At 40.9% G+C, this 130386-nt stretch overlaps 4 protein-coding genes across 5 annotated transcripts in view; 2 read left to right on the forward strand and 2 right to left on the reverse strand.

Moving 5' to 3' along the window:
* Nucleotides 1-6717, reverse strand: part of chd7 (chromodomain helicase DNA binding protein 7) — an 80104-nt gene extending 73387 nt beyond the window's left edge. The window contains 1 exon segment of the mRNA XM_051070184.1: nucleotides 6410-6717. The gene's annotated coding sequence lies outside the window, so the exon portion shown is untranslated.
* Nucleotides 6718-15531: 8814 nt separating this feature from the next.
* On the reverse strand, nucleotides 15532-41915 carry rab2a (RAB2A, member RAS oncogene family). The gene is made up of 8 exons (XM_018695899.2): nucleotides 41695-41915; nucleotides 34323-34394; nucleotides 33140-33207; nucleotides 31115-31197; nucleotides 30250-30342; nucleotides 28425-28536; nucleotides 21189-21257; nucleotides 15532-18189 (listed from the first exon to the last, which is right to left on the reverse strand). Exons 1-8 carry the CDS (start codon nucleotides 41738-41740, stop codon nucleotides 18094-18096), a joined length of 639 nt encoding a protein of 212 aa, XP_018551415.1. The 5' UTR covers nucleotides 41741-41915; the 3' UTR covers nucleotides 15532-18093.
* Nucleotides 41916-46919: 5004 nt separating this feature from the next.
* Nucleotides 46920-66312, forward strand: ca8 (carbonic anhydrase VIII). Of its 2 annotated transcripts, none has more exons than XM_018695902.2 (9): nucleotides 46920-47391; nucleotides 51897-52082; nucleotides 52308-52432; nucleotides 54086-54181; nucleotides 55555-55617; nucleotides 55778-55826; nucleotides 57396-57508; nucleotides 61710-61902; nucleotides 64253-66312. In XM_018695902.2, exons 1-8 carry the CDS (start codon nucleotides 47238-47240, stop codon nucleotides 61842-61844), a joined length of 921 nt encoding a protein of 306 aa, XP_018551418.1. In that variant the 5' UTR covers nucleotides 46920-47237; the 3' UTR covers nucleotides 61845-61902; nucleotides 64253-66312. The 2 variants fall into 2 exon arrangements, with proteins under 2 accessions (XP_018551418.1, XP_018551417.1); XM_018695901.2 differs by having other exon boundaries at nucleotides 46930-47391; nucleotides 51891-52082.
* A 15173-nt stretch (nucleotides 66313-81485) lies between these two features.
* tox (thymocyte selection-associated high mobility group box) lies at nucleotides 81486-120955 on the forward strand. Its single transcript, XM_018695910.2, has 10 exons — nucleotides 81486-82088; nucleotides 96659-96724; nucleotides 101242-101352; nucleotides 105042-105326; nucleotides 110737-110982; nucleotides 113616-113852; nucleotides 114792-114872; nucleotides 114987-115484; nucleotides 118752-118913; nucleotides 119577-120955. Exons 1-9 carry the CDS (start codon nucleotides 81984-81986, stop codon nucleotides 118896-118898), a joined length of 1776 nt encoding a protein of 591 aa, XP_018551426.1. The 5' UTR covers nucleotides 81486-81983; the 3' UTR covers nucleotides 118899-118913; nucleotides 119577-120955.
* The last annotated feature ends 9431 nt before the right edge of the window (nucleotides 120956-130386 follow it).

The following is a 130386-nucleotide window of genomic DNA, read 5'->3' on the forward strand; positions in this document are numbered from 1 at the left end:
CAATTTAGGCCAAATGGAAAACTACAGTGGATTTTCTGATCTGAACTCAATATACACTCACTGCACACTTAATTAAGAACATCTGTACACCTGCTTACTCATGCAGTAGTCCAATCAGCCAATCACGCAGCAGCAGTGCAGTGTATAAAATCCTGCAGATCCAGGTCAGGAGCTTCAGTTAATATTCGCATCAAACATCAGAATGAGGAGAAATGTGATTTGACAGTGACTTTGACTGTGACATGATTATTGGTGGTGTTCAGTGAACTTCAGTGACCTCTGCAGTCTCCAGATCTGAATCCAGTAGAACAGCTTGGATGTGAACAGGAGGTGGCAGCTGACAATCAGCAGAAACGACGTGATGCAGTCATGTCAACATGGAGCAGAATCTCAGAGGAAAGTTTCAACATCTGGAGGAATCCAGAGCAAAGAGAGGAACTACCCAGTGTTAGAGAGGTGTTCCTAATAAAGTGCTCAGTAGGTCACAATACCAGGTCAGATGACCTGTACTGAAGACTTCAGGATGACAGCCAATGAGGATTTAATCCTGGTCAGTGTATCCATCTGACTGGCTGAAGTATAATGACTGGACTACAGTCATACCACTTCCCCCCACTGCACTGAGTCATGGTCACCTCTCCCCCAGGCTCAGTGGCAAGAAACAAGCTACAAAAGAGACACTGTTTCAAAAAAGAAAAGAAAAAAAAATCACATCCCTCTGAATTTCTTTGGGCTTTCTTTATGTGATTACTCCAGTACCCATGTCTCAATTTTCAATGCGGGGGTGTAACCCTTCATGAAAATCAGAAATCAAACTGCTGCAGGTGAGGGGGAAATTGTTGCTCAGTGATGCAAATGTGTTACATCACAGCAGCAGACTGCCATTGTTACAGGCTCTGGGGAAAACCCTGCAATTTTTCAAAAACTACAGGATTTGTCAGTAACTGGGAGTCTCTTCCACTTGTTCAAAAAAAACCACTAGCGGTTTTATGCTGTTGAGAGATTTGTCATCCATGTGCAGAGAAAGTAAATGAAACTGAGGACATTTCTGAGCAACAGAACATCACAGGCAGTACTTTCCTGGGTAGATTTTAATCTTCCTAAGAAATATGAATGACTAGCTGGTGAATGGTTTTCATGCAAGAGCAAAAAGGAAGGTGTGTGCGCGCGCACACACATACAAAATAGACCAGACCCACTAGCGTGCTACCCCCACATCTCCCTAATCAATCACTGCTATTGACATGCCCTCAATGGGACAGGCAGGTCTGGACCATTTTCCCAGAGACTGGCTGTTCCCCTTCCCTGCTCCGCCTGCCCGCCAACAACCAATTAACTTCTAGAACCCTTCCTATAAAGCTGTGGGGTAACTTCTCTCCTGAAACACACATACACACACCTTTTGTCCTGAGTCAGTGTGTTCTACAGGATCCAAAGTGCTTCCGTTGCGGTTTTGAATCTAGCTTAGGATCTCCTAAGTCCTGTTTTTACAGTTACAGCTGAGTAATATTTCAGATGGATGAAAATCCAGCTGCTGCTGCCCCTGGCACAATACATAATGGCCAGCATTAGCTAATAATAATTTACAACTATTGACAGGATCACTTAAGAGAAGATTTGATGGAAAAAAGTTTACATTTCGAGGTAGATGCATACACCTTCTCTTGCATGTGCTCACATCCTTGTATCTTTTAGCCATCTCTCCCCTCTCTGACTTTGCATCCATCTCCATCTATCTAACTGGATGTTGGTTCCACAAGCAAGCAACACTAAACCTTTCATCAGCCATGTAAATCACTCCAGGAGAGAAACTGATAGGAAAGAGAGGAGAGGTAGAAGGATATGAAAGTCACAACTCTGCCAATAAATGATTGCAAGATTGTCAGAGAGCCGAAGCCACTTTCAGCGATGGGATTCATCACCAGCTGATGACACGTAACTCCCAAATATTTCCAGTGCAGAGTCCTGGGTTTTAGCTCTGCTTATTTGTTTCCCAGCAGCAGTGAGGTTAGACGGCGAATGAGAGCAAAGAGAATGAGGAGGAAAAACAGGATGTGCCATACATCAACACTGGGAGAGGTCAAGGATAGATTAAAAGGCATGCACACATATGGGTCAGAGATGTACTTGACAGGCTGCCTCCTCTAAAACACGCGCGCACACATAGACACAGAAAAACACGTTCAGCCCACACACAAACACTTGAGAGCTATATTAACACCAGCCTCTCTTCTAGGCACAGCACTTGGTCCAGAAGGCCCTTGCTGCAGGAGGAGGATGGGGGATGGGGGAGACAAGTGAGGAGAGAGGGGGCAGAGGGAGTGACAGGTGAGAGGGAGGGATGAGAGAGAGCGAGAGAGACAGTGATGACACTCGGTTTTGAATTTCACCACAGTGCTAAAGACCCCCGCTAACCTTTTGGCTGGAAATGGGAGGACTAGAGGGAGGAGGGGAGGAAACACAGACAGGCAAAGATGGAGAGAGAGCGAGAGCGATAGAAAAGGTGAGAATGAAGAGTAGAAAGAAGAGGAGGGAGCACATGCAAGGGCAGAGAGGGAGTGGGTGGGTGAGGGGGTGGAGGTGGAGCGATAGATGGCAAGATGAAAGGGACAAACAACAGCACCACTTCTCATCTCTACTAACAGGGCTGCCATCCACAACACATGATGATAGGAGACAAAATGGCCACCCTAACAAACACCAGTGCTCTGGCTCAGACACCCAACACCAGGCTTTCAACAGTAAACTGTCCAACAGCAGCACTGCAGCACCAGGTACCATCTACCCTGATACAACAATATGTCAGCTCGGTGTTGGTCACCCTCAAAATAAAAGTTTCTGTCTGACTACAGTGAGGGGATGTTTTGTGATTACTCTCAAGTGTGACCAGAAAAATAACTGCAGCGTGGAAATGCTTCAGGAAGGAAGTCAGTAAAACCTGCAGCAACCTCATAAATACTATTTCTACAAAGTACCTCCTTAGAAAGATGTAGTTTCCACCAACCATGTTTTAGATTTACCAAAAATGTTAAGCTATTGTTTTCTCACTGAATAAACCAGTCATGGCACGAACTGCAAGCAAAAAAAAAAACATCTCAAAGGGACAAGTCAACTCTGAATAAATATTTTCTGAAATCGTAAGAGCAAATTCACTAAATGCAGTGTGTACTGAGATGCTATGGACAAAGACATTAACATCATCATTGTTGTCAGGCACAAGTTAAAGAGCGCACTCCCTCTCACACACACAAACACCTACTTTGCCTTTGGCCTCTCCTCCACTTTAAAAGTTACTCTTACTCTGAGCGATTCAGAAGCAGCACGAAGAACAGTGAGAGCTGGTGAAAAGGTCAGCAGAAGATGGCACGTCATGGGTGAAATGGTCAGAAAACCAACACTGCTCAAACTCATGAGTCATAGGTCAAGCCAGCAGGGGACAGCTTGTGCAAAGACCTAACAGACCGATGGACACCTGTCCCAAACAAAGGGTCACATTCATTCTTCAAACAGATAAAGTGACTGAACACGGCCGCAGTGTACAGTAGGATGCTTACAGCTATATGGTAATCAAACATGTTGGTTTGAATGTGTTGAGATAAGATACTGTGAGTATACACATAGAGAACATCAGCATCAGAGTGTTCTACAGTGGAAATTTATGTGCACCATTCACTGAAATCTTAATGCTGCGTTTTGTCAGGTATGAGTCACATTGCTGCATGTGGTGTATCCCCTCTCTGACCCTTAGTGTAAGGTGGCAGGGATTTCCCTGGCTGTGTATGAGGCTCTGTCAGGTACATAAGCAGCATGTTGACCACTGGCATGACAAACATCTACATCAGGCGTTCTGGTATAGAGCACGCAGGACAAAATTTTTTTTATTTTTTTTAAAGAGGAATGAGGGACCAGATTTTTCTTTAGGCAGATAAATGAGTATGACTATAAATTCTAACTATGCAAGAAATAAAGGTTAGGAAGGTCAGTGATTGTTCCAGTAACTATTAACCAACATTTAGATTGAGACACTACCGTCTATAATTTAAAATGCTGCTCAGTAAATGATTTTGCCCTCTGAATAATGAGTGTATCATTTTTTTAGAAGCTCAAGACCTACCAGCCAAAGTTACAACAAGCAGCTCTCCAAGGTCACCAACACAACTCCCAGAAAAAGCTTCCAAACAGACTTCTTCTAAAAAGAATAAATCAACCATTAATCTGCTCAAATGAAGCTACTGAAAATGTTTAAGTAAAATTAAAAAAAAAAAAAAACAGATCAGAGCTTTCACTACACGCAAATCACAGGAGGGGAAATTTAACTTGTTTCCAAGTTCCAGCAAAGAAGTCCAACTTAGACCAACTGCCTCTCTAACAAACCACGGCAGCCTTGAAGCCGAGAGGGGAAAAGAGTGCCTCAACTTTAACCACAAGAAAAGACAGAGAGAGACAAACGAGAGACCAAATAGTGCTGAACATCTGTTGTGTGCTCTGTGTGTATGCGTATGCGTGCGTGTGTGCGTGTGTGTGGACGGGGCCTCTTATCTCTCCCTCTGTGGCCCGCTAAACATGACTAGCTGCCATCTTGGCTCACAGACACAAGGTGGTGGGGGTAGCAGCTCCTGGCTCTGAGGCAGACAGGAGGAGGAAAAATAACGAACTAGCACATGTCCTCTGAATGTGTCAGACTGTGAATAAAACCACCATGTGAGAATGAACAGCAGCGAGTGTGTGTGCTTATAGGACGGGATGCTTAGGGCTTTTTTCCAGTGATTTCAGCGCAGACAAAGTTGTGTGAGAGCGACACGGTGACCATTATGCAAGTTGACCGATTACACATACACACTAAACGAAAAGGCCAACACACGGCATAAAGTTAAGACTTTACAGAGTGAACAAACACAGCCGTGTGTGTCCCGTGAAGATGTGTTGCAGTAACCGGCACCGGCAGGTGTTACGGCTGCGTTTCCTCCGGTCCAGACCGAGTAACAAGTGTAGCCGCGGTGTGTTACAAACTTTGGCCGCAGGATACAATGTAACGTTACACACACGCTCCCACAACAAAAGCCGACACACAGGGTGAGGACAGGTAGCCTTACTTTGCTTTTTAACGTCGACAAAAAGTGGCGACAAAGATGCGTAAAGTTGATTTCCTTGCCTGAAAGCCATGCACCGACTTTCAACCGCCCCGAACCGCTCAGGAGTTAGCTTAAGGGAGGGGGGGGGGCTCTGTCCGTACACAATGAGGATGAGAAGTGGCTAACAGGCTAGCTGAACTTCTGTGTCCTAGCGCTGGGCTAACCTCCAGCGGCTAGCACGGCTAATTAGCCTATCAGCGGTATTTCGCACGTCGTTCCGGACCAGGGAACGACTCGCTCATCTCGGTTTTTATTAAAATAAAACACTTTCATTTCTGCTCTAAATGTGCACAACGGTACCAGAGTCTTTTTCGTACAAGTGAGAGGGTTTGGGTGATGTAAATGGTGTTAGAAACAAGGTGAAAAACACGGTTATATGGAATGACCGCCTGGCCTCACAGATCCCCCCTCCTCTCCTCCACTGCTCTGTCCCTTCCGTCCAATAAAACTAGCGACTACAACGTACACTTCACACTGTCCCTTCCCAATAAAAACATGCGTTTTCAGTGGAAATGCAACTAATATTGACACTTTAACATGAAAACAGTTGAAGTGAAGCCGGTAGAAGCGTTTTTTCGGTGATATGTGCCAAGTATTCTCCGCTGGGAATCTCCCTGAGAGAGCTCCGCTCATTCAGTCGGCCAGTGACTCACCTCTCCACTCGAGCCACCTCGTGTCTCCTACAGGCTTCAACACAATTAGCTAACAGGGCTAACACTCACTCCCCAACACACGTCCAAGTACACAATCCGTTTTATAAAATTCAACAAGTTGTCGGAGAGCCGGACCCGAGCTCAGAGACGCTCTCCGTGTTGTGCTGGAAATTTTTCTTTCCACTTTTCAACTGACTAATGGGACTGTTGTGCGTGTGTGTGAGTGTGTGAGAGAGAGTGTGTGTCTGTGTGTGAGCGATACAGCGGGTGGCAAAGCTAAACTTGCTATTGTTAGCATGTCGGCATGGCAGCTACATGGACCTTCAATGACTTTCTGCTGAAATGAGAAAATAAAACAGGAGCTAAATAAACCAGCAGCGCTGAACATGATCTCTGCGCTGAGTTAGACCTGAATGAAAAACCCATCCGCCTGAAAACCCAACTCACACGGCGTATTAAAGAGTCCGATAGCCCTGAAAAAGTATGGAAAACTTACTATTCAGGGAGTATATAAATTGTTTTAATTCTGAACCAGAGGGTACAATGAAATCATCGCACTTGGACGAAATTCTGCTCCACGGAATTTAAAATTCACTCACAGAAAAGAGGCATTTGTTAGCTTACCCAACAAGCTCGGTCACTTCGAGGTTTTTATCAAATCAACTCCTGGTTGGTAGGGTTAGTATCTCCGCTTGGTTGAAAAAAAAATCCACCGTGGTCCTTTTTTCGTTTGAAATATAAATAAACAGAGGAAAAAAAGTTCAAGTTTTATGTTTTTCATGAAATATTTCTCCGGCGTGTCTCGCATCCGCAACCTCGCCGACTAGTGTGCGTTGCTCTTCGCTCCTTTGTGTTAATTTCACTCGAATCGAGTTTAATCCGATCGATCCCTCGGCTGGTCGCGCTCCCGAGTCCTCCCCTCCAGACACTCGCTCACCTTCCTTGGCCAGGGGGGGCGCGCTCCCGAGGACCTCTCATACAGATAAACAGGCAGCGTGCGCGGTCACTGACCCCCGCCATGCCCGTGTGGAGCTCCCTTTGAGTTATAATTTCGGGATGGAAAAAACAAATTCATCTGCGTCAGTCAGACTGTGTTAAACTGTGAATGTTACTTCGATTTAGTTTTAATAGAAAGATACAATGACACAATAGAAGCCACAGACCCGTGTAGAGGCTCATTAGAAAGCCAATATCGGGGAGAACTGTAGTTGGCCACAAGGAAATAATTTATCAGAACAAACGAGTTTTAAATAACCATATTTATATATTTAATATGTAGATAAACACATGAACAAACAACTACAGAAATAAATAGATGTTGGATGTGGTCAGCATAATTTTATATCTTTATAGCTGTGATACTTTAAATGAGATGTGAAACGGACATCCATGCTGTGTGTGAGTGATAGAGGAAAACGGGACGTTCCAGTCTTTTACAGGCCAGGACCCCAAACTAATAATGTGTGTGTTCAGGGACGTGGTCATTCACTGGATAAGACTCTGGTCCAGTCTGTAGTGTGTCTGGTGTTAAAATACATGTTGTTGGGTGGCTGTAGTGAGACCAGAGTCCATGATAAAATGCAGCCAACAGTCTTTACTGCCATCATTGTGCAAACAGGAAAAGTGTCAAACCAACAGGAAGAGGAAACTTCATTTGAATGTTTCTGAGCTGATTGTGACTGACATGAGTACACAGGTCTGTGTTGTTAAATAAGGTGGGATATGTCTCTGTCTTCCTTTTCAATAAACCATAGATGTGTGGATGTCCTCGGTCACCTCTCTGTGGCAGGTAGCCTGCAGGTGGCTGGGCTGTTAGATGAGGTACTGATTGATAATGTTCAAGGCCTGCTGGTATTTAACTCATTTTGTTTTTGCCTTGGTACCATGTGCATGCTTGATGTCGCCACAGGTACATTTTCATTCAGAAAATAATTACATGTCTTCTATAAAGGAACCTAGTTTCATGAAATGGTCATCTCTCCACTGGTGAAATTCCCCTTTAAGTGCCAGCATGGGCTGACCTCCTGAGATAAGCTCCAACTCCTGTTTTTATAGACAGCAGCCCCTCCTACTGCAGAAAATAATGATTATTATTAATAATTAGGAAATCAGTTATCTCACAGCAGTGATTCATCAGTTACACAGTAGATTAATATTACAAGTGAACACTCCCAACACATTTTCTGTTCACCAAAAACACTGGTATTTTAGTGTCAGTTTACCCTGTTGCTAGAGACCAACATGGCGGAGGGTTTGTTGTGGTTCCTGAGTTTGGTCATGGTCTGTGACCATCCTTGGAGGCAGGCCTACAAAGAATGAGGAAGTACAGCGTGTAGTCTGAGCAGGTTTTCGTTATCTCGAGGAGTCGTGCAGGTAAGAAGCAGAGAGATATTAGAATACAGGCAGAGGGAGGGTGTGAGTGTTACCAGTTGCAGAGTGGTTTTCTTGTTGAATAAAGATGATTCTGCTGTATCAGTGCTTTTCTTGTCCATCAGGAGTCTGTCAGTTTTACAGGAGAGCAATGCTAAATCAGTGGACTGCTCCTTTAGACTTAGACTTAGACTTTTATTGTCAGTATGCAGCAAGTGTATACAGAACGAAATTTCGTTTGCATAGGCCTCAGATTTTACAGTTACCAGTGTAGTGCAAATGTTACTTAAATCTTAAATATGTACAGCGATTTACAGCAGTATAGATTAAATATTCGATATTTAAATATGAGTCCAGCAGCACTGAGTATATGCAGACGGAAGTGAATTTTTAGGTGTTTAAAAGTCTGATGGCTTGGGGGACAAAGCTGTTGTAGAACCTGGTGGTCCTACATCGAATGCTGTGGAACCTCTTTCCAGAGGCCAGCAGGGTAAACAGTCCATGATGGGGGTGAGAGGAGTCACTGCAGATCTTCCTGGCCCCGAGACACACAGAGGATCTGTGCAATGTCCTGGATGGAGGGGAGAGAAGTCCCGATCATTCTCTCTGCTGTCCTCACCACTCTCCTCACATCCTTCCAGTCAGAGGCACTGCAGCCTCCACACCACACTGAGATACAGCTGGTCAGGATGCTCTCTATGGTGCTTCTGTAGAATGTGGTGAGGAGGGGTGGGGGCAGATGGGCTCTTCTCATCCTCCGCAGGAAGTACATCCGCTGCTGTGCCCTCTTCACCAGTGATGCAGTGTTTACAGACCAGGTGAGGTCGGCTGAGATGTGCACCCCCAGGAACTTTGTGCTACTGACCACCTCCACAGTTTTGTTGTTGATGAGTAGTGGAGCATGGATCATCATCAGCTAAAGTTGAGCTGAAGCAGGTGAAGCAACATCAGGTGCATCCCCTCCATATTTACTGTGTCTTTGAATGAAAATGAGATCAAGGCAGATTTGGAAGATGTAAACCAATCCCTGTATTTGTCTGGAATCATTAACACTTCACATCTTAGATTATTAGAATATATAATCCATGATAGGAAGCACAGGAGGTTATGAGGAGTGGGGGGGTCTTACAGCCTCCAGCAGGTCAAAGTACTAGACCAACAGTATAAAGAAAGGAAGGATTGCAGAATAAAAAGCAGAGGATACACAGCACAGCTCCATTTGAATTATGTGAATTTAAAATCAGTTTGGGCTAATTTAAAAAATCACATTGTAGGAATATGAGGAGTGGTAGTAATGTCCCTGACACAACCCTCAACCAGTCATTTGTGTAATTTCCCTCCCTCATGGACATACACTTTCTGTCCTAATGCTCCCATCTCATTGTAAACTCTCTGACTTCCTCCTCTGCCAAAAACAACACGTTTCACAGTAAGTTCCTGATATGAAGGAAGATTTATGTGTCGTATTAGGATGTAGTGCAGATAACACTGAGGTAACACACACATTTTCTAAATTAATGTCCACATCAGAATATTATCTTAGCCACGTTGCTTGACAGAACTTGAATGCAGTAGTTTACAGTGTTTCACTACACAGTACTTTACAGTTTCTTCCCCTCTGCAACTGGGCTCTTCAACAAGACATAGCCCCACACACACACACACACACACACACACACACACACACAGACCGTCACAGACTATAATCCCCCCACTACACGTTACATTAACGCACATCTCCCCGGACAATCACTGCCACCTTCAAACGTTTGCACTCTAAACTTTACACTTTAATTTAATTATGTATATTTATGCTCCTTTACTTGTGTTCCTGTAAATATAGTTTTTGCTTTTTGCTTTTTACTCTTTTTATTATAATTGTTCTTTAGCACCAATATACCAAGACAAATTCCTTGTATGTGCAAACTTACTTGGCAATAAAGTCTGATTCTGATTCTGATTCTGATTCTGACTGATTTCAGAGGTTTTTGAACACATCCCCCTCCCTCTCAGACAGCCTGTGGTTTCAGCTCATTTCAGTGTGTTTTGGAAATCATCATCAGTTAATCAGCACTGTGAATACTGTGTCTGCTTTTCTTACATAGTGATTTTATCATAATGCGATTATGAAGTTGACAGAGCAGATGTGAGGGGTGAGGACTGTATTACCAAAAGCTTTGTGTGCCTGTAAAGTTAGTGACAGGCATTTGCTGATGTCTGCTAACATGGTGGAAGAGTTGGTTTCCACTGGTTTTAAATGCTCAGTAGATGATCACAGCTATGTAGACCTGTGATGTTTATTTTTTAGCTACTCTGCTGTTTACGTCTCTCATCACATATTACTGTCTGTCTGTGCCGGCTATTATGGAGCTCACATCACTGTACAGAAACAAAACCTTTCCAGGAAACCAGCTGACAGTAATTGAACTGGTCATAATTCTGGCTCACCACTTGTCAAACAGTGTTGCGACTGTGGTGATATTTACTGTTGGTACCTGATAGTCTAAGTACTTTACTTGAGTATTTTTCATTTAATGATCCTTAAATATTACTCCTCTCTACAGATATCTGACCACTACAGTTAATGGCTAATGTACAGATTTTACATAAAAGAAACATATAATCAGCCTAAAAGGTATGAAGCACATAGATATGAAACAGTCTGTTTGCTCCAATCTCAGTCAAATGCCGCTTACACGAGGATGCATTCATAATAATATTTTAAATTATATATAATAATGTGCAGTGACATATTTTTTCTAGTTTTTTGACAAGCTGAGCAAAGTTCAAGACAAACACAAATGTGAGGCAGAAGATGTGTGGAACATGGATGAACACCTGTGCAGTTAAAGCATTAGGCAATACAGTCTCTCCACTCTTTATTTTTACTGTGTGTGTTGTGATTCAGGCTATATAATAAACTGAATTGAGTCTGACCATTCCACCTACCTCACTCAAGTTCTAACCCTCTGAAAGGAGACTACTTACTTTACTTTGAATACCCAAAGTAGCAGTTGATGATAATACTTATATTCATGTTTTAGATTTTAAACCTAAACTGGCCGGTCTGACAATCACTGTATATCATCTAAGTGGATGGATACGACTGATAAATTACTGGTTGATGGAGGAGGAGCCACATTAACACACTCTGCTCTATCAGCTGCACACCTCTGGGCTGAAAGGCAAAGTCAGCGTTGGGATGAACACTGACTTTAATAATTTAGAGGAGAAATGATCAAATTGATTAATATTACAGGTGAGGCCTCAAAGGTAAACTGCTATTAAGCAGGGATAAGTACAAAAAACCTGCAGCACAATGTACACTGTGACCTAATGAGGGATGATGGAACAGCTGAGCAGGTGGGTGTTGGGAATCAGGGAAGGTAGGAAGGAGTGGAGTTAATGCAGGCATATATGTCTGTAATGGCAGGATATGAAATGACAGGAGAGTTAGTGGAACAGCAGAGGCAAGCAGAGAGTGACTGAAAAACTGAATGAGAATCAACAGTGACATTTAACACCTGCACAGAGATACTGATAGAAGTAATTAGTCAGAGACACTGTTTTCATCTTGCTTCCAACTGTGGGCTTGTGTGCAGAAATTAATGGGATGCATTAAACAAATAATGAAGAGCAAAAAATACTGTAACATCTCTGGACACCCTGTAGCTTCAAAGGCAGAGTCACAGTCTGACAGTGTCAGTTTACCTGTGGTAAAGCCACCATGTAATGAAGCAGCATGTGTTGAGATCTCAAACCATGTTGGATGACAGATAAAACAGGTCAAAACTCACCTCAGTCGTACTGATGCTGATGCTGCTGTCTGTGCGCCGTAGTCAGCAGCACCCAGCCTGGTACAGACTGACTCCTTTATATTTCATGATCCTTTTCAGTTTGTTTTTGGTTACATGTGTTTGTATCAGGCATCATTTGGCATGATAAGAAGTAAACACACTAAAAAGGCATCCCTCCAGTAGAGTTGAGAGACTTGGAAAATCTGATGCTTTGCTGAGACACTGTTGATTTTTCCGTTTCAGGTTCAGGGTTTCCTGAGTAACAACAGATACTGAACTTATAACTATGGTTATTTAAATCTGTGAACACAACAAACTCTGATCATTATTGATGTTAAGGTTATATATATATTTTTAAAAAAACACCTCCTTTATACATTCTATGATCCAATATGACTTCACTGGAAGGTTGAATGTAGACAGCAAGACAGAACTGAATGATAAAATATACTGTATGCAAATAATGATAATAAATAAATAAATAATAATAAATACAGTCTTTACTGGAACTATCTTCTACTGTAGAATACATTCCTGTCAAATTGTTGATGTGTGTGTTGACACAGACAGTTTTTATTTCTGCTGACTTTCACATTTTTGATATTGACATTTTGACCTAACAGAGGTGTGATTAATAAGGCTTTAGTAGTTTTGAGGAGCCTGTCACTGCATGTGCACGTTCACTGACGTCACTTACTGGTACACTGCAATGGAAAACCTGTGCTTTTCCTTCTACAACACGTGAAAACAGTCCATTGGGTCAGAAATCTCAGACATCAAATAAGAACCAAAGCTATGTGCAGGGCTACGTACCACTGAAGATGAGTGAGAAAATGATTTTGTTTTTTAAAAAGTATTGTTTGGGTTGAGATGCTTCAAATCCAAAGCCTGTGATGTTCTTTATAAATGCTCATGTGATAGTGGAGTAATGGAAAGGGCCACACAATCCTAAACTACTGCAGTAGAGATGCTAACACTGTCCCATTGGTGAATTTAACTTCAATTAAAAAGACATTTTATTGCTACCATTTCTTAGCATGCGTATATGCTGTAACTAATGACTTTATTGTCAATAAATAATTAACTAATGCTTCTAAGTCACCTGCAATTTTAAATGTCATTAGTGAAGAGTTCAATAATCCATCATCCAAGGCTGATACTGTAGATATTAATACATAGTTAATATATGGTTTGTAGTCCATATGCACTGTGGGTTTATAGCCATGCTGCAGCTGGTACAACACTTGACTGAAATGTCTCAACAACTCATGGATGGATTCCCTGGAGGTACTCACAGAACATGGCACTGATCTGATGTATTAATAAAATACATGGAAGATACAGGACTTAGTGATTGTTGATTGCATCTGAGAATCCATTACACAAAGAATACTCCTACTACTCACCATCACACAAAGGTTTCTCTTGTATTGACTTCCTAGTAATTCGATCATATCTCAAACTGAGACATTCTTTCAATAATCATCTCAGACCATGGTCCAGTCACCTTTAACTTAATAAATGAAACTACCTCAACTATCAAGTAGGTAGCGGTTCAGCAATCCACTGTCCAGAGAGTGGTCAGCCTTTATTGAACTGAATGACTCTCACCACCAGCACTTAGGGAAACAGCAGGGGCTGTCTTTAGAGGACATATCATTTCATACTCCACACACGAAAAAACTAACAAGAAAAACAAGAGCTGGAACATAAACCAAACACTCCCAACATTCCCACTCCCACAGTGAGCACACTTAACATGCAATACAGAAAATTAAGACACAGCTAGAAAATATCACAGATCTGTGGACTCAATTTCTCATACAAAGAGCAAGACTGACTTACTATTTTAAAACAGGTAAATTCCTCACAAATCAGCTGAAAAAAAGTCACTCATCACCGCAACACACAGGAAACCTAATGTAAAACCCAAGTGCTCGTGAGCACTATCAGACAATCTACAGTTCAGACTGTGTTTTCCAGGATCTCCAACAACCACTCTTTCCTTGATAGCATCAAACTTCCAAAAGACCTACAAAGAACAAGCCGCCATGTTGGACCAGCCCTACCAGAATCACCTAGCTAATATAATTCTATCAACACTTGTAGCTACTCACATCTCCTCTATTTAACAGAAATCCAAAAATCATTAATGCAGAAACAGCCTTTGAATAAATCAACTGGACTTTTTTTCTACAATCTAGACATTTGGTTTTGGGGAGTCATTCACTCAGCAGATTAAAATTCTCTAAAACTCCCCGTCAGCATCAGTTATGACTGACACTCATGTCACAACGCTTCACACTGCAGCAGGACACAAATCAAAGATGTCCTCTCTCTCCATTACTGTTCACTGTTTTCACTGAACCTCTTGATTCATTTGTCAGATCTGTATTACAGGCATACAATCATCATTACCACAAAATCAGGTTATACACAGATGACATCCTGTTATACCTGACAGATGATTAACTTGATGCCTCCTGGCTCTACTTATCCTCAGCCACTGGTATCTATGTCTGCTAAACCACTACTGAAATATGAACAACCCATACTGGTTACTTACACTTACTGCACTGACTCTGGGTCATCTCTGCCCCAGACTCAACATCAGAGGTCTATTAAATGGGTCTAATTAATGCATGTTCAACCTTTGACTACACAGTATAGGCCCGAGGTTCACAATGATTTTCCAGTTTTATTGAGATGGTGAACATGGTAACATGAGCTGCTAAACATCGGCAAGTAAGATTAGTTGTTATTGTGAGCATGTTAGCATGCTAAAGTTAGCATTTGGTAAAAGCTCTGGTGTGTCTAAATGCACACAGAGAATGACTGCTGACTCTCAGTCCTGCATCCAGAACATAAGTGGTTAAACTTTCCACTTTAAGGGTTTTCCTGATGAACTGAATAGGCTAGCTAAAAAGCAGATGTCATGCTGGAGGAGGATAAGGGATTTTTCTACAGCCCAGGAGGAATTCTTGGCTCATTATTGATCTTTAAAGCATCAATTAATTATTTATTAATCATTAGCAATGCCATTAGTTGGAAGTTTAGAACCCTAATTACCTTACAGTTCACTAGCTCCAGTGCTTCATGCTAACATGTTAGCATGTAATTGGCTTATGGTAGTCCTCCCTGCTAACACTTGAACAGTCACTGATGTCCCAAAAACACGATGTATATTCCTGCAAGTAAAAAAAATTCATGTGGGACCACTGCTAAAAAGGTCATGCACATACAATGAACATTCAAACCCTCTCTGACTACATATGAGTTACACAATGTTTAATTCATTAAGCAGGCTCTGTCTGGCTGACCTTCATCTGAGAGGACAGCCTCCATGACTGCTTAAGGTCGAACAGCACAGATCCACAAGCACACAAGTCCCTCCCTGCTCATTTTAATGGATAAATCAGATGTGGACCCAGAGTGATGGACTGATTCACAGACTCAACAGTCAGCAGCACCGGGTGGTTAAAAAAAAAAAAAAAAAAAAACAACACAAAAAATACAAACTCAGTTTTTTTTTTTAAACACTGTATTTTTCCATCTCCACATAACCATCAAAATGACATGTTTAGAGTTTAGAATGTTTTATTATAGTTTATTGTGATAGCATTTTCATTTTTTCATTTTTTTAGGTTTTATTTTTTCCAAAGAACAAACACAGCAAATAATGTTGAGGAGGAGGAGAGGCAGGAAGAGAGGGGAAGAGCGAGAGAGGAGGGCCACATAGATAAGATAGATAGATCAATCCATAGATAGATAGATAGATAGATAGATGCGTCAATTTGGCTTTATCCTCCCCCTGTAATCCCTCTGGGTCCACACACACACACACATGCACGCACACACGCACACCCACACACGCACACACACAACATGTTGCTTTACAAAGAATAATCATCATCAGAATAAGATTAACTGTCTGAATATATCTAGGAATTAAAAAAAAAAAAGAGAGAAAAATAAGGAACACACAGATTCACTCACACTGCTGTGAAATCCAATAACTCCCTACAGTGATACAGTTAGCCTGGAGAGCAAACAGCTAGGATAGACAGACATATATGTATGCATCATCTACGTATGCATGCATATACTGTATGCAGGTTGGGTGTGTGTGCACATGGAGAGGGTGGGAAGAAAATAATGCTCACACCTGCCTTTGAATTCATCTGAAATGCCCCAATTCATACACAAAATTCAAACTAGGCCCGTTTCTATGACTTTACATGTCTCTCTATGTGTGGATATATGTATGTGTAATGCACGGTCATCTAGCTAGTTAGTGGTAAAATGCCTATCTGCAGACAAAGGGCCAGTCTGAGTCATTTTAGCAGCTGTCCAGATCTCTCAGGGGGGTGGAGTTAAGGCAGACAGCTGATCTCAGGTCAGATTTTAGGGGCTTGGTGGATTTTTATTTTTTTTTTGAGGGGGTGGGGTAAAACACAGGAAAACATTAATTTGGCATTAAAAATGTGTACAGAGTGAATGTTACCACACTGAGAAAGAGAAGAAGAAAGGGGGATGAGAGGGAGGGAGGAATCATACGTAACTGAAGAAGTAAAATATGATCATAACAGTAAAATGGCGCCTATTACATCATTGATCTCGAAGCAAAAAACGTCGCAGCAGTCATCAATCAAGCTCTGAACAGTATACACTACGTATATCTGCCAGCTAATTCATGGTAAAAATATTAAGCTTGCTTAAATGGGAAATGGCTTGACATTTTCAGCTGGAGTCCGTTCTCCACCAGGGACCTCTAATGCCTCTGCACGCTCACGTTGTTAACACCCTGTTATCATTCATACTCATCATTTAAAAGAAAGGGCACCTCCAACCCTAATGTAACAGGGTGGCTCAGTACCCTTGGGTTTAAATGAGAACAGTTCAAAATGGTAAAAAAGCTGCTTGGAGGTCCAAAACAGTCTCTTTTCCAGCCCCTGGTAAAGACAGAACTAGACCACAACGGCATGCCAAGCTTCACCCTGAACAGCCAAAACAGCTACAGAAACCTGAAGAGCCATATATACATAGAAATAAGCCTGATAAATACAGTTTACAATAATAAAAAAAAAAGGTTTTGATTTCCAATCTGTTTTCCTTTTATTTTTTAATTTCATAATGGCAGCCACTGATCTCAACATCCCTCAATGTTTCTTTAACTGTCCTGCCTGTCTTCTGAATTAGTTCTGAAAAGGATCTATTTTAACACTCCACAGTTTGGTCTTTTATTCCCTCCCCAGACAATTTAAAACACTTTTTAAGCCACAACCAGTTTGTAGTGTTCATTAAATACAAATCATCTGCAAGTCAACGAAAAGGACACAAAGACTGAGAGAGAACAAAATAACATGATGAAAAACAGGGAGAAGATGCACAAAATGACATAATTTGCACATTGTCTCATGGACAGAAAATACAAAGTGACTTGAATGCCTCCTACATTTTACACACTGACATACTGGAATACCTATATCATCCCTATACACATAGGCACAGCACGAAAACTGACTCAACATGTAGAGACATGTCCTGCTGTCAACATGCTGTGTAATTTTCCTTTAAAAACATGTACAAACGTGTGTGTTTAATCACTACCCACAATCCTGTCTCTATCCGGACAAAGCCAACTCACTGTCAACTCACTGAAAATATAGGTCTTTATGATTCTGAGGTACTGAAATATCCCAACAACATCCTCATGAATTTAGACGCATGGATGTCTTTAAATAAAAAGATTAAAACCTGTTTATCAAACAAAAAAAAAGGTCAACTGTAAAACTTGAGAATTTGGTCGGTATATCTGCAGGTGGAGCTGACTCTATCCTCGTGAGACTGTAGGAAGTCAGGCTGAGAGAATGCAGCCTCCAGTCAAGAGACTGGAGACGAGAAAGACATGGCTGAAGGACAGGGAGAGAAAGACACAGAGAGGGAGGGATGGATGGATGAGAGAATGGAGCAAAAGAGAGAGAGAGAGAGAGAGAGAGAGAGAGAGAGACAGAGAGAGAGAGAGGGGTTAACAAACTGTTAGTGAGCCTGGACAGTTCTGTAGAAATGCAAGGAAGGGTCAGGGAGGGCGAGGAGGAGGAGGAAGGGTGGGGGTCGTAGGAGGAGGTGTGTTCTGGAGCTTCAGCAGCAGCCCCCTCCAGCCTGTTGGCCTCCCTGACTACCGGACAGTGTGGAGTTGGTGGTAGGGTGCTGGGGTCCAATCTTAATACCATTAGCCTGTGTGGAGACAGAGACAGGGACAGAGGGAGAAACTGGTTAAAAACATCATCAAAGAAAATAACACAATGCTTCAAGTCTCTGCTACAATATTATTCATGTGTCCAGAATGACCATTCAGAAAACAGAGATAATGACAGTACATTTACTGATACGATAAGAAGAACGAGTTACTTAACTAAGTAACTCATGACAGACTGAAAACATGTTTTTAAAAAGTAGTTTATAAACTCATTCACCACTCAGTCTGCATGTCAGGACAAAGACCAGGACATGAAGTCCAAGAAGCTCTCTGTAGACCTCTGTGATTAATCTGCAGTGATCAGGACAAGAGTATAAAGGCATTTCTAAAGCTCTGAGTGTTCCCAGGAGCACAGTGGTCTCAGGAACTGTGAGACTGGAACCAGGACTCATCCTAGAGTCCGTCCAACCAAACTGTGGGCCTCAACTTGTTTTTATTGTGGGACTCCTTCAGTGTTCATCGTTCAGACGATTTTTACTGGGAGCTGAATTAACCACAGAGATCTCCTCTCTAAAATAAAGGACTAAGCAATTAAAACCTTTAAAAAACAATAAATAAAAAAGTGTAACGTTACAAATCAGTGTTTCTCTGTAATGCTGTTGAGGGACAGGATGTCAAGAGGGGCTGTGAGAGCAGCTGTTTGTTCAGCTTGTTTCTCTGATTACTGAAGAACCAGACATCCGCTGACAAAAATCCTTCATCAGGCTTAAGATTACAGTTTAAACGTTTTTTTTTTCTTTTTTCTGAAGTGATGGCAACGTGACTTGTAACAGTAACAAAGTAGAAGGCTAAGAATATTTGAATGTCCAGTCATGTGGCTGACCTTTTCCACGGTAGGAGCTTAACAATCTGTAACCAGTTGTATCCTTTGACATTGACTCTGCTTTTGTTCTGATTTCTTCATATCATTTAAGTAGAGGTGATGAATAATGTCCATTTTGATTATTAGTTTGTTGTATCTTGTTTGATTTTTATCCCAAACACAGAGTGTATTTCTCATGCCAAGAAAAAAAAGTGATTCTATTCTGTGACTAAATAAAGAAAGAGTGAAGAATGAGTGTGTCATTGCTTTCATGGTGAGATAAACACTGCACAGTGCCTGTAGGGGCTCCTATTAGATCACATCATAGAGGAAGCAACAGGTGCTGCTGCGCTGCACAAAGGCAAAGGAAACACCAGCAGCACACAAGGACATGAGGGAAAAAAGAAAAGCACATATAAAAGAATGGAGAGAGCGGGAGAGAGAGAGGCAAGTGGGTGGTAGAGAGACACAGTTCTTTCAACACTCTCCCCCCTCATCCCTTCAGCTGGAGTTCTCCCCCTCTCTCTCTCTCTGTTTGTACTGTGCTGCTCACTTTCCCTCTCTGTGTTTCATCATCTCTCTCTCTCTCTCTCTCTCTCTCTCCAGCACACTGTCAGCCTCGCTCGCTGCTCGCTCTCTCTCTCTCTCTGCCTCTGTATATATTTATCTCTCTCCCTCTCTGTGTAACTCCCCGTCCTACACTCAGTAGCAGTAGTGCCTCTGGGAAACACCGTATGCCTTTAAATCACATTTATTGAGCTAAGGCCATGTGTGTGTCTGAGTATGTGTGTGTGTGAGTGTTTTCTCACAGTGGCTGCCAACATTTCTGGTAGGGCTTCCCTCTCCCTCTCCCTCTCTCTCTCTCAGCCAGTCAGCTGATGTGGTTTGGCCAGCAGGCCCGCCGTCTTCACTCCATCTTACTAAGAACAGAAATACTCTGGACAGCTAACCCCAGCCCTGCCTGACTTACCATTTGGACCAATAATAGTAGATTAATATCTAAGGTAAATTTGGGCCCATGAATCTACCATGGCCAGCTGGAGTTCACACAGAAACAGGAAATGCATACTTGGATTTGTCAGTAATTTAGTCTTGAGTGAGCTGGACACACAGACAGCAGCTCACAGACATGGACAGGGCTGAACACAGAGTGAGGAGAAGTCGTGGTTCATAGGGTCATAAATTTTGGGCCACAGACATGGGCAGATGACAAATGTATGTCATGTGGACCTTCATGGACACTACTGACACTCCAGAAACATAAATTATAATTTTATGCTAAGTGTGTGTGTCTTTCTCTGGTTCCACTGCTGTTTTTCTTCTCTCCAGAGTGGATTAATCTGGCAGCACAGCAGTGTGTTTTAGTCTGGATGAAGAAAACAGAGCTTTTGGACACCTGAATGCATCAGCGCCTGAAATACACATCACCTGGTTAACAGGTAGCATTTGTGAGCTGCAATCAAATCTTCTAACACACTGATTCATGCTTGCTCAGCTGTTTGACAGCAGGAACAGAGATCTGACGTGTGATACAAAGTTTAGCTGTTTGAGGAAACAAATTCAGGCGTTGCCTTTCATGAGAAGCAGCTGAGAATATGAATGTGGACACGTTCTCACATGTAAACTGCATTTTCAGATTTAATAGTGTTAATGTGGAAGCAGTCTGTCCAACACTTCTACTTGATGACAGGTTAGGTGTCCTGACTGCCTGAATAGCTGCTTCTCTAAGAAGATGGCCATCTGGTTGACTGGATAGCAAACTTACTGACTGGCTGGATAGGCAGCTTACAGACTGACTGGCTGGCTGACTTGTTTGTTTTCTTACTGAATGACTGAGAGCTTGTGGGATGTGTGGAATTTATGAGCTGGCAGATGCTGAGAGAGGGGGAGGGAGGGGGAGAGAGAAATAATGTGGAGAGTGGAAAATAGAGCAGGTGAGAGGAGCTGCACAGGGAGTTTTGCTTGGCTGGAGTCAAAGGAAGTAGAGAGGAGGGTTTTTTCCCCTCTTTTTGACGGGAGAGGGAGCGTGGCAAACCACACACACTGCCGGAAAGCAACGCTGAGGAGAAAGAAGAGAACAAAGACTGGAAGAGGGGAGAATATGTCCTAAAAAAAGAGCAAAAACTGAGAATTTGGGTAGGAAGGAAAGGGGGGGGGGGGGAGAGTGTGTCTCACCTCATTGTTGATATCAAACACTCCCTCCTGGATCTTCTCATAGATCTCCTTGGCTGTGTTGATGAAAGCCTGAGATGGAGACAGGAAGTGAGAAAGACAGAGAGAGAAGAGATTTAATTCATATTTGCATGTGTAAGTGAGACTGTCCTGCTCTGAGGAAAATGGTTTTACAAAGAAGCCAACGTGTCATTACCATACAAAACTGACTCAATCCAAGTTTCAGACGAAGAAGAAACGCAGCTTGGCTTTGACCTCCACAGAGGCTTCAGAAAGTATTCAGACCCCTTCACTTTCTGTGTTGTAAACTGTGTTGTTGATTTTATTTTAAATAGATAAAACTGCATTTTGTCCATCTATCTTCACCCAATAATCCACAATGACAAAGTGAAGAAATGATTTCAGGAGTTTTTTTTTTTTTTTTTTTCAAATTCACTAAGCATCAAAGACTGAGGTCTGAGTCTTTGCTGTGGCACTTCAAAATGTGGTCAGGTGCATCCTGTTAGTTCAGATCTTTGTTGAGATGTGCTGAGTCCATCTGTGGCAAATTGAATTTATTGGGAGATAGTTTAGAGAGGCTTACACCCGTGTATATAAGGTCCCACTACTCAACACTGCATGTCAGGAAAAAGACCAGGACATGAAGTCCAAGGAGCTCTCTGTAGACCTGGTGAGCTATAGATCAGGGCATGGGTACAAAACCATTTCTTAAGGTTGGAGTATTGAGAGGGTACCTGATACAGACTACAGCAAAAAAAACATCTCTACCAAAGATAAAACCAAACCTACGTCCATACTTACTAGTTAATGGCCATGTTCAGTCTAGGTTCACCACGATGTAGCTAAAATGTTTGGTATGGACAGAGAACCTGAGCTACATATGCACATGATGTTTAGTACTTATCACACTATAATAGATCACTATCTAATAATTCGTTTTGTCTGTGTTTCTCTGCTGCTTTGACAGGATCTTCAGTAGAAAATCATTATTTTCACTGCACTGGGTGAAATGTTCACATTTAAAAAGGTAATTTGACAGTATAGACATGTCATGTTGTTTTCACACAGACTCAACTGTACAAGCACAGTCATGTTGACTTAATGACGCATTTACTAAAGTGACCAAAGTATTGTTGAAGTGGAAATGTTTTCAAATAGTTATCTCTATCATGCAAAAATAACTGGTAGAATGAGAATCTCGAAACTCAGTGACATGTTTGGCAAAACTACACATTTATTACGAGCTCTGTCTAAACAGTTGCTTTGGATTGTGGAGGATCTCTGGCTTACAACAGCAGGGGCCTGCCGCTGCCTCATGGCACAAGGGCACATTTGACCCTGGCCGTGGCAACGTCATGGGCATTGTTTAGGGGAGTATCTGTGAATGATATCTGAGCTGCAGTCAGTGGGTCATTGCTGCACGCTTCTGCTTGGTTTTACCATTTGGATGTGACATCTGCTTCAGTGGCTAATGCTGTCCTCTCTGTTGGGTCTGTGATGCACTTATGTGCTAGAGGTTTGACACCAGTTCTGTGGTTGCTCTGCGGGGCATGAATATACGTCCTATACTTTATGTGTTATACTAAGTGAATGGACTGAAAGGGAGCGAAATGTTTAACTACTGTTCGCTGACGGGGAGGAACGAGGTACAACACTTGGTTCCCTTGCAGCTGTCGAACTGAGGGATGATCATGTTGACAGATGTTTATAGGTGCAGGTGGGGCCTCACATACACCATCACAGGTCATCTGCCTTGAAGGCGTGACTAGCGGTGTCTTCAGTCAGGCCACATGGGGGCATGATATCCCATTCTTTATGAGTTGTACCTCGTTCCTTTTCTTCAGGGAACAGTAGTAGTAATAGTATTAGTAGTAGTAGTCGTAGTAGTTGAGTAATGTACAGCAGTATGGTGTGGTGTGGCTGTGCTGACGCTAGTCTGTTTTGAATATATTGTTTAGTCACAATTGCAATTATCGGTTAGTCAAGGTGCTATGAAATTCATTACACAGAATCTTGAAACTTGTAATGATAAAAATGTGAACTGAACTGATTAATTTTCCACACAGGCTTTAAAAAGACAGGATGATGTAACTGAAGACCTTGTTAAAAGATGCAGAGACCCTTTAGAGCAGATGTACTTCTTCTAGTCAACAGTTACTACGACAATAGGATCTGAGCAGAACACACCCACACCCACACTCACACTCTCACCCACACACACACTTATATGTGTGGCTAACAGGCGTGAGGATCAGAGATGTCAGAATAAAGTGGAATTAAGCTCCCTGAGCAACTAGCCTGTGACTGTGGTATCTCTGCATCTGTCTCCAGAGACAGGCTCTTAATGTTTGTGTCTCAAGGGTCTAAACTCGAGAGCAACTGGGATGATATGAACTCAGATCACACACTTCAGTCTGTGGACAAACAATAAATTAACACATCCAATTGCCTCCACACACACACACACACTCGCGTTTTTAGGCCAAAAAAATGAGTGTTCTGTAAGTGGAGTCGTTCAGAACTGAAAATATGTCCTGAACTCATATCTGACACCCTGTCGGAAATAGACTCCTGTCCTGTTAACTCTGTCCTATTTCCTTCCTTCAACATATCATGGCATCCCTTGTTCCTTCACATCTTCTTATATTTCCTCTTCTGAGTAGAGATAAGACGATACACAATTTTATTACCCGTCGCGATAGAAAATGCTCACAATACGTTGATGTAGTGAATTTTCATCATCAGGATAATCGTGAATCAGGATAATCATTAATATCCTCACGAGTGACTTAAAAAAAGTGGCCTAGCCAACATACAGTCCGGTATTAATGTATTCTGAATTGCCACAAGGGGGAGCTACATCTTTGCAGGGTGGATTCCAAAACAAAGGACTCCAGGTAAAATTAACTAACGTTACTGTCAGTTACTTAATGTACCAAGTGTTGGTTTAGTTGACTAACGTTGACTTTTGTTATGTTATAATTCTGTTGCGTGTTGTGAATGTTATATAACATTTTGGTCACCAGTGAATTAAACTAATGTTAGTTATGTAGCGAAACAGTAAATAGCTCTGCTGTCTAAGACCAGAGCGGAGCTGCGGTCTCTGGCAAATTGACTGCAGTTTATTACAGTTTTTCCTTTAACTTTAACAGTTACATTACTTTGGCCACAGCCTATAAAATACAGTTCAAATCAATTAGAAGTTATTTAAATCCATCTTCTTGCTTGACCTAGCCTGTTGTAAGACGAAGTATAGAGTTGTTGTTTTTATTTATTTTCCTTCATACTTGCAGGGAGACCTCATGATTATTAATTAAAGACTGTCTGATTGGTTTTCATTAAAAAGGATGTTCACTAAAGAAAAGATGTGTCTATCTGCGATGCAGTAAAATACTCATATTATAATATATATATATATAATACAAAATGTAATGTAAAGTGATTTCAGTGTTTTGAGCGTTTTAAGAGCTTAAAGCTTATTTTCATGATTATCGCAAAATATCATTAATCACAATTATTGTGCAGAATGATCGTGACGTGAAATTTCATATTGTCCATACCTACTTCTGAGTTAACTGAAGTATTAAGATCAGATATGTATAGATTTTAAAGATGGGTAGAAATGAAAGGAAGAGAGAAAACTGAGGTAGTTAACATGTAAAACATGTGGAGAAGAAGAGAAAATATTTAAAGAATAGTAAGGCAGAGAAGACAGAGAAGGTAAGTAACAAAAAAAGGAAAGAGGAGTAAAATATAAAACAAAAAATGAGATCAGTGAAAAATTAAAGAACAAAAACAGAGGAAAAGGAAAAGAGAAATAAAAGAAACAACGAGAAACACGTAGAGGGTGAGAATAGGATCTCTGGGAAGTAAGTAGAGGAAGGGATGAGATGATGAGAAGATGAGAAGATGCTTACAGGAATCTCTCTCTCTAAGGACCATCCCATCAGCCCTAGTGTCCACCCACAGACTCTCATGACAAACCCAGTGCACTGATTGGCTGCTGGATGTCGCTGGAGGTAGGGTGGAGGTTATGAATATGTATGAACTATAACTGGTTGATATACTGCTGGAGAAAGGGACATGATGGATAAGAGGGAGGAGGAGGGGAGGAAGCAACTCAGGGAGAGAGGAATGGAGGAGGGCAGGAAGACATGGAGGAGAAAGGGGAAGAAGACACGTTGTGGTGGGAGGAAGAAATGGATGGACAATAGGAGGGGGGAGGTGAGCGAGGATGGGAGGGCAGTAAAGAGGAAATGATGGACGTCAAGGGATGAGAGGGGATGGAGTGAGGAGAGATCAGGGGAGGGGAGGAGAGGAGCTGTATCAGGAGGATTCAGAGGACACTAATGAGACAAATTAATCATACCACACACACACACCACACACACACACACACACACACCACACACACCACACACACACCACACACACACCTCCCCCCTCATCTTAACCCCACAGAGAGCTCTACTCAACAGCGGTGTGGGGGTGTGATTTTGCATGATATAGGGCAGGGAAGAGGGTAGAAAAAAAAATCTGTGTAAACACACACGCGCGCACACACACGCACACAAGCACACACACACACTGTGGTGCCCTTGGCTAGCACGCTGTGCTGTGTAGGATGGGATTATTTATGTGACTGGATAAGTGAGAAAGGGGTCCCCGAGGACAACACATGCATTCATTACACACAACACCACCAGGGGTGTGTCTCTGCGAGAGGTGGAGCAGTGTGCTGCCTGTGCTAACTAGCGATCGGCTGATTAATCTGGTCAATCTCTGGCATTCTGAGATAGACTGCCATTGGCTGATGCTTGCGCTCAAAAGGTAGATAAATAAAAATGTCTGCAGACATGTCTGTGGGTAGCCTTGTCAGTGTGGCCACAGTGGAACAATGAGAGCACTCCCCCTTGTGTCAATTTCACCATTTTACAATAAAGATACTTTGAACTTTAAATGGCAGTGAGCAATGTTATTTTTAATGTGCTTAGGTTGGCTATTTGGCTTGTAACCCAATCCGTCAACAAACACACAAAAATGTGCTTCAGGACAGTCTAAACCAGGTAAGGCTGAGCGATATATCAATCATTTGATTAATTCAAGGTTTTGTCTCTGATCAATCTGAAAATGCTTAAACCACAAAACTGAGGTTAATGCTTCCTCTGCTGTCTCTCAAATGCCAGTGCCCGTTACGACAGTAACGTATGCTCTTGTTGTCTCCTTGGAGACACCTGCACATCTGAGCTTTGCTCATCAATAACAAGCTTAAGTAATGGCAGCTAGAGCTGCTGAAGATGATGTAATAATACCAAAGAAAGGCAGTCATGTTATCTCAGTGACGTAGAAATGGTTTGGTTTTATGAAGTCCGACGTGGAACAGACCACTGTGCTGGGTAAAGTTTGTAAAAACGCCATGTTTCCTGTACACTGGCTCTACTTGGGCGGCCCACAGCACCCAGACAGGCAAAATCACTCAGCTTCAACTTAGGTTAATCTGACATTACAACACTTTATTTCACTCTTCTCAAACTAATATTTGAGGATATTAGAGAATATTAGAGGCTTCTCTGTTTGTTGATATTGCATCTATAGTTTGAATTAAGAAAAGATTACACTACAATAGTGACTAGTGAAAGTTAAAAAGACCATGCTTGGTCTCATTCATCTCAACTTTGTTCACTAGTCAAGACTGTAATGTGGTATTTGTCATTTAATGTGTACAGGCTACTATTTCATTCATAACACACATCCAGGAACACATCATCAAGTGTTCTGATCTGTTGTAAATGGACTAACAGTGCTATTTAGTGTGTTGTTTGTAGAGCATTGCACTTTGAGAGCACCTCAGTGATGAGGAAGATCAGGGCTGTGGCTGCCACTGAGGCTGATTTTCAGTAGGATTCACCAAGTTAAATAGAATGCAATTTAATACCTGCTTCATGGTCATATGGGCCTCAGTCAGGTTTGAGTAATTCCCAGTAATATATAATCATCACTAATGAGATAATTCATAATAAAACATAATAAAATAATGTTGCCTGGACCCAGATTAGCAGCAGAAAATGGGCAGACGAGTTAAAGAAAAATGATTCATTCATTTCAGTTCATATAAGTCTTTGCTAATACTGGAACTTGCCCATTATGAGACAATAAACCTGACTACTGTAGCTAGCAGTAGAGACAGTGTTTGCTACAGATGTGAAACTGCACCAAAAAGGAGCAAACAGCCTTTTTTACCCACAATCATAACAACCTCACTTTACTTCATAAAAGTCATACAAAAAAAACAGTCAGCCACAAGAAAATACACTGTGCTGAAAATTCTAATATATATTCAATTATTTTTAAGACTTTTCAAGACCTGCAGATAATCTGAGGATACTGTGTCCTCTGTATCGTCTCTGGGAATCTGTGGTTTTAGCAAATGGAGGGGGAGTTTTACCACCACCATAAATATTACCAAAATGAAAACCTTAAAGCTTAAAATGAAGTCAGCTATGTTTGAGACTTATGTTTGAAAATGTGTCTGTTTCTGGCAAAAACAAGTGAGGCTGTATTAAAAGGCAAAAGTACTACATACTAACATTGGCAGGCTCACACCCTCAAAATGACAAGGCTACACAGCTAATGCTTGGCAGGTTTAATGTTAACATGTTAACCATCTTAGTTTGGTAATTAGGAGTGGAGAAATATTGACCTGATGGTAGCACTAGAACAAAAGTCACAAGATCATCAAAGAATTCCATCCCACCATTAGAATTCACAGTCACTACTACTACTACTCTCATCATATCAAAGGTGGATGAGAGTGATTGGAACAGATCTCATTCTTACAATACATGGATCTAACTTTCCATAACCTTCCTCAGTGATCTGTTTTAGGCAAAACACCATCCAGGCCTTCAGAGGTCACTTCCTGATATATTCAAAGATTTATTACAGTCCTCAGAGGATTAATTCTATGCTTGCATTGTGCTCCAAACAGACTGACAACTAACTCCAGCTACAGATGTCTACAGGCAGTACTGATATCTGTGAAACAGTAGATAATATGTGTGAAAGTTTGGTGTGGCCCTTCTCACAAGGAAAGATTTATATGTGAGGAAAAAGCTGCTGGCATTAGTGTTGGCCTGCAAGAAGTAGATTATATTTAAGACAGATTTTCAAACAACTTGTTGCTTTTTAAATGTTGCCTGCATCAGAGTGTGTGTGTGTGTGTGTGTGTGTATGTATTACCTCCTCTACATTAGAGGCAGTCTTGGCTGAGGTCTCCATGAATATGAGGCCGTGTTCTCTGGCAAATGCTTCACCTTCTTCTTTCTTCACCTCTCTCCTTGACTCCAGGTCACTAAAAACACACATTTGTAGAAGAAGTTAACTTAAGGCAGGATTCACTGGAGCTCTGTAATATAAAAGACCTGTTTTCTCTTACGTGTTACAGCAGGATCCAAGCTTCATTTCACGGTGACAGCAGGTGAAGATGACTCACTATTTGTTGTTTTGACTCTAAACCTATTTCTATGGGCCTCTGCCCTCTGCTGCTGGCTGGCTAACCACTCCATGTAAACTGAATGTTGATGCCTGTTTCCTAACTTAATTCTTATTCTAACATTAGTCTTGTGAAAAGGCTGAGCCTAAACACTGACAGATGTATAACTCAGCCTGGTAGTTTTAGTTTCAAGGTGTTGTCAACAACAGCACTTTTAGACATAACCTGTAGATTTTTTCTTCCATAGCACGGTTATGTAACCTCTGGTACAGCGTGAGCTTTAAGTTTTTGACAATAACCAGCTGAGGTTTGTTGCAGAAGTGAACTTCCTCATTTAAATTTGAAAATAGTATGTATAAACCAAAGCAGATGTACAGTGGCTTCACAAAGGATTCACACCCCTTCACTTTTGATTTCATTCTAAATAGATAAAACATTTTTGTTCATTAATCTATACTCAATAACCCATAACAACTTTACAATCTACAGTTGCACATAAAATTACACACATAAAATGGTTTTTGTTTCACCATTTTCCTGTGAATCCTCCACAGGAAGTCTAAATCCAGTTCGGGAATGGCAGACTCCACCACCACCACTATAAATAGTAGCAAAAATCGGGTTTGATTCCACGAAAATCTTAAAGCGGTAGTGACAGTGTTTGCTACAGGTCTAAAGATTGATGAAAAGGACTGAAATAAATTGACAGGACAGAGTTTAGAAGGGCTCAGACCTGTGAATATAAGGTCCCACCACTCAGTCTGCATGTCAGGACAAAGACCAGGACATGAAGTCCAAGAAGCGCTCTGTAGACCTCTGTGATTAATCTGCAGTGATCAGGACAAGAGTATAAAGGCATTTCTAAAGCTCTGTGTTCCCAGGAGGTTCACAGTGGTCTCAGGAACTGTGAGACTGGAACCAGGACTCTTCCTAGAGTCCGTCCAACCAAACTGAGGAACTGGGAAAGAAGGGTTTTGGTCAGGGAGGAGACCAAGACCCCAACGGTGACTCTAGCAGAGACGACCATCTCAGCATCAATCAAAGTCCTGAGTTTACTTCTCTGAGAGATAGTTTTATTAAATTTGTGAGAATTCTGTTTCCATGTTTTCACTGTCACTGTGGGTTATTGAGCAGACTAATAGGTGAAAATGACAAGTCTATCCCTTTACAAATTAATAACGTGAAGTGTGAAGAAAGTGAAGGGTTTGAATATTTTCTGAAGCCACTGTAGCTTCAAAGTGTCTGCAACAGTTGACATCAACAGCACTCTTTTGTCATAGGTTTATCTTACACAATAGTATGCTATGCAACCTCAGCTACAGAAAAAAGTGTTGTGAATAATCAGCACAAGTTTGTTGCAGAGTTGAGTTCCTTATATAGATCTGGAAATACTGTGAGCACTAGCTATAGTGTGAAGACTAGATCCAGACATAAGCATGCCGGCTTGGCATTTACAGCAAAATGCTCTTCAACATCACTGACAGCTGCCACACAATGTTGGAGGTCAAACAGCATGTAAAGCAGGGTGCAGCCATCACAGCTTAATGTGTCTTGCGGCAAAAAAGACCTTACCTCTTGTTGCCAATGAGCATGATGACCATATTTGAGTTGGAATGTTGGCGAGCGTCCTCTAACCAGGTCGTCAAGTGGTTGAAGGTGTCCCTTCTGTTAAAACAAGCACAGATTCCTGGTTTCACTCTGATAAAACTGAAAACATCCCAGATAAAGCACCTGACTTTTGTAAAATGGAGAACTGACGTGCTTGTCACATCCTCTTGTAAAATGTACAACTATTTAGGCAGATATATTTGAACGTGCATTATCAGTTCTTTTTTTTTATTATTTTATTTATTGATCTATTTTTGTGCATTTCTTTTTCTTCAACAGGAAATAAGAGAAGAGAGATGGTTGACAACATGCAACAAATGTCCCATGCCAAACTTGGTCTGGGGACGTGTCCGTTACTGGTAGGTGGACCTGGACCTTATGTTATTTATAACAGAGACAAAAATGTTTAGAATTCGCTGCAGTATTGATCCAGAATGGTATACCCAGCACAGCACTCATGTGTTCTTTGTGTGTAATGTCAGTTGGTAAATGTTAACATGCTAACACACTAATCTAAGGTAGCAAACATGGTAAACATTGCTCAACATCTTAGCATTTAGCATTGTTATCATTAGCATGCTGATGTTGGCATTAGCTCAGAGCATCATTGTGCCTCACTAGCATGGCTGTGAATGTAGCCTAGTGATGAAGGTTGAAGGTTGAACAGGGGCATCTCTATGTTTTTAGGCTTTTGTCAGGAGACAGTCTCATCATAGCATCCCACTCCTCAATGTTCCTCAGCACAGCTTGGCCTCAGTGTGTGTGTGTGTGTGTGTGTGTGTGTGTGTGTGTGTGTGTGTGTGTAGGGGCCCGTCTGATTGGCTGTTACCTTGTGATGTCATAGACTAGCAGTGCTCCCGCAGCTCCTCTGTAGTAAGACCTGGTGATGGAACGGAACGACTCCTGACCAGCCTGCAGAAACACATACATATATTAATAAACAGAAATTGAAATCTGAATAATTGAAATGACCACAGACAACTGCTGATCCTTTGGTTTTCAGCCCTGATCCTGTTGGGAGTCTGACTCTGACTGAACAGGCCAGCATAGTCTCCCACCAGCCCAGGTTATCTGAGAGTCCAGAACACACAGTCTAGTCAGATACATGTTGTGTACCGGTCCTGATTATCTAGTGGAGTCCAGCTCCAGGTTTTCAGACAGCTGGGGAGAGGGCAGGACAGAGCAGACTCTGTAATTGGATACAATGGAGTTCTCTCTTTCTCTCTCCATCTATCTGTCACAATTCCTTTCTCTCTCTCTCTCTCTCTGTGCTCATGTGTCGACCCTCCCAGTTTTCCTATTTATGAACAACATGGCAGCTCACATTAACTGTAACGTTACATGGATTAAACCTGTAGCATCATACATGACAGTCTTCCCAGCTCATCCGGTCACCTTGTATGTTCACTCCCCTTCATTGTCTCACCTCCACCATCTATTCCTTGCATCACTCATCTTTTCATTCTCCTTTATGAATGCTCTGGCCTCCCCTCTCACTATCACCCCATTCACTATCTAGAATTCTTACCACCCCCCTGCCATGTCCATTCATCCTCTGTCTCTGACCGATGCACTATAACAATGTTGTCTGTGTTTCGTCAGGGCAAGAGTAGAAAACAAAACAGCACTCTATTCTAGCAGCTGCAGCCCTGCACTGCTCTGACCTCATCTGAAAAACCAGACAGACAGAAAGTCAGTCAGTCCACCAGTGAATCATTCAGCAAGTCAGAGGACCAGGCTGCCAGTTTGTCACTCTTTGTCAAGCAGTCACTCTGTTAGTCACACAACTAGTCAGGAACTGAGTCAGCCAGCAAGTTAGTTGGTCAGTTGAAATCCATTATGGTCAGTATTGTCAGCCAGAGGGCCAGTTAGCCAGCCGATCAAGGAACCAAACACCACGTCAAATGGCCACTCGAACAGTCAGCCAGTCATTCAGGGGGCAGTCGAGCAGCCAGTAATGCTATTAGTGAATAAATGATAAATAAGGGTGAAAGAGAGGGATCGCTGTGTCTGTCTGCCATCTGGCCTACATGCTTGTGTGTAGAAACACACACACACACACACACAGACAGACACACACTTATTCATATGACATGTGCAGCCTACACAGTAGTCCAACTGGTTCCTGTGACTTCTCATTTGGTGGTGGTGGTAGTGTAGTGCTGTCAGTCCAGTGAGCTTTTAACAGTCACTGAGCACAGCCGGTTGTCTTTATAACCAGCTAACCATCCTATACCAACATCAGGTGGAAGACCATTATCTAACAGGTAGGACAGAAAACCTGCAGAGGTCTGTGTTTTGAGAAGCTGGACTGACATCACTGTTTTCAGTCTTTTCTCTCTCAAGCAGGATTTGTAGTGGGGCTATGGCTCCACCTGCTGATCAGTTGCTTAACTGCATGCACAGGACACCATGTAAAGATGCACCTTAAAATCCCTAATGCCAAAGCATTACTCTCTTTTTCTCTTCCATGGACAAATCTCAGAATTTGGTATGCAGATGCTGATATAATTCAAATTAATATGGAGATAATTTGTTTCCACATAAAGAACCTTAAAGATAAAAAAAGAATCTGACCTGCTTTATCACATTTATCTGTTACAAGACTTTCAGGTCAACTCACTTCACTAACCTGAATTATTCAAATGCACTCAATATTTGAGCTGATTAATCTGAAACTTTTTATTTGTTTGAAAAGTAAAACAAACAGAAATAGAAAAAAAAAAAGTTAAAGATGCCTAATGCCTCCATGCAGAGACTTTAAATACACTTCAGGTGATTAAACCTTTTCTTCAGGTCACTTTACAGACACAGGAATATGCTGAGAAAATGAGGTGTATATAATATATATTACCGTATCCCAGATCTGCAGTTTGATCTGTTTGCCATCTATAGTGATCATCCTTGCTCCAAACTCCACACCTAGACACAAAGAGACACAGAAACATAAGAATGGGAGGTGGAGGATGTTATTCAAACTGTTGGAATAATGTACCATTAGAGATGTAACAATATCATTCATATAACAAAGTTCTATAATGTATGTCCAAACTGAGATGACATTAATTGTTGTGTATGTCAGTGGGTAGGAAGTGAAGACTGACAGACCCCTGTTTAGACAAACTAGTGTGTGTGTGTGTGTGTGTGTGTGTGTGTGTGTGTGTGTGTGTGTGTTTTGAAATATAATTTCTAATGGCCCATCACAGAGGAAAAGTATTAACTGAAGTTCCTGACAGCTGATTTGGTTATGTGTCTGCAAATAAACTCTTCACTTTATAACGTGTTGGATTGTCTGTCTATATAATTAATACATTTAATATATGCATGAAAAAGTCTGCCATAAACTCAAACTCTGATATATACAACATACACAATCCTGCTGAAAACAAACTCCCAACATGTCTTGAATGAAGTGTTAGTTACAATCTGCAGTCTTACTAAAATCATTCACCTATTGTAAGAGGGTAGAAAACTGGTGCAACTGGTCGGTACATGTCCAGCTCAGTGTTGACACAAACAAGTGTTTCATGTCATTACATTAGCAGGTCTGCATGCAGCTGCTTTACAAAGTTTATGTTGAACAACTAATCGAATCATTGTATCAACATCCACATGCAGCTATAGGAGAGTTATCTCTTTACTAATATTAATCTCTCTAACAAGACTGTGGTGAACTGTCCTGCTGATCTGACATAAAATTATCTTTAGCTGTGATAAAGGTTCACATACCAATATGTCACGGCTGAGAGGTGGGCAGCTCACTATAATACAGTACTACAGCAGTGATCTATTAATCCCAAAGGGAAACTGCAGTGTTGCATCAGCCACTTCACATAAATCATAACAACGAGGCAGGTAAAATACTTAACTATATAAAATTACTACAGGCTTAATAAAGTACAGAAACAAATAGAATAAAAAACCCTGGCTGCAGGTAAACACTGATGTTTATCTAAAATTACAATGATCTTTCATTTATTGAACATTAAAACATTTGTTGTGATGTTGTTGCATTAATGTTGGATGTGTTCTCTTACCAATGGTGAGGTCATGAACTGGCTGAAACCTCTTGTCTGTGAACTGTAGTAATAGACATGACTTCCCCACACCTGAAAAACAAACACATCATTAAAGAGTGTCTAATGCAGAAGATTATACACATACACACACACACGAACACACTCCAGATTCATTTTCAGAGGTGTCACATGTGTTGAGAATAAAACACAACACACACCACCATCATTATAAAATCAATTACATTTCCAAGCTCTGAACTCCCACACAGCACAGAGAGATACTCGTCTGTTTGTAAGTGACAACACTCTGCAGGACGTTAATAATTATTTCCTTATACATGCAATTAATTCTAGGTTAATATGGGGATATTGGAGTCATCATCCACTTCAAACAATCCCAGCAGGGAGCTTCCACACTACCTCTCCAACCGAGCATGAGTCAGCTCAGTTAACTTGAGCTAGCTGTTAACAAGCTAACTGACCAGCTGGCTTCTTTGTATGTGTGATGCCACGGTTGTTTTTCCAAAGGGTACTGGTGAATCTGCTCATTATAAACACTCTTCTAAGTATGAGTGCGGTTCTCCACGTTGCAGAATGCCACAGGTCCACAAACACTCAGATGCACTGAGATTACAGCCTTCAGTGTTTCATTAGTTTTAGTAAGTCAGTTTAAAAAAACAACAAAAAATGCAGCGGATCACTGGATTACAAAGTCAGATGATGATGCCTGCTAATTTAATTATACAATCACAACTAACTCTGATAGCATTATGACACTATGTGAGATGCTGTATGTCAACACACATGCAAGAACAAATACTCATTAGAGTCACACTGACAGTTGATGCTGAGGCAGCTCAGTGCAGCTTGTTTTAACCTTAGTGTTTATACTTATGCAGTGTATTCAAATTCCATACTGAACATTTTCATTTTCAGGATGCATGATATGATCATTTTTCTTGTTTGTATTTGCCAATAAAAGATCCATTCCTAATGAAAATCCAATGTAAGAGAAGGGTAAATCCACAGTGCTGTACAAACAGAATTCAGCAAGACTGTGACATTTGGTCATGGCCAACAAATTTCCAACATAGGGCTTGAATATGAACATTGGTACATCAGTACAAAAGCAGTGGGTTTGCAGCCTGCAAACATTTTGAGGTATTATTATTAATTGTTTTCAGTAATTTGTTAAGCAAACACCAAACATTTTCTGGTTTCAGCTTCTCAAAGGTGAGAATCTGCCATGTTTCTCTGTCATTAACAGAGTACTAGTCATAGTGGGGGGGGTAGCAACAACATAGAAGAGAAGAGAAGAGAAGAGAAGAGAAGAGAAGAGAAGAGGTTAATGAGGTGACCAGTAAGAGAGACTGACAGAGATTCAACAAGGTGACAGAGAGGGACATGGTCTTCCTTCTTCATGGTTTCCAAGGGTTACCACTGCCAGGCAGTGGTGGCGTTGCTAGGCAGGAGTTATATGACGATGATCACAAGAGATGGATGGAAGAACGAAGCGATCATGAGGAGAGCCGCTCTATAGAGGTGTTACAATCATGTTATCGTCACCTCCATCACACTTGTGCGTGTGGCTAACAGGCACCTGCTTACAATACACTCTTCTACCACTGATGCTCCACAGCAAACAGAGAGAACACAGAAACATCTGCTATATATTTCCAATTAGCTAAATTAGCCACAACACAAGAAATAGACAACAGCACAGCATAACGTCCTACTTTTAGCCAAGAGGTGACTGTTACACCTGTGGTAAACACTATCTATAGAAATCCCCAATCAAAGTCTGCTGTGTGGCTATGATCAGAATGAGAGGAGACCTATGTTTAAGACTATGCAAGACTGTTCCAAATCCTGTTTTTGGGCCCCTGGAGCTTCAGTAGCAACCAACACGGAATATTCAGTACTACTTAGAGCATTCAGGTGAGTTTTCATGGCTGCTGTTTCACCATGGTAGGCCAGTTTGTCATTCATCTATATTTACAGCCTGTATTTAGCAAGAATGAAACAAGTCTCTGAGCTCATTCCACAGCATCTCTGTTAGGTTAAGGTCTGGGCTCTGACTGGGCCACTTCAAAAGGTGGATTTCTTTGTTTGAAATCATCCTGTGGTAGATTTCCTGCTGAATGACTCAACTACATTTTTCTGACAAGATACACTGAGAGAATTGAGAGAGAGAGAGAGAGAGAGAGAGAGAGAGAGAGAGAGAGAGAGATAGCTGCATTAAACTTTGCATTTTTAGTATAGGATTTTCCATTGAAATGACTGAGCTCAGTGATCCAGTGATCCATGATGTACCTCAAATCTCTTAAAAACTGGGTCAAAGCAGAAAGTCTCTGGAAATTTACAGGCCATAGACAGTATTTCATAGAACTGTGTCTATTTTTGGAAGTTTAGCCATGCACAGAGACTATAATTTTCTGTTCAGAGTCGGGCAGTCTTTCTGCCAAACAGATCTGTGGACAGGCTGGCTTGGGGCCACTAAGAGAAAATCCAACCTAATAATTACTCAATAATTATTATTCCCAGGAATAATTTATGTATTATTTTAGGTAGCATAAAGTAGCCTACAATAAGTAGAGACTCCCATCTGGGAGTACGGGTACTCCTCTACTGCATTTAGCAGGGGGTACGTGGAAAATTGTGAAGTTAACCAGGTATTTTGAAAAAACTGAGAATATGATTGATTGAAAAGATAAAACCAAACACATGTTCAACATGTCATTAATTGTGCTCAAATAAAAAAAAACACTTTTGTATTTAAAAGAAAAATAACTACACAGTAGGATAATAAAATTGATGTAATCCTTACTGTCCTAACAAAATCAAGACATGATCAGTTTCTGAGCGACTTGAATCTACTGTAACACCTAGGAGTTAGTATACTAGCAAAAGAGTCAAAAGCTAAAGCTAAATGGACACATGGTCAAAACACCTTGTCTATGCTAATTCCAAGTGGCAGTAATACACTGGGGAAAAGAAGCAAGAGACTAAGACAAATCACCCACAGTTCCAGAATAACTAGGTCTAACATGTGCCACTACGGATCCATTGCAGCACACTATGTTTGCCATGAAGCCAGCCCATTTAGAGAGACTCCTGACCCCCAAACATCTGGGCAGTGTTAGTAAGAGAAATGCATTTGTCCAATGAATAGAAAGACCTCAAATCAAGCTAAAAGTCCCTCAATATTGTTGGCCAAGTGCTGGACAAACTGAAGCAGGCTGGTCACTCTGTAACCAAACTGACATGAACACATGTTTGCAGGGGATCCCATCTGACTGCCACTGTACAAAGAAAAGTCAGACATCAATGAGCATATTTTGTTCTGTAAGAAACTTGCAAATAAAACTACCTGTGACCACATTTTTCAAGTGATTGACAGGACAAGGAAAATGAAACAGCCATATATGTCATATATGCATGTATGGCACTGATAACAGGAAGCAGCGCATGACCTGCTCAGATATGTGAAAAAAGGTCAACCCTGACATCCAATGTATGACACAGTGAGTGGATTTATAAAGAGGGCCTGGATTAACTGTGGGAAAGGGAGTGTGAGGATGGAGATGTGAGCTGTTGCCCTCTCCTTTATGCTCATCTCATGTTGAGCTCCCACTTCAGTGAGGCTGGGACCAAGACTATAAAACTGCACTGGGTGAGGAACCCTTTCTGTGTGACTGAGACCAGCAGCAGCCTTCCTTCAGGCTGCAGGAACAACTGATTGATTTGTCCTCAGGTTAATAAGTGCTGAAGATGAGCAGCCTGATCACATTTGTGACCAGAACTGTCAAAATTCTTGGCAGGGAGGCAGGGTCAGATTTAGCCACTGTAGCAATACTCACTTCTAAGTGACAGTGTTTAATAAAATCAGTTTGTATGAACAAATCTGGAAGATGACTACATGGCGCCAGTGAAGACTGATAGGGCTGGTAAAAACACTAGTTCACCAGGATTAATCCCTCTATGCCCATGGCCAGTCTGACTCTGCTTTCAGCCATTTCTTCACTACTAAGCAGTCTGGGCTCTCTGCCTGTGGTAAATCTTCTTTCCAGCAGACTAGGTATGGTTTGGTGCATTGCTGCCTCCTACTGGTGTAGATACGTCACTGCACTTTAGATCTGTCAGGGCTCTACAGATGAGCACACGATAATCAAAATCCATTAGGTTGGGCAAATTCAAACCTTTAAAAATGAATCAGCATAACTGAGTGACATGTCATCATGTTGGCATGTCATCCTCATTCTCTGAGTGCAGTTGTAATGACTATGACAGATCTAAGCTAACTGGAGGAGCCAAATGATGGTATTTTCCACAAGTCCAGTTGGACAACTACCTAACCAAAATAACACCAGCATATTTCTGCACCACATCACACAGAGATCAAGAGAGTCAAGGTGTCCAGATCTTTGCACTGACTTTGTAATGAAGCATCAGATACCATTCATCTGGACCACCATGGAGACCAAATGTTTCTCTGGAGGCCACTGGTCTTATTTGCTTTGGTGTTCCATGACTTATAACAGTTACTAGGGTACAAACAGACACACCCAACTGAAATATGTCAGACTACTGTAGGCCATGACAGCACCAGATAACCAGGTAACACCTGGCTGTACAAAGTAACAACCTGTGAACCTCCATCAGTCTGCAGGATAAGGACCTTACAGTGCAAATGGAAAAACAACAACAACAAAAAAAAAAAGATAGAAATAAATTAATTTGTTTTCATAAAAGGGGCTTTCCAGACAAATTTCATTCCAAGTATCAATGATGATGTACATGCTAGATGGTCTATTCAATTTTAGTTAACTGCTAAGTACTATTAACTGTTCAAAATGATCAATTCTAATTTTTTTTATTATTATTATTTTGAATTATTTGAGGATTTTAGTCAATTATGATGGAAAATTCCAAAGATTTGTTTGTTACAGCTTCAAACATGTTCCTGCCAACATTTTATGGCCTGAACCTCCTCAAATTAAAAAATTAATTCAGTGATTAAAAGAGCCAGACTGACTGCTTGTTCAGGGTTAAATTACCCTTAGCAAACAATTAGACAGACAACATCACTGAACACGGTTTATCATCACCAGCTCTTATCATGCAGTCATATCTTAACACAGAATAATGCTCGTATAGACACTCTATAGGTTTGTTTCCTGCTTAATATGAACAGTATATTCATGTTCTATGGATGTGTAATTTCAACTAGTTTAAGTGTTGACAGAAATCATATTAGTCAATATTGGCAAACATCCTCCAACAAAACTGACTCCTTCAGATGTTTGCAGGTCTGCAGCTTTGGGTCTTATCATTTTAAAAGTTATAGCATTTGCCAGAATTATGGCTTGATTATTAACAACAACTTACCCCTCAGTTTGTTTAGACATTTTGTGCTCATGTAAAATAACTGACAATCTCATCTGGAATCTAACTAAGACTCTGTTACATCTGTTGAAAATAATGTTTCGTCTCATTTATTTATTTTTTTTAATATTTACTTGTTAGCTATATCTGAGTGTGTCTCTTTGGTCCAGTATGATTCGCAGCCAGACAGAGCACCGCCAACCACTGCTAGTTAAGCTACAGTAATATCAAAAACTGCCTCCTCTACACAAAGATAATATTCAGATTACTAGAAATTTACTGTAACCATGTTTTTGAGATAATTGAGATATGTAGTTATATCAATTATTGCTCCAAACCTGAAGTTATTAATAAATTAGGTAAGTCAGCTGGGTTTGTGTTTGGCAAAGTAAGGTTGGAAGCTTCCAGGGGTCACCTATAATGTCAATGGTTAAGTGCTGTTGTCAGTAACAATTTAAACATTAAAAAATACTGGATATATGCACATAATATCTCTTTAAGGGGCTTGTATGATACTGCTGCTTGTGAAGGCACTTCAGCACAAGAGGAGGGTATGGGATCTTCTGGCAATCTAAAATGACATTTAAGAGTAGATCAAATGCTACTGGTCACATACTGACCACAGTGTCACAGTTAATTCAGATTCATGACTGACACTGCAATGATCATTTCTACATTTTACTGAGAATCCTTTGAACCTGCCCAGGTCATACTTGACAGAAATTAGACAAACACACACTGCTTAGATGCACAGGGTACTATATGGAGTATTTTTGGTATAGGTAAACATGTAATTACGCTAGGACCTTGGCTGCAGCTCTCTTCAGCAGATGCTACAAGAGACAGACAGCAACAGCAGGCAAAACATGAACCTCTTTTGCAATAACACTGAAGTAAACATGCAGCCCACCAGTGATCATCCAAAATAACTTGACACATACACACTTACTGTGAATCTTTTCCCAACATGTTCTCAAACTTCTGCAATAATATTTTTTCTTGCTCTAATTTTCTGAACTAACAATGTAATAAACTGCATAACAAAATTTTTGATAATATTTTAATCATTGCTTCATTAACTGGAAACACGTGTTTGGGTCCTGTATATATATTTGACCCATGTTTTTGATTTAGGCTCTCCGTATTAACTCAACACAACACATTTCTTACTCTGCCGTTAAGCCTGTCATTATAATACAGCAGCATTTGAAATGCACCTGCTGCCACACTGCAAGCTAACAGGCCCCTCATCAGGACAGATAGCTGAAAATAAACAGATGACAACATTAACTAATAGTCCACCAGTTTTCCGCATAATGTCCTAGAGGTAATTAAAACCTACAATCCTGTAGAAAAACATTACCGGACAGGTAAGTCAACAAACAGTCAAATTCGTGGAACCGAAACATGGTCAGAAATAATAACTGCTCTACGCCATTTCAAGGAATATTGAAGGCTTTAGCTTGACGTTCTGGCCTTTTCTGTGAAGAGGCTCAACTAATGTACACTGCATTATTTGATGATGCATCCCTCACAAAAATAAATGGCTTTAATAATTACGTGTCTCATCTATCAGGATCTAAAGGAGCGTTAATCTGCAGTCGTGACAGCTGTTTGCCACCTATTTAGTGAAACAGCAAACGCTAGCTCGGCAGTTAGCTGAGCTAGTATTTGCTGTGGCTAACACCCCCACCCTCGACGCAAACGGACAAAAGGCCCAACATCCAACATCTATCTATCCAGTGTCAACAACTGCTACGTCAAAATCGCATAGGAAAAGCTTGTGTCATGGTGTCTGTGTATTTTATTTTGTCACTGTCAGGGTACTTTGTATATTATCCACATTTGTTAACGGTGAAGAATTGGAGCTGTCATCCCACTTCTTGCGTCTCTGCTTTTACCACGTCATTGGACCAACCAACACTGCGGAAATACTCCGCTAGCTAAGAGCTAAGAGCTAGCTGAATGCTAACTGGTAGTGTAGCTGGCACTTGCGGTAGCTTACCCGTGTCTCCGATGATGATGTATTTGAAGAGGTACGCATACGCCATGGCCTCTGCTTTGTACAGTCAGTTGTCTCGACCGTTACACCTTCGTTAAACCGACCGTGAACCGTGTGAAAAAGGTAGCTGGCAGCTTGTTAGCCTGATTTTCTCTCTCCGTGCTGAGGAAGGAACAATAAACAGCCAAAGCCTCAGCTCTACGTCACACGGTCCGCCCTCGCCACGCTACAATATGAGGCGTTCAGGGTATCCTCGGAAACTTTTGTATGTTTGAAAACGATGCACTTTACTAAAATACATATAGAGGAGTCGGTGGGTGTGTCATTTTTCATTCATAAACCAAACAGCTAATCTCAAATTTGAAATTATAATTCCACACTGTTTGTATTTGACAGAAAATATCAAACAAATATCTTGTTTACTGTTACAAGACAATTCTAAAGTCGTCTTGGCAGCCCCTCGCGGCTGCAACGTTCATTACAGCCCACAGTTCAAACATGAGAGATAAAACTGAAATTACTGAAGTCATCCCTTTTCCTCATTATTGTTTGCGTCGTGGGCTGCTGTTTGGCTTGGTGTGTCATTGTTAACCTACGTGTATTACGTGGTTAATACAAATACACATTTTATTCTTCTAAACTAACAGTGGCAGAAATCCGTTTTGAGTACAAATCTTTTCCCCCCAAATATAGTACTGGGTTACTTGTAATTTACTGTGCAGCTCTGTGGTCCAGAAACATGGAAAACATGCACTTAAAATTCAGCTGGACTTTTTGTTTGTTTGTTTTGTCTGTGTTGTTGTGTCTTCACTCTATTTGGTGCTAATTGGCAACTTCAGAGTTTTTACCAACACTTTCCCTGTAGTGATCATCATCACCACTGGTGTCAGAACAGACATCGAGGTGCAAATCATGAATCTCCTGTGGTCATGGTAGCTAATGTATGTTATCAGGAGTTAAAGTGGGCTGGAGCTCGCTGGAGCTGAGCTCTGCCTCCTGACATCCAGATCATATTTCACTATCACAGCAGAACCAATAGTCACACTTTTGGCCTGAAACATGATCTTTCAGACTGTTTCACAGTGACCAAACAAATATAGAATGTGGGCTCCTTTTTCTTTGATGTTATTAAATATCTGTTGACATCACACAGCAGCAAGGTCAATACATGTGTCTCCAAACTGAAAGAGGGGCCTGTGCAAAAGTTCTGCATGTGGCACAGCAGCACTAATTTCCTTAATTATTTAAATCTGATGAGGCATTGTGGTCTTATGGAGGCCTCATTAACCTCATGCTTTTCAGTGCAGCAAACATGTAGGCTAAGCCATTACACACACATTCCAGGTTTACACAGTGAAATCATTATATATATATATATATATATATATATATATATGTATATTAATATTAATATTGTTTTGATTTTTTTCTGCTGAGTCATTAATTATTAACTGTGAGCTTTGTGTTGTGCTTCTTAAATGCAACAATATTAGCAGTAGTGGCATTACTGAACACCTAGGTAAATAACTGTAGATACTGTAGTGTAGTGTAGCCTGTTTGCCTTCTGAAATAGTCAGTTTGAGTGTCTCAGAGAGCTCCACATCTGCCCTTAGAGAGAGGTTGTGGGTTTAGTAAGGTGAGAATTAAGAGGACCTGGTGGTTTGACATCTTCATCATCACAGACATCAGATATTTCTGAGAATGGGAGATGGCTAGTTTAATTCTCCCTTCACTGCCAAATAATGCATTTTTGTCTATCTTATGTCAAATTACTTTATTTATATCAACTTTTCACTCTACTACTTTCAAAGCTTCAAGACAGCATCTCTATTTTTATTTTAAGGAGGTTGGAGTGTTAGTCTTACACCTGACAATAGGTGATTGAAAGCAATACAAGCTTCTCTGGCTGATATTTCTGGTCAGTTGCCATGGTTACAGCGGTGGACAGTCCGGACACTTTCCAGTCATTTCATATATTGATCTAAAGGGATTGAGTAATGCAGAACTACAATCAGAACTAATGTTCCTAAAGCACCCTGTTAACTTAATTATCAAATTAATTATCAATTATGTCGGTATGGAGGAAATGTGACATTAGAAGAGGCTTTTATGCAATTAATGTGGACTGAGAAATTACACATTGGTAGTAAATGACAATAAGTGAGCCTGGTTATATAGTTATATATGTGTTTTTACTAAATTCACTTTACTTTTATATATTTTTTTTAAATTTTTATTATTTATAGCGTAGGAGACTGTAAATTATTGTTATGTAGTGCATGGGGAAATAATCTTCCAGTGGGATGATTACTAGCCAGTGAAAACTCTTATATGAAGAGTTTGAACAGTCAAAAAAAAAAGAATCAGTAATAATAATATAATTGCTGTTGGAGCTGAGCTGTAGTAGCTAATTGTCTCCTGTAGGGAGAGGCAAAGTGCCATATTTTGGAAGTGAGTCATTTTGTATGTGTGTGTTGGTGTGTGTGATCACAATGGTCCACTCTCCTTCTAAAACCATTAAAAAGATAAGTTGCCATGGAATTTGGTACAGACATCCATGCCCCCCTATAATCACTTTAAAATTCAAACATTTAATCTAGCTTCATCATCAGGTTAAAATGTGTATTTTTCAGTACTTTGGTATTTTGGTTAAATACCCATAAAACTAATGCCACTACCATCATCTTCAGCTGTACTGTATGTTTCTGTTAAATTATTTATCAGACTCCTTTATCATAATTCTTCAGATTAAAAATGCTTTTACATTTTAGACCACCTCATAGATCTGTAAAGTTGGTTAGGGGTAAATCTAAGATTGTGGTTAAATCTTTAAAAACAAACAAACAAACAATAAATAAATCATCATAATTAATGTCCACAAAAGTTCAACCCATTCTCCCCAATGGCATAGACCAGGCAACACAGGGACTGTATGGAAAGCCAGCAATACAAGGAGCCAAGCGAGCTCTAGCAGCTAGACACAATGATGTTGTCACAACTGACTAGATCATTAGAAAAGACAGGGATATACAATGGCTTAAGTGATGTGGGAAGTGGCTTTAGGTGTCTGAATGGACAGGGAAACTCAGGTGATTACAAATGAAAAACAGGTGAGCAATTGAAAATGGGGTGGATGGAAATGGCAGGTCTGGGGAAATGAAGAGACAAAACATGAACTGGGAGCAGTTAGAAGAGGCTGGAGACAGGGACCAAATGGAACAGAGGGACAGATCATGATAACAGGCACCTAGCAGTACAAATACTGCCACTATTGGGCTGGATGCATACAGGACAAAAACTCCTGGTACATCAGGTGCACTCCATCAATAAAAAAGTGCTGTAATTCAAGAAAGAGCTTGATTTCAACAGAACATGAGGCTACCATCTATTCCAAACAACTGGCCAGCAAGGAAGAGATGGGGGACCTGATAATCGCTACACAAGACGAGTCTTGCAACCCGATCCTATCATCAAGGATGGAACAGACTCACAATGCAGGAGCTGTGGAAGGTACCAGAACTCGTGAAAGGCAAGCACATCCACAGGTAACAAAGCAGTGGCATGTCTGCATGTTAAGGTCTGCAGTCAGAGGACCAAGATGACTTAAAAATGGTACAAACATTGGCCAAACATGGTCACTGAGAACAATGATGTCACCATTCTCTGGGACATGTCCATCCACACTGATAGAGGTATGAAAGCCAACAAGCCTGACATTGTTATCGAGGACAGGATGGAAAAGAGGTGCATGCTCATCAACATAGCAAGGAACACTTGTGCGACAAAAAAGCTGTTCAAGTACAAAGACCTTGAAATCAACAGGATGTGGGGTATGAAAACTGAAACAACACCAGTGGTAATCAGAGTTCTAAGACTCGAGAAGAAAGGATTGGAAAAGTTCACCAACTGTATCCCTGGCAATATCAACATCTATGCAGTCCAGAAGATCAGAACAGCCCATGTCCTATGGAAAGAACTGTCATTCAGGTACTATTATATGACTTCTCTGACATCCCTTGTCTACCAACAGCAGAATGTCTTGCAGCAAAGGGGTTGCTTCCACTTCAGAATAAAATACCACTGAATAAAAAGTAAAACATTTTTAAAGAACACACAATATGGCAGATTTAAGGTTATCTGATTAGTAATTGCTTCTCAAAGTGTACACGTGATCAGTTGTGATCACTTGACAGTTAGCCTTCACAGTCACTTCTACATTTTGCTGTGTGTATGAGACAGCCATTTATAATTGAAATACTGTTTATAATTGGCACACATAAATGTGTGTTATCGCTTACACTCAACCACAAACTTTTTAACTCTTATTTTGATACTTTAGAGCATTTTATAGGGTCATTCTTAGAAGTTTGATAAACACAGGACCTGGTCTCTATATGGCTTCAGTTTGTTCAGATGTGGATCACAGACAGAGAAACTGCAGTCCATGATCTGCTTTTAGATTCACAATGTGGAAACAGGGGAGCTCACCTGAATTTAGATGGCTCAGAGGACAGTTTCCTGATATGGAATGTGGGGCAATTAACATCAGCTGCCTGGAGGATATGGATTAACAAAGAAAGAAATTAAGAAAGGAAGAACAATAGGGACTAAGAATTTGTCCCTCTTGACATTTTGCTGCATATGCTTTTGTACAAATAAGCCAAATAGCAAAATATATCTGGTCAACAAGAAACCTGTGAGAAAGAGAACAGTGTCTACATTTTACGGTTCCTGCTGAAAATCATTCTGGTCTGACCACTGAGCCTCACAAGAACATGAGTCAAAAGCTAACATAAGTGTGTTACCCAGTGTTTGAGAGTTTCTCTGTCCATCTTGAAGTCATCAGGGTTAGAGAACAGTTTGGTCTTTCACTCTCTTATCCTGCTGATTTCTGCCTGTTTTCTCAACAACCACTGCTGTTTCCTTCACCCAAGGGTGGATCTGTGGCCTCCAACAGAAACACCAGCATGACCTTCCTGCCAGCATTCCAACACACATACATAAACACCACCAGGGTACCCAAAACAGCAGAGGTTTAGCAGACAGTAACATACAAATCAAACCAAGAAACAATATCATAGAAAATAATTAAAGCTGATTCACTTCAAAGCTTATTTTCAGTCATGAACAGAGAGAGCATTGAGGGAGGGGGAATGAAAAGGAAACACTGATCTGTCATTATTTGGAAGAAAGCCAGAGTTAGCAAGCACACCTGCAGTCTGCAGAGAAAGAGAGTGAGAAAGAAAGGAAGACAGAGAGAGAGAGGGAGGGAGAGATAACAGGAGAGCAAAGTGGAGAGAGAGAAGGAGGAGCAACTGAGAGAAGAGAAAAGACAGAGAGGCAGAGAGCTCCAGTCACTTCAGTGAGAGGTGTTAAGACAGAGAGAAAGAGGAGTGAAGCAGACGAAAGGAATCAGGGAGAGAGAGAGAGAGAAAAAAAGAGAGAAAGTAAAGAGAAGAAAAAGATATAAAGAGCAAAGTAAAAGTTGTTTCTTGGCTGGGAATCCATCCAGCAGACTGCAGAGACTTCAGTTTGTGCCCAAGTGAATGAACAAAACCAGTGTGACTGGGAGTGTACTGGGAGGACAGACTGGTTTTCTACCCACAGTGAGCAGACTGCCAAACACCATGGCTGACAACGTGAATGAGGAGTCAGATTATACCCCGGGGAAAGATGAGATGGACTGGGGCTATGAAGAAGGTAGGTTGGTCTTCATCATGTGAGGGGATGCTAGGAAAAATGTTAGCTGATGTAAACCAATGGCGGGTTCAGATTGATTTTGAAGGTGTCTCTCATTGTTTAAGTGGAGTTTACAGTCTTTATACATGCTGCTATAGATCCTGGTTTTGTGTTGGTACACTGTAAAATGTCTGCTAAAACAAGAATTTAGTTATAGAACAATATGAACCTAACTGTGCTAGTTATGTATTTATGATGTGATGTTTGTGTTATCTCATTCTGTCTTCCTTTCATTGCTGCCTTTACTGAGCACTGAGGGATGTACTGAGATACTGAACTGTAAAATTCTTACTGTAAGTATACTAAATGATGTGTAACAGCTGGTGAGCATAAATAAGACAGTAATGTATGGTAATTGTAAATACCACCAGTGTCCTGTGGAAACCTTGTAACTGAACAGCAAACAAGATTTTTCATAAGTTAAGCAGAGGAAAAAGTTCTCAGTGTTACAAATACACCATTTGCATATTTCAACTGTTAAAAAGTTTTTATTGGTTACTCATGCTGTTGCTGCAGGAAAGATTTTTGAGCATGTGACATCAGACTCTCTGCAGGACACTTGTGACATTACATGTTGATAAGGTTGTAGAACCAGCTTTTTAGGACTACAGTGTAAGAAAAACACACCTATTTGCCCAACAGATCAAAAAGAAAAAGTTATTTAAAAATGATCTCCTGTTCACATTGTCATGTATAAGAGAACATTTCTGAGATTACTGCTGACCATCAGACAAACAAGCAAGACCAAGGTCATAATCTGTTAGTTGACTGCATGGGTCTGTCCTTAATCTGTCTGCTACTTCACTGATTTAAAAATCCATTACAGGTCCTCACTTCACTCAAGGATTTTACTGTAACCATTTTCTATACATGAATCCAACTGTTATTGACTATTCTCCACCCTCAAGCCAACAGACAACATGGTGAAGAGATATGGACCTGCAACCTGCCATTGTACTTTTCTTTAAAATATCAGTATTTAAGTACAGAAAATGATACAGAGAGAGGGTAGTTTTACTGACACACTGCAGCTTTACACTACTTTCACTTCAGTGTTTTGGTTCTCTGGACCAACCAACAAAAAAGTGTGTCTAACGATTTGGAGACTGAGACCAAAACCATGCATAATATTGTATCATGATATGGGATATTCTTCAAGATGATATATAATAACCCTGAGACTGCAATCTCCCCAGGCACATGTAAGTCAGGAGTGTGGGGAGACTCTATTGACACAGTAGTGTCATAAAATGATCTAATTATATGAGATTATTGGACATTATTCATCATACATTGTACAGAGGGCAAAATTATCGCACTGATATAATTGGATATTTCTGAGCAGAACAAGAGGCTAGGCTACCCCCCACGCCCACCCCCAAAATGTTCACCCCCCTGTGAACACCTGGTGTCAGCTGCTCTGCCTGAGCAGGTTGTCTTCATATATCTTAAGAAAAATGATCTAGTACCTTAGTTCATTTCATTTTTTTAAAAATATTTTTGTAATGTAATGTATTTTTGGGAAACTAACATGGATGTGAGTTGGAGGAATGTCTCAACACTGGACAAGCTGTGAGTTCATCTACTAAATGAAAGATTTAATCATGTTTCTGTGATGCAGTAATGTCATAACAATGCGGTGGCAAACACACCAGTCAACCAGAGAGTTAGCTGTTCAGTGGTGTCCCAGCAAGAACTCATTTCTACAGCTGCACAAACACACACACACACCCAGTGTTGATCAGCCTTTTATGTGTATTGTAGCTGCAGTGAAACACTCACTGCCTTTACTAAATTGTTGCCAAGGCTTTAGTTGCTGAGCGAGGAGGGAATGTGATGGGTCCCTCTTGCCCGTCTTTGAACACGTCAGCCAGTGTGACTGTCTGTTGTCGCTGCAGTAGAAAGGCGTACTGTGAGGAGCTGAGTTGATTTTCTTGGAGGGATGTAGATGTACTGGGCTTTCCCGAACATGATACTCACCAAATGTGTTCGTTTCCTCTTTTTAAAGACACATTGGGTTCCACACATCTTACAATGTTCTCATTGTACTGTAGAGTGATTGCGGTCAGCAAAAAGCTGAAATGACTCTGGACCAATGAGTAGCTTCAGTCTCAGTATCACTTTCACTACTTTCACTGCAAAAACATGTTCTTTTAAGTTGAGACAGTTTTCAGTCCCTGTTATAGATATTATTCTCTGCTCATACAATAATTCTTCAACTCATCTGTCCCAGTTAGGCTGACAGGCTGACCCTCTTTCTGCAGCCACAACCTGCTTAAATTTGTTTTTAAGCACTTCCCTTAACACTCCCCTTTCTCTTTCAGTCTCCCTCCCCATCTTGCAGCAATACTCTCATTGTCACAATCACAGCAAGAAATCCTGTTCAGACACTGGACACTGAGAGGAAGCAGACAGGGGTTGAATGGAGAGCCAGAGGGAGGGAAAGGGCCATCTGAGTCTAGACTTTAGAGAGAATGCTTTGTGTTTGAATCTGCTCTTATGTGTCATACTGAAACCATTGTTTTCCTACAATGTGTCCCATACACACCCACATACAGGACCTGTCCATACCTGGCATTAATATGCATCTTGGGTGATCCAATCACAAGTGGACAGCTCTAAGTGCATCAGTTCACACCTGGCATTAAATGCAGCTCCACATGTGGGTCCAGTGACTAGTTGCAATTTCACTTGCTGCTCTATGAACATGTCTTGTAAATTTCCCCATTGTGGGACTAAATGCATTGTTGTTTTTAACCAGCTGGGGGCAGTAATGCAGTAATGTAATATGTATCTACTGGCTTTTTGAAAATTTCAGACATCATGGACAAACCCAGGTTAATTTATTTAATAACCAACTGAATGAGTACTTCAGTGTTCATGTACATACTGCCAAAAAATGTGGCCGTATGTGGTTCAGACCACCTCTGAATGTGGTCTGAGTGATCGAATCTTAGTGTGTCCTCAGTACGTCTTGGATACATTCATACCTGTACTCAGAGCTGTCCACTTGTGCCAGGTACAGACGAGGCCAGGGCCTAATTCTAACCTGAACCCTAAACCAAGTGTTAACCCTCGAAAAGCAGTCTCTACCTGAATAGACCTCAGTTTTTGTCCCAATGAGTCCACATGGGTTAGTGTGCATTCAGGTTAAAGTCCTCACTGGAATATAAAAATAAGTCCACACACACACACACACACACACACACACACACACACACACACACACAGAAGAACTGACCTCGATATAAATGTTCCTTGAGAGGAGCACATAGAGGGGAGACAGGAAGGTTGACGTTAATGTACTCACACAGGTCAAGAACAAACTTTAAGGCTCAAACATTTACTTCACAAGAATCTTAAATACACAAATGTCTGGCATCCTGAGCCCCAACTAAAAATCAGTTTTACTGCCATTATCATATATCTGTCTTCCTTTGTTATCCACAACTAAGCTGTTATTAGTGACAACAGATTGAAAATGTAAAAATAAAAAAACTGGACCAATAGTATTTTTTAGTTACTTTTTAAACAAAATACCGCAGGCTGATCTTTTGTGTGTGTCTGTTTCTTATTCTTTTCCACTGAGTGTGTCACACAGAGCACAAAAAGTGGACTCAAATGGCAAAACAAAAGGCAGCAAGATTTAAAAAAAAACAAACAAACAAACTCTACTTAAGTGGCTTTGTTACACAGGAAGTCAGCCCAAAAGTCAGACAGAAGTATCAGACACATCAGGCAAAAGCAGGGTCCAACAACAACAGTAAAACTGTTCAGACACACAATGGCACTAAAACCGGCCGGAACAGGAGGGAACACACACTATATACTTTAGGGGACGGCAGACAATTAAACACAGGTGAAACTCATTAGGGTGGAACAGGTAATCACACAGACAGGAAGCACATGAAAACAGGAAGTGAGGAGTGTGAAATGAGACAAGAGGGGAGTATTTCAAAATAAAACAGGAAACAATGACTGAGTGGGACAGTTTGTCATGCTCTTCACCACATTTGTGCCTGTTCACAGATAAAGGTTTGGAGAGGCAGAAACTATTGGTGTCTTTACAGTCCAGTGCAGTTCAACCTAACAGGGCTACTTCAGTCAGTGTATTGGACTCCATCATCCTTTTAAAGTCAAACTACTTCATAGGTGAACTGGCTGGTAAATCTACAGGTACAACTGACTGACAGCATGAAGTAAAAGACATACAGTTCTGACCTGTTATAAAGTGCAGGCTGCATGTGAAGGTATCTGCTCCCAGAGCAGGAACTTTGCATTGTTGAGCTCTCCTGCTGATAGAACAGTAATGCATGAGTAATAGTAACACACATTAATATGCACACTACATTTTTCATGTAGACACAGATTATAGAGCTGTTCAGTAAAAGCATAGACTTGTAATATGTGTTTTGTGTATGTGTGTGTGTGTGTGTGCTTGTGCCTGTTTTCACTCGTAGGTGTAGAGTGGGGACTCCATTTCCCAGCAGCCAACGGCGAGTACCAGTCTCCAATTAACTTAAACTCCAGGGAGGCCCAGTACGACCCGTCCCTCCTAGACGTCGGCTTATCACCAAACTACGTGGTGTGTCGAGACTGTGAGGTCATCAATGATGGACACACTGTCCGCATCATTCTCAAGTCCAAGTCAGGTGACTCCCAGGAGAGATGACAACACACACTGCTAGTTTGAGGCGTGCTGACAAGGCAGGATGCATGTTTAGTTTTTGCTGTTAGTCACTGAGGTTTAGTGGTGAGGAACACATGTGAAAACAAAAACACGTCTGACTCCTCATAAATGATCTGTTTCTTCCACTTTCACCATGACTCTTGTGATGTGTCTTCTACTTCCTGTGGGCTTCCTGTGCTGTTGCCAGTGGTTACAGGGGGTCCACTGCCCAGTGATCACGAGTATGAGCTTCATGAGGTTCGATTCCATTGGGGCAAAGAGAACCAGAGAGGATCAGAGCACACTGTCAACTTCAAGGCTTTCCCCATGGAGGTAGAGAGTACAAGCACACACACACACACACACACACACACACACACACACACACACACACAAATAAGGTATACTGTATAGTGCTGTACCTTTTGTTGTTTCTAATGTTCTCTGTCAGCTCTCATTTTAAATGTTCATACAGCCCATCACACAGCTGCTGTCATCAACCTGCAGTTTAAACACTTATCATCCTAATTTGTTGTCTGACACCAGAAATAGAAAAATGTGTCAATGAGAATAACTGCATGGTGAATTAGCCTGTATTAAAACAGTGATTATGATCACAGAGGGCAGGAGAACAGCTGTTAATGAGCCATCTACCTCTCTCCTCACTCACTAACTACAAACATGAAAAGTGACAAACAAAATGCATCATCCAATAATAGTTTTAAGTCATAAATATTTATGTACATTCGCAACTAAATTTCATGCTTCGGAGATGTGAGCTGCTCCAGCACAATGACACTGCACCCGAGGAGATGTTGGTGCTGGAGGCTGCATTTTGAACTTTGAAGAGAGGCAGCCTGGTTTTTCCCCCTGTCTCCAGTGGTTATTCTAAGTATGGTCGATTACTTTGCACCTGCAACTCTGGTACTGAAAGTACAGACATGAGAATGGTATTGAGCTTCTCATCTCATCTTTCTCTCTCAAACTGAGTGAGTGTATTTCCTGAACTAATTGTTTAAGGTCAGAGTTCTGACCTCAGGTGCAGTCTCTCAGACAGCATGTTCTGCCTTTAGCATCTGGTATTTAGTGGGAATTTAAGGTTAAAACTGAAACCTTGGAAATGTCAAAACTGCTACACCAGCACAGTGACTTCAGAGGATGTGCTGGGTCAGTTTGTTTTAGTGCGTTTCCTGCTTTAATTTTTTTTTTTTAACATACCCATCATACAGTTCTTGTGAGATTATGAAAAGAAAGAATAGATAACACAGTTATACTCTCACAAATGAAAAGATCCTAATTCCAAGGAATTATGGAAAAATCCAGCATTATGCAGGTAGTATGTCATCTAAGTAAAGGTGTGGAGGTTGGGGTGGTGGATGAGTGCATAGCAGACTTTCACAGATCTGCAATAAATTTATTTTGAGGCTTTGCAGACTTGTTGCTAGACCAGACATTTGCTAAAAACTAAAATGAAAGTATATATTCATGAACTGTTTCTAAAGATTTCTGTCTTTGGTGTGGACACATTTTGAAGCTGTTTGGACCTGAGTGCCATTCTACCCTTTTAGACTGGGCTGGATTTGCTTGCTGAAGTTTTCTCATAGGTCAAGGTTAAATATTTCAACTACAGGATATCAGTTTCTATGTTCAGAGATCAGGATAAATTATTCTCTCTTTTGTAAATCTCATAATTAAAGCCCAGTGAATTAAAGCCACTGCCAGAGATCACTGAGACTTTATATAATTATTTTCCACTGTAAGAAACGTACCACGGCAGTTTTCTATTGGTCAGATCTGCGGTCTGGTCTTCAGGGTTCTAACTCCTCTCTCCCTGTTCACATTAACTTGACATAAGAGCCCCTAGAGAAAACCTTCAGTCACCACCAGCTGGTGGTCTCGCACACTCTTACTGACTACTGTTCCCTACACCTGTTTACAACAATGGCCTCTCAAACACAAGTTGTGTTCTGTTGTCTCTCTATGCAGCTCCATCTGATTCACTGGAACAGCACTCTGTTTAACACTTTGGAGGATGCTCTGGGGAAGAAGAATGGAGTCCTCATCATAGCTCTTTTTGTGCAGGTACCTGTCCACTGTATCAAGGCAAAAATAGTAAAACAGAAGGGCTGCATGAAGGGACCCACAGGGAATTATTCCCATCATGGCTCCCAGGATGGCACGGTGGCCAGATTAGAGTCTACATTTTCTTATAGTTTCACATTCTCAATTCAAGAGGAATTGATTGACTCATCAACTTGACAAAATAAAAACAGTTCCTTACCACAAAGATGATCTTATCTGAGCTTTACATCAGCTGGATCAGCTTTGTTTTTTTATGTATTACCTAGAAACATGAGTAAATCAACTCATTTGTTATAATGTGTTAAATGTAATCTGGTTTTAAAGGTGCATTTAGTCAACCTATGAGTGAAAAATATTCAAAACAGCACTAATGTTTTAACAAGGAGAGAGTTTGGATTAGATTTTTTCAGGTAGCACAATGCTGTCTCTCAATTCTTGCACTTCCACACTTCCACTCAAATGCTGGTTTGAGTGCAAGTCTGGAAACATGCATTGCACTGTAAGAACCAGTAAGAATCAAAACAGTCAAAAAGTTGAGTGTGGAATGATGGACACTTCTCACCCTCCATGGTCGCCATCTTGGCTATGTAGCCGAATTGGAGGGACCACCAATGTGGAATTTACATGTCGCGTGCAGTTGCCTGAAACAGGGAACATGCAAGAAAGTAAAATATTCATTTCACAATTGATTGTCATTTCCACTGTTAAACTTGAGACAACCCTGTTGAAATTCAAACACTACACCAATGAGTATACTGTGAACACAATGTACTACATGCCAGTGTACTAACTTAATTATCTGAAATATACACACATTTTTATAAACATTGGCTTTGTCAGCACTGTGGTTTCCTAACAGTGTTTTCCTTCCTGGGATTGTAAGAATTGTTATTCTAAATGAGTCAACAGGTTCATTCAAGGTTAGCTTGAACCTCCCTGTGCAAAGGCATGAGCAGTGGCACAAACTGGAAAAAAAATCGGTGAAATTCAGCCTTTTATTTCTGTCCGTTGAAGAGAAGCAATCGAATGAAAAGAGAATAAGTCTGCTCTGAGACAAATCTGAGTCATATCAGCTAAGGAAAACACAGCCAATATAAAAACAGTGGCTAGAGGTTTCATTCTACTTTTACCCCATGCAGCTCGGACCTCTAAGAACCTCAGTCTCAGCACATCAAGCTCACACGTCCTGTTTTTGACAGCCTCTTTAGTTTTGACTTCCTGTTTACTTCCTGCAAGGATACAACAGATATAACCTAAGACCTGCTGACTTCCGGGAGATAATCACTGACAATATTATCTTGATTGTATATACTGATAAATCATTTGACTACCAACTGACTGCCACTGGCACTGAAATATGTTTTTTTTATCAGATTGGTAAGGAACATCTGGGTCTGAAGGCCATCACTGAAGTTCTGCAGGACCTGCAGTACAAGGTGAGACCAACACTGTGAGAATCAGACAGATTAAATGATTATGATTGTGATTGTTACATCAGATGAAGATGAGCAGCAGATGTTATACCAATAATCACATTGTTAAACTGAATACAAGATGATGATGTTACTATTATTGTTGTGTTGCTGTATTTTTCAGGGGAAGAGCAAAATAATCCCATGCTTCAACCCCAACACTCTGTTACCTGGTGAGTAGAAAACTATTTGATTTCAAACCTGTGACTGTCACAGGCCCGTGACATTTTGACAGGCAATTGCTAACTTCTCCATTTCTTTTTCCAGAGGATAAAACAAAGTAATCCATTTTTGTTCTCCCGTAGTAAAGTTTTGTTCATATTTGCTTGTCCAATCCTCTGATGATCTGACTGGAGTACCTGGTTTACCCAGAGATTCATTTCCTCTATCAGTGATGTGTATGTGACAATATTCTCACTACTTTAGAAGGGTGAACTGGAGGACGGGGATGACTGAATGAATCAGTGTACAAAGTTCAGATCTTTGTCCAGCTGTTAGTAGTTGTTTATTTTCATTCAGTTTCCGTCAGAAATAAAAAAAAACTGCTTTGAAGTCAAGTCAGTTTTATTTATGTTGTGCCAAATAACAAGAAGTTATCTCAGGTCATTTTTCATATCGAGCAGGTCTAGACCATACTCTTTATAATATTATATTTACAGAGAGACCCAACAATTCCCACCATGAGCCGCACTAGGCGACACTTTACCTTGAGCAGATCAGACTCAGGGTGGGCGGCTATTAGGGATTAGGGACAGACGAACATAGCATAATGCAGATTCCGTATAAAGATGTCAAGTAATATTAATAGTAGCAGCACTAATACTAGAAGTAGGAGAATAATTTCTAATACTAGCAGCAGGTGTTGAGTGGTTGTAGGAGCAGCAGGAGACTTGTCATCACAGATCAGACTCTACAGCTCCAGAGGAAGAAATACCTGCAGAAAGAGACAGAAGAGGAGAGAGGAATGAAAGACCACAGCACTATGGGAAGGGGAAGATATTGAGTTAGTAATATGTATTTATAGGATATGAATCCATACTGATTGAGAAAGAGAGAAAGAAGCTCAGTGCATCATGGGAAGTCCCTTGGAAGTGTCCTAGGCCTATAGCAGCATAGCTAGAGGATGGTTCAGGCCTGAACCAGCTCTAACTATTAGCTTAATCAAAAAGAAAAGTTTTAAGATACTCATAAAAGTGCAGAAGGTGTCTCTGCCTCCTGGACCCAAACTGGGAGAAGGTTCCACAGTAGCAGAGCCTGATAGCTGAAAGCTCTGCCTCCCATTCTACTGCCTGGAAACTCTAGGAACCACCAGTTAAACCAGCATTCTGGGAGCGCAGTGTTCTAGTGGGAAAATAGGGAACTATAGGCTCTTTAAGATACGATGGTGTCTGACCATTAAGGGCTTTGTAGGTGAGGAGGAGAATTTTAAATTGCATTCTGGTGATTACAAGGAGCCAATGTAGAGAAATATGATGTATAGTTCTTTCTAGTTCCTGACGGTAATCGTGCTGCAGTGTTTTGGATCAACTGGAGATTCCTAATAGGCTTGTTAGGAGTTAGCAGTTAGGAGTCTTTTGTTATATTAAGAGTGAATTACAAGTTGATGAAATCACTTTGTTAAATTTAGCTATAGCACTATCAGAAAGATATCTCATAAGGACATTGTAATGGTATTTAGTCCAGTAATATTCACCGGCATTGTTTTTCTCTTTAGAATTGTTTTATGCTTTTTAAATCCTCAGACCCATTACTGAGAGACTATTGGGTGTATGAAGGATCTCTAACAACCCCACCTTGCAGCGAAAATGTCACCTGGATCCTCTACCGTTACCCTCTCACCATCTCACAATTGCAGGTAAAATAGAATTTTAAAAAACAACAGCATTTTAAGTTCCATGTTTCCATGTTTGGAAGGGTTATTGTATTCTGTTCCTACCTCATCAATATATATACAACTCTACAGTTCACCTCAGCCTGACTGAGAATTTTGGCATCTGTTTTGATGGTTTGGCCTGAAACTTTCCAGTCAACTCTTCACTGAAAATAGTCACAAAATTGACTGTGTATATTAGTATTAAGCGGCTGAGGAGCTAGGTTGCTCTATTTGGGGATTGTGGAGGCCAAAATAGGAGAGTGAAATAGGATTTGGTAGGTGAACAATATTTCCTGAAATTTGAACAGTTCAGAAGAGGAGCAGAATGAGGATCAGGCTGCTACAATGAAATGCCACAGAGATGGAGAGAGATGGGAAAGTTTGCTAAACTCCTTGAAGAGTCTGCCAATGAAACTGTCCATGAGTTTAGAGACTGTAAATTACAAGGCAAGGAACATCAGTGTAAAACCTTGAAAAGACTCAAAATGGCAAGAAACACTATTCTTCTGACCTGTGAGTGTGAGAGGCACTGTAAGACTAGGAACCAGCTGCTGTTGTTGTTTGGAAGTAAGCATCCTTTAGGTCAACAAATGTCCAATCACTAGGGTGCACTCCTTCAATCACATGCTTTATGGTGGATAAGTAAACTGTTCTGTTCATAATGGATTTGTTGAAGAGGGTGTAACAGCTCTGGAGACAGTAAAATTCAAAACAATAGTCAAACAAAGAGATTCAGGGTTTCACACACTAGCTAAAATAGCTAACCAAACCACTAAGCAGAGAGCACTGCACACATGTGGAAGTACAAAGACAATTGGGCAGGAGACAAGGTGGTATATAAACAGGCTGGACTGGCGGGAACTTCAGAGGCAGATAAGGAGGCAGGGACCAGGTGAAGGTGACCTGGGGTACAAAGAACTCTTGGGCATTCCACAGGAAGTTAGAGATGGGGGAGATCAGAGCAGGAAAAGGGGCTGAGCTGTAGTTCTCAATGAATCTTCTGTAGAAGTTAGCAAACCCCAGAAACCTCTCCATCCACCGCAAGTGGATGACAGAGACAGGCCAGTCAGAGACAGCCATTTGTATGTTGCCTGGTGACACGATGGACCCCATCAACCCCAATGATAATGTAAGTACTTCTGAAGTAGCATTCACAGCACATGCAGTAATCTGGAAAAAGAAACTGGAACATGTATTGCTATCAACACCCATTCTGTCCATGTTTCAACTCTGTTGACTCATTTCCTGCATCCTTCTCTAACTATGCATACCTATGCCAGGCCTCTTTCTGTGTTCATACCACACAGGACCAGTAACCCGTGGTAACCCGTGGCTCTCTGGCATTCACTGCAGTATAGGAGGCATTAACACTGCCAATCAATAAGCCTGTCACTTTGCCTTTAATAGATTTAAACTTTAATTCAACCTTTGCCAGACTCATGGCTTTCTTCAAACAGGTTTTTCATAGTTATCCTCTGACATTTATTTCAGTCTTTCATCTGTGCTGTCCTCTGGCCTGCTGACCCTTTGAAATGTTAAAAGAAAGAAAGACTTCTGGCTGTACTCCTGCCTCAGGCCACGTCCATACACCATTAACCAGGGCAAGCTGAGTTTAGTTTTAAAAAATTCAGGCAACCTCTTTCCTTGAAAAAGTATTTGGTAATTATTTTAATATGCTTATGAGAAAGTGACTTAAATGCTTAACAGATTTAAACTGACATTTTCAACAAGTTCAATATATTAAAAGGCAACATTCAAAATGTGTCTTGTTCACTAATAAACACACAATGTAATTCATTTATCAGTATGTGTTGAAAATGACATAACAGCAATTAACACAAATTGTTTGTTTGTTGTTTACATATACATGCAAATCATTTGATGCATCATTTCCTTCTTAAAACATTTTTATTCTTTATGTCAGAGCAGGCTGGTCCTACACTTGGAATCTGATTTTGTTTGTCAGTTCACCTCTACCCAGGTCTACTTATTAAGACTTAAGTCCCCCAAACAATAACAAGAGGAAAAATGTGCCTGCCTTTGTCTGTTGCAGTAAGAAAGCTGACATCTGACAGGTACAACCTTGTTTCTATAAAACTCAAAAAGAGCCAAGTTTCAAAAAGCCCAGTTTGAAAGTGGATTACATTAATTAAATATGATGAGGTTAACCATCACATTCAAATTCAACTTATATAATAATTTATTATAATAATAAACAATTCTGAGGCAATTTGATTTAAAAATGATAATCATACCATCTGTCCAGGGTGTAACCCGCCTCTCACTCAGTGTCAGCTGGGATCGGCTCCAGCCCCTGTGACCCTTAAGGATAAGCAATGTAGATAATTGATGGATGGATGGATGGATGGATGGATAATCATCCATTGAAGGTGAAAAAATATTGAAGAGAAAAAGGCAGTGTTTTTAATTGTTAGCTGTCAGCAGGGATGTTATAGAACATGGAAGCCAACATAAAAACTGAATCTATTAGTGTTATTTCTGCATCATTCAATGTAAAAACTATTCTATTCAGTCACTGACCATTACATTACAGAATGATGATAAACAACAGCAGGTTGAAGATTGTTTATGCCATGAATTAATTCAGAAATACATTTTTCAACACTTTTTTATGCTGCTAACAGTTGGGGTTTTGCCCCTCTTGCCCCAAATGACCCACTGCCACAGCGATTATATCTGTGTATTCAGATTTGACTAATTGAGTTATTTGTCAGTTAGTGTTTTGCCGCTATGAGCTGTGTGTTACAGCGACTGCTGCAGCTCTAACTGCTGACTGTGTGGGCCAAATCAGCAGTCTCACTACAATAACTAACTTCCTGTTGTCTTTAGATCAGCAGCATGCACCTTGCCCTTTAACCTCAAGCAGTATCTTTGCATCATGTCTTTGTCTGCTTCCCCTCCAGGCTAGAAAATGCAGATTTAGGTCAAGCAAAGAGCAAAAAATGAATTACACAATAACCACAATGCATTGAATATCACAGACAGACAATAATATGTTCTTATTTGTGAGTATTGTAGCCTGTATCACCGTTCAAACACTGCTGAATGAACACAGCAGAGGTGCTTTAAAACAGCAGGTCCTGCTCACCAGGAATACAGGCCTCATATATCCGGCTATTATTGACTGCTAAAAGGCCAGGAGAGTGTATGCACAGTGAATGTGTGCATGCAAATACTCAAGTGTATGTATCATGCAACAGTTGCTATGCCTACAAGGTTTACACTCGGACAGTGGCCCATAAATCTTTCCCCGCTGTACCAATTGCATGACAGACGTCACATGAACTGTTGTCATGTTTGTTTTGGCTGATGTAGCCCGCCACCAGACAGTGCCCGTGTCAAACCGTGGTAGTATCTGCAGTGGCCACATTTAAAAATGAACAGGAAGTCAGATTTTAGATCCTGTCTGCTTAGATCTGCAATATTTAAACAAGACAAGAGATGTTTCCTGCAAATGACCAGATCTAATGTATTCACCCATCTGCCATGCTTATTGATGGGAAATGTTCTGCTTGTTAACAATTTGAAATCACCAGGAATAAAAGCTAGGAATGCTCTTACAGTACAATCGTATTCCCTGACTATTGTTTCCCCTGCTATGCAACAGATGATCATATTTCATTCCTATACTCTCATTATATCATTATGCACCAGCTCTTTTATTTTTCTCCAGACAGGTTCCTCTCACTCAGCACTGAAAGCTTTATCACCTGAGCAGTTAAAGCCGGAGGAAACCCTGAGTGCAGAACAAATATTTGAAGAAGAAGAGTACTTGAACTGTGTGTCTACAGAAAGACAAAGGGCAAAGGCAATATGTTAAAACAACGGTGTTATCTTCTTATGTAAGGAACAGACTATGGAACCCCTCTGGTGTCAGCTGGGAAAAAAGAGCCTATATGTAAATCCATGTGCACGGTTTATAGAATAGTGCTCTTGGATTATGAATCCATGAGAATACTGATACTGAGAATAGTGTAAAAGCTTCAGACACTCTGAATAGTGTGAGGGGGGAGCACTGGATGTTTTAATATTTATACCAATAATGAGTACTGGTCATCAGCCACTTCAGTTTATGGATATCAGCACTGGTCTTTTAAAAGTCAGACCATTTTGATCAGCCTTGAGACAAAGAGCTGTGACCTCTCCACTTCTGTCTCTGCAGATTGAGGAGTTTCGGAGGCTGCGGTCCCACGTTAAAGGGGCTGAGCTGCCAGAGGGGAATGATGGGATGTTGGGGGACAACTTCCGTCCCACCCAGCCACTCAGTGACCGGACGGTTCGTGCTGCCTTCCAGTGACTCTCAGTCACCATTTCCAACCTCCAAACAATGGCACCTACAGATACAAGTATAAAAGGTAACAGTGCCTGTTTTAACGTTCAGTACATTAGCTGGGGCAGCTAATCAAAAGAGCATCAAATCACATTACATTATACAGTAAGCACCAAATATGGACCAAATGTGTGTGTATATGGTTATAGATCTTTACAGCAGTTTTTTAAGCAAACAGTTATAGATAAAGATACAGGGAAAAATGGATCATTCCTTCTCTGACTCGTTACCTGCTAAATGCTCCATTTTGTTCCGTAGCTAGTTGCAAACTGGTATTTGATGGTGATAAGAGCAGTGGCAGTAAAACCAAAACCATGATCTGAAAGATGCTGAAACGCTCTGTAAAGCTGAGGGAGACTGCAGAGTGGTGTAGCCATTTAATCCATTGTTGATATAAAATACTGATTAATGCAGCTTTAATTTAGCACCTACAGGAAACAATATGTTTTAGATAAATGCACCAGAGCAACTACACAAATATATAAATGAATATTAAACCGAGCAGCATCACCAAATACTGTTCCCTGTATGTTTAGTTAGCTCAGCACAGTTCCTCACAAGGGACAGACTTTTAATGGAAGTAGGCTTTCCCTGAGGTACTGGGGCTCTGTGAAACTACTGTATAGTGGATCAAGCCCTGGAAGAACTAACCCAGTTCAGTTATTAATCTGGGACTAATCTATAAACAGCATGTAGTGTATGGAGGGATGCCTGATATAGCTCAGCAACACTGCAGCAGGAAGACAGGATGGAACCTTTGGAGCTCAGAGGGGACAAGGTTTAAAAAAAGACAAATGAGACTTATATAAGTACTGTCTTTGAACTAATGAGGACACATGACCCATGAGGAGTTCAGGATTTTGGGGATAAATTAAATGTTTGTGTTTATTATTTTTTTTACATGTCACCACGTTAAGATTTCTAAAAACAGATGAGCATAGATGTGCAAAGGCTATGAGGTGTAACATTTATCTTCTTAACAGTCAGGACACAGTACGTTACGTTCAGGGTCAGGAGCAACACTGCATCAGGTGTAGAAAAAAAGGTCAACAAAAAATTATCTGGAGCCTACATCCCCCATAAGTGCAACTTAGTCTTTATCTGGAACCACAGAAGAAGAGTGTTCCTCTCATGATGAGTGAGCTGAACTGGGAAGAAATGACCTCTGTGACTGGTAAAATTTATGACATCATGTGTAGAGGAAAAACTGTGTAATCTGAACAGACCTCAACATCGGTCACGTTCAAAGGACAGAGAGACGAGAGCGACAGGAAGAACAGACTGAAGTCAGTCTGTTGAGAGGAGGCATATAGAGGGAGCTGGGGTGAGGGGAGGGGAGAGTACCAGAGGGATGAAAAGGGAGGAGAAAGAGGAAGGGCAGGGAACAGAGGACTGTTGTTTACAGTGTAAACGGATACTGATCCGGTCCCACCAGCACAGACCCACCTGAGATGAGACCTGTGAACGAGACACACAGGAGAGGAGAAGTAGAGAGGAGGGGGAGCTGGGTGGAGGTCAGACTGAAAACAAACATGGAAGTGTGAGGGTGATATTTGGTCCACTGGTGCCACACTGCCAGTGCTTTCCATAATATTCACTTCAAACTGGATCAGCTACAAACGTGGCAGAGAGACCACATGAACCTGACACAAAAAAAACTGCTGGTTTGCTTCAGTGGTACCTGCTGCCTGTATGAATCTGGAGTGAGCTGGATATATGGGAATAGGAAAAATAAAAATAAATCAAGATCCTGTCCTGTAATCTTCTGTTTAGATTTTAGAATTTGAATTGCTACGTACATTGACATAACTGAATGTGACCAGCATCATTTGAAATTAAATTGATTCCAATAAACTGGATGTAGAGTTCAACTCTCTCTCTCACTTCCACATTCAGTTCTCGCAATTCAGATTCAGTTCTTGAAATTCAGTTTCATGTTCTGAGACACATCTGAAGTGGCTCGTGTATAAACAAGGTGCAACAACATCTTCCATACAGAGCAGTGGACTGAAAGGTACAGAGGGTTGATGTGTACAGTCATTAGTGTCCATGTAATGGATGCAGGTTTCCCTCACTGTGAGGGCAGCGCTGTCTCTGTCACAGTTTTTTAAATCTTCATTATACTCTGACCCATACACTGAGAAAGGACCTCTGTACTGGTGAGTATCAGCTCACTGAACCATGCGATCTTCTGTGGCACTGCAGCTTTCACAGAGTAGTTTGAACCCCTCTCTCCCGAGGTAAAGCTGTAAAGATACAGATGCAGCACAGCATAGTGAACACAGAAACACAGGAGCAATAAAGGTTCTCTCTCTGCTCAGTGTTCTCCTCTTTCTGAACTTTCACATCTGGTTTCTCTTTTTCTTTCCTTTCAGGAGAGAAGAAAGACGAGGTGTGAAGAGAGGGACAGGAGGAGAGAGGGAGAGTTGATGTGGTTGTAGATCAGCAGCAGACTGAAGGTGGACAAACAAACTGTTGCTAGTACACCTTCAGTATGTGCTCCTGTTTGTTTGTATGTGTGTCTGTGTGTATAGGTGTGGTGTTCACTTTCAGCACACACCCCCGCCTTTCTGTGTGTGTCTTTATTCTTACTGTATGTGTGTGTGTGAGTGTAACACCTTCCCTATATTACCATGTTAATCTGCTGTGTGTGTGTGTTTCTGTGTGTCCTGATCAGATGATAGGAGGCTTTATAACCAGACTGTCTGTACTGTCAAAACAAGAGCAAACATGAACCACAGATGAACCTCCACACACACACACACACACACACACACACACACACACACACACACACACACACACACACACACACACACACACACACACACAAAGACAGTGTGACAGAGCATGACAGAGACACTGAGACACAGCCATACAGCTTCCACACATGTGCTGTATACACCAGCTGTTATCATGTGTTACAGGCTGTCACAGTTTACAAACTGATCTAACTGAATATTTCATTTTGAGTCAGATAAATGGACATGAAAGGGAAACATTACATTATAAAGCCTTATATATATAAGTATATAAGGGAATATTAGTATGAACCAGTGAGTAGCAGGTTGGCTTCACACTGACAGATGGAAGTGATTGTCATCCACTGAAGTGCTTTGTGTGGTATATTTTCCTTTTAATGAGTATGTTAAGATTAGTTAGGTGATATTCTGGTGATGAAGTGGATGATAGTGAGAATAGCACTAAGTCAGTAGGTATGGTTGAAACATACCACATCTACTCAACAGATTAAGTTTAAGCCAAACTGACATGACATGAAGTCTGGGCGGAGAAGCGTCCTCCTGCTGTGTCTGTGTGTCTGGTGTCTTTGAAGAATGTGAAAAAAAAAGTCAACACACTTTAATATTTTTCAAACTAGAAATGTCCCCAATTCTTTAGCTGTTATAAAGCATCTTACAGCAGCAAGTGTTTGCTTCATATCATACAGACTGTAATTACCAGCAGATAATCCATTCACATCAGCCTCCTGGTTGTAAGTCAGAGGAGGGGGATAGTAATTTCTGACAGTAAACTCCCACTTAATGAAAAGAAGCACAGAAAACAAACCTGGGGAAAATGAAGAAAAAAAGAACAAATCAGATCAAATCAGCTCATTAAACAGGAGCTGGTTCCTGGTTTCATTAGTTAAGATAAGAACTGCTACAAGTGTCTAACATGATGAAAACAACTGATTTAGGCTTCATTTCTGTGGTTTGAATAATGAGTGAATTTGCCCAAGTTTAAACTGACAGTGACATGTTGTAAATGTTACATGAACTCAGCTCAGTGTCCCACTGAACAGTTCAGTTTCATTGTTTCTCATCATGGTGGGATCAAGGTTCAAGCACATGGAGGTGATTCTCTGATATGATTCCATGTGTTGGTGAGATGTTCCTCATTGTCATTGTTGACAGTCAAATACAGCCTTTCCCGGAAACGTCTGACATTTCATTTCTTGTGTTTATTCAGCAAACAACATTCAAACTGGGTTAGACGAGCTTAAACTTAAACATCATGTTGAATATAAACCTTCATATTCATGGAAGCTTTGTTCTTTTGGACTCCAGCTCCCTCCATCAGATCTCCTGCTAAAGTGTTGATTAAAATCAGGTGAGGTTCACCATGTTGGGTTGAAAATCTCCACATGTAAATGTGAATATTTCCACCAAATGTTGCCTGTTAGCAGCTTTTATACAGAACTGTCAGTGAAACCTACTCTCATCACTCCCTTCATATGGTGTTGTTGTTTCTTTTTGGGTGGGGGAGGGGTTAGAGGCCCTGTCATGGTGTGTATGTGTGTGTGTGTGTGTGTGTGTGTGTGTGTGTTTGGTCTCTTTAAGGTACTGTGTCTGACAAACTGAGCTGAAACAAACAGTGAGATGATGACTGTTAACGTAAAGCACCAATAAACTACAACACTGACTAACACACTGAACTGAACTGTTTCTGTTTCATGAACACTAAACAGTGGACAGAGCTCATCCCATGTGCAGACTGAAACCAGAGCCACTGTGTATTACATTTCTTTTTTAAAATGAAATCATATATTTATGACCCATTTCAATTCAATTCAATTCAATTCAATTCAATTCTATGTTATTTATATACTGCCAAATCACAACAGAAGTTATCTCAAGGCTTTTTTCATATAGAGCAGGTCTATACTGCACTCTTTATAAAATTCTATTTACAGAGTCCTGACTAGTCCACATTTTTAAAGATCTACATCTTTATCAGATCCTATTTAAGACGAGCTCAGGGCCACAGAGTGAGGAGGTCAGAAGGTGTTGGTTTGGTCTTTTCATGGAATTACTTGACAAAAAAAGAAAACTAGAGAAAACACTGGCCTCATCCTTTGACTAAATACAGAGGATTATCTGATTTGAATACATGATCTGTTCAGTCACCTACGGCCGTGTAAATCAAATGCACCTCAGGCTTGTTCAAATATTTGAAGCTAAATTCTATCAGTTTTATCAAGGTGTGGTTGTTTGGTGTTGGGACAACATGGGCTGTTGCTCTTTGTTTACTCGGCTGGGACAAAGTTAGTGTTTTCTTACAGTCATGTGTTGGTATCAGATGTCCTCTGCTCTGTCACTGTCATACACACACAGGTCTCATGCATGTAGTGTGAGACAGCACTTATACATCCACACCCCTTCAGGATAAAACACTAAGTACATATATATATCTATCTGTGTCAAACTAACTGTATAATACTGTAAACTAATAACTGTTGTTAGTTTGTCTTGTTAGTTCCCACATTGTGTCATAAATATACCTTTACATCTTATATTTCTCTGTAGTACTGTGGAACAATTCCAACTTCACTAACGCCCTGGTTTGAGGTAACAGTGTTTATGGTTTATGGACACCTGTAAATTTGATCTGATTTGTTCAAGGAAATGAAATGTTTTAGTAGTTGAACTTTGAATTCATTGTATTTTGCTAAAGATTAGTGTTTTCAGTGTGATTTTTTAAATACCAACTTTCTTTGTTCCAGTCTTTTCACAGTTCTGTAAAACCATCATTACAAGTTGTTTAGTCTCATATTCAGCTGTTGGGATGAAACGCTCTCGCTTGTTCCAGGTGCACTGATGCTTATATCAAGAATTTACCTTGAAATGTCTGTGTACTAACACATCATGGTAAGAACCAAGAGGATGTACTCTTGTCAGCCATGGCAGGGTGTGGTCATTTTCTACACATACCAGGTGGCTCCAGCCACCAGCATGGGCTCAGTGTCAACCATGCTAATAAATATGTTGCTGTTATAAACATATTTTTACATCTTCATTTCATCCCTTCCACTGAGATGTCATAAATTCAACTTGTACAGAAGGTAAAACTGAATGGTAGTTAAAATAATATAACTGTGCTGCCCTCAGCTGGTAGAAATGAGGCATTACAGAGAGTGATGCACATTAAATTCAGCTGGAAAAAAAAAGTTGAGGTGAGAGGTTCAACCTAATGCTTTTCCCTTATCATTAAAATTGTTTCAATTTGACTTTAAAAAATCTACACTGTTTAAAAGGTTTATTTATTTAGAAGTAAAATAAACTTCACAACCAATTTTAAAAAACACTAAAATATATCTTTTTATGTGTTTGTTTGTATTTGAAGACACAGGGGAAGTTACACTGAACAGTCTGAGTCTGAGTCTTAACAACAAAGACATTGTTGAAGCTTAGAACCACAGAAAGGCTCATTTTTATCTTTATATCTCAGTATATTACTGTAAAGGGTCACTCCATTGATTTTACATCTTTGACATGTACAGTATATTTCACAAATTATTCATTATAAGGAGTGCTGTTCCCACCCTGTGAGCACTACTGGGACAATTTACTTTGTTTTACAATGTACTAGTTTGGAGAGCTCCATCACAGTCGTCTGTATGGTTAGTGTTAGATGGACCAAATTGTTCTGAAAAGTCTGAAAGGTTGAAAAAAATCCACTGTTGTAGAGGGTGGATCAGTTGCTGAGGGGGCAGATAGATAGACTGGGTCCTAAAGAAGCTGATACAGACCAAAATCTTCAATCAGAAATTTGTCCACTTCATCAGGGACTGAACACTTTGGGATTTGTACTAATACTTGTGGGTAACAGTAGCTGGTTGAGACCAGTGACTGGAGAGAAATGAGACGACAGGTCCATGCAAACTCATGATGTTATATTTTGTCCTGGCTGAGCGTCTGAGTAAAATTTTTTTGAATGTTGCAGTCCCAGTAATATTTGGCTGAGTTGGGGAGAGTAAGGTCTCCCATATTTTTAGGGAGTTGTAACACAGGCTTGGAAATAATAAAATCAAGGTCTGTGAATTGTTTTCCTTGGAGGATGGTGAAAAAGGCATAAAAAAAACCACCATTTAAATCAGGCCCAGCCGACCAGCCATCTTTCAAAGTTTCACTCACATGTTTTGAGTAGTGGGAGAGAAGGTCTGGGGGCGAACATATCATCCAGAGATTTCTGGACATTCAATTCTTCTATCAGCCCAGCTAAAATGGAACATGGAAGGTCTCTGGCTAACACTTTAGCTGGAGATATTTCACTCTCATGGATCTTGAGTTTGTTCCAATACTGATAGTTTCTATTACAATTACAAAAGGAAGAGGCAACAGAAAGCAACAATGTCTGGTTCCACACAAGAATGAAAAGCAGGATCTGCAGGAGGGACAGGGAGGGAGCAGTGTGCATCGCTATATGAATGTGTCAGAGGACTGTGTATATAATAAGTGCTGTATGAATGTGTGTGTGAATGGGTGATTGTGACATGTAGTGTGAAGCCCTTTGAGTGGTCAATCTGACTACAATAAGTTATGTTACCTCAGAGAAATGCTCTCTACGACTTGTGCTTAGTTTAGACTGAGCTGGATGGATTTTTCTTGGGCAAAGGGGGAGATGTGTTTAAAGACACAAAGGCAGTTGGTGTGGACTTTCACTGACACTACACTCCTTCACCAGTAGATGTCTCTGTAAGACTGTGGATAGTAGAGACAGGCTGCAGTAATGATGTATGAAGGAGGAGTGTGAAACAGGTAGTGTGGTAGTGAGTCCAATAAGTAAGCTAAGTCAAACCTGACTCTGTTCAAAGGTAAAATCCACACTGGTGGTTTTACTGGGGGACTATTTCTTGACTGGGTGCTGCAGCTACCTGGACCACACCTGCTCTCCAGGAGGTTGTTTTAGAGTTCAAATTTCAATTCAGGTAACATAAATGTGGTCATGTGAAACATTTAAACAAATGATCACTGCTGTCATTTTTTTTTTTTTTACATACCTGCACATAGCCCATGCACTGTTGTAGAGGGGGGGCACACCCTGGTCAGGCCATCAACCCATCAGAGGTCTGTGGAACCTGTGTTACTGTGTAAAAGGGGCTGTTTAAATGTGATTTTAGAGCTGGACATTGTTTTACTACATTAGTGGGGGTCTGTAAACTGGAAGCTGATTCTACTTATGGGGTCCACAATGCTGGAGCCCACTAGTTTAAATGGCTGTTTGAGGGTTAAGACTTGGTTTTAATGTTAGAGTTAGTCAGTCAGCATTCAGTGAGCTGGTTAAGGTTAGGGTGAGGGGCTAGGGAATGCATTAATGACGAAGACAAAGATAGATGTACAAGGATGTGTGTGTGTGTGTGTGTGTGTGTGTGTGTGTTCATTCCTGTTGTGCAGTGGAACATCCAGGGAGCTGATAGGAGCTGAAGTGTAATTGTGTCAGAGCAAAGACCCAGAAAATACAGAGACAGACAGACAGAGAGAGAGAGAGAGAGAGAGAGAGAGAGAGAGAGAGAGAGAGACAGAGAGAGAGAGAGACAGTAAGAGAGAGAGAGAGAGAGAGAGAGAGAGAGAGAGAGAGAGAGAGAGAGAGAGAGACCCCACCCTACCCCCATTATCCTGAACTTAGCTAAATGTCATCCATCAAGGCGTTTTGCTGTTTAGTGGTTCAGACAGAAAACTGCAGAATATTTCTGTTCACCTGCCTCCAACCTGCCTCACATCTTCCACTGGCAAAGAACAGAGACTCATGCTACTCATTATCAACCATATATTTGATTAACAGATTAATACGATCATAATATAGGTGTACTACTAAAATAAAAGCTGCCAACCTCCTGATCACAAGCCTGATGCAGAGGTGCGGGACCTTTTTTCCCAGCAGCTTTAAATGAATGTTTATTGCGTTTAGAGATACATTAAAGGGATGTTACACCAACTTAGCTCCTGTGGTATCCAGCCATGCAGATAGCTTCGGGTTTATTTGCCACTTCAATACAGTGGAGGCAAATGGTTTCTCCAGATAATCCACAGACCTCACTGTCAGCCCCTTTTCACCAGAGCCACTGTGTACCAGAGATACCGCCCCTAGAAAAACTGTCAATGGGTTTTCCAGAGAACTGGGACTCTGTCTCTGGACAGAGATGTTGCCAATTAATTTGGAAATATTAATTAAAATTGTTTTCCTTCATTTCTTTGAGCATATGTGTAGTAGAGTAACCTATCCTCTCAGTGTGTCTCAACACAAGACAGAAAAGAGGGTTCGATAACAAAGAAAGCAAATGGAGAGGAGGTGACAAAAATATGCATGAATTAACATTCTGTGAAAAAAATGGACCAATTCACTGATGTGATGTGCATTTTGTTTGTTTGTTTGATGGAGCCTGTTTGAAACAATTCTGAATAGGAGACATCTGGTAAAGACATAACTGAAAGCTCAGTGAACATTTTCCCACAAAGTCTGTAACGATAATGATGATGATAGCTCAGTATAACGATGAGACACTAGAAAATGTGATTTTATTGCTTTCAGTTTAGCATCATGTTTGACATGGAGCAACAGTCACATATGGGATGAACATGTTGATTACCATCAGTCCCTGCTGAGTAAGACTAGACACTATAGAGGTGCCTGAGCATCATAAGATCAGTAAATAAACTGCAGAGCCTGTTTTGTCTTTGGGTAATCTAAGACCTTTTTCAGATTAAAAACGTGGCTACCATTTCATACTACTCAGAATGGAAGGAAAATGTTTTTCCTTTGGAAGAATTCAGTGGTTACAAAGACATTTTACTTTGAAATTCAGTGAAGAATGAAAGGGACCACCAGGGATGTGCAGAGGATGTTAGAGGGGCAGGGGCCCAAATTCATAAAAGGCTATTTTTCAAATAATGAGATAAATATTTGCCTGGACTGACTTTTTGCAGCATTGTTAGAGGGATATTAAAACATACTGTGTATATTTAAAATAAGACACCAACACCATGACTGAGGCTGGTTCAAACATGACAGTTTATTGATAATACATGCAAAGCAATGAAGTATATTTTAGTAAATTCTCCTCACATGTTAATCAGCCCAACTCTCACCCAGCCCTCTGATTGACAAAGCTCATCTTAATACCACTGCCAAAGATATACTTCCTCTGACTGCATGGCTCCTCTCTCACCTCCATATTTGCATATTTGTCTCTTACTACCTCTACCTCCAAATAGAGTCACATTTCTGTAGCACCACAATATCAATATGAAATGAAAATGGACAATATATTTACACTTTGCTTGGCCACAAGTGATATCTGCCTTAAGTAACTCATCATACTCAGTGATGACTGTGTGTTGTGTCTACACAGTGCTGCTGCAGGAATGTTTTGTATATTTATTGGTAGCCAAGGCTCTATGCACATGTCAGCCCAGTCAAATAGGATTGGCTCCAGCACCCACCCACACCCCCACCACCCATCTCCTGCAACCCTCAAGGAGAAGTGGAGTAGCTTGTGGGTGAATGGATGCTGTCACTGGTCAGCTGGTGCAATTGACTGTTCCTTTGGATTGCTCTTAGTTAAGAGTTAGCCTGGTGGGAGCAGGGTTGACTTTTTAGGCTTAAAATAAAAATGTCTTTGTTTTGGTGAAACTCTTTAACTTGATTTAGAATAAGAGCAGAATCAAGACTTCTAATACTACAGATCAGTCTAAAATATCTGTGTGAAATTGGTGACTTAAGGCCTTTAGATCCCTCAGTATACCTTATGTACTTCATTAGGAACATCATGGTAATACAGGATAGGTCCTTCCTTTGTTCTGGATTCCACAAGATGTTGGAAACATTCAATTTGAGACAACCTTAGCTTTGTGACATGGAACATGGAGAAGATGGTGAACTCTGGCCATAAAGAGATGAACATGGTCAGCAACAATACTCAGACAGACTGTAACATTCAGACCATGACTGATGGTATCAAGGGCCCAAAGTGAGTCAAGGAAACATTCCCCACACCATTACACACCAGCAGCAGCAGCCTGGACTGTTGACATAAAGCAGGATGGCTCCCTGGATTTTGGGTATTAGATATTAGGAAGATCCCGGTCTGATTGAAGTGTCTCTTTCCCAGTAAATTTTTCTTCTTCTTGTGCTGATCACATAAGTGATGTAATTACAAGTTTTGTTCAGTGCAGGGTTCAGTGCTTAGGTTTTAGGGTGAACATGGAGATTAGACCTTTGTTGATGGAAAAATGATTACAACAAACAAATGTCTGCAATGTGTAGACACTGTGCACAGCACAGAGGTCTGTTTAATCAAAGAGTCTAAAGGATCATTGGTTTTGTTCTGGCCATCATCTTACTCACCAAAGCAATTGTTGAAACCTGGGTGAACCAAATGGATCTCTGTGTCCTCTTGTGCACACAGAGCAGAAACTAAACTACACCTAACAGACTTGTTGAGGTAAGGAGATGAAAACAAACCCCACCAACAACTGCTGGTTGTGAGGACAGGGCAGGATGGACAGCTGTGGTCTGTGACACATGACACATCATTAGCTACATGTTGAATAAACTCAACAGGTGAACATGCTGCAGGTTCAATTATCCTGCATCATAAAGTTTGCCTGCTGTAATATTATTTCCACTGACATGAGGCCTTGACTTGTCACATGCTCACATACAGATCTCAGCAGTTAACTTAATGTTACAACTAATCAAACTAATCTTTAAAGATCACTGTATGACACACTGGGACATACCACATGGACACAGGGATGGATGGACAGATAGATGGATTAATGGTTGGATGGATGCACAGATGGGTGGATGGATGGATGTAAAAATGAATGGATGCACAGATGGGTGGATGAATGGATGGATGGAAACATGGATGGATGGATGATAGAGGGATGGATGGATGGACGAATGGAGGGATGGATGGACAGATGGATGAAGGGATGGATGGTTGGATGGATGGATGGACAGATGCATGGGTTAATGGATGGATGGATGGATGATGGATGCATGGATAGATGGATGGATGGATGGACAGATGGATGGTTGGATGGATGGTTGGATGGATGGTTGGTTGGATGGATGCATGGATGGATGCATGGATGGATTTATAGATGAGTAGATGGATGGAGTCTTAATCTCTTCTTGTTTCTCTGCTCAGTGGTATTACTCTGAAACTGGGACTTCTTAGTGGTGTGTACATATTTCCCATAAACCCTCAGTCCTTCCACCATCTGTCATTCCTGCTGTGTGTCATAACACAAACCAGCACATTTCTCTCCCTGACATAGTGAAGTATGAAGTCATACTGTACAGTGTGGTGACAATAGAGGTGAATAGTTGTTACACATTACAGTTACTTGTGGTAATGAAAGTGCAACATAAATAAACACCATGAAATGACTTTTGGAAATTTGTGTTCAATCCTTTTTGTTGAGTCCTATTGTCTGTTCTATTTTATGTTTTTCTTTCAGTTTCTCATTTTTCTTGTATTCGTCTACACTTGCAGTATCTTTACTATGCCGACCGTGGCATTTAACTACATTTGAATTGATTTCAGAGAGAAAGCAAGAGAGGAGTGGAGAGGAGAGGAGGGGAGAGGAGAGGAAAGAGAGAGAGTGAAGGAAAGAGAGAGGGGGATGGGAGAATGTTGCCATGACAACTGCCATAATAATCATCCTAATGATTGATGTGCTGCGCTCCATTTCTCCCTGTTTGGACTCTCTCTGCTTTCCTCTTTTTTTTTCTCAGTCTGTCTCTCTATGTCTGTCTGTCTGTTTTAAACCATGTTTTTTTCTGTGTTTGTGCCTTTGTAACACATGATGATGAACAAACAAGCAGAAATATACAAATTCACAACTCACCAATGTTCATTAAAGTCTCAGTGGAACAAGAAAAGGTAGTCAGTTCTAACAAATGACGTTAAATTTCTACTTGTGGCCTGTAATGAATAACCTAGAACTGGGCATGAAGAGAAGAGAAGAGAAGAGAAGAGAAGAGAAGAGAAGAGAAGAGAAGAGAAGAGAAGATGATTTAATATGAAGGGATGTGGCCTGTTTAAGAGCCTGAATCAATCTCTCTGTGTCATTGTATTAGACCATTCAGGCGTTTTGTGTGTGTGTGTGTGTGTACAGTGTCATAATAGATTAGGCCTGTAATATACTACACAGAAATTGCTCTATAAATGTTAAAATGGATTACTTTACAGGTCTGAGTCAGGCACGTGATTTGGGACAAAACTGGAACAACATACAACACAACGCGGTCGACTCTGTGTCTGTGGCTGAAGCTGCAGGGTTTCATACAGGAGCTGATTTGGCCTTTTGAATGTGAAGTCTTTGATACTCAGTGACTCTTTTTAATAAGATGGATTTTTTAAAGGTAACAGAGAGCAGCCTCAGCTCCCTGGCACACATGTTGGCGCAGAGTTTTCATCATAAAAATGTTTGAAGTGACCTTTTAATGTCATTTAGAAACTGAAATTGGGTTTTTAATAGCTGAATAATTTGCTTTACCTTGTATCATAATAAACAGACAACAACTTCATTACTGCGGAGTCCATCACATTACTTCTTCTTATCATCAATATCACAGAGTAATTATTTTAGTATGATATCCTCTCTCACTTCCTTTGTACATTACACTGCCTATATTGCTGCTCATGGTGGAAATTGCTGGGTATCTCTCTATAAATATAATAATGTAAAGAGTATAGTATAGACCTGCTCTATGTGAAAAGTGCCTTGAAGTAATTTTTGTTGTGATTTCTTCTTCTCTGCCCCTCCTGAGAGAATCAACCTGCTCTGTGTATTTATGTCTCACCATGAAGCTCATTAACCTCTTCCTAACCCCACCACCTCCACCACCACCACCACCACCCTGCGACTGTCACACTCCTGACTGTCAGTTCAATCCTTCCACCATGAGCCTCTGCTCTGCTAAATTTATCAATTCTCTCCTCCTCTTTCCAAAACGTTCTCTCTGTGATTACCATTCTGCCATTCTTACAATAACCTTATCTGTTCTCTTTTGACTTTATTTCCAATGTCTTATATATTTTATTGCTTTTATGCTGTCGTTATCAGCATCTGTTCTTGCTTTGCCCAAAGTTTAAAGTTGACAGACAGACAGGCAGGGACTGAGCTCGAACCAGTGACCTTCTACATTTCTGTCTGTGTATGGATCATAAAAACGCATATGATGTGGTGTCAGTGAGTCTGTAGGTGCTGGTAGGCAGAGCCAGCTATTTCCCTTAATGCTAGGCTGGGCTCATCATGGTATGACTCTTCTCATCTCACTATCACTAAGCACATTTACTAACTGCTGATACAAAGCTGGAAGAACACTGTTGTCTGTTGTAAGGACTTTTACCAGCTGAACTACTTCAAACCAGTGAGGAGAGATCCGATGACACAGCACGGATAAAACACTCTACTAGCGCTCAGAGTAAGAAGCCGACTCTTGTTTTCAAGGCCTTTAAGAATGAAGGGTCACTGTGAAAAGACTTGGTGACTCTGGTTGCAATTGTTAGTCTTTCTACTTGACAATACCAACTCAGTCTTTTCATACCACAGCCATGGCACAGAAAGTAACCAGCCACAGGAAGCAGCTCGGGGATATGAGGAAATGTTGCCATAGTGGCCATAACTGGTATTGCAGGATCACGTGATACACAATCATTAGAAAAGAAAACATCATTTCAGGTTGTGGAGAACTGAAAAGTTGACTGAAAGCAATCATCAGTTTCAACGCTACACATGAAGACATAACATAACCTGAGCAGCTCATGCAGGAACAGAAATGTGACTGATTGTTGTACCACACCCTTAATATCAGTGTGTTTGTGTTTTGCATCCTTTATTTTCTTCTCCTACCACTCATCAGTTCAGTCCCATACTTTCATACTTTCAATGTAGAAGAGTCCTCTGCCCTGTGTCTCTATCACCCTGACAACTAGCAATTACTTTGAACCCATGTGATCCAATTTGTGGCTTATTATTCTCTTTCTGTAGTGCTCTCTCTCTCTCTCTCTCTCTCTCTCTCTCTCTCTCTCTCTCTCTCTGTATAGGCCATTCTGTCAAAACGGAGAAGACGTCATCGACACATTGTTGTCTATGCAAACTGACAGCCTGTCAGCAACACTATCTCATCTCTCTCTCTCTCTCTCTCTCTCTCTCTCTCTCTCTCTCTCTCTCTCTCTCACACACACACACACACACACACACAATTAGTCAAATAATCTATCATTTGTTTCAGCTACCTTCTCTCCACAGCTCTAACTCTGGGAGTGTACTGTTGTAAACCTGAGTTGGCTGTTCCCCCTGTAGGTCAAAGCATTGGATTATATTTATCTATAAAAACATTCTTGGGTTCCATGTCCTTATGTAAGGACATAGAACAAAACTGTGCTCTTCATTCCAAGCTCTGGTCTCACTGAGTTGTCATTTAATTGACTTAATATTTTAGTATTTAAGCTAAATAGTTATAAAGTTGTAGTTAAAAAATCTTAAGTTGTCTTCAGGATGTAACTTGGTATATGACAGTATGACATGGTGTATTTCTCCTGTTGCATACATGCTCAATAAAACCCAGACTTCACTGTCACGGTTCATTATGAGTTTACACAAGTGAAGTTTTACACAGGTTTTTTAAAATGACATTTCCTGGTGCTGCGCTGGCTCATGTTTGACCAATCAACATACAGTTACATCACTCAAGCCCCTCTTGTACGGGGAGCTTGAGCTAGAGTTCTAGGTTCAGCTAGAAACAACACAGGGTGTTGGGTTTTTAATATTTCACAGTGTAATGTCAGACAGCATGGGATTTTTCCATGCTGCTGCTAATGACAGCTCTGCTGACAGTAGAAATGAAACGATATAGATACTGTATATATAAATGTAACAAGAGAAAATGAAGGAGAGAAAGTATTTTAGAATAACTACATTACAGTATCACACAGCTGTCTAAGAACCCCATATTACAATCACTTCCAGGCTTTGAATAACTCAGGCATATGATTTACTGTCCTAACACCTCCACTTCTGAAATCATTGTTTTTTGCCATGCAAGGTGAACATTAGAAAAATTACATTACCTTACAGTTACATTATTGATCATTTTTCAGCTTTTCCTAACTTACAGTTGGTTGAATAAACTCTATCTGCTGATTTCTTCCTGCTTTTGCATCTTTCCTCTGTTTCTCAACTGGAAAGCTATAATATCTGAAGGGCTGGCTGTTTTTGCCTGGGAGTGAATTGCTGCGCTATGAATCTATAATGTAATCCTCACATGAAGAGAGACACACACCATTCAGATGCTAGAGTACATATCATATATCTGTTTAACCTATCAGATATGTTGGAAAGCTCATGCATGGAAATCTGAGAACTGTATGAGACACATAAAGACATACGGTATGGAGTATTTGAATGTATATGTGTGTTTGATTGGTTTATACAGTGTGTGTGTGTGTGTGTGTGTGTTTGTGGAGTTGTGGAGAGGAACTGTGTGTGGGGGAGGAGAATGTGGAAGTGAATTATGCCTTTTTCAGAGGGGAGGGGTGCATATATGTATGTGGGGGATGGGCAAATCGCACACTGTATGTCTGTTCATGGAGTATGTGTGGGCTGGTTTGTGGTGTGTATAGGTGTGTGTGTGTGTGTGTAAGAGAGAGAATGTTTGAGAATGCATGAAAATGAGAAAATGTATTTATGATGGTTGTTGTTGTGTGTTCATGAACCAGTGTATGTATGGTTATATTTCCTTGATGTGTGTCTCTGTGTGTTTGTACTGTATACATATACATATATGTATATGTATGGATATGTTACCATAAAGAGTATGAGCATGTGTGTGTTTGTGTGTGTGTGTGTGTGTGCAGGTATGTGATGTGTGTGAGTTTATATTTGATATGCAGGTGCAACCTTCTATTCAAGTATATTGTACTGTGTGTGTGGGTCAGAGAGATGTGCATATTTGTGTGTGTGTGTGTGTGTGTGTGTGTGTGGATGGGAGAGCATCTCTTTGTTTATGTGTATCTGTATGTATCTATGTGCAGGTAACTGACGTGTGTTTCTCTTTTATAACAGATGATCTGGACGTCCTCTGGTTTCTACTGAATGGCCTCTTTATTCTTCTCTCAAACACACACAGTCTGCTCCGCTGTTTTATTTCCTTCATCTCCACCACATCAGATCATTCAAAGACTCTGCTTCTCTAAAGTCATGTAGACCTTTAAAATGACTTGAATTGGCAGACAATGTATTCTTTTCAGAAACTGAACCAAGGTCTGTAGCATAACTTGTCAGAATTAAATGAGAGAATGTAAAAAGTAAAAAGTCAATAAAGGGAAACACACCACACACAGTTAACTGTATAACTGTGCTAGGATCTCATACAGTGATGATGATGAAGAGCTGGCTTCTTTCTCAACTCAGCACAGCTGGCCCTTCAGATTGCTGGTGTCACAGGACACAGAGCTGACCACCTGACAAAGACTCCTGATGAGGTTAATGGTCAGCTTACTGTACGTGCAGCTGTAGTACACCAGAGCACTGACTGCCATGGAGGCCTGAACAAGAATGTCCGGTGCAGGCACTGATGGACTCTGCTGTGGCTGCTTAGTCTTTAAAGTCCACCAATAACTGAAGCCAGCTGTGCACACGGTGTCCAGGACATGGTGAGTGTTTACAAGCTGCCTGTTGATCAGAGGAGGAGTGTGTGTCTGCTAGGAAACAGAGGGCAGAGAACTCTGGGTAAACAGATAAATACAAGGTGGAGCTCAACTGTTTAATCGCCCTGAAAGGTCCCACAACACATGACAGACAGGGTGGACAACATGGAACTACAGCCCACAGCGACCTCTTTACTGCAGGCACTCTCTCACTGTTCAGGCTCAGGTAGAGAACTGCAGAACCACAGCCATACAACACCAACAGGAGTGTCACACACTGCCTATCTAACACTCCTGTTGTCATTGTTAACACAGCACCACTCAAAACTGAGCACTCATGTGTTCAATCAGTGATGTGTGGAACCCATTCAGTAAACAGGATTTAAGACATTTCAAATACAAGTGGCATGTGTGAGTTGGATTGTGATTTTAACGATGGAGTGCAACAATAGAAGAGGAAGAGGAGTGTGTGTCAGAGGTGGTGGGCGAGGAGGAAGAGGACGAGAAGGACCAAGAACAAGAGCTATGTATAATTTCAGATGAAATTAGAGCAACGATCATAGATCACGTTCTGGTTCGTGGCATGACTATGAGAGAAGGACAACATGTGCAACCAAATGCAAGCAGGTTCTCAGTGGCCTCCATCGTCAGGACATTCAGAGAAGAAAACAGGTTCCATGACTTTTGGAAAATCAGAGTAAAATCTCTGTGACGATACAGGAGTGGAATCTTTTCAAGGCTGGATTCGGCAAAAGGATTCTTTCCCCATTGTTTAGCAAAGAAGAGGACTACCTGTGCTGTAATGAAGTCCTGACCCGGCAGGATTGCTGCAGGATTTCTTGTTCACATATGTTTTCTTAGGTGCAAGAATGTGCAAATATCCTACAGCAAATAAAGTTTTTGCTTTATTTTATTTACTTTAGTTTTTTCCTGCATTTGTATTTTTTAATGTAGTGTGTAGCGGTTGTTGAGTAGTGTGTATGCATTAGCTGGCTTTGTGTGTCTGCTGACAGCAGTATTTGGTTTTGAATGAAGTTAAAAAAAAGTCACTTGTTTGATTTTGCAAAACAGGTCAAAGGTTTTGAGAGTGTAGCTTGAATTTTGGAGTTTGTGTTCACTTGCCCTGTTGTTGGGCTGAGGAGTAAACTCATCAGCACTCTGACTCTGCCTTCACCTGAGAGATAGCTCCTCACCTGGTTTCTCTGCTTTTAGAAATGGGTCGGGCCTGTCCCACAACAGCTGCCACTACTTAGCATCTTCTTCTCCACAGCCAGCACCACCTAGCACAAACCTTAGTGGTTATGTCTTCATGTGTAGCGTTGAAACTGATGATTGTCCTTTGTAAAGGACAATCCACACTAGTTTACAGCCCTCATCCACATGCAGCCTCTCCCTCCGCACAGTGTCCTGTCCCAGAGACTCAGTGACACAGTAGACCTGGGGTTGTAGAGAGCAGGTTCTATGAACACCATGGACAGAGGCACATCAACAATGAACAAAATGTTTTTTATATAGTTGAATGTTGACTTTTGATTTAGCGAAAAAAAAAAAAAAAAAACGACAACCCAACTGTCCAACTGGGCCAAGCTGGTCAACTTGTTCACATTCAAAAAGAAAAACTCAACACACGGAGACATGCAAACACCCACAACACAGTACAGGTAAACATGTTCCTGATGATTACATTATAAAACCAGATGTAAAGGTGTTATTAGAAGTTATTAGATGAAATAAAAACAGAGAACCTATTAAATGGTAGGTCTGTGTAATTTAAACACCCATTCATTCACACTAATACCGTGTACGTGGACAGCAGACACACCTGGCTGGACACACCTGGCTGGACCTCTAGATGGAGCACACTCTGCCCATCAGCTCCTCGGAGCCCTACCAGCGCAGAAATAAATGGATGTTGTAGTGATGTAGTGTCGGTTCCTGTCAGAGCTCCTCTCATGTAAGAGGGTATCTTTCAGACAACACACTGCTAAAGTTAAAGCTGACTGTGGTTAATGTGTAGTCAACGCTTGGATAAGCTGTGTCTGCTTTGTTCTTTCCAAAGAACTCTCGACAGAATCTGGGGCTTTTATTTTGTGAGGAAAACGTGCATCCGGGTTCGTTGCTAGGTGCTGCTAACTTGATGAAGGAGCTCTTTGTATGCCTGGTCCGCGAGGTTCAGCAGCACCGAGCACACGCGCCGCCGCCGCAGCAGCAGAGAAGGAGTCCCAGCTAGGGACAGACAGGGTCCAACAACCTCCCTTGTCCGAGCCACGCGCCGCTACCGGATCCAGACGACGTTAACCTTAGGGAAACCGCCGCTTTTTGTAGTGCACCGCTGCCTTTTAACGTCAGGTATCAAAGAAGTGCGTTTACCGGGAAGTTTGCTACTCACAGCAGCGTCCAGTGGAGCGTGAAAGCCGGTGTGGAGAGAGGAGCATCAACCTAAACTTCACTGACTCTCTAAGCTGGGTTCATGCTAACTTCACCGACCTGTCTGCTCAGACCTGTATTTGTTTCCCTCTCATTGGATCGTGGTTGTTCCACGTTTCTTCCAAGTTTGTAAAGACAAAAGGAGCTTATTTTAGTGGTTTCCAGTGTACGCAGAGGACAGAGAAGAAAGAAACCAGAAGAGGACAGGAGGAGAAGTGGATGTATTTTTAGCCATGGATGTAACAATTTACCCGCCTCCTCCACAGCCTCTGGCCGCGTCCAACCACACCAGACTGGGGCAGCTCTCCTACCCTGACCCGGCCTTTGGGACCAACAAGGTAAGGAAGAAAAGATGGAAACCTACATAAGTCACTTTCTCATTGACTAGAGATGGAAGTCACCTTTATATTGCCGTAACAGTCTCTCCCCTCTGTGTATTCATCTTTTGTGCTCTGCCAATTAAGTGGTAATTAATTGCTTTATTAGGCTACTGTTAATTAAAGCAGCTGCTGAAGGTAACTACACTCCCTCAGTAGCTGTTACTGATTCCCTCTGATCACATCCAGTCACCCAGGCTGTCATTTTACTCTGAGTGTGTTCGTAGTTAAGTTTAAATATATTCCACACTGACAGAACAAACAGAGGAGGTATGGTTAGATCGTATACTGAACATGTTGTATGTTGGTATGTTAAAACCAGTTCATACTTAAGGTGAATTCATAACAGTATCTGTCATTTCTGTTTGTGATAGTTAACTGGTGTCAGGGAAGCTCTGTTGTCTTCCTCCCTCCAGAGCAAGGTCAGGGTCAGATTCACTACAGAAACCTACAACTGGTGCAAGTCCAGTGTCCTATGAGAAACATGCTAAACAGGATGACAGAGTCCTCCATATCTATCTATCTATCTATCTATCTATCTATTTATCTATCTATCTATCTATCTATCTATCTAAAGGGATGTTTTCAGACACATCTTACAGACCCTGCTCATTTGACAGTGATGAATTGCTTAATTATTTAATTAGATGCAGCTGATGAGTGGAGCTAGTAGAGTAGAGTTAAAGACAACCTCTTTTCAATCTTGGCACATTTCAATGGAACACATTTGATCTTTTTTTACTCACTGTTTTCTTGTAAATATGAACTCAGGTATACCTCACCAACAGTGTCAGAGTTTTTTACTGTTCAATTTGCTGTAGTCATGCCTTATGGTGACCTCTTGTCTCATTACTTTTCAGTTATATTTCAGTTTTACATGACATGTACCTAACACAGCATAGGGAAGTAATCATAATACTCACACACACAGCAGGTTAGAGATTGAGATAGAGAAGCATATGGGTAAACTAAAATGCTGTCATGTTATAACCAATGAAAAAAAGCTTTTCAGATAAATGTGTTGTGGGGGACTCCTAGAAGCATACCTGTGACCTGTTTTATAAGACTCCTCTTCCAAACTGACTAACTGACCTCTTCTCCATCACTTTGAGTTCTTTACTCGCTGCCTTTAAATCTTGAACTTTCTGTGTCTTGGCCTTAATGGACTGAGTCACATCAGAACATACTGTCATCAGTGACTGGCTGCTGCTTGATTGGATTATTCACAGGTTGTGTGAATAATTCCCATTTACCAACAGTTTCCTCACAGACAGGCTCTCTCTCTTCCTCTGTTAAACCTCCAGCAACAGTGTGTAGTTGTGGTTATTAAAAAAAAAAAAAAAATTGCTGTACCCAGACACCCTGGGTTCAGACGCTCTGCAGGCAGCTGCCTGAGTGCCACCGCTCTGCTGACTTTTGCCCCAATCCAAGTTCCAACTACATATGAGTTTTCAGCAGCAGTGTGTTTTCAGCGTCCTGTTGTTACACAGTTTTGTTGTCTTGTGCTGTGTGTCTGTGCACTTCCTTGAGGGGTCACTGCAGAATAAAGAAAAGTCTAAAAAAATAAATCTTGGGAAAAAACTATTTGTGACATTTAATTGGGACAGAGACACAGTTTGATTGATGTGTGACAGTGAATAAGTGGTGATTTCTTGTATATAACAGTACACCCCGACAGTTCTTATATAATGAATAGTGTATACAGGTAGATTGTGTAGTGGAGCTGGGACACAGTAACTGGCTCCTGTTCTGTAGCTGACTGAACAGTCATGAACAGAATTTCACATTTATGTCTTCTTTAGCTATATACAGTAAATGACTAGATATATTATAGTCATTTACTGTGTTTTATTTTACTGCTGTTAACATATCACATGGTAAACTTAAGTGTACTGTATATCTACATGATGTTTTTAAGCTCCGATCTAACAAAGTGTGGTAATGCTCTGCACACAGAATCATATTGCAATGCGCTGTGTTGTTGTCAGTGAGCGCATTTGTTTCATAGAGAGGGAGGCTGGAGATGAAGAGAGAGAGAGCTGTGTGGTTGGGGGTAGGGACTGGAGAGAGGTAGTGGGAGGGTTGTTGGGGGTAGGGATGTTGTAGATGAGAGAGAGAGAGCGAGAGAGAGAGAGAGAGAGAGAGAGAGAGAGAGAGAGCGAGCCAGAGTAAGAGCAAGAGAAAGAGAAAGAGTGGGGGTGGGGCTGGGGCCACTAAGGTTTGTGCTATATTTTTCTCTCTGTGTCTTTTGATTCACAGCTCTGTCGGCCTGATAGAAGAGATCATATTACTGCGCTGGGGAACAGAGAGAGAGGGAAAAATAGAGGAGGAGGGTATATAAAAGGAGAGAGAGTGAGTGTGTGTGTGTGTGTGTGTGTGTATGTGAGAGAGAGAGGCACGTCCAACACGTGTTAATGTAAAGATGTAATATCAGTAGTCTATATTTTCCATTTTAACTAACCAGAGAAATTACAGTGATTTCAAGAAGTATTCACTTTGCACTAAATGGATCAGTTTTGTTCGTCAGTATGAACATATTAATAGAATTTGTTGCAAATTAAATAAAAATCAACAAAGTGAAATCTCTCATTTACTAAAGTCTTCAGAGTCTTAATTCAGGTGTTTGTTTTCAGTCTCTGTGGCAGCAGTTAGAGCTTCAGTCTTGTTGGTTCAGTCTCTACAGTCTTTGAACACCTGGATTTGGGCAGTTTATCCCATTCTTCCTGACAGATCCTCTCCAGCTCCGTCAGATTGGATGGAAGTGTCTGTGAACTGCCATCTTCAGGTCTCTCCACAGATGTTCTGTGGGGTTTCAGTCTGCTCTGTGGCTGCTCCACTCAGGGACAGTCAGACCTCTTTTCCACCAAATTGACAAAAAATGGCAGTTTGAGCAATAGAATTACATCTACAACACAAAGTGTGAAAAAATGAGGAGGTGTGCACAGCACATATTTCACTACACATCGTGCCCATGATCAGGTACTGTGATAACAGGTCTAACATTCATTAAACTCCTCTGGGGACATCAGTGTCTTGGATAGGTTTTGAGTTTGAGAAATTAGTGTTGTGACTGTTCACAGCAGTTCAGCCCTCAAAGCAAATTACCTAGTTAAAACTGTTGAGTTAGCCTTACTTCACACACTCTCAAAATACACTGTATTTCATTGCTTGTGCATTTGATCTCTAGTCATTCCACCACATCACAAAGGGTGAGTGATAATGTGGTGAATATGGTGGACAAACTGTGACTCACAATGGCAATGATTTAAAAGCGTTATATCAACTGTTATAACATTAGAATGAACTGAATATCTCATTGGTCTGCTTTATAGATCAAGTTATTAATTGATTAATTGAGAAAACAAATGGCAGATTAATCAATAGTAAAGATAATAGTATAAATGCAATTTGCAGATGATAGCCTAGTGTTTAACAGAAAACATGCAACTTTGGCATCACTCAGACAGGTTTTTAAAAAAAATCATTTTGAAAAGGCCAGGCAGATAATGAACCTCATTGCTTTCCCAAGCTTTGAACTATCTCCAATATGATGTACCAGTGAGATGCTTTAGGTTAGTGTAACTGGGTAAAGGATGGTCATGGTTGGTGGATCACTCAGTGACCATAAAAGGTTCCATTTCAACCTTTGTCTTATTTCTAACAGGATTTGAATATTATGCACTGATGATTGACATCAGCTGGATTGTGTCCTTAATGACAGATGGCTGTGCATATTTTTACTGCTGCGACAGTGTGCAGTGCAGGACAGAGCTGCTCCCTCTGTGTCTTTCCTTTTTTAAACCACCATTGTTAACAGATCAACTTATCATAAATGAAGTGTGGCCAGCATCCAGCTCAGTGTCACTGTGTGTGATACTCCTACAGAGTTTAGTCATGTGAAGGTTTGGATGGATGAACTGAGGTGAAGCCATGCTGAGCTCTGATTGGGTGACAGCGCTCATAATTACACGTACACAGACATGAATACGAGCAGTTCATTTGAACCAGAAGTGAGTAAGTAGTAACACTGCAGTATCATGAGGTGACTTCAGCATAGAATTATACACGAGTTGTGGCTTTAAGAAAAAGGCAAAAAAGAGAAAGAGAGGAGAATGAGATGGGATGAATGAGGGAGAGTGGGAGAGGAAGGGTAGGGTGCAGGAGGGACAGGGAGAGGGAAAGAGGGCCTAATGTAAACATGATGATTGTGAAAGCAGGGTGAGGTATTTCTAAAGCAAATAGAGAGGAGGACAGGGAGGAGAGAAGCAGGCCGGAGTAACAAACTGGAGAACACAGAGTGAAGGACAGGATGAGGCTTAAACATGTAGAGCAGCAGAGAGGGATAGAAATGAGAGAGAGACAGACTGAGAAAAATAGTCAGGAGCACTAACAGCTATGAAATGTAGCTTGTGATGTAGCATGATGCTCAAAAAAGGGGCTATGATGGATCAAGAGGTCAGTCAGACATCATCTGAGGTCATGATTTGTTTTCAGATCATGCAAATCATAGAATGAGCTCAGCAGATACACTGTGTAAACTGAACTCAGATCTGTGCATGGCTCTGCTGTGGGACAGGACTGCTCAATGACAAGAACAAAGGGAAATGGTGAAAGCTGGGACATTTTACTTTTGTGTGAATCATGCAGTTTTCACCTGTAGGCTCCATAGTTACTTAATGAAAAGGTGACAAATAAAATGTAGTGCAGTTGTGGGACAGGAAGTTTAGTCTACTTTACCAGGAGAAGATTACTACACACGTTTATCACAGAGGACATTTGGACCTGTCACACCAGGAAAATCACAGATGGAAATTAAAATGAATGAATTTGATTTAGCTGCCTCTGGTTCAGGGTCCAATATTGTTCATGTTGGCTCACTGTTACACTGTGACCAGGACAGAGCCTTCGTTAATGTTATTAAGTACACCTGTGCTTTTCCCACCATGACAAGTCAAGACGTCTGCTATGGAAAAGGCCTGCTGCGGTGGCATTCCTGTTTAGCATGTCCCCAGCCTTCACAATAACACACACACACTTCCAAACACACACTTTAGATAAAAGATCTTGTGCCTTTGGCTTTGCTGTGGCTGCTGATACACAGCTCATCTGAAAACTGCTGCAAAGCACTGCTGCTCACAGTCTTTCATAAACCCCGCCCCCACCCCACAGTCCATCCATAGACTGTGATTCTGCGCCACTTTGGAGGACAGTAGCCTCGCTTAAACAGAGATCTTACCATGTTGCTGTGAAGAAGACCTTTTTACACTGAACCAAACAAAGACATAGGCATAATGCTGATGTGATTTTAGACCTAACATTCTGGCATGGCAGAATCACAGGTGTGTAACAGCAGCATTGATGATTTGGCTCTGTGACTAGCTCCTTTACCGGCTTACAGGTGGAATAACAACGCCCCACCCATTCTGTGTGTGTAGCTCTTACACAGAATGCCGAGACAGAACAAAAGCACAACATTCCCGCCTTGAACAGGCAGTGTGAAAGGGGTTAGTGTTTATCATCACAGCCTGTTCTCCTCATTGCTGGGCTTCATGCGTGTATGTGCAACATACATAGTCCATGTTCTCGTCATAATAAATCTGCTCCACATGAGTTGGCTGAACTAACTTACTGTGATCACTGTCAACAGCCCTAGCACAAACAGGAGGCTCCAGTCTACTGTGAAAAATAATTCACTCCACACCAAAGCCTCTCGGCGATGTTATCATTTTTAAAGCACAGTTTTTGTCAGTCATCGTTACAGAAGTTAATTAGAATGGATTTGTCATTATGTTTAAAATGGCCTGTCCTATATATTCACTAAAACAGTCAGCTTCAACGCTTGACTGCTTCTTGTGATATCAGCAGTATTTGGGTAATTCAGTCACAGCCAGTTAAAAAGATATACAGTATATCTACAGTTATCTTATTCTCTTTGGCTCCTGTCCAGTGTTTTTTTTTTTTTTTTGTAGCACATACTGCTTTTGTCTCCTCCTACAGTTTTCCGAAGTGTCGGCATCTCATCTCATTATCTATCAGAACACAACCAGTCAATCTGTCTGTCCGTCTGTCTGTGTTGGCTGTCATTCCTGCTACAGAACATCTTGCCAGACTCCCCTCAGCCCCCACCCACCTCTAACGCTCACTGTTGCTTGTATGTCAATGTGGCTGAAGGTGTTTCAGTTGGTTGAATTGTGGGGACGGAGTGACGAGGGATTCCTGGTTGGTGGGGGGATGCCAAATGGAACAGATGGGTGGAAATAGAGCACTGCCAGATGAGACTAATTATCAGGATTTAGTTTCCAAAACAAACATATTGCAATCAAATCACATACTGCAATCATTGCTGTATTGTTTTGTGTGTATGTGTGTGTACTGTATTAGCAACAATGGCTTGGATCAATTAACTGGTGGTGGAAGAGATTGGATCAGTTCCTGAGGCATTATTCAGGAGCTGTTGGCATCCTTTTATTTCTTTCATTTATTTTTTATTTTTTTGCACTCAGTGTTGTTCCCAATCAGACAGTCATAGATATTGCAGTGAAGTGCTAATTACTGTGGATAGATTGAAATAAATTTGTCACATTTGAAATGTGTAAACTTGTGTCTGTTGACCCTTTTTCCTTCTGCTGTCAGAAACTATTTTTGGCTTCAAAAAACTTTTCTGCTAATCTGTGGTTTATCTGCTTCTTCTGTTCACTATATACAATACAGTGAATTTTAACAGCTCTCATATCCTACAAAGATGGGCCTCATACAACATTTCCTGTCTTAAACTTATCTTAGTTTTTCCTTTTTCAAGTTGTATTGAGCAAACTTCTGTCTTGTTTCATCCAGATAAAAAACACCTGTGTATTTGGAGGAGTGCATTTATGATCACTAGCATAATTGATGCCCCCAAATTCCCATGGAAGGCCTCCTGCTGTGGAGCCTCGAGTCCTGCTGTCTGAAATGAACAGACTAAAGGTTTAACAGTGTCAGACGTGTCCTCAGAGCAGCTCTCTGCTGTGACAGAAATAAAGAGACAATGGTTTCACATCACGTCAGAGACCAAAACATGTCATTCATGGTTAAATGAAAGTGGTCCATGAGTTGAGGTGAGACAGTATAACTTTTGCAACAGTGGCTCCTGCTGCCACAAGTGCTACAGGACACTGGCGCATTAAATTAGTTCGTTAGTCTCATACTTTATCTCAATAAAAACCAGCAACTAGGCTGTCTACCCATGTCAAGTCAGCATGTGGTTAATCTGATTACCATGACCAAAAACATGAACCCACAGCAGCTGTGTGATAAAATGTAGCTTCACGCTGACTGAGTTACTAGCAACAGGGAAAGGTCTTCCCTTGGCAGCACTGACTACTCAAGCTGCAGCATGTAGCTTAGCTCTGTTGATGACCAGCTCAGTTCCTAATATAGTGTTGCTGTCCCTGACAAGTTGACAAAAACAGTAACTTTACTGAGCAGAATGTGGGAGCTGCTGGAATACCACTGCCTTGATTGGTCAATGTGTTTGCGTTAATTATTCCGATCCATTACATTAGTAAAGGTACCACTCAATAGCACAAACTAACAGATGGAGACAGTGGTATTCCAATTTACACCACTGATAAACTATTAGCAAGTTAGACAGACAAACCATGACACTCTCCCCCACATCATGCACTGAAGGCACTGTCACTGCCCTCTGCCATGTTTTCACTGACTCAGAACAAAGCCGCGTTGCATACAGCACCTGCTTGCCTGTTGATGCCGGACAATATTTACAGGGAGTTTTTCAAAGTGTGGTCATCAAACACCATTTTAATGATGATTATGATCGTTCCTAGTGGCTATAATATGTGTTTACTTTCAGACTCATAAATGACTGTTTGAAATGATTCATATAAAAATCATGTTCAGGAGGAGGAGGAGGAGGCTAGCACCAGCTGTCCTGATATACACTGTTCTACATGAATCCTCATTTCTCCAGATCTCTGCAGCTGAGGTGGTGAATAAAAAAGTTATCAGGACTCATAGAGCCACAATAGCCACGTGTGCGAATACGCCGGGATGAAATGTGCCAGAATTTTACTTTAATATTTTGATGAAGCTGTTTCTCCGGTTCAGTGAACTTAACTCAGTTAGTTTCACATTTTCAAAACTCATGAAACAAAATTAAACTATTAAACCGGAGCTCAGTTAACTAACTTGGCACTTAGGTTTCTAATTTGAACGAAGTTAAACTGATTTACAGTGTACAGGGTTGAGGTCAGTACAGTATAACCAGTAAAGGTTGGTTTATATTGTTGTCACGGTGACAGAGATAAGACAGATAAACACAGCTGTGTGACTCTCTCTGAAACACACACACACACAGTCACCCATAAGTCTTCTTCTCTCTTTCTCCATCTATTTCTCACTGTACAGACATGTAATTTATGTCCCCTGATTCACTTTAGAGTCAATAGAAATCCATTCAGTCCAGTCCAGCCAAATAGTTTCACACGCCACCCAAAACCATGAGGGATTTAAAAAAAAAAAAAAGTGGACAGCAGCAGTTTAACTGTGTGAGACAGCTTCACAGCCGGAGGAGACATCATGTTTCTGTAACACAGGCTTCAGGTGAGGACGAGGAGACAATATGCTGACGTCAGAACTTTTACCACAGTTCATTTATTTATATTTTTAACCTCTATGAAGTGGAAGTAGACTATGCTGTCTTCTGTTCAAGTTAAAGTCATTCTACATTTTAAAAACTCATTTTCAACTAAGAAAATTCCAACGATCTGATCCAAAGATCAGATAATTCCTCTTTTTTTGTGAGTCTTTAGTCTCTTCAGTATCTCACTGGCAGATTTTTTTCACTTGATGTTTAGATTTAATACATAGTGACTTACGTTACTTTTGTATTTTGTGTAAATCCTAATGATCGCTCCAATTTAGTTCAAGAGGAAATTTACTGACATTCACCCCCCCCACCCACACACAGTATCACTCTCTCCTTTTAAATCCTTTCTTTACCTCTTTCTCCATTACCTCATCAACTACGTCATTTTTCCCAACCTCTCTTTTGGTCTCGTCCTCACTCCATTCCCTTCTTTTTCTCAATACACTGTATCTCTCTCTTTTCCTTTGTCCTTGTCTGTCATCCTAATAGTCTCTCTCCCCCTGTCTTCCCCCTTCCTCCACCCTGATCCACTTAGCTGGCTGCTTGTTATTCAAACCTTTGCTTTACACACACACACACACACACACACACACACACGTGAAGAGAGCAAGCAGCCAGGGAAAGAGAGAGAAAGAGAGAGAGGGGGTAATTTGGTTTGACTACAAACCTTGCCATCCTTTTAAGTTCTCTTACTGTAAGGTTTGACAGACACACACACACACACACACACAGACAGACAGACAGACACATGCAGGCAGAGAGACACACACACACTCAGATACTGAGAAGTCTATTATTCTGTAGACCTGTCATGTTTCTATCATTATCTTGTACAGTAGCTGTGGGTTACAACATTAATATATGTATAAATGTGTAATTTGTTTGTTTTGGAACTTTTACCAGCACAATTAACATTAATGACACTTTTTAACATTAAAGCATCAACATGATGGTAATAGGGGTTTTCCTGTCTCTGCGGCACTACCTTCAAGTGTGATCTACTGAACCCTGATTTATGAACTGAATGGAAAACAAATTTAAACATTGCTGCACCAGATTAGGCAGATGAGGCCATCTGCCTAATCTGACTATGTGATGTTTTAACTCTGTGATGAAAATATGACATCAGGCTTTTTTGGTGTTAGAGCATGTGCAGATATTACATTTGAAGCGGTTGTGTCTAGAAGGTGGAAAAACAGTAAATATTAGACAGAAGATGTACCTCATCTGTCAAGATGATAGAATATGAAACAGGCATGCACCATCCATTGCACTGCACACATCAAAACGTCAGGAGAAAAGCCAGTAGCTAGCCTGCTAACTGCCGTGGCTCACACACTGTTGGGTGTTGCAACTGTATGCAAACATGTGGTTGAAGCATTTATTTAAATGCTGTAATGAGTGGCAGAGTTTTGTTGCTGCATTGAATTAAAATTATTAGTCCTACTTCTTGTCTTATTGCTGCTATTATTATTACTATTTTAACTGTCATTACCATTGTAGCTATTGTTACTATTATTAAAACCACTTTGCATCTCTATGTAGAATCTGCCATGGATAACATTAAACCATTTGCTATATGGCTACACAGCAAATAATATATTCATATATTTTCATACTTTGTTTCAAGACAATTATTTATCTAATATATTTAAAGACAACCATTCATTTCTGATTTGCTGCTATTTGGAAATGTTGCTGAACTAAGTTTTGTTGGATAGTTTTCTCAGTGCAATGACAATAAACAGTAATATCTAACTAAACAGCTGACCTCATCAGCTACAGACAAATGAACCAGCAGTGTTTCCTTCAGCTTGAGTTATTGCACTGCACATCAACACTGATTTCCTCTTTTCTTCCTAATTAATAAACCAGTGCAGTTACAACAAACTGGGACTCAATTTTCTTAATGTCATTTTTTTAAATGTCTCTATTATTAATGTAACACAAAGTAAACTCCATTCATCTATATTATGGTGAAATTTCAGACATTGATATCTCAAATGGCCACATACCATCAGGGAGCAGCAAGAACATTTTCATTTTTACTTTCCTCTATTTATTTGGAGATAGACCTCTGGATCCTGCTGCCTGATGGCCACAGTGATTTGATAAAGTCAAAGTAAAGGAGCTACAGTCTGCGGTTTGATCAGTGTGAGACTGTGTCTGAAAGTGTGACAGTTGGTAATGCTGTGATACTGAAGGAGACTAAGCTGAGCTCTGGTAGTGGGAGCTCAGCTCTGGTCGGCTCCAGCCCAGTTTAACCCCAGGATGACAGGAACACATTAGCCACTTAGCTTAGCATCTAAAAATGCTGTTAGTTTAAGATGACATCTGTCAGTGTATCTGCCAATATGTAGCTGTGTTTTAAAAACTACAGGTTTGTTGTTTGTGTGTGTTGTTTTGCATAAAACCGCAGAACTAGACTTTATAGATCATCTTTTGTCTTTGGGGCATCAACATCAGGCTGAGGGTATTCTACAGACCTAAGCAGGAAAAGCTCCATTTGGTTGTGCTAGTGTGAAGGAGCAGTGGTGTAGGATCTGAACTGAGACAGGACCCCCCCCCATTAGCTCTCAGACAGATCAGACAGACATATGGAATCCTCTGCTCTCACCTGTTATTGTTTCATATGTGGATCTGTTCCACGTTAGGGAAAAAAATAGCTGTTAAATCTACAAGCCAACAAACTGTGTGTGTGTGTGTGTGTGTGTGTGTGTGTGTGTGTGTGTGTGTGTTAGGTCCATCACAACACTGTTTTGGCTTTCTGTTGACTCTGTAAACCTACACCTCATTTGCATAATACCCAACAGCTGGCGAATGGATAGGGCAGTTACACCTGTCTGTCCACCTGCATGTCTGTGTGTATGTGTACGAGACACAGTGCTTTACTTCCACCCACCTGTTCAAACTCTTGTGTGTGTATGTTTGTCAACCAAGACAATGATTATGTACCCAGGACAGCACTGTTATTTGAATATGTTTTATGGATTCAAATATTTAGTTTTCCTAGTGTTGGATATGGGTTTGGCCAGTGATGGGTACAGCAGCTGATATTACTGTTTTGACTAAAGCTACCAATACTGGTGCCAGGATTCACTGCCTTTAATTTTGATACTAGTACTACTTAATAGAATAATTGATAAGGCAATAATTTTGATAAAGATAAATATTTATCAAGTAAAATACCAAACATGTGCTGGTTACAAAGATGTCCTATCTTTTGAAATGTAAGGCTTGTGGTTCTTTGAGCCTTTGCCAGATCAGTGAAGCCTCCAGCTTTATAAAAACCTTAATAAAGAGCAGAAGGCTGACCCGGGTGGAGACTGTTTCAACAAGTAAACTTTGACTGATTCAGCTGCTGCTGGAGGCAGACATTGCTCTTAAGCTCATAGTACACTTAAAATGAAGCAGTGGTGGTTCCAATAAGTTTCATGAGTATGAACGTCATCTGCTGTGAGTGTTTTGTCATCTCTGTATTAGACCTGCTGTATGTGAACATGTGGAAAATAACAATATACACACCATGAATAAAAAGGAAACCTGAGAATATAGCATCAGGAAAATGTCATCTACATCAAGAGAAAATGATATAGGTGAGAAGAGGGACAGAAGAAAGGTGACTATAGAAATGACACAAATCAGTTAAATTTATTTGTGTTTAGGTCTTATTTTCTATTTAAACATTAGCCCTCATTTTACATCAAACACCACTTGACAAAGAACAGTGGTGTCTGTGATAAAAGTATAGACTTGAAGAAAAACAATAAAACGTTGAAGAAAAGGTAGTTTTATGTTCTGAAGAGATGCTCTTCTCCTGCTACAGTGGTTAGGAGGCTCTCATTAATCTTGTTACGATGCTCTGGGAAACACCTCTTAAGCTTAACAAGCATTTGCAACAAGGTTCATTGTGTACTGCATAGTATACACTGCACAGTATATGCTTTGTGCTATAAGCAAGATCATTTCCTGTTTTGCACCAACAGAGAATGATGTAACATGTAACATGTTTAGTATACATACTGAGAATTTGAGTATAGTAATACTCCTCCAGAGGAAGTCCAATAAACCTCCCTCATTCAAGTGCTGGGTGGAAGATGTGACACAATAGAAACAGCACAAGAGAAACTTTGTATGACTTGGTCAAGATTTGTGGAATATGTGGAAATTCTGTCCTGCTGGAACCTCTAACACTCCCCAGTGCTGTTTCTTTCCTCCATTTCCTTTCTTTGTTCTGTGTTACATTTTAGGTGTGAGTTATGAGATGTATACATCTTATATACTAATGTACATTAGTATGATTGTGTAATTAAATCTATAATTTACTGTGTATATTTATTTTGACACATATTGTGATGTAACCATTTTAGTAGGAATTTTAAAATTTCATTTTGACTGAATAAATATGAAAAAGAAGATGATGTGATTTTAGCTGAGGTCAGGAGAAGATGATTTATAGGCCAGGGTGTCTCTAACATCACAGTGCTTCATTTCTATTTTCATTTATAATTATGTCATAATTATAATAAACTTCATCAAAAAATTGCTGCTCCTTTGAACTGGATATTACACTTGGCCATATTGCAATAATATTTTGATTAATTGTTGAGCCCTAAAAGGAAGCAGTTTGCATGATGCTGTCGCAATCCAAACTGTCTCTACTTGATCTGAATAGCTGCATTTGAAGGTGGAGTAAAAAACTGTTACACAGAGGGAAGAGATGCCACATCATTTAAATATGGAGATGAGAGTACTTATTTCCAGTCAGTCTTTCCAGGAAGACATTATTAGAGTTGCACTTTTCACATGAAAAGTTGTGAAAGAGAATGACAGAGGGAAAACTAAAGAGAGAAGTTCAGTCCCAGGCTCCTTTCTCACCTCTGCACAGCTGCTTATTCATGGTCTGAGTTTGAAGAATTGGTTGTGATGTTTCACAACCATTTATGTATATATATATATATGTGTGTGTGTGTGTGTGTGTGATAGATAGATAGATGTGTGTGTTCTCTCTGTGATTCCAGCTGGAATTTGTTTAGCAGCACAATATACTTTCAGACCAGTTGTGTTTTTATTATCCTGACTGGGTTCAGTCATTAGTTACTCATGGTCCCCACAGCACTAGTCCTACTGTAGGTGGGTATGGTTTCAGAGGAGATGCAACACAGTATCTGCAATGTCTGAGTTGATCCTGACATCTAAGATTCTGTAAATACAGTAAACCTTCATCTGACCAATAGATAGTTGGTATAAAGTAACCTCATCCAGGGCTGGGCAATAAAACAGTATCATTTTACATGATTATTCTAAATGATTGATGAAGTATAACAAATGATTGCTAAATGTTCAGTATATTTAATTTCCATGCTTAGACAGTATGCACAGAAATGAATCAGGAGCTCACACAGGAGTGAGGTGTATTGCATCAGATTAGTTAGATTAGTTAGGTTAGTTTAGATTAGTTAGGTTAGATTTCGTCATTAGAATTGTTTTGAATGTTCTACCTGAGATTTGTGAAATGCTCACTGTTTGTCAAGTATTTGTCATTTTCTGACCATAAAGAAAACTTCAGTTTTCACTCAGCCTTTAAACTTGAAGAAATCATTTTTATTCATTATCATGATAATTATGGGTATCAGCTGATCTGAAAGTTTTTATAATGATCAGCTATGGTAAGTCTGTTCACAACCTTTTATCACTTGTTAGGCCACAAGCAGGATTTTCAGTGTCTGGAGGAGATGGCACACAGAGAGTGGACTGACTGCTACCCAGTAATCTGTTACCTCCATCTCCACTTATTGTCTCCTTACTTACCTCTGTGTTGGTTTTGATTATAGTTTATTGACACTGTTGAGACGCTGTTGTTCTTGTTTTTTGTTCCCACCAGCTGGATGGGGACAACATGTTCCTGGGTATGCCAGAAGCAGGCCTTGACTTCACCTCAACCAATCAGGTTTGTGTTTATATATGTGTATTGCTTTACTCATTTGTGTGTGTACGTTTGTGTACGAGTGAGAGAGAGAGAGTCATGTTAAGTTGTTTCTCTGACATTTCCTTGGTTCTAATTGCATTCAGCTCTTTTCTAAGAAAAAGAAGAAATGACTTGTCAAAGTGTTTCTGCAGTGGATGTTCTGCATCTTGTGAAAAGTTTTCCCATTACCATGTAGATGTGAAACAAATTGTTACAGTATTAACAAATAAACAGTCACATTCATACATGTTTATTAAATCCATTTTTCACACTGATGATTTTAGCAGAAAATTCCTTTATATTCTCTTCCTGCTAATATGGTTAAGGCAAGTGAGGAGGGTCTGTTAATATTTAGCTCCTACATACAACACAACATACAAATCATGTTGTCGGTAGACACATTAGACATGATTTGTGAGGTTTTACCAAACTAGTCTCTGGTGTAAATCTGCTATCATAGACTTTATTATTCCTGACAGTTAGAAACTCCATTCAGACCTGTTGTATTTAGGGACACTCTGATGAAGAACCCAGTTATTCAGCTGCACTGTACCTGCCAGGTGGAGAGGAGAATAAATGCTGCTCTCATGTTCAGATTCAGTTTACACTGTAATGCGTGAATGATATTCACATCAGATTTTTGTTGATGCTTACTTTGTAATCATTTGATCATGTCCCACTGTGTCTTTGAGCTGACCTTTAGCTATTTCCATCTCCACAGTTATTTCCAGTTGCATCAAGCAAACTTTTCCTCCCATCCTCTTGCACAAATCAATATCACTTACTGCACTCAACCTGAGGCACAGAAAGCATTACAATGATTTTCTGTCTCTAGTTTTTCTCATTTCTTATCACAGAGAGAGAGATACTGTACTGTTATGGAGGATCATCCAGCACTATGCATGGATCCTCACAGGAGTTACTTTTCCGTGTGGTATATGATAGTGCACTGAATATCTTTGAAGTGAAGACTGTTTTAGGTCAGATTACACATGACATGTGAAAAGGTCCCTTTCAAGTTTGTGATTTTTGCATTTTACTTTTACTTTTAATTTTCTGATGTGACATAAACAAAATGATCAATTAATTAATTGGAGAAAAATGTGTGGTAATGGACTGGAAAATTTCATAAAGTGAGATTTAGGTTTAAGCATAGTTGGTAGTGTATGTACAGCTGTCCAGTTATCTTGCCTCAGTGTGTTGACCAACACATCAAAGATCAGCTGTTATTAGATTACTCAGTAACAGCCCTAGAGCAGCACTATGCAGTAAACACACTGCATACATTCATATACTGTATGTGGATGGACCTGCATTCAGTATGTGGTGTCCAGAGGTCTAGTGAAGCCTCTAGAGAGTAAGATGTGTGTTTGTGAGTACAGAATTACCTCACCACCAAGCAAAGCCCATATTAATAAGACACACCACTAGAGATACATTATTCATAGGGCACAATATAGAGAATATTGTGTGGTATAGGAACCTCTGATTTGATGTTTTATTCATAGTGTTGTGCTGTAAGATGATGGAGAGTGGGGTGTGGAATAAGAATTTATGGCTTTGTAAGTATCATAGCTTCCATAAAGTCAGATGTTGTTGCGCGGAATGTGACCAGTTTTAGTTCAGTCTGACCCTCGTCCTTGTCATTTTTGGAATTGTTATTGGAGCTGCAGTGTGGTATTAATGTGTTAAAGCTGAAATAGGGAGGCTAGAGACAGAAAGGGAGGGGAAGCACTATCTCGAAAGGTGGAAAGGTTCAGTGGAACATTAACTGGACCCAATGCAGAATGTGTAGGTTTGTAATTTAGAAGCCACATTCTGCATCAGACAGTTAGTTCATGCATGAAGTCAACTTTGGTCTGCTCTGACATGTCTGGTTTCCTTTATGGGGAGACAGAGGGAGTCCACTGTTACGGTCCCTGTCTGCAGTCTTTTGTCATGCACATGTGCACTTGTAAAAAGCCGATTAGAAACCTGTCTATGTGTATACATGGCAGAGAAATCTGTGTTTCTCCAGGAGTAATCTACCCAAGGGAGTGAGGTTTGTCCAATCCCCTACCCTGATCACAGAAACCAGGTTTCTGGTTTACATGACAGTTAAGAAATCAGCTTACTGGAGAGAGCCAGCTGTAACCTGGTTACTTAAGTGCGTGTAAACACAGTCAATTATGTTTTTATGTGTTTATCTTTCTTCCGTCATTGCAGCTGTGCAGTACTCAATATGACCTTTTCTTATCAAGGACTGTGGAGGGATTGAACAAGCAAATTATTTACTCTCTCTCTTCCTCCCTCTCTCTCTTTCTCTCTCTCTCTCTCTCTAAATAGCACTCTGACTCATTTCATTGCTCTGTCTTTCTGTTAACTCAGTTCATTTTGTAGCTGTTTGTTGGTGTAAAAGTAAACGCAATATTATGCATCCATAAAGACGAACTGTCACTCTGAGCTGTGTGTGGGAGGCTGTATGTTGTTAACTCATGATGCTTTACACAGAAGTTTATGGAGTGCTGCCTCCAGGATTGTTTGGTCTAGTAGGTGGCTCAGGCAGCATGCTGGTTAGCTTAGTACACTGTTAGTGTGAATATTAGCTTAGCAGGCTAGTTAGGTGGATAAGAGTGGATGCTTGTTACTTGCTAAGAATGTAACCTGTTATAGAGGGTGGTGTTGAGTGTGTTGGCGCAGGTTAAGATGGGGGTGGTTCTGGGATGCTGAAACACACTGTTGAACCTTGTCCTGCAGAGTTACCTGCACACACAAATTATGTTGATACCATGTTCCTTTATTTGGTGAGACAGGTCAAGAGCCATCATCCATTCAGACAGGTTGTTAGGTAGTGACTATTGGTGAGATTAGTGGAACCAATTATACGGTGATGGTGGCTGGACAACTGAGTGGGCCTGGCACTCAGATTAAGTTGTCTAACAAGCCAGTTGGAACAGCCACTAACCTGAACAAATACAATGCAGACATAAGGGTGGGTCATGTGAACAAGTATCCTCACTTTGCTTGGCTGACGATGGTATTCACTGAGACTTAGGTCATGAGGTCAGAGAGTGACAGGACTAATGAGCAGGCCTTGGCATTCAGATGAAACTTCCTGTCAAGTCGGTCAGGCTGACCACAGCAGCTGAGCTTGCGCAGCAATAATGTAGATATACAGTATATGCTCTTTGCTTAGAGCTACAGTTAAAATCAGCTCAGGGCAAAACATCATTTACCATGAATGCTGGGCTTCTACCAACTTTTTGGAAAATGTACCTGTATGTTAATGACTGTCAAGTGTGGGTGTGCAAGTCTCCTCACCATACGATATTATATTGATTCAATGGACAATGATATTGATGTTTGCCGATATCACAAAGTCTGCTACGATAGTATTTTTAAATTCATTTTGATTCAGGAGCCAGCGATCGATACAAGACGTTATCATCTGCTGATTTAACACAATCACTTCCATTCATATCAAATCACAAAGCGTAACTAAAATATCATTTGACATTTTTATTCCTGAGCTCAAACAGACATTTAAATGAAAAAAAAATCTTCTCTTTTAATAAAAATAGATAATTCCTGTTCACTATAAAGAGCCACATTCTGATATATTGAGCTTCAAATGTTTTACATTCTACAAAAGAAAACTGAAAGAACATTAAATTCCTCTTTGTAACATTAAAGCAGGATATTGTGTAAACCTGAGTATTTTATCTCAAAGTGGCTCACACACAGCGTGCAACTTATCAGTTGACCCGTCCTTTCTCCAAAATCCAAAATGTTACCAGACCTCTGGTTTAATCTCCAGAACGGAGACAATATCTTCACTAAGTTTTTGTTTGGAGGTGTGCGCTCTCAGGTGGAGAAAGACGTGCCAGAAATTTCAAAATAAAGGCGCAAAAGGCTTAAAGGCTTACAAATGATTATATTGTAACAGACTGTGATGTTACACACTGTTAAGTTGAAGTCCTACTATTCCAGGGTTGATGAATATGTCTCCAGCTTAGAGACAGTGAAGCCTGTCTGTCACGTCAGCTGCCTGTGGTTGGCTGGGAGCCGGGAATGGAGATGGTCTTTGGGTCTTTCCACAGAAAAAGAGGCTGAAAGTGTGTCACTGTAAGCAGTTCAGGATTTTTGTTAGTTGTGTCAGCGTTGGCTATGCAGTAGCCCACAGCAGCCTGTGTTACTGCGCTTAATAGAAGTTGTTACAAAATAAGCTAATGTCTCCACACTCTGCTTGACGAGGGATGTTACAACATGTATGACTGATCAATGTTTCCATTTTGGATTGCTGATCATTGAATCTGTGTAACGATGTAGATCGGTGTATCATTACACCCCCACTGTCTGCATATGTGGACCAGAGACTCTCCCTGTCTCTCTCTCTCCCTCTCCCCCTCACTGTTGCTTTGTCCATGCTCCTCTTCATGACCTTTTCATCTGACCTCTGACCTTTTCCTGACCTCTGGGCCCATTTGAACCATTGTTTGTCTTTGTGATTCTTCCCACAGTTTCGTGTGCCACAGCCCCCTCCCCCTCTGTGCAAGGTGCCACCGCCAAACCAGCCCTCACAGCACTGGAGGAGGGACACACACATGACCGACACACACCGTCTGCCTTGGGTGAATGCACACACGCACACACACACACACACACACACACACACACACACACACACACACACAGTCCTGCAAAGGTAATACTGCAGCTCTGCTAGGTGATTTTGTAACAGAGAAACTCACAGACGGTTATAAACAACTGTAACACATTCGATTGTAGTAAATTTACCAGCGGCTCAGGTCCTGTAGTTCTAATCCAGTTCTAGTGGAGTATTTTTGAGCATTAGTACCTAAAAGGTTTTGTACACCTTTTCAAAGTATCATTTCCTGTGTGGTTTTGTGGTTGTGTCATTAACATATTACAGAACCCAGGTGTGCTTTGCGTTGTCTGTCTTTGACCTGCTCTGAGCAGAGCAGACCCAAGCACAAATTACAGTTATCATTCACATAACCTGTGCTGTACTGCTTGATCTCCAAAATATTGAATTTTATTTGAGCAAAAATCTCATCTCATTTAAAGCAACATTATTCAACTGTTTAACCCTCTTACACCATGTAACTTTAGGCTGAGTGGGTACCACCAGCTACATCACACACAGAAGAAGCGAGCTTGGTAATTCTTTCTTTATGATGAATGTTGCGTTTGCTGCCTGAGTGATTGATAAGCTTTGTTTTCTGTAACATTACTGAAGCTAAAATGAACCTGTTAGCTTCCTGGGGTACGCTGCTTCCAGTACTTGCAACCTCTCAGATTCTGAACCCAGAAGATTTTAATAGACCCGTGTCCTGTAATTATAACTCCTGACTGCAGAGGCTGCTGTTATTATTAGCAGCTTTGCCCTTGACCTAAGGCCCTATTTACACTTGTCACTTTATGTCTTGTATCCAGATAAAACCCAGTCCACTCTCTCACCCATACAGATCCTCAGTGGTTGAACTGATCTGGGATCAGAGTAACACTCCAGCAGCACTGTGGGCTGCTGAACCTATTAATTAATCTCCTAATTTAAGTTTCATGTTAGTGGAACCTTCGCTGCTGCTATCACAAGCACAGAAGAGACAGACCATGGATATATTTTAAAAACTGAGACAAATATTGCTTATTTGTATTGGAGAGCAGTTACACCTTTTCATCATCTGGATAAAAAGAGTCAATCTACACAGTTCATAAAATACACACTTTAGACAATTCTGGTCAAATTCACATTCATTTACCCCAGTTCAGACATTTAACCACCACTCTCCTATAAAAAGAAAAAAATCTGCTGCTGATTGTCACACTTTATCCATGTCAGACAGACATGTGCTTTTTCATACAGTATGAAGTTATCATGAACATGGAGTTGTGAGTACAGTTATGTTTGTAATGTGAACACAACATGTGTGAACTTGATGCTGACTGCATTAGTCTTTCTAGAAGCTCCCAGTTGCACAGGGAACAGGCTATTGTACTGACATGAATGGAAGAGCAGAGAGAGGGAGAGAGAAAGGAGTAATTTATGCACAACTTGAAGAAATGATAGAGAGAGTAGACAAGGGAGGGAGAGTGAGAGAGTGAGAGGCAGACAGAAAACAGACAGACAGTGTAATTTATGCAGAGCTGTGTGCTTCCACAGGACACAGTGTCAGAGAGTAGGACCATGAAACAGACTGCTGGACCTGGGTTGTCAGGACCTGAAATACTTCAATTTCTGCATTTCTCTAGTGAGGACAGCAGGGACAGTGGTACATTCTTAAATTAGAGGTGAAAGTTACATGTTCCAGAGGTTGTCTGTTGTCGACCCCTTTAACTGTGATTAAAGGGGAATGCCACCAATTTTACATGTCAGCTTTATGGGAGGTGTAGGATCCACGCATTTTGGACCTCCCACCCGCCCACTTCCCTTCTTTGCCTTTGGTTTGTAGCTCAAAGCCCACTGGTCACGCTGCGGCATAATTAGTGTTATTAAAAATATCAAATGTCAGTTTTATCAAATTGGTTTTGAATGCCTGTTGTTAGAAATGTATCATTTTAACATAGTCCACCACTCAGGTCGTGACAATGATAACATGGTGTCCCACAAAAACACAGAGCAACTGAAGGAGGGAAAACACACTTGCAAACAAAGTGTCTACCATGTCAGGTGTCTGTGAATTGTTGAAAGTCTGCATAAATGAAATGACAAACCTGTTTAATTAACCCTTTCACAAATAGTGGTCACTACAGTGGACAGCTGCTTAAAAAGCTGTTTTCTTGCATATGCATGGGTTTTGATGGTAGAATTGCACATCAGCCACCACATTGGACACTAGAGTGTTTCTCCATACACTTCACCCACAGGCCAGTTAAGTCAGGTGATGGCCAGGGAGTCAGATGATAGATGGACAGAAATGCTGAGCAGTTTAGGAATATCTTGCCAATCCTTCTATAGAAGGAGGAAATTACAATTAAGCATCTGTCCTCTTTTTTGTTTTAAAAAATGTTTGTGTTTTAAGAAAATAAAGTTAATAAAAAGTATTTTTTCATGCCTAAAAAAAGAATAAAAACATTTAGAAAAAAAAAATCCTGACTGAGGAATAACTAATGCAGAAAAGGGTTAAGAGTGGAAAGGTAGATAGGTTTTGATTTGTGTGTAGTTGGGAGATGAAAAGGAAATGTGATGCAAGGTGTTTTTATCATTTTCTCCTATTACACATTTCTGTTTTCTGTTTCCCACATTTTATTTTAAAGTGGTGAAACAGTCAAATTGTGGTTTACCACAGTAGCTGTTAATTACACAGTGAGCATATACATCATATAACTGGATTAATCATACAGCTCATCACTCAGCCCACAAGTCATGCAACTCAGAGACTGCATGTGGGTTTGAGATGGACCAGAAGAGAGTGAGAGAGAATTAAAGAGTGAGAGAGATGAAAGAGAAATTGAAAGATGAGATTAGAAGAGCGAGAGAGCAAAAGAGGGGTGGAAGAAGAAGGCTGGTGAGAAATGAAGAGCAAAAGAGTGTGGCTAGCCAAGCAGAAAAGGCTGTCAGTCTCTATAAAAGATCTCCTCTGTCAGATTAGTATGAGAAGGCTTCTCTAACACTGCCTCGCTCCCTCTCTTTTCACCCTTGTGTCTCTCACTTTTTTCTTGCGTGATTCTTTCCTTCATTTCCCTCTTCATGTCTTCCTCTCATTTGTCTTTGCTTTCAGAATAATTCATTATCATATACAGGGCTGCTCCCGGTTTTCTCTTTGCATGTCAGATTAGCACTGATGTAGTTTTTACACACAAAGACCCGCCTGTGTTTATTCTCTCATGCAAATGACACTTGTACATATAAATTGCTGTGTTGTTCTGTTGCTGAGTGGGTATTTGTTCACAAGGATTTCTTTCAGGCTGGGAATATCATTAGTGATAATTAGTCTGTGATAGACGCTCAGGCTGAGGAAGGAAGACTACATGACACAACACAGAGCTGTAGTTCAGACTGGGTTCAACACTCTGAGGTAGTAGTGATGAGTTTCTCCCTCTCCTCCATCTATCGTCTCTGACAGTAATGTTTGATGACATCTTGGTCTCCTATAGCCCCCTATGTAATTCTCTCTGATTTGAAGGTTTCACTCTGCCAATCCACCACAGCTCAAAGTGCAGGAAATCATGATATGTCAGCTTCCTCAGCTTTGACTCTGTCTCAGACTGTATCAGTAAAGACTCACAATACAGCTATGGGATCTAACAGGTACAGTTCAGTAGGTGTGTTTAACTGTGTGTTTTTGTTTTTCTTTAGTCATACTCCGTGGGTGGTATGGGTGATGAAGACTACAATATCCCACCCATCACTCCCCCCACCCTGCCAGACCACATGATGCCCCCCCATCTCCCTCACGATTCCCCCTCTGGATCGTACCACCCTCTGGACCCTCCCTCCCGCTCAGCTCCACACCACCTCTACCAGCTGCAGGGCATGGATCTGCCCGGCATGCCCGGTGGCCAAGGTGGAGCTGCTATGTTGAACCAGGATGGCGGCACGTTCAGCCCAGACGGCGGCCCGATGACCAGTACGCTGTCTGTGGTGAGTTGTCATAAACAAAGCACACACAGTAATGAACATTTTGCTTTAGTAATTATGACAGCTAAATGAAGCAAGATGGCATGTGGTTTAAAAGTGGGATTTAGCAGACGTGAGCTTTAGTCTGCTAAACACTACATGAGTGAGGGTGGGGTCACAGGTGATTTCAGTAGAACTGGCCAATGAAACATTTTTAGGCTGATATAAACAACTTAAAGATCCCTTCCAGATAGATTTTATGACATGTGAGAATGCATCTGCTTAGAATAATAATTTGCTGTCTGATATGTTTTTCCACAAAACGTTTTTTAACTTCACTGAAAAATCCAAAATCTATGAAATGTAAATATGTTTCATTTCCAAAGCTGAACTTCTGTGTCTGAATTCACTCTGATTCACTGAGGTTCAAAAGTTTTCATTCCTGTCTTTTTATTTACATTCACAACATTTTTTTTATCACCAAATCTTTTCACATGGATTCTGGTGAGAGACAGGTGATGAGAGTTCACGCTGACTGATGTCTTTCTTAATGTTCTCTAAAGTTCAGTTAAATTGGTAGCCAGTGCAGATTAACTTGGATAGCACCTTTCAGATACACAAGTTCTGTACAGCGCATAAGGTAAAGAAATACATTGGAACAGCATTTTTCAACATTGAATTATAAAAGAATGAAACGAAATTCAATTACAGAGAAATAATAGATAAGAAATATAGTTTGAGCGCAGTTAGAGACCTGCAACAAGCCTCAGATTTGAGTATATTTGTGTGTGAAGTGTCTTTGGATGGGGTCATTCCAAAGAGAGCAGCTCCTTCATTGATTTGTGCATAGGTGTCACGTTTTATGTATTTAACCTGGGAAAATAGACTAAGCTTTAATATTTACCATATTTCACACAGCTCAGTACACTCCCACCCCACCCTACCATCTGAGGTCAAAGGTCAGCTCAAAGCTAAAATCTATCTCTGAGTATCAAAATATCAAACCTACTTTTCTCATTGTAAAAACATTTGACCATTGAACTCACGGACACTGAGGTGAATTTAAGCTGCTGCCCCCCAGTGAGGAAACTAAAGCCAACTGTGTTTTATTTTCAGATGGACTATTACTGTGTTTTACTCAAACATACTTTAACTTATTGGAAGGAAATTTGGGGATCTCAGTGAGTGTTCAGATTTGAACTGACAGCCAGCAGATATATTTTAACCATGCTCTTTCATATTTGATTCAGTTGAACTGTGTGAAATAGGATATTGCCCAGGGCAGTGTTATTTGAAAGCCAATCATGGCAGTTGGTCGATGTGACATTTGCCTCATTTTTTAAGTCTTCATTTCACAGTAAAGTGAAAATCTTGCTTTTGGCTGTGACATTTAGACGTGGCTGACTGTGTCATACAGTAAAGACACAGAAGCTCAGACCTGAGACTCACGGTTACTTCAACTGTCATAGAAACTTGTTATTCAGTGGGCTGACAGAGGTGTGTGTGTGTGTATCAGTATCTGTAATAAAGATTTCTCCTATTTTATTAAGAATGAAACTTTTCCCCCCTCCCACTCAGACTCATCTGTCAGTCTGTCTGTCTCTATCTCCATATTAAATCCACCTGCTATAATAAGTCAGTTTGAAACCTCCTGAGAGGCTCTCAGCCTTGACTGTAGCTGAATTAGGTTGACTATTAGACACCATAACACACACCATTTTTTAATCACTTTTAATTAAATTCTGACTATGATTCTGACTAACCTTTCTCACTCTGAAGAGAGGCTCTTATTTTCCATCTCAGCCCTCTCTCTCTCTCTCTCTCACTCACTCTCTCTCTCTCTCTCCCTCTCTCTCCCCCTCTCCAGCTCACTTTTATATTCTCATCCTAACATACATTTACTGCCAGTCTATGAATTATGGTTGCCTAGCAACCATGCCTGCCTCAGCCTAAACAGAGTGGGTAGGGGGCTATGAGGATTGTGTGTGTGTGTGTGTGTGTGTTATTCTTACAGTTAGTACTGAGATGTGTATTGATTTTTTTCTGATTAAAGGCTGTCTATTATTAGGTCAGAAAAGTTTACTTTGTGCTTTTCCTCTGAGTAATTTGTTCAGACTGGGCTCAAACTTACTTCACAATCTAACTACATTAAATAGCAGCTTCCCTTCTGTCTATCAGCTGCTGATGTTAAGATGTTTTCTAGTCTAAAGCTGCCATGCTGGGCTCACTTTCACAGAGGAGCTGAACATCTGTATGGATAAACGGAAAAAACCAACATTTATCAAGAGACAAACCAAGGACATGAATACATTACAATAGTGTATGATGATATTTACCATGAGACTATTGTCAGAGGTTTACAGTGCCTTTAATATCTCTTGTTGAATGAGCAGTACAGCAGATCAGTAAGCAGGGCTTCTTTATGGAAATATTGGGTTTACCTTTACTATACCTTGATATTCCCACCTCAGTTTTTTTAAATTAAAGTGAAACAGAAAATGTACTATATGGTGATGTGTACTTGATATTGAAACATTACATAAAAGGTTACAGAAGATTTTGTCCATATCTCCAACCCTTACATTAGAGCACTGGACACATGATATGATTTCTGATTTTAAAATCAAATATCTGTCAGATCAGCCAATCACAATGACACTACCCAACTGATGCACATTATATTGCTTTTGGTGAGTCTCAGTCTGGTTTCAGGAATAAAAACCAGCATCGTCATCATAATCACTATCATCATAAAAACAATAAAAGCTCAAACACAGAGAAATAATGGTACAGCACATGGAAAAAACAGTTTCATGATCTACTGATTTACACTGTATTTTTACATCACTTTAATTTATGAACAGTCAGCCTGCCAACGTGTGCATGGTTTTTTCTGTAATTTAGACAAAAGACACATAATTTGATCAAAATATTTTGTTGTGCAACATTAAGTTCTAATTTCAGCCCACGATAACTCAACAGCAGACACTGATCGTGTCACTGTAGTTTTCATATTGAATCCTGTCATTAACCACACCTGTGTGAAGATGTGAGCTTGGCAGTGATAAAGCCCACATCAATACTCTTTCCTCTGCCATGACATGAGTCAGGCATTACTCAGCCATCAGGGGTTCCCCCTCTCTTATTGTCTTAGGCCATCAAATCAGAAATGTTTTTCTGACCCCCAGAAGGAAAATCTGCTTTATATTTTTTCCATTGTTAATGCGTCTGTCAGTGATGGTTGCACTCAAATAGCTCCTTTCTATTCTTTACATTTCTGCCCCTGCATTTTCCTTTGGATTCTCATTTTTATTATGCAATAATAATGTTTTGATTAGTTCATCTAAATCCATGTGATTTTTTTATTGAACAGTACATCATCAGTAGTCAAGTCAAATTTTATTTATATAGCGCCAATACACAACAGAAGTTATCTCGAGGCACTGAGCTCAGCTCAGTCCTCAGGATGTGAATGGACTTTTTTAAAATTGTTTTATGTACATGAGGTGAGGGAATAGAGGTTTTCTGGAGGATTCTGACAGCAGAACATTTTGACTATTTACCATTATGACATTTATGCAAGTCCCAACCCAACCAATGCCAAACCACAGCTATTATTTTTCAGCATGTCTACCAGCACGTACATCAATCTGAAACCTCTTTCCATGTTAGAGAAATGTCACTCTGTGCTCCATCTAAATACCGCAGCAGTATTCAGAGCCTGCCGGTAACCGAGTTCAGGTAATGTGTTCCCAGGAGGGGCACAGCGCACCAAACCACATCCGTTATTATTCAAAGCTTACGAAGAGGAAATTCTAAATACATGCTATCAGCCAAGTCCCGTCTTCAGATTAGCAGCGCTAGGTGTCAAAGTTCCCATACTGAGGGTGTTAGCAATGATAACTTTTGTTTTCCTCAGAAATGGACAGAGTATCACTGATGACTAACTCACTGTGAGACTGCTAATTTGACAGTGCCAGTTGAACTTTACTACACAGTGGTAGTAGTGGTAGTAAGTCCTCTCCATGAGCTCCGTCCACACACCAGCATGTGTTGTGAAATAATGCTCTCTAACCAGAACTGCTTAAAACTTTTTTGTTGCTTCTTGCATCATGGATCTGTGGACACTGACCTTCACTTTTTCAAACCTAATTTCCAGGGAAAAAGTCATCTTATATTAGGGCCAATACAGTATCCCACAGTCCTATAGTTTTTTTCTGTTTATTTAGCTAGGTGCTGTGCCTAACTGTCATAATGTGAGGGAAAACACTGTCCATGACACAGGTGTGACAGGAAGACTATGGCTGTCTGGTCCCTTTATTTCTTGCAGCAAACAGCTCTCTGACACATTATTGAGGACCTGGGTGCACAAGGGAATAAACTAGTGCTTCTATCTATTCAGTTTGCACCTGTGGACACCAGCAGATTTTCTCCAGATAAAGTTATGTCACAGGTTCTCTGGAGTGAAGCAGATGGGGTTTAAAATCTCTATTGATGCATTTACATGAGGGGGAATCAATGTTTTAAATGACTTCTGATCCTGTATTCTCTCTGACCTGTCTTGCCTGTTGCCATGGTTACTATCAGATTTTATTATTAGTGAAACCTGGACTACTGCACGCCGTACAAATCCTATCAAGCAAAGGCAGACTCTGTTTCAGAGCTCAAGTAGGTCTGTTACATGAACATGTTATGTAGCACAGATACTGTTTCAGCACACCTGCTGTTTGGTCCAATGTGGAATCAAAGAAACCATGATCTGTCTCAGTGGCATTTTGAGCAGTATTAATTGACTTTGCAAGCATTGGCTTATTTTTAATTTGTGGTTATGTTTTACGTAATGAATGTAACTAATAGGGTTAGGGTTAGACTCTCCATTTTACTGCTGAATGCTCCATTATGTTCACCCGCTAGTAGCACGTGATAGCAAACAGTAACCTGTGTGTTTTGGTCTCTTGCAGCTCCTGAGATGCTCTTTAACTGTTACAGTAAAAAAGGCAGCTAGTTTCTAATTTTTGTATTTGTTGCTGGAAAGCTAGCAAACTGTGGATTTATCAGAGCTGGATAGAGGTTGATGAGAACAGAGGTGGTCTCAAGGTGGAGAAAAATCTCAATGATGATCCAGAGAAATGGGAAGAACCTGAGCTAAATTTCGAGTGTCACAGTAAAGTGTACTCATGTCATTGAGATATTTCAGATTTTCCTTTTTAATAAATTTGCAGAAACCTTTAAAATTCAGTTTTTGCTTTGTTGCTATGGTAAATTAATTGAAATGATTTTAGCATAAGATTGCAACACAGTGAAGGGGTCTGAATAGTTTCTGAATGCTCTATACATCTCAAATTTGGAGAGGAATATTGTGTAGATGTTGGCTGAACACCCATCATATCATTACAGTCATTCACTGTCATTATTGGTTGTTGTCTTTGCACAGATGCAGCAGATGGTGAACTCCGATTCTCGGTTTACCAGCAGCCAACAGCCAATTGAAGCAGCTCTTGGACCCAGGAGCCAATCAGGCATGAGTCAACAGAGTCAGTTGTCCACTATCAACCAATCTCAGCTGGGGCTGAGTGGAAACTCTGTTACCCATAACTCTCCTTCACCTCCTGAAAGCAAATCTGCCACACCATCTCCCTCCAGCTCAGCACACGAGGATGAGAATGATGATGGACTCAGGGTAAAACACACACACACACACACACACACACACACACACACACACACACACACACACACACACACACACACACAGTAGCTTCAACTTGGCAAGCTATGACTCAGTAACTCATAGAAACAAGAGATACAGTGTATGTGTGTGTGTGTGTGTGTGTGTTAATGTTATTTGTCATAATAGACCCATTCTCCCTGCATATCAACTAGATGGAAAGCAGCTCCCTCACTGTTAGGTGTCTCACACTGAAACACTCTGCACCAAACTGAAACTGCTCATATTCTGGGGAAATGAAACCATTATTGTACTGTTGAATGAGTTATCAATTTATTAGGAACACCTAGCTAAAACTAATGCGTTTAAATGATTCTTTTAATGATGAATCTGACTGTCATGAAGGTTTCACTTTGTGTTGAAACTGTGTTAAAGAGGTGCTGATTCACCTGTGTGGTCATTCTGGAGGATGTAGTCCATGTTGCTGCTGAATTGTATTTTGTTTTATGTTGACAGGTGTTCCTATTATTTTGATCAACAGCAAACTACAGTCCTCCAAAATGATCATAGAGTTGAATCAGCACCTCTCGAAAACTCTCCAATAAAACCGTCATGAAGGACGGTTGCATTAGACTGCATTAGTTTTATATGGGTGTACCTAGGCGTACCCCTACCGACCTAGAGACCACACAGTGGAAAAAAAGGCGTGGGACCCACCTCATCTTAAAAAATAATACTAATAATAATTTACCACTCTCCACCCACTCGCCTTATATAATTCAGCTGTACCAGCCACTAGCCTTCAGTAATTATGAGGAAGTGGTACATGTATATGAGGAAAGGCAGGTTTATTGTACAGGAAATGCAACATTTAAAAACAGAATGAAGGAGGAAATAAACTAAATGTAATGTTTACAAATTGAAATGAAATATAATAGATAGGAAACACACTGAACTGTGCAGTAATCAGTTAAAGTTGGGGCTCATTCAAAAGCCCACAAACCATATTTGATCATGTTTAATCAGCTCGTCCCTGTCAGTGATGAGTTCCTACATGAACACACTATTCTCTGTCAAAGGCAGAACAGGTTTGATTATTTCACGAGACATTTGTGTTTTTCTTTTTCTCTGTTTTCTTGTTGCTGGTTGAGAAAAGGTTACATCTTACATCTTCTGTGCACCAACAACGATTTAGCAACATGGCAGCTGAGGGGTCGTTGCTTCTGTGACCTGACTACTCTCAGTCAAATCTGATCAAACCACACCCACACAGTCCTGATGAAGCAGAGTAGCTGAACTCTGTAGTGTTACTTCAGTGAAGACAGAGTTTTATGTCAGAGAAACAGCCATCAGTCGACTGCTACATTGTTCCTGTTCTCATTTTTTGTTTCTTTTGATTTTTTTAAATAGTGGTTTTCAGAGTCACTCTTGTCACTGACCTTTACTGTGATTTGACCTTGATATCATTTTGAAAAATGTTAAGACATCCATGATGCTTTCACACACTAATAAACAGTGTCTGTGTGACCTGCCTTCTTAATGTTCATTAGGTCTGGTTGTATTACACAGCTGTAAAACATGAGTCAGTGGTAGAAGTAAATTAAGTTGGTACAGCTGGTTACAGGGATACACAACACTGATATAAATGGTGGACAATACATTAGAGATGAAAATAAAGGTGAAGGTCAGGAGAATGAACCATGGATATTTAGTTGATGTCAAAGGCAGATGGACGCACACATCTGTTTTTGTGCGTTTAAAAGTTTCAATTTCTATCAACAGACACGTTACTAATGCTTCATTTACAGCTCTGTTATTTCCTAATCATATCATGAATGTTTCCTGTTAGGAACAATGTCATTTGTGGCTAATTACAGGGCAAAATGATTATTATTTTTTTTATTATTCATCATTTATCATTAGAAACTTTTCTTCACATCGTTTTAATTGCATGGTTGTTTATTGACAGATTTCTGCTGCTTGTTTAGCTGACCGCTGTGCACTGACTTAATGCATTTAATTGGGATTAATTAATTAGCAACTAGTGTACCAGCTGAACTTGTCTATTTTATTAGCAATAAGTACCAGAAAACATCCATTTAAATTGTTAGGAAATGCTAATCAAGACTAAATTTCACACGAATGTCTAAAAGGCTAAATGATGAAGGGATGATATTTTATATCCAAAAGGTCAAAGTCTGTGAGCAGAACAGATGAGTGTAGACACTGACAGAGGACTGCTGCTGACGTGCTGCTCTGGCTGTGGTGTCATGGAGACACTATTTGTGAACGTTGTGGATGATTTTTTAACCACTCAGCTGAGGGGCTCCATCAGCTCATCAGTTCTGCTGACTGCTGGGGACTTTCCCCACACTTCAACCTCTGTGGTTGACTTATCCAGTAGCCTGACATCAAACAAGAATGTCTGAGGTCACAGCAGTCATATGAGAGTCTTCAAAGACACCAACAGAAGTGTGAGATGTTAAAATGCTGAAGACAAAAGTAGGGAAAATTTCCTCTAAGAATTGCAGTGTCTGAATGATACACTCATACAACCAACCATGTTATTTTCATACCACTCTTTTAGTTTTTATATATTTTTGCTACAAACCTAAACATACTCCACCTCCCTCTTGTGTTCTCAGCATGGCACTGGAGCAGAGAAGCGGCCAGCAGCAGTGGACATCTCCAAGAAACCGAAAACACCAAAGAAGAAGAAGAGGAAGGACCCCAATGAGCCAGTGAAACCAGTGTCTGCCTACGCCTTGTTCTTCAGGGACACCCAAGCCAACATCAAGGCCCAGAACCCCAACGCCACCTTCGGGGAGGTGTCAAAGATCGTGGCCTCCATGTGGGATGGTCTGGGAGAGGAACAGAAACAGGTAGATCCTCCTGCTCATTTTAATATTTTAATGAACTTGGGGATCCCGGGAGTTTTCCACTCAAATTTTAAATTTGTCCAATTCTTGAAAAATGGGATGGTTTATGATGAAATACTTTGAGAATTCACACACAGTAAGACTCAGACCTGTGTGTGTGAGCATCCAACACATGGCACGACTCTTCTCCAGTACAGCAGGCTTTATTTACCAACAAGTGTTTGGCTCTGTTGCCTTCATCAGGGTTCGGATGTTTCCTGTTTCCTTATATACAGCACATCAGTCTGTCATGTGATTCAGCATGTATTCAAAATTTAACACAGCTCATGTGAAATTTACATCTGTATTTGAATTTAACACATCCATTCATGAACTGCGTCTCCAGTTAAGTTGAAATCAGTGTTGTCCTGACAGCAGAGCTGTGCCTGAGTGCAGCCTCACAGTCTGGCAGGCTGCAGACTCTGAGCCTTGTTTCTGAATATGATGGCAGATGGTGGAAGAAAAGAAATAACATGTTTATCCTCTTCACTAAACCATCAAGGAAACAAATGCAGCCTGAGTGATATCAGGGAGGGACAATGAACAGCTTCATCGTCTCTGACAGGAAACATCAGGTCTGACAATACAACTGAGAGCATCAGTCATTACTGACTTTGAAAAATTGCAAACAACTGGCAATGCAACTGAACTGAGGAAAGTTCAGATTGAGAGAGGAGTTGTAGTAGGTGCCTTAGGAATTCATTTTGATGGTTTAGTGTTATTAAATGAGTCAGCTGGGGGACGTACTGTGAGCCCCATGGCAGGTATACCCCATATACTGAAGACTTTACACATGATTAAAAGGTCTTACTTCACTAATGAGATGCATTTGTAGAATGTGTTTTAGTGATACAGGCTGATCATCCAGTCGTTCTGCAGAGAAGTAAAATGTTTGTATTTCAGATGTACAAGAAGAAGACAGAGACGGCAAAGAAGGAGTATCTGAAACAACTGGCTGCCTATAGAGCCAGCCTGGTCTCACAGGTAACACACACACACACACACACACACACACACACACACTCTCTCTCTAATAATTCAATGCTGATGCTGATGCTGAAGCCTGCAAACTGACTGTCACTTTCTCTCCCTCTCCAGAGTTACAGTGACCCATCTGACATGAAGCTGCCCCACTCCTCCTCCTCATCTTCCTCTTCCTCCTCTACCTCAATGTTTACACCCAAACCTTCAATCTACCCTGGTCACCCAGGCCAGCACCCCCCTTCCAGCTCACTCACCCACCCTCACCCTCTCCCTCACCCTCAGCATTCAGGCATGTACATGCCATACCCTCACCCGTCCCATCCCTCCCACGCTTCAAGCCCTGGCCTCGGCCCCCACCTGTCCCCCCCTCACACCCAGATCCACCCCCAGCTCCAGCCTCTGTCCTCCAGGGGGACCGTGCCGCGGCCCAGCGTCCCCCACCAGGGAGCTCTGTCCCTCGGCAGCGTGGTGGCAGCGTCCACCCCCCCTCTGCAGGTCACCCCTCCTCTCCATAGCCAGGCACACATGGGAGGACTGCACAGTCCACACCATCAGCACCAGCAGCTCAGTGGACATTCAATGGGAATGTCACACTCTCCTGCCATCACACAGGTCAGTCACTGTATAATGGCTGCTCTCCATCTGTTTTTTACTTGTTTGTTCATTAACAGTGTGATATACTGTCACCAGGCATATTTACCTCTGTGGTCGTGAAAATGTGCTGCATGTATGCAGCAGGTTGAGTTTCTACAATGACATTTTGATTGTTTATTCTCCGGTAGAGTGAGGAGGAAAAGCCATACATTAGTTAATCATTTTAGAAGCCAACCTGTTTGAACCGCAGGATCTTCATCAGAGCGGAGACAATGAAAACTGTTTGGTGGCCATTTTTAAAGTCATCTTCATGAGCACCCAGGATTTACTTCATGTGAAAATGACTGACCACTCAGTGAAGTGATTCACTAATGTTCTAAATAACTTACCTTTATGGTTAGCATCTGCTCAGATTGCAGCACCAATTGGCTGATGCAGTGACTGTATCACAGCTGGAGAGCAAAATTTTACTTTGTCATGATTTAATACAATAATATGTTTTTAGTTTTTTACAGTCATGTCCATTTCCTTTCACAGTACACTGTGAGATGATACTGTTACTCAGAAAACAAGCATTTATTTTCAGATTCATACTGACTTGTTCTTCACTTTGTGACACCTGCAGTGTGAACACTTTACTTATGTATGGAACTGGGACACAGATAGTGTTTCATCTGTGCTCTTCAGTTTGTGCTTGTCTCTGTGGCTCATCAGTTACATACACACTCAGTCTGCCCATTTCCTCCACACAACTTCCTTATTTTACTGTAGAGGCTGCACACGGGTGAGATAGATGAATTTATCAGCAGAGGAGACAACACACACACACACACACAGAATGGACAACAGTGAGAGGAAACACTGTATTGAATTCAGTTTAATTGGATAAAACTGATGAATCCAGCCTGTCCTAATTAATAATTATAATAATCATACCTATTATTGAGCTCCTGTTGATTAGTTGACCTAAGAATGGATGTGTTCTTAGACACAGGAAATACGCTGGAAGTTATAAAAAACAGTTTGTGATAGTCAAGCTTTAGAAACTTGTTATGGAAAATCAGTTTTTAATGAGAGACATGTTGGATGAATGCTGGTCAGACCTTTGGTCTGTCTGTCTCTGTCTACCTGTGTCTCATCTAACAGAGGTGTCTTTTACACAGAGACACACTGTATCCACATTAGACATTCCCTCAAATACACCACTTCTGTTTGTTCACACTGAACCACACACAGTCACGGTGCGATGTCGTCCCATTGAGTGATTTTATACGGCACGCCGATCAGAGGGGTGATGTGTAACACAGCAGCCTCTGGTCGTCGTCTGTCCCGCCGTGCTGTGCCGGCATCATGCTGGCCAATCGACGTTGACATGATTAAACTCCAGTGCCAGCTTAAGAACAGTGAGGTGGAATAAAGGTGCATTATTCCCACCCTAAACAGGTGGTTCAGTCATCCCATCAGCCTCTTCCCTCTCTGTCAGTTACTCTACAGAGACAGGAGGAGGAGGGAGGCTGGCTGTGAAAGGAGTATAAATATGAACTTGTGGTGAGTCCAGTGTGAGACAGTGTGAGTGTCTTGTCCAGATAGTTTAAAAAATGGGGGGATGGATTGCCATGGAGTCTCACTTCCCATTTTATCCCCCTTTGTATAGCGTACTTTTAAATCTCTCACTCTGATAATCCCCTCTCTCTCTCCTCCATTTTGCATATTTGGAGAAAACAAAAAAAAAGAAAAAAGAAAAGGTGAAGAAAAAAAAGAGAGGACACAGTGACAGAGCTCCAAACTTTTTTTTTCTCTAGGTGAAGAGTGGGAAATGATGGGGGAAGGGAGAGAGAGCGGGGGAGAGAGGAGAGAGAGAGACAAAGGAGGCAGATGGGGTCTTTGTGAAGGAGTGAAGGAGAAGAATTTGCTAAACAATGGATGAATAGGTGAGGTAGAGGAGGAGAGGGGGAGGTGAGGGGGAGAACCCAGCCACCTGCTGTGCTCCTCTTTCACTCACAACACTCAGATTAACTTCCCATTCAGTCTCTCTCTCTCTCTCTCTCTCTCTCTCTCTCTCTCTCTCTCTCTCTCTCTCTCTCTCTCTCTCTCAGACACGCTCACTCCTGCTCTCACTCATCTTTCCCTTTTTCCATCTCTTCTGGTTAGAGACAAGCTCACCTACTTTTCCCTCTCCTCCCTCTCCTCCTCCCCTGCTTCCTCCTCTCCTCTTACCTTTTCATGTCGTCTCTTCCTCCTCCCTCCTGACAGTGGCTCTGTCATTACTGCTGGCGAACCTGCGACTGCACCTTTTCCTTTTCTCTTCAGCTGGATTCATGATGTCATCCACACCCGTATCCATCAGACACCATCAGCTGTTTACAGACTGATCCACCATTACTACAAACACGTCACATTGAAACACAGATTTTCAAAGTCTCACACTGTGATTACATTTAGGCGAACTGGTGCCATTAACAGAATGCCAAATGAGCTATTAGCAGTTCTTGTTTGCAGTGGATGTGCAGACAGCTGTCACTAGGTTACTTTGCTCATGAAGGAAACTTCAAAAGGTGATGATTCTAAACTTGTAGGTTGTGCTGTTAAACTTTTAAGTGGCTTTATGGACTTTTTCTGATATTTATTATGAACATCAGAGATAATAATATCCTTGGAAAGTGTAGGTCACACTGAATATAAAGACACATTCTGACATGCCTTTGTCAGTCCAATCTGAACCAATCTGGGTTCAGATTGGACTGAGTGAGAGGGAGTGTGACTTCCAACACAGATTACAGTGCTAAGAGTTGTGGTTTAAAAAAACGCTGCGTGTTTTCAGACAGTCTGTCCGGGGAAGACGTCCAGACTGTTGTACTCAGTTGTTCACATTAAAATGATCAAAGTTAATAAAAAAAAAGAGAGATGCACAATGCCTGGCTCCTCTCTCACCTCTGCTATATTGCTACTATTAAGAAGACTCCTTGTTTACACTGAACCAGATGAAGCTGGTGCCGCCCCGTGTTCACTGTCCCAGGGTCATGACATGTAACACAAGTGCTTCAGAGGTTTTGGAAAGTTAGAGAAATAGTTGGAAACAGACCCATATCTGACATAGACAAGGTGCCGACTGTCTCAGAGGCAGATCTCACACACACACACACACACACAGAGAGTACACATGCAGACATGGCTGAGCAGCCATCATTTCTTCTTCTCTCTGTGTGTACCCAGTCAGCTGTTCACACTCCTGGATGTCTCTCCCTCCACACAAATTATTTAACAGGTAGTTTTACTTTCTTTCAGGGCTACCTTCCCTCCCTTCAGTCTGACTACCAGCCAATAGGAGGAGGTATGCTTAATGGTGGAGCAGTGATGTCATCATCAGTGGACTACCACCAGCTTGGCCGACACACACCAAACCACCATCCCCTCTCTGGACTGGAGCACTGATTACCATGGCAACGGGTAGGTATTAATCATTGATTATCATTATCAGGTTTTTAAAAAGTAACTGAACACCCCCTGATAATCTTCTCCACCCCCAGTAGTTGAACTCACTACTTAAGACTTTGGACCAGCAGAACATCGATATAAAGAAATGATTGCTATTCCCTTCACCTGTCGGTGGCTTTAATGTAGATCAGTACATCTCTGCATCAGAATGTCTTGACTGAAAATGACTGAAAATGACTGAAATGGCAAAATGAGTTTCGACAGGATGGAGGAACAGTGGAGAGAAGATCTGTGAGGGGGGGTGTCATGACAAAACAGTGTTAGCTTGCTCTTCAGTAGTTAGCTGGACTGTAGGACATGACGACGAGTAAACAAAGCACAGTGTTTACATGGTGGACAGGTCAGATTCAGGTTTACATCAGAACGTCAGAGTGTCAGAAACTGTGTCTTGGTTACATTCACTAGGTTGTGAATGACAGTGAGTAGCACCACTGGTCGATTTCAAGAGCAGTCAGTACATCGTGTCTGGTAGTGTGGTATTTACCAAACCTGCAGTGCCCTCTGCAAGCTGCATCTGTCACTTACAGGACGAATCATGGAAGCAACAGGACAGATGTCAGGTGCAGTAAATATCCAGTGTCTTTGTCACTGATTGTTTCTTCTCTCCTCTTCCAGAGGTGGTCAAAGAGACAAACCTCTGTATCTGAGCTAATCTCAGGACAAACCTCAACCAAGCCCTTGAACTGCCACACCATAGAGACCTCCAGCCTCACCTCTACATGAACACAGGCCAGCCGAGTCCAGCAGCCCGGGGACTCAACCAACCAAGAGACCACCAAAACCTGAACCGAGCTCAACACAAACAGAAGCAGGACAGTGATCATTTACTGCAGGGGACATGCTATGGTTTGAGTTGAAAATGTGTACACCAGTGAGGACAGGTGGGCAGGTACTGTGTTTTGAACCATGCTGATAGATGTATATACTCCAAAAGGGATATTCTGTCCAATTTCCGCTTAGCCCTTAACAGTTCATCCCTAGTTTCTCATTTTGTAAAAATGGTGTTAACCATCATTTCCCAAAGGCTCTGAAGAGCAAGTGTAAATTGCTGTAAGATAATTTTGTGAGTTGTCGATTTAAAACCAATTGATTTTTTTTTCTTTGGCCTCATAATTGCTGTATCCTTCTACAACCAAAGCCAGAGGAACACAGCACACAAATGAAGGGTTAATTAGCAAACACAACAGATTTTAACAAATCGTGTTTCTTCAGTTAATTGAATAGAAGCCTTTGGTTTGTTGCAGTATGGACTGAGGTCCCACACACTGTCTGTAGAGACAAAAAAATGTAACGTGATTCTGACAAAGAAGAAGCAGCGCTGAACACACAGATGAGTGAATTCACACTGTTTTATTCAGTTAAAGACAGATAGGAGAAAGAGGTGGAAAGCACCTGAAGCTGTTTGTGCCTCTTTAACCACGCACTGACTGTGAATAACGATTAAACAACTTTCATTGTTCTCTCACACTGAGGCTCAGATCTGCAGGGTAGAAATCCAATGTATTTTAGTCCTTGAAATAATGAAATGTCAAACAATTCTTTGTTAAAAAAAAAAAAAAGAAAGAAACAAAAATACTCCTTTGTACAATGACAGCTCCTCCTCCTGGCATATGTCTGTTGATAATATTGATTTGGATCCAAACTGTGTGTGAGTGTGTGAAGTGTTAATGAGAGAGAGCGGCTGATTGGGTTGCATGGTCTCTTTTTCATCTCTGTTTCTCTGTGCTGAGAGGCTATTTAAGAAACTATAACTGTTGCTGGGTTGGAGATGTTTTAATGTTGTTTTTGTAATCAATTCAAGTTTTGTTTTAGTGTTAATGATGATGATGAGAGACATATCTCTCGCTCTGTATCTCTTTGTATTAATGTGTTTTTTTGGCAGATGAAAGAACTCTGGGCAACAACGACCATGAAGATTTTTTTATTTTTAGATTCTAATAATGTGTTTGAGAATAAAGTCAGTGCTGCACTGATGTGCAGTCATTACTCCCAAACCTCTGGCTCTTTTATGTTGTTTATTTTGGAACGACTTGTGACAGCTGCTTTAATTAACTGCACAGAGTAATGTACACCTTTACCACTGCGGCAACACACTTCACCTTGTGTCTGTATCTTGGCTTTTGCATTTATGCAGAGTAAGTAAGCTGTAATTGGAAAATAAATGCCTTGAAAGTCCTGGAAAATATGTATTCAGCTCTCATCAGATCTTGTAAAACTAGTTTTAACAGAAATTTCATCACAGTGGTTCTCAACCATCTTTCAGCCAGTCGCTCATTCCACCACTGAAACACCTTTGTACCAGTATGTATGCAGTCCAGGACTTGTCATTTAGCAACTTAATCAGGTCAAAATTCTAATGTTAATTCACAGTCTATAACTGCTCTGTACATACAGAGCAGTTATAGACTGTGACTCAGGATGGTGAACATGGTTAACTATATACAGTGGCTTCAGAAAGTATTGAGAAATGTTATTGTGTTGTAGAATTAGATGGATAGATATGCTGTTTCTGCCCATCAGTCTACACTCAACAACCCATAATCACATAGTGAAAACATGTCATTAAAAGTTATGCAAATGTATGACCGATCAAAAACTGAAAACTCACTAACAGTAAGTAGAAGTCCGTGGCAGCAGTTAGAGCTTCAGTCTTGTTGGTTCAGTCTCTACAGTCTTTGAACACCTGGATTTGGGCAGTTTATCCCATTCTTCCTGACAGATCCTCTCCAGCTCCGTCAGATTGGATGGAAGTGTCTGTGAACTGCCATCTTCAGGTCTCTCCACAGATGTTCTGTGGGGTTTCAGTCTGCTCTGTGGGACAGTCAGAGACCTGAAGACACTCTGGTGTTGTCTTGGCTCCAGGTCATTGTAGTGCTGCTAGGTGAACTGTGACCTGTCTCAGTCTCAGGTCTCTCTGGAGCAGGTTTTCTCTTCAAGGATGTTTTTTCATCCCAAGTGATGAAAAAACAAATTAATTCTGCTTCATTATGAACAAATATAAAACCTTAATATTCTGATTCATGTCATACAGACACTCTGTGATAATGTGGTTTAACTTTTGAAAGGCACTGACAAAATAATAGGTTCAAGATTATTAGATATAGCACCTTCAAAGGTATACAAAATAAGATGAACTGTCTGTCTGTATTGTTAGTGATAAGATTCAGATGCCACTGTGAAGCACTGAATCCTCAGCATGATGGTCAATGGTCTGATAGACAGCAACATGTATATGATTAATAATCAATTCAGCTACACCGGGAGCACTAATTCAGAGAGGTGACTGTGTCAGAGGTGTGGGGGTATTACCAGTTTTGACGTGTATAAATCACAAACATACCACAGGGTCCATCAGGAATTTCTCCTCCTGCCCTCAACATTTATACCTGCCTGAGGACTGAGGACTCTGTTACATGAGTGGTAACAACACAAGGTGTGGGTGGTGTAGTCCAGGTGTCAGTGCAGCCTGGTATTTAACTAGACTGATCAATTAGTAGTGTTCTCTTTCTTTTTAATACTGCTTATACAGCTTCTCTAACAATCAAGAGTTCCAGAAATGTTTCAGTGGATCTATTTCTAACCAAACAGAGTGTGTGCCGATCAGTGGTTGAACATAATTCTCAACTGTTCACAAAAACCTCCAGCTCCAACAACATGTGAAGGTTTTCTGTTTTTCCCTAGTGACCAAAAAAGTGGTTTGATGAGCTATTTTGAATAATTAAGTCTGATTTAAAAAAACACAGTGAAATTGTGGAGTCCACAAGTCTATGAGACAGATCATGTATTTCTCCCCTTTAATTAAATTTCTAATTTCTACTGTCATGAATCCACTGCTTTCTTTCATAAGCTGCTCCTCTCTAACTCAGCAGGTACACACTGCCCCCTGATGGCAACAGTAGGGAGCTGCACCTAGTTCTTGCACTCTCTTCATTTGAAGGTATCCTCTCCTCAAATCCAGCTCAGCATGGACCATTTAATCTGAATACCACACAGTACCAACAGCTCCTGTGGAATAGATGTGTTTTAGTGAAAGGATGCATTACTGTTCAACTGAAATGGTGAATAGAAATAAATCAAAATGTCCATACATTATAATTTTAAGAAAAACTAGCAAATAAGACATAGACAGAATAGCTACAGTTTAATATGGTGACGTCTTTAAAGCCTCTCTCTGTGTAGCCTCTCTCCCTCACTGCTCTGATCAACCTCATGTCCTGCAGTATGACCAGCTGTCTTCAGGAAAATGTCCATTGTCCACCACCTGCCCAGCATCAAAGAGCAGACAGACCAGGTTAGATACTTGCTAATAAACATAATGAAGCATTTAGATGCTAAAGAGCCAGATGTTCTTCAAACAGAGCTAAAAGAAGAGTAAATGTTGGACTATCAGGTGGAGGCGTGGCTCACTGCTTTTTTGCTCACTGTAGAGAAGCAGCTGTTTGCCAACATTTTCTTTTATTCATTTGGCACATACTTTTGTCTTTTTGACGTCTTTGAGAAAATGGCTTCTCCTCAAGATTTCCTGCATCACAGTGACAGGGGGGTGACTCAGTACAGGCTGGGTCAGAACTGACCACACTGACTCAGGGTCCTCTACAGCAAAGAGCCGAGGAAACCAGCTGTTGTGGAGACAGTAGACAGTGATCTGGTAAAGGCTTGGTAAGTGTAAAGCTAACCCTCTGTGTCGGCAGGGTGGACCAGTGAAACCCAACACACTGTAACATTTGTCTTGGTGCCAAAAGCGAAACCCAACCCAGCAGTGACACACTAATGGCTGACTTGTGCTCCTCTGAAGATATATGTCAATGTGTCTGCAAACCTCTGCAGACAAGGGTGTTCTGGGTAACCACAGGTCACAGAGGCTCACAGAGGAGCCTACACACACACACTTCCTAAATCTCAACAACACGTAGTACAGACTTACACATCAGGAAAGCGGATTAGTGGATTTAGTTTCTGTCAGGATGTGGGTTCCAAACAGAGATGAAGACAAATATAAACATACTACATACTAATATTAAAAAAAATCAAGGTAGACAAAAAACAAAAACAAAAAACAAATACTAGTTTCCAGAGATTTTTTTTTTTTTTTTGCAAATCCCAGTTTCACTTCAAGGCCATTTAGTAGCTGTACAAGATTGAACCACATCACATGATCTTTAGCAGATGGAGTTTGCTAACGTTTAAAAGATTAGTGGTGATCACAGTGAATGAAGTTCATGAAATAAAAAAAAGTTTCCTAAGTAATCTCTCACTGAGAGCTCCAGAGCTGCGAGGTGAGAGTTCTTTGTCTTCTCAGCCATAAATGAACTTTGATCCTCAACTTGTAAACCACACAAGAGGTCTACATTTCCATGACAACTGAGCAAACTCCATCTGTGGATGAAGATCATGTGGTATGACTGAGAGCTCGAGCACAGCTAAGAAACTGACCTTCATATCACAGATCAGACCTGAGTGTCAGGATAATTCTTGACCCTAAAGGCCTGAAAAATGAACTCTGAAACTCAAAATTAACAGCAAAGACTTTTACTTAGTACTTTTTAATTATTAAAGTAAAACCACATCCAATTTCTGTAAAACATTCAGAAATTACAAATGACATTTTGTTTCAGTCTGTAACATCACATTAAGAACATCCAAGTACGAGGGCACCAGTCTTAGCAACAGTATTCAGTATGACTGTATGATATTAAACTTAACAGACCTCAGTTAAAACACCCTGAACCATACAATGCTGTAACTTCAGAGAATATTCAGTATCCTTCCCTTTTTGTACTTTGGCTACAATTGTAATTTTTGCCATTCAAACTACTGTACACATCATCAGTCATAATGACAAACTGAAACATTGTTTTTATAAATATTGGCATAATGTTGTTCTAAATGTCCCTGAGTGGAGCAGCCACAGAGCAGACTGAAACCCCACAGAACATCTGTGGAGAGACCTGAAGATGGCAGTTCACAGACACTTCCATCCAATCTGACGGAGCTGGAGAGGATCTGTCAGGAAGAATGGGATAAACTGCCCAAATCCAGGTGTTCAAAGACTGTAGAGACTGAACCAACAAGACTGAAGCTCTAACTGCTGCCACAGAGACTTTTACTTACTGAGTTTTCAGTTTTTGATTACATTTGTTAAAAAAGATTCTAAAAGCATGTTTTTACTTTGTCAATATTCTTATTGTGGGGAATTAATGGCCAGTTTGACTGGAGCTTTGCATGTTCTACCTGTGCTGTGTGGTTTCTCAGCTTCTCCACAGTCAGAACATGATGGTGACTCTAATTGTCATAGGTGTGATATGATGTGAACGTTGTGTCTCTAATCAGTCTGTGATAGACTGGTGATCTGTCTAGGATGTACTGCTGTCACCAGTGTCAACTGGACAAAAAATGATGACAGACAATAAAGTGCAAAAGTGAAGGATCTGAGTATTTTCTGAAGTGAATGTATCTACACAACTCATTTGAACCCTTTACACAAAGAGAACTTGGGATATGGTATGAGATGGTGTGAGATGCTAGCGTATTTTCCTCTCCAGTGCGGTGGGCGGTCGGCTGGATGTCTTCTCAGGAAGAACCAGTCTTAGCTTCCTCCTAGGAGAGGAGCCTCCTTCCTCCGACACATATTCCTGCTGCAGCAGAGCAGTACCTGCAGCAGCTACAGCAGCACCAGCCTGTGGAGGATCCACTCTGTGCAGCTGTAGGTGCAGAGACACCTGATACAGATCCATTTGCTACACCCAGTGCTAGTCCTTCAGTTTGAACCATACCCCCAGCTGATGTATTGACTGCTGACCCACCAGGTACACACCCAGTCGCTGTCTGACTGTTATTGTCTGACAGATTCTCCACTGTAGTCACTGATTCCAGAGAGGCTACCCCAGACAAACCATCTGTACTTGGAAGTGCCTGAGCCTGGACAGAGAGACTCTCCTTGGTCTGGGGTGCTTGAGACTCTTGGGGTGACTGATGAGGTCCTTCCTGAGACTGAAGGCCTGGTCCCTGGACTGAATCATGTTTCAGTCTAGCTACAAGAGGAGAGCTGTCGGGAAGCTGGCTCTGAGGGAGGGACTGGATGGGTGCAGGGTTAAGAGTTGGGTTTGCTGCTAAGTTCAGGGCAAGTCCTCCAGGATGGGAATTAAGAAGAGGAGTGGTTTGTATTGCACTTGCTTGCATAGGGTTAGCATGTACAGTGTTAGCCAAGAGAGAAGGAGCAGCAGACATGAAGCCTACTCCAGTTTGCCTGCTGAAGCTGTCGAGGGCACCACTGGAAGTCAAGCTGGGTCCACTGATTGCTATGCCAGGAGCAACAGAATTAGCTGGACCACCAGGGAACAGTGCGTTAGATCCTGGCTGCCGTAGTGTTGAGTAGAATATTCCCTCCTTGAAGAGAGAGGCTGCTGCCAGTCAGTTGTGAACCAGCTGAGCCCAGCAGAGAAAGGTTGGTAGCACGATTCCCCAGGGAGAAGGGAAGCTGGGAGGGAAGCTGAGCACTTCCCAGAACCAATCCAGCTCCATGATACTGACTACTGCCACCCTGTAAGTTCTGTCCCTGCCCAGTGACAGTAGCAGATTGGGAGTTGTCTGGATGAGCGTTCTGGTCAGCTTCTGTATTTTCCTGACCACCTTGCTCAGTTTTTGAAGTTGTTTTTTTCTGCTTAGAGGTCCTTGTGTTTTGTCCTTCTCCTCCATCCTCTTTTTCCTCCTCTTTCTCTGATGAACCTGTACTCTTGGTGGATTTCTTCATTTTCTTGCTGCTACCCTTTGTTTTCTTGCCAGAATCTGATTTCCCTTCCTTCTTGTCTCTTTCTTTTCCATCCTGCCTTTTCTCTTTGCTTTTCTTGGAGCTGCCTTTGTCCAGCTGCTCGTTTTTCCCTTTTGGATGGACTTTGCTTTTTCGCAAAGGGCTCAAGTTTAATTTAACCTTCAGTAGCCGACCAGACTGGATTTTGTGTCTCCTTTTCCTTCCTTTCTCCTTGTCTCTGGAAGTCCTTTCCTTCTCCTCCCTGTTATCCTCACCTTGAATATTTCTTTGCTCTGAGGTTCTTGAACACTCCAAATCAAACGTTACATTTCTTGACTCTCTTCTCAACTCTGTGTTCTTCATCATGTCAAACTGGTTGTGGTTAACATTCCTACCATTGTCAGTCAGTCTGTGTGGAGGAGGGAAGGTATCAAACAGGGCAGAGTCTCTCATGTTGGTGTGAATCCTCTCTGGTTTCATGGTCTGCTCTGGTGGTCTGTAGGTCCTGTGGCAGCTCTCGCAGTGTAAAGTCTCATGTCTGCTACTCTTACTTTCCACATCAGTCCTGTAGCTGTCACCGTCTCTGCCTGTCTTATAAGCTAGAAGGGTCTCAGGTCTCTCATTGAACGTTTGTCTTCTTGGATGAGAGTAAGAGTTGGAGTTGCCATGAGAAAGAGGCTTGTTAGGAATGTCCCTGCTCAGGATTCCCTGCTGCCTCATTCTCCTCTTCTCTCTTTCCTCCTCTGCCTCATTCTCTCTGTTTATCCTGTTGCTCCATCTCATTGAGTTCGGCTCCATCCCCCTTTGTCCTTTGGTGCTACAGTCCAGGCACCTAAAATGGCTGCCTGTCCTCATTGGCTCTGGACCTAAAATGGCCACCATAGTTTTCTAATCTTTCGTCAAAAATCATGGTTTTCCTGTCCAATGGCTGGCCGCTACTAGCTTGCAAGAAACCGTCCCTCATCTTCTCGCTAACATCGAGGTGGCTGACATGGTTGCTGATCACCATGGTGCTTCCCTCCTCATCCTCTTTCTGTCTTTCTTTAAGTTTCTTCCTGTGAGACACTTGACAGTAAACCAGGACTACCAGCAGGGTCAAGCCAACACCACCTGACAGAGCAGGACAAGAAGGGTTTTAAACAATGGTGTTTTTAAAAACATCACATCACATTCATCTGCACAGTTTCAGCATCTTTTACATCACAAATTGACCACATCCAGTCCTATCAGTCCAACAGAGTTCTCTCTAAGGACCTGGGGAGACCAGCAAATTCATTCCATTTGAAAATATCATTATTGAAATTGATAATAATAATTTCAGGATAAACACTAGCAATTAGAGGATTTGTTCAGCAAAGTAAATCTGCAGGGTGACTGTTGTGGCAGTTTTCATCTTTGGACATTATAAGTTTGAGAAACTGATGCATCATGATAATTATGTTCCAACATCTAATTCCACATAATCTGCACTACAAGACCATCTGTGGCTCCACACAGTGATATAACATAATTTGCAGTCAGCTATGAAACATGATAGTGCATGAATAAGTGAATAATATGTTTCCTTGAATTAAATGAATTTCTTAGCAGTTAATGTACGACCAGGCTAGCTTGCCTGACAGTGGTCAGCAGCTTATCTGGCTAAACCCAGTGAACTGTTCTTACTGGGGTTTGTTAATCAGAGAAGAGGCCTCTTCACAGGTTAGTGCTAAGAGGCTGTTCAGGGCTGGAATAGTCAAGCACATTCTATGTTTCTCATGTATGGAGTATATTACTCTGAAGTATCAGAATAAATATATTCTTTTAAGACAATAGAGACTGAGTGGAGAGAGCTTTTTATTTCAAGTCTATAAATCTTGAAATGGAGTACCCTTTCTACTCTCTGCTACTTTATGAATCAACATATTTTCTGTGTCTTTAATTCTCTTGACTTTCCTGATTACTCAGTCACATGACACCACTAAACTGAATGAAATCATTTTCCTTTATTTGTGTGTGTCTATCGTTCTCACCGATAAAGCAGATGACAGCGGTGATGGCCAGATCTCGAGCATACAGCCGCGGTGTCACACTGCCTCTTGTCTCTACCTGCACCGTGATGTTCTGATTGGATGGGACGCAGTTGGCCTCGGTCAGCTCCAGCACAGTGGTTACAGCTGGGTTGTCAGTGCTCACACACACCATCCTCCGACCGTTATAGAGAATCTGAAGGCAGCAGGGGGGACAGATGTCAGGTTAACTGCTTCTACTGATTCATAAAAGAATTCTCCTTAAAACAACAACTAAGCATATAAATTCATTTGGGTGACTGGACCACTGTAAACCAGACTGCAGTTGTAGTTTCAGTTGTTTCTGATGTAGTTATGAAGCAAATGAAAGAATTTTAAAATAAACTGGACTAATAAACTGGTATAAGGAAACTACTGCTTCTCAAAAGCATTCTCTCTAACCAAATTTAGCGATAGCTTCCAGATGCAGCAGCTCCAGATGCTGCATCCAAGTGCTCTTGCAGATTTTTTGTCTTTATTCTAATGTCTATTGTACTTTACTTTTATCTCATCTCTATTTTTATATTCATTATTCTTATTTAACCTAATTTTATTCTTTTTGACATTTTATATTTATCTATGCTGTCATTCTAAGAGTTGCTTAGTGGTGTTTCATTGTTTTGGAACAGTGACAATAAAGAGCTATTCTATTCTATTCTAAATATATTTCTACTCTGTTGTTATTTCTTCATTAGTGTGTCCTAATGTGGTGGCTCCTGACCAGCTGAGGCTGTGTTGGTAATATACAGGCTGAAGAAGCTTCTGCACCTTGTCTGGTTGTTGTATGAAGGAGGACAGGAAGGCAACCAGGTCCAGCAGCTGACAGGTGCAGTTCCATGAATTAAGGTCCAGGTTGAGGTTTCGTCAGCCAAGTGAGGTAGGAAAAAGCTTCGACAGGAGCAGAGCTCAGACGGTTTCCAGAGAGATCCAGAGTCTGCAGGCCCACCAACCCACGGAAACTAAGACCACAAGACAGATTCTCCAAATCCACAGTTCAGAACATGCCTTGTTTTATTTGTTTATGGTGTTTAAAATGTTCATTATTTCACTTATTAAATATGTTCTAACCTGTTTCTGTCCAGGTGATCTATCAAGTTATCTGACAGATCCAGACTCTTCAGATCTCTGAGGTCATTCAAAGGGAAGGACCCAGAGTCCAAACTGGTGAGCAAGTTTCCTTCCAGTTTCAGCCTCTGCAGGCTCTTGGTACCTCTAAACCAGCCAGCCTGGATCTGAGGGTGAAGAGCAGGTTTTATTCACTCCCACAATGCACTCAAATCCATAATATATATGATATACTGTACATGTTTTCCTTGATATGACAAGATGCCTGGGGAAAGTTTCACTCATTAAATACTCCATCACCTGCTGCATCAACCAAATTCTTCAAATCAAAATTACAACAGCCACCGTGCATTTCAAGTAACAGCCCAGATAGATTAGTCCCCCGAAGGAGTACGTACAACAGTGATGAGGTTGTTGCCCAGAGCAAGGACCTGTAGCTGGGTTAGATTGGTCAGAGCTCCCCCCTGTAAGGCTTGGTTGGTCAGGAAGTTGTGGTCCAGCAGTAAGGTGTTGAGGAGGGGCAGGTCTCTGAAGGACTCTTTACTGAGTTCTGAGATGTGGTTGT

The sequence above is a fragment of the Lates calcarifer genome, linkage group LG4 (assembly GCF_001640805.2).
Source record: "Lates calcarifer isolate ASB-BC8 linkage group LG4, TLL_Latcal_v3, whole genome shotgun sequence".
In the NCBI taxonomy this organism is placed as follows: Eukaryota; Metazoa; Chordata; class Actinopteri; family Centropomidae; genus Lates; species Lates calcarifer.

Bases quoted from the DNA above. Each gene is read 5' to 3' on its own strand.
- rab2a (XM_018695899.2), bottom strand. From the start codon at position 41,740: ATGGCGTATGCGTACCTCTTCAAATACATCATCATCGGAGACACGG. The intron at 33,208-34,322 runs GTAAGAGAACAC...CTTTGTGTCTAG, and splicing joins AGTTCATGACCTCACCATTG to GTGTGGAGTTTGGAGCAAGG. The intron at 18,190-21,188 runs GTGAGACACACT...GTCTCCACACAG, and splicing joins TGTTTGATATCAACAATGAG to GCTAATGGTATTAAGATTGG.
- ca8 (XM_018695901.2), top strand. From the start codon at position 47,238: ATGAACAAAACCAGTGTGACTGGGAGTGTACTGGGAGGACAGACTGGT. The intron at 52,083-52,307 runs GTGACTCCCAGG...TGCTGTTGCCAG, and splicing joins CATTCTCAAGTCCAAGTCAG to TGGTTACAGGGGGTCCACTG. The intron at 55,618-55,777 runs GTGAGACCAACA...TGTATTTTTCAG, and splicing joins TGCAGGACCTGCAGTACAAG to GGGAAGAGCAAAATAATCCC.
- tox (XM_018695910.2), top strand. From the start codon at position 81,984: ATGGATGTAACAATTTACCCGCCTCCTCCACAGCCTCTGGCCGCGTCC. The intron at 82,089-96,658 runs GTAAGGAAGAAA...TGTTCCCACCAG, and splicing joins CGGCCTTTGGGACCAACAAG to CTGGATGGGGACAACATGTT. The intron at 96,725-101,241 runs GTTTGTGTTTAT...TTCTTCCCACAG, and splicing joins ACTTCACCTCAACCAATCAG to TTTCGTGTGCCACAGCCCCC.